The sequence below is a fragment of the Microtus oregoni genome, unplaced genomic scaffold (genome assembly GCF_018167655.1).
Source record: "Microtus oregoni isolate MIOR12 unplaced genomic scaffold, Mior012 000015F_ref0000493, whole genome shotgun sequence".
Taxonomy (NCBI): Eukaryota; Metazoa; Chordata; class Mammalia; order Rodentia; family Cricetidae; genus Microtus; species Microtus oregoni.
The window spans coordinates 18,688,387-18,814,835 of record NW_024543074.1 but is presented as its reverse complement, the minus strand read 5'-3'; the positions used below and the strand labels follow the sequence as shown (position 1 = coordinate 18,814,835).

Sequence of the window (126,449 nt, the reverse complement as noted above, 5' to 3'; positions counted from 1 at the left end):
GCCAATGACCTCCTCTGGTACTTCAGTGCACTGAGGCATGGAAGCACATAAACATCTCTTATAAGTCGTTGGGCTGGAGAGATGGCTCAATGAGAGCGCTGGCTGTTTTTCCAGAAGTTCTGGGTTCCATTCCTACCATCTGCTTGGTGGCTCACAGCCATCTGTCAAGTCTACAGATTTCAACATCCTCTCTGGCATCTTCACGCACCTGACATGTACATGTGATATACTGACATGTATACAAGCAAATCACCTATACACATAAAACTTAGACTAATTACATGCTCAGGTGGGATAATACATACAACTTTTAGGGAAAGCAATCTGTTAAAATCACAATGCAATTGTTTTCTTGTCACAAATGAACCCTGCAGAGAAGGCTTGGGTGCATTCAAAATTCATCTTCTCCAGTAATACCCCACCTACCCTCTCCCTGCCACCTTTGGCCATTTGATCTGTAAAGTGTATTAATACTACTTTACAAGATACATTGATTACCAGCCTCACCCAAAGATAGCCTAGCCCGTGGAGTTCAAGAAGCTGTCAGTCTTAGACAAAACTACTGCAGCAAGTATGTTTACCTGATGAGCCATGATGACTCTATGTATAGAATTTTAAATATATGCTATTTTAGTCTTTGTTATACAAAAGTAACAAGACCTACTATCTACAGATTATTCTATAAAAGAACACTATAAAAAAGCAGGATGGTTGCATAATAAAACATTTCTTTTAAATATAGTAAAAATATTTAAAACAAAAATTCCCTATGGAAATGTATTTGCTTTAGAACAAGTTACTCCTAATTAGCCCTCACAATAGAATCATCTAGTTTTTCAAAAGGGAAAAAGTTTGGAAAGGGTTGGTACATCCCCAGGAGAGCAATTAAAGGGAGTTCCTGCTAGCTTTAAGAGCTCTCCAGATGACTGTCAAGTGCAGCCAGGGTGAGAACAGTTTCCCTAAGAGCACCTCAGAACCCTGACATTCCGTGCTTCACACGGGTACCACAAACATCCAGAAAGGCAGCAGGTGAGTTGCCCAGCTGGCAGTATACCAGCTTAACGATGAGAACAAAAATTCACAATAAGGACTTAAAATAAGAGAGAAAAAAAAACAGGCAAGGAGGCAGAGGCAGGTAGATCTCTGGGTTTGAGGCCAGCCTGGTCTACAGAGCTAGTTCCAGGACATCCAGGGCTATCTCCAAACAAACAGACAAAACCAGAAAAGAAAGAAATTTACAGTCAAAATACCCTACCTTTCCCTAGTGGAGAAAGTTTTCCCTGGAAACAAGCCCGTGGGAGCCCAGTGCTTGCCTGGTGAGTATTCAGGTAAGTGGGTGATTTTCATTGTGGAAGAGCAATACATAAAACAAGCACAGGGAAAGAGTGTTGGAAACAAAATGCAGAGCAAAGAATATGTTCTGGCGCTGATCAACTCACATTGGTGTTTATTGGAAGACAGATCTGAAATGAGTGTGTAGCTGACAATCACAGTTCTTCACCTGCTGTCATGAACAGGAAACCTCTTTTTCTTGGACCTAGCCATTCACATTTAATAGAAATGCTTATCTATTCCATACTGTTAGGATTCAGGCATTATGCAGTCCTGGCCTGTCATATGGCAAGATGTACCCAGGAGGTACCCTGGCCAGCCCAGGGTCCTAGTTTGTACGCAAGTGCAAAGGTCCATTTAAGAGACAAGCTCCGCCCACTCCCTTCTGTCCTTTCTGACATTTTCACTGAGAAGGCAGCCTTCTGTCTCCCTCCCTCTCTCTCCCAGTCTCTCTTCTTCCCTACCCATTCCCTTTATCTATTCCTATGACATATTGTCTGTCCCTCACCAGGCACTGTTCCTTAGTTACCCACCAGGGGACGCCACAAAAACCTCTGTTGTGCCATTTCATAACCCCACATAGCAAAACCTCTTGGGATCTGTATTTTCATTTTGTCTCCACATTATTAAGTTTTACATTAAAATCAGTGGTGGGGGGCTGGAGAGATGGCTCAGAGGGTAAGGACGCTGACTGTTCTTCCAGAGGTCCTGAGTTCAATTCCCAGCAACCGCATGGTGGCTCACAACCATCTACAATGAGTTCTGGTGCCCTCTTCTGGCATGCAAGCATACATGGAGGCAGCACACTGTATTGTATACGTAATAAATAAAATCTTTTTTCTAAATATTTATTTATTATGTATACAATATTCTGTCTGTGTGTATGCCTGCAGGCCAGAAGAGGGCACCAGACCCCATTACATATGGTTGTGAGCCACTATGTGGTTGCTGGGAATTGAACTCAGGACCTTTGAAAGAGCAGGCAATGCTCTTAACCTCTGAGCCATTTCTCCAGCCCCCCTAAATAAAATCTTAAAAAAAAATAATCAGTGGTGGGATGGATGGCTCAGCAGTTACAAACACTGCTGCTCTTGCAGAGGGCTGGAGTTTGGTTCCTAGCCCACAGCCGGCTCAAAACAACCGTACTTTTGCTCCAGGAGATCTGATGCCTTCTGGACTCTGTGGGCACTACAACTCACATACTTACATTCATAAACAGATCACATTCAAAATGCCTTGTTTTTTTCCTTTTCAAGAAAGCTGATTGGGCCAGGTGGTACATGTCTTTAATCCCAGACTCAGGAAGCAGAGGCAGGCAGATCTCTGCGAGGCCACACTGCTCTACAAAGCAAGTAGAACAGCAAGGATTCTGTTACAGAGAAAAACCTTAAACCTTATTTTGGGAGGGAGAAAGGAGGAAGGAAGGAAGGGAAGGAAGGAAGGAAGAGAAGGAAGAGGAAGGAAGAAAAGTGTGAAGTGTAATCAGAGACTACACATTAGTTTTCCAGATGCCTTGACCTGAATATTCACACAGAAACTATATTAATTACAACACTGTTTGGCCAATGGCTCAAGCATATTTCCAGCTAGCTCTTACATCTTAAATTAACCTATTTCTATTTGTTTATATTTTACCATGAGAATGTGGCCCACTGGTAGGTCCCGGCTCAGATGTATTCCTAGCTAGCTCATATATTTTAAATTAACCCATTTCGAGTAATCTGTGTATTGCCACAAGGCTGTGGTTTACCAGTAAGGTTCTGGCATCTCTCCTTACTTTGGCAGCAACATAGTGTCTCCCTGACCCCGCCTTCTTTCTCCCTGCATTCAGTTTAGTTTTCCTGCCTAGCTCTATCTTGCCCTGCCATAGGCCTAAGCAGCTTCTTTATTAACCAATGATAATAAAACATATTCACAGCATACAGAGGGGAAGCCCACATCAAAGAAGACATCTACATGTTCAAAAACAAATAGTGATGAAACTTTGGGAAATGGTTTTGAAATACAAACAAAGAGTAAAAAGCTGTTTGAGATGTAGGCATTCTGGTTCACCTGGGCGGTTCCTCCAGGGGCCCACAGAAGTGGACCAACTCCACTTTTGACTTAAGGTCAAAGAGGTTAGGCCTAGTCTTGCTCCTTCAAGGTTATTGACCAGAGCTTTGACTTAAGGTATGGCTACTAACAAAGACAGCTTGACCTAGGGTGTGGTTATTTGGTGTTTTGGGTAATCACTTTATTTGTTCCTTGTATCATGATAAAAAAAAAAATAGTCGGGCTGGAGAGATGGCTCAGTGGTTAAGAGCATTGTCTGTTCTTCCAAAGGTCCTGAGTTCAATTCCCAGCAACCACATGGTGGCTCACAACCATCTGTAAAGAGGTCTGCTGCCCTCTTCTGGCCTGCAGACATGCACACAGACAGAATATTGTATGCATAATAAATAAATATTTAAAAAAATAGTCTTCCTTCTCCCTTTTTGTTTTGTTTTTATTTTTTTAAAATTTTTTTTTAGATTTATTTATTTATTATGTATACAACATTCTGCCCGCACGCCAGAGGAGGGTGCCAGATCTCAGTACAGATGGTTGTGAGCCACCATGTGGTTGCTGGGAATTGAACTCAGGACCTCTGGAAGAGCAGCCAGTGCTCTTATCCTCTGAGCCATCTCTCCAGCCCTCTTCTCCCTTTTTGAATTGGGGTATTTATTTAAAGATCATAAGAAACAAGCGCGGGCATACTCAGTATGCACTGGAGGGCCCTCCTGTCACTGCTTACTCTGCCTAAACATACTCTACTTCAACCTTGAACATACGAACCCATCCAGGCTGGACTGTGACAGATGATGTTCCAACTTGTGGTTTTGACAGGTTCCTAAATCCATGAGACAGAAGGGGCTGTTGAGATCACTATGTGGGTAAAAGCAGTTGCTGCTAAGCCTGGTGACTTGAGTTCTATTCCCAGGACCCACTTCCTCAAGCCTTCACAGAGATGTCATGGCATACAGATGTGCAGACAGGCACACACACGCACAAACACACACACACACACACACAGTATCTAAATAAATGTGAGCACCAACCATGTACAGACACAGGCAATTGATGGAGGAGGGTCATCTTTCTATCTGTTGTTTCATTGGCTAAGTAATAAAGAAACTGCTTGGCCTCTGATAGGACAGAAAATTAGGTAGGTGGAGTAGACAGAACAGAATGCTGAGAGAAAGAAACTGAGTCAGGAGTCGCCATGGTTCTTCCACTCCAGACAGACGCAGGTTAAGATCTTCCCTGGTAAGCCACCTCGCGGGCTACACAGATTATTTTTTTTTTTTTTGGTTTTGTTTTTCAAGACAGGGTTTCTCTGTGGTTTTGGAGCCTGTCCTGGAACTAGCTCTTGTAGACCAGGCTGGTCTCGAACTCACAGAGATCCGCCTGCCTCTGCCTCCCGAGTGCTGGGATTAAAGGCGTGCGCCACCACCGCCCGGCAACACAGATTATTAGAAATGGATTAGTCCAGGTGCGAGAGTTAGCTGAGAAGAGGCTGGAACTAATGGGCCAAGCAGTGTTTAAAAGAATACAGTTTCCGTGTAATTATTTCGGGGCATAAGCTAGCCATGTGGGCAGCTGGGTGGCAGGACACAGCCCCGCTGCTCCTATTTCAACAGGCAATGACTGGGGTCACATGGCTACAGCTAAGGAATTCCCGAAAGCTGGAAGAAGCAGGGAAGCCTCTCAGGAGCTTCTGATCTCACACATTAGCATCTAGGTAGGGCATAAGAGCCTCAATAAAACTGGGCTTCATCCCTTCAAACTGCAGGGAGTGTTTACTTCAAGAAACAGTTCAGCAGGTGGTGGTGGCACACGCCTTTATTCCCAGTATTTGGGAGGCATAGGCAGGCGATCTCTGTGAGTTTAAAGCCAGCTTGGTCTTCAGAGCTAGCTCCAGGACAGCCAGGGCTGTCACACAGAGAAACCCTGTCTTGAAAAAAAAATTATATTATGTTTGCGTTTAAAAACATATACATACATGTATGTGTGTAGCCCACATGTGTGCAGTGGCCACAGAGTTCAGAAGAGGGTATTGTGTCCCCTGGACTTAGAGTTACAGATGGTTGTGAGCCACTATGTAGGTGATGGGAACTGAGCCTAGATCCTCTGGAAAGGCAGCAAGTGCTCTTAACTGCTGGGCTATCTAAAACCAAACACAGAAGTGTGCTCAACAGATCTGTAAGAATGATATTAAAGAGGTTTTGTATATGACATTGAGACTTACATGCAGCCCTTTCATAGATAGAGGTTTCTACTGTCAAGTAACAGCTCAACTCAGAAGCAGGACTGGTAATCTACAAGCAGTGAGTGACTACCTAGAAATGTCAACGAAGACACATGGGGCTAGACTTGCACCCCAATCCAAAATCCAGCTCCCAGGTGGGTGCTTGAAATGGAATCCTCTAGATCAGTCAGTGAGCCTGATCTGACTGCTAAGCCAACTCTCCAGCCTCAAAGATATTTTCATACATAAATAAAGGTCAAGACAAAGAGAGGCGCTCAGACACAAACCGAAGCCTGATGTGGGTGGGCTTCTTTAAAACACGAGCACTCGATATTATTTTCTTTTGTATTTGATTGCTGTATCCATCAACTTTGCTGTGTGTACAGGATGAAAGCACGTGTGTTCAAACAATCTTGAGTGGATGTGGAGGTGGGAGGACACACTTAGGCGTCAGTGGGTCTCCTTTGCTGGGTATAGCAGGCAGGCTGGCCCTGGGTAACAGGTGCTTGCAGTACATTTGGTTTTTACACAAGCTCTGGAGATTTGAAATCGGGTCATTACTTACAAAGCACTCATGTTCACCAGGCCATGTCCCCGACACAACAGCGATTTTTCTGAGTTCTGTGTCCTAGCAAGTCACTCAACTTGAGGGCAGGCGACTCTGGTTTTTTTTTTTTTTTTTTTAAATCGATTTATTTATTATGTATACAATATTCTTCCTGTGTGTATGCCTGAAGGCCAGAAGAGGGCACCAGACCTCATTTCAGATGGTTATGAGCCACTATGTGGTTGCTGGGAATTGAACTCAGAACCTTTGGAAGAGCAGGCAATGCTCTTAACCGCTGAGCCATCTCTCCAGCCCGCGACTCTGGTTTTTAATCATGTGTGTCTATATTGGTACAGGCTTGTGAATGCAGGCACCCACAGAGGTCAGAAGAGGGCGCTGGAACTCCTGGAACTGGAGTTACAGTTGGTAGTCAGCTGAGACAGGGCTTCTCTGTGTAACCATCCTGGCTGTCCTGGAACTTAATCTGTAGACCAGGCTGGCCTCAAACTTACCTCTGTGAGTTCTGCCTGCCTCTGCCTCCCTAGAGCTGGGGTTAAAGGTGTGCGCCGCCAGTGCCAGGGTAATTTGTGTTCTAACCAGTCACTACTCTAGCACCTTTATTTGCGTGTATGTGCGTATGTGGAGGTCAGAAGACAGCTCGGGGGCCCAAACTTAGTGGCAAGTACCTTTACCTGCTGAAGGATCTCGCTCATTTCTTTCTCCACATATAATAAAGAGTTGTCTCCCAGGCTTGCTTTTTACTTGCAATACTCCCAAGAATGTTAGCTTAATAACCTAGAATTTCTGGTCATTCTGCCTTCATCTACTTACTGAGGGCTGGGATTACAGGGGGATGCTACCCGACCTGGCTAGCTACTCTTTCTAAGTGAGATTCTGAAAAACTACAAGTCATCTCTGCAGACTCCCTGGACTCCATTTAGAAAATTTTAATGCAGGGGGCTGGAGAGATGGCTCAGAGGTTAAGAGCACACTGATTGCTCTTCCAGAGGTCCTGAGTTCAATTCCCAGCAACCACATGGTGGCTCACAACCATCTATAATGAGATCTGGTGCCCTCTTCTGGCATACAAACATACATGGAAGGAATGTTGTATACATAATAAATAAATAAATCTTTAAAAAAAAAAAAGAAAATTTTAATGCATGAATAAAAAATATCAAGATCTGTAAAGACACACTTGTAAGCATAATACAGTTGCATGGGTAAAGAATGAAGGGAATGAAGCCAGGTGGTGGTGGTGCACACCTTTAATCCCAGCAATTGGAAGGCAGAGGAAGGCAGATCTCTGAGTTTGAGGCCAGCCTGGTCCATGGAGTGAGTTCCAAGACAGCTAGGACTGTTAAAAAAAAAAAAATGAAGAGACAAGGGGACCCTCACCTGAAACCTTCTGGTTCATACAGAACTACTGAGAAAACAGGAAATCCAGAGAACCTATCAGATTTTCCTAGGAACAGGATGGCTTCTAACTAGGAGATTCTCCTGTTGGTGCACCACCACACCCAGACTCTTTCAAACCAGCTGCATTTTGCCAATGCCCTCCTTAAAATGTGCATGTCCTATTTCTCTCCAGGGACAACAGTCTGGGTCTATGATCCTCCAGCTTGAAGCCATCAGGAATGTTTCATGGCCAGCTTGAGTCTCTTTCATCACAGTGTCCATCAACTCACACAGACCTAGAAGTGCCTGGGAAGAGTGAATCACACTTGAGGAATAGACTCAATGATACTGGCCTGTGGGCATGGCTATCAGTGTTTTCTTGATTAGTGACTGGTGTAGGAGGGCTGAGTCACTGTGAGCCTGCTATCCTTGGGGTTATTCTGGGCTGTATCTGAAAGATGGCTGGCCAGGCACTGGTGGTGCATACTTTTGATCCCAGCACTTGGGAGGCAGAGGCAGGCAAACCTCTGAGTTCTAGGACAAACAGCCAAAGCTACACAGAGAATCCCTGTCTGAAGAAACAAAAACAAAGATAACTGAGTCTGGGGAGCAAGCCTGCAAGCAGCATTCCTCTGTGGTTTCTTCCCTAAGCTCCTGCTTTGGGGTCTTGCCTTGCCGTTCCCAGATGACTGACTGAAGACTACAAGAAAGGGGTACAGTCTTGATGGCTCACAGATAAAGTGAGCATCTGGCACCAAGGCTGATGCTCTGAGTTAGATCCCTTGGACCCACAAGGTAGAGGGCACTGACTCCTGCCAGGAAGATCTCTATATTCAAGGCCAGCCTGGTCTACATATTGAGTTCCAGGCTAACCAGGGCTACATAGAGACATTGGGTCTTAGAAACAAAACCCAAACCCACACACAGTACCATCTATTTAAGGAGTGGAAAGAATTCTGGAGCTGAAGATGTCTGGAGAAATGACCCATCTCCATCCACTCAATCCACATTTATTGTGCACATGTCCCATGCAGGGCGCCACGCTAGGTGTGAGATGAGGCACAGAGCATAAGCACGGATAAGCAGCCATGTAAAAGATAGAGCACTGACTGCTCTTCCAGAAGTCCTGAGTTCAATTCCCGGCAACCACATGGTGGCTCACAACCATCTGTAATGGGATCTGGCGCCCTCTTCTGGCCTGCAGCATACATTCAGACAGAACATTGTATATGTAATAAAAATAAGTAAATCTTAAAAAAAAAAAAGGATACTCACACACACACAAAAATACAAAATATACACTGTTAATTTCTGATTTTTTATTTTGTTTCGAAAGGCTGGATAAAGGCACCTACACTTGAGAACTTATTAACATGAGAAAAGGCACTTACACAAAACAGGGAAGGAGAAAAGGCCATGGTTAACATGAGAAAAGGCACACACTTACACAAAACAAGGGAAGGAGGAAAGGCCATGATTGTCGAAAGGGAATATAAGCCCCAAATAAATTATCTTACAAAAATATCACACTTGCTTTTCCACTTTTTTACTACTGGTAAAAACAAAAGAAAAAATTCACATTAAAACTTATCTGTATGCTGGTATAACAAGTTAAGACCACAATTTTTTACATATTAAGTCAGTCAAATAAATATTTTACACAAATTTAAGTTTAAAAAAAAAATAGGTCAAGTATTTACCTGCTATTTCTTTGGTCCTTTAAAAGACCATTTCTCAACCTGATATTACACTGGACCATGACACTCTGCATGGTCCCACGTGCACGGCTGTGGCAGGGTGCACACGGGAGCATGCTGTGCACATGTGACCCGACTAACACTGCTGTGTATTTCCGTAAGTGGCTTCACTGTGAGGAATACAGACCCTCCGTCCTGTGTCTTGTCTCATACTGCCAGGAAAGACAGAGGACGCTAACACTGGCTACGGCAGACACTTGCTCAGGTGCTGTAAAAATGCAGAATCCACTAACTTCGCAGACCCAGAGATGCTGAACAGAGGAACAGTTAGTGCCCTAAGGGGGTGGGAGGGGCAACGACATAAGACTGGACAAGGATTATAGAGTCCCGGGCTCTAGCTGTCTTTCCTGCTGTTTTCTCAGCCTCTGATCTTGCTGAAGATTTAATGGTGTGACATTCTTCTGTTCTATCGACCGACTTTAGGAACAGAGGAAAAGAATGCAGACTTTAAAGCTAGTTTGATATTTATGCTAAAAACAAAACTGAACTATGATTTTGTCCACGCCATTCAGCTTACTTCTTACTGAAATACTACTTTTTTGGGGGGAGGGGGGCTCAAAGTATAGTTTCTCAGTGTAACAGTCCTGGCTGTCCTGGAACTTGTTCTGTAGATCAGGTGGGATTCACCTGCTTCTGCCTCCCAAGTGCTGGGATTAAGGTGTGTGTCGCCACACCAGGTCTCTTACTGAAATATTACAATGCAAATCCAGCAACACTTTCCATTTCTGGTGGTCCAAGAGATAATTCACCTTTTTAAAGTCAGATCCAACTCGGCTGAGGACAGAAACAGCAAACCAAAGCCAAGCCCTCAAAATGCTAAAACACCAGCACTTTCCATCCAGGATAGAAAAATGAACATCCGAAGTAAAGAGAGCCGCAGGACTGGTCAAGCAGCCAATCAAACACCACCTCCCTGTTACTGGAGCTGATGGTTACTCGGAGCTTGACACCGCCTCCTTCACTGCTGTTGGCAGTTCCTAGAGTCACAGCTTCGATGTCAAATGTGACAGTGGACCCAGAGGTAACCGCAGGCAACTGATTAGTCATTTCTTTTCCATTGACAAAAACTGCACCTAAGACGTTAGGAGACATTCACCCAAGAGCAATGACTGAGAGAATCAAAACAACTTCTAGATTACTGATCCCTACTTCAGAAAAAGAAACTCCAGAAAATCGGATATTATTAATGAACTTAAATAGAGAATAACCCGCATTCCCACAGCCAGAGCCAAAATCCAAGTTTTTATGACATTTCAGAATTCTGGTATGAGGTTGGAATTTTCCAGGATAGTCTATGAGTTTCCCATGAGAACTGCATAGAAAGAAACACCACAGAGCTCAGCTCTCAACAGCAATACAATTTCATATGCAATAAACAAGAATCTTGGTCTATCTAATGTTTGATCTTATGCCACAAAATATTAATGTTAGCTTAGGAGTCATTTATTCATTTTCTTCCCCCAGAAATGGAGGGGAAAAAACATCCCAGATTGGTATTAAATTCCTAAATGCTGGGATTATAGGTGTGTGCCACCATGCCTGGATCTGGGGAGTGATTTTGAAAGCATAAATACTATGCAGTGAGGGGCTAAAAATACTTGTTATGTATGTACGATGTTTATGTAAATGTGGGTTCCAGGATTAAACTCAGGTTGTTGGATTTGCATGGCAAGGGCTTTATCTGCTGAGACAACCGACCAGCCTTAGCTAGTTTGTGTGAGGTTTGTTTGGGGAGGTGACTTTCATTCAGGTCAGTCCCAGCGCAGTCAGAGTGTCTTACCATTTGTGCTTATGCACACAGCTTGATCCCGCTGCAGAGAGTCATAGCCGTTCTGCTTTTCTGCGCACACTCCTATACTGTCTCTTCTGTCTGGCTGCCCCACAGTTTCAACTCTATAATTGAAGTAGAAAGGTCATTTCATCACTCTGTTTTAAATGAACATGGGACTGGCAAGATAGTTCAGTGGTTAGGAGTACTTGCTGCTCTTGCAGGGATGAGAGTTCAGTACCCGGCACCTACATCAGGTAACTTTTTTTTAAAAAATATTTATTTATTTATATGTATACAACATTCTGTCTGCAGGCCAGAAGAGGGCACCAGACCTCATTACAGATAGTTGTGAGCCACCATGTGGTTGCTGGGATTTGAACTCAGGACCTTTGGAAGAACAGGCAATGCTCTTAACCACTGAGCCATCTCTCCAGCCCCCTACATCAGGTAACTTAAACCACCTGTAAGTCCAGTTTCAAGGGATCTAATTTGTTCTAGTCTCCAAGATACTTGCACACACGTAACTTACATCCACACACATAAACAAAAAAATAAATAAATCTTAAAAGCTAGTTTCAGGACAGCCAGGGCTACACAAAGAAACCCTGTTTCAAAACACCAAAACAAGGGCTGGAGAGAAGGCTCAGTGGTTAAGAGCCCTGACTGCTCCAGGTTCAGGATTCACATGGCAGCTCACAGCTGTCTTTAACTACAATTCCAGAGGCTCTGATGCCCTCACACAGACACAAATGCAGGCAAAACACCAATCAATGTTCATTAAAACAAAAAAATAAAAAGCATGAGTCCTAAAAGTTACTTTCTTAACTGGAGACATGGCTCAGCAGTTAGGCGTGCTGGCTATTCTTCCAAAGGACCCAACTTCAATTCTCAGCACTCACAAACTTTTCTAACTCCAGTTCTTCCAGTGGATCCAATGCCCTCTTCTGGCCTCTGTAGGCACTGCATGCACATGGTACACGGACAAAAACATTACTACACATAAAATGAAAATTTTAAATTAAAAAAAAAAACAAACCAAGCTGGGTTGTGGTGGTGTATGTCTTTAATCCTAGAACTTGGGAGGCAGAGGAGACAAGCAGATCCCTTTGAGATAAGAGGCCAGTCTGGTCTACAGAGCAAGTTTCAGGACAGCTAGAACTACACAGAGAAACTCTGCTTCAGAAACAAAATAAGGCTGGAGAGATGGCTCAGAGGTTAAGAACACTGACTACTCTTCCAGAGGTCCTGAGTTCAATTCCCAGTAACCACATAGTGGCTCACAACCACCTGTAATGAGATCTGGTGCCCTCTTCTGGTCTGCACCATACATGCAGACAGAATACTGTATACATAATTAATAAATACATTAAAAAGAAACAAAATAAAACAAAAAACCCAACATCTGTTCAGTGGTGCTTATTCTTGTCAACTTGGCTGGATGTAGAATAGTCAGGAAGCCAGGCACAGGACTGCATTTCTTTTACCCCTGAGTTTGTAGGAGAGGTGGGGGGAGATAGAGACAGGTAGATCTCCTTTAGTTTGAGAATAGCCTTGTCTATAAAATTAGTTCCAGGACAGATGGCACTGTATGGAGAGACCCTGAATCAAAAAAGCAAAATAACAACAAAAACAAACAAAAACAAAACCCATCACCTAATGAATACTTTTGAGAGATTTAAATAAGGAATGAGGTCTCTCAGGTGTTTGGCATCACCTCAGCTCCAGACTGACGAAAAAGCGGGGTAAATAGAGAAATTCTGAGAACGCCAACATTTCCTGCTCTCTGCTCTTAAGTCTGCCCAGATGTTAGGAATCCCACAGCCCTCTGCCACCCCCAGGAACTCTGCCACGCCTTCCTGTCATGCCAGACTATCTCCTGTCAAAAACAAATTCTTGCTGGGCAGTGGTGGCACAGGCCTTTAATCCCAGCACTTGGGAGGCAGAGGCAGGCGGATCTCTGTGAGTTCGAGGCCAGACTGGTCTACAAGCGCTAGTTCCAGGACAGGTTCCAAAGCTACAGAGAAACCCTGTCTCGAAACAAACAAACAACAAACAAAAAACCAAAACCAAATTCTTCCAGCTTTCCTGGCAGGTATCAGACCAGCAATGAACAAAGTAGCCACCGTGGCGCAGACTGCATAAAGGATGACAATGTGCTAAGACTGCACAAGGAGCCGAGACTGCTCCATACGCTTATTTTCTCTGTGTTTAGGTACTGAAAACTTACTTGGCTTCTCCGGAAAAGCAGGCAGTGCTTTTAACCAATGAGCCATCTCTCCAGCCCCTACTGACCAGTGTTTTAACTGTCAAAACATGCAATACAGTGACATGTGCATTTGTGCAGGAAAACACAGGCATGTGTGTACCACTGCGTCACAGTGCACGCAGACTTTAGATGGTAACTCTGGGCACTGGCCCTTGCCTTCTCATCTTAAGAATGGCTTCTTTGTGTGTGTGTGGTCTCTGTTGTTGTTGCTGTGTATAGCAGCCTAGCTGACCTACAAGCTTCCAGAGATTCTAATGTTTCCCTCTTCCATCTCCTCACAGGGACACTGAATATGCTGGCTGTTTTATGTCAACTTGACACAAGTTATCTGAAAGGAGAAAGCCTCAATTGAGAAAATGCCTCCATAATATCTGCCTGTAGGGCATTTCCTTAATGAGTGACTGATGGGGCCCATTGTGGATAGTGCTATCCCTTGGGCTGGTAGTCCTCAATTCTGTAAGAAAGCTGGGCAGCAAGCAGGCCAGTAACTAGCACACATTCACGGTCTCTGCACCAGTTCCTGCAATCAGTGCTTTTGATGATGAACTGTTAAATGACACTGTGAGTGAAACAAACCCTTTCCTCCCCAAGCTGCTTTTGGTCATGGTGTTTCATCACAGCAGTAGTAACCCTAAAACCCCGGGATTATAGAGACTAATACTACACATATGGTTTTCATGTGTATTCTGGGGATTTAAATTCAGGTTCTTAAGCTTCTTTGGCAAGCAGTTTTACCCACAGACCTATCTTCACAGTTGCTAGCTCAATCCCCACCACCCTCCTCCCCTCAACAGAGTTTCTCTGTGTAGTCCTGGCTGTCCTGGAACTCAGAGATCCATCTGCCTCTGACTCCCAAATGCTGGGATTAAAAATGTGCACCACCATCACCACCACCCAACTGTTAGTTCATTTTTTTTTTAAAGATTTATTTATTTATTATGCATACAGCATTCCTTACATGTGTGTTCACACGCCAGAAGGGGGCACCAGATCTCATTATAGATGGCTGTGAGCCACCATATGGTTGCAGGGAATTAAACTCAGAAACTCTGGAAGAGCGGTCAGTGCTCTTAACTGCTGAGCCATCTCTCCAGCCCGCTAGTTCAATTTTTAATTTATGTATGAGCCCACAGAGACCAAAAACATGGGGTTGCCCTGGAGCTGGGAACTGAACTCATGTCCTCTTTGAGAGTAGTAAATGATCCAATGAGCCAATTCTCCAGGCCACACCTTTAATCCCAGCACTCAGGAGGCAGAGGCAGGCGGATCTCTGTGAGTTCGAAGCCAGACTGGTCTACAAGAGCGATTTCAGGACAGGTTCCAAAGCTACAGAGAAACCCTGTATTGAAAAACCAGAAAAGGAAAGGAAAGGAAAGGAAAGGAAAGGAAAGGAAAAGAAAGGAAAGGAAAAGAAAGGAAAGGAAAAGAAACAGAGAAAGTGGGCAGTGGTGGTGCACGCCTTTAATACCCAGTAGTCAGGAGGCAAAGGCAGGCAGATCTCTGACCTTGAGGCCAGCCTGCTCTACAGAATAAGTTCTAGGAAATCCAGGGACCACACAGAGACACCTAGAAAAAAACAAAACTAAAACAAAAAAGAATCCAGGGAGTGAATGATCTACTGGCTCATTGTCCCCACAATATAATAGTGGGTGGGGAGAATTCCTCTGGGTGACATTCCCCAGTCTGTAATAAGAGTCAACTTCAGTGGATTGTTGTACCTCTAGGGGCATTGCTGTTACAAAACAAACCCAGCCCAGTTGCACTCTCCCAAACTATGTAATGCCTCTTCACAGAGTTATGGAGGAAAAAGAAAAGATTCAAAAACCCAAGTTAAAAGCAAATTAACTTCATTTCTGTTCTGTGTTGAGATAAGGTCTTGCCTAAGTAACCTAAGTTATCTTAAACTCATGATTCTGTTGCCCCTGCTTCTCTGGTGCTGGAAGGGATTATCATGTGTGTTGTGCCTGACTCAAACACCAATTTTTATTTTTTTGTTTTTTGAGACAGGGTTTCTCTGTTGCTTTGGAGCCTGTCCTGGAACTAGCTCTTGTAGACCAGGCTGGTCTCGAACTCACAGAGATCCGCCTGCCTCTGCCTCCTGAGTGCTGGGATTACAGGCGTGCGCCACCATCGCCCAGCTACCAATTTTTAAAAATAGTATTTTTTATTTACTTTGAGAATTTCGTTCAAGAATAAAATACATTTAATCATAACCATTTTCCTTCCTGCTCTAGCTCCTCACAACATGGCCCTCTTTTAACTTCCTATTTTTCTTTTTTAAAAAATATCCCAAGAGTCCAATTAGTACCACCTGCATACCCGGGTGTAGGACCATCCACTGGAGCAAGGTCAACCTACCACGAGACAAACTCTATATAAAAAATGCCTTTCTTAGCAGCAGCTTAACACTGGCTTTCCTAGGAAATATTGAATTATTCTGGAAATCTTGTGTATTTTGTCTGATTCTGGGGATCGATCTCAGAGTCTTCTATATGCTAACTGACCACTGTACCATTGAGTGAATCCCTAGCCCTAGAGTACTTTTTGAATATAAGACACTAAGAATATAAGACCTGATAATGGCAGAAATAAGCTCTGTACAGAAAAAAAAAGTCTCTTTGAGCTTAAATTCACTCAGATAATGCTATTAAATTAATGTTATTTAATGTTATTAAATTAATGTTATTAATGAAAAGAAAGCAGGGTGAGGGTGTGGCTCAATGGCAGAGGCCTTACTCTGCATATGTAAGGCCCTGAGTTTGATTTCCAGTAATGAAAAGAGAAAAAAATTCAGGCATGGTTGGTACATTATCCCCATCCCCCCAACACACACACACACACACACACACACACACACACACACACACACACAGGGTTTCTCTGTGTAGCCCTGACTGTCCTGGAACCTGATCTGTAGACCACACTGGTCTCAAAGTCAGAGATTCTCCAGTCTCTGCCTCCCGAATGCTGGGATTAAAGGTGAGTACCACCACTGCCCAGCTTAGATGGGGCATACTTGAAACCCAGCGCTTAGGAGGAAAGTTTGAGACCAGTCTGTGCTACATCAGAAACTGTGTCTTAGAAGGCTCAGTGGGTAAAAGTGCTTGCCTTACAAGTCTGAGAAGAGTTTGATCCACAGAACTCACATTGTGGGAGCTGAAACCCACTCCAGAAAGTTGTCAGCTAACTTTCCCGTGTATGCCATGGCATGAGTACACTACACTCACACATAAATCAAAAATATGTACACACATCCATACACACACAATAATAATAAATAAAACAAGCAAGGTATGGTGACACACGCCGGCTATCCTAAGACCAAGTAGGTAGGAACAGGATTGCCAAAAATTTGAAGCCAGCGTGGTCTGAGTTCCACCCAGACCAACCTAGACTATACAGTAAGGCCCTTACTAAGGAGTGTGACAGACGGGGGATCTACCACAAGCAAGCACTGAATCAAATTCCCACATCCCAAAGCTATTACCCTCTAGATGTGGTAGCACCTACCACCATACTAGCGTTCTGCAGACAGGGGGAGGGGACTGCTGACAAATTCAAGGCCAGCATGGGCACATATTAAATTCTAAGCCAGGGTGCCATAGTGAGAACCTGTCTCAAAACACAAGCAATGAATGGTTGGGGCTTCTAAAATCTGCAATTGATGTGGGAGGGCCCAAGCTCTATGAGATGTGCCATCCCTAGCATGTGGGCATGGGGGTAAGCAAGGGAGGTAGTCAAGCAAGTCAATCAGTAGCTTTCCACTGTCCTCTCTGCTTCAGTTCCTGTCTTGACCTCCTGCCCTGGCTCCTGATGGAGTGTGACCTGTAGGATGCAGTAAACCCTTTCCTCCCCAAGTTGTTTTGGTCAGTGTTTTATCAGAGCAACAGTAGGGAAGAGGGCAGAGAATACAGAGCTAAGAACAGAGTTTGAAGCTACCAAGATCTGAGTCATGACACAATCTCTGTGTACTTTTCTTTCCTTGATGAAGGAAGAGGAGCAGCCTACCTGCTAGGCTTCCAGGGTAAAGGAAGGCTGTTAGCAGCAAAAGAAAAGAAAGTCTCCTTAAAAACAGGTGATGGATCTGGGCACACAGCTCAGCTGAAGGCCATCTGCCCGAATTCTATCCCCAGCACAGCGTATGGAGTGTGGTGGCATACTCATGGTCTCTGTAGTAGGGAGTTAGGGAGGATAGGAAGTTCAAGGGGATGCTGAGGGAAAATGTTCTTGTACACTGAAAAGATTTCTCACTCATATTGGTTTAATAAAATGCTGATTGGCCAGTAGTCAGGCAGGAAATATAAGTGGGGCAACCAGACTAAGAGGAAAGGCAGAAAGTCAGTCACCAGGCAGATGCAGAAGAAGCAAGATGAGAATGCCCCACTGATGAAAGGTAACAAGTCACATGGCTAAACATAATAAGAATTATGGGTTAATTTAAGTTGTAAGAGCTAGTTAATAATAAGTCTGAGATAATAGGCTAAATAATTTATTATTAATATAAGCTTCTTGTATGTTTCTTTGGAAATGAACAACTGCAGGACCAGATGGGGACAGAAACTTCTGTCTACAAGATAAGGCTGGGCGATGGTGCACACCTTCAATCCCAGCACTTGGGAGGCAGAGGCAGGAGGAGTTTGACACCAGCCTGGTCTACAGAGCAAGTTCCAGGTCAGGCTCCAAAGTTACACAGAGAAACCCTGTCTCAAAAAAAAAAAAAAAAAAAGACACAACAAACAAACAACAAAAAAAAACCCAAAACAAGGAGGGGGGGCCGAAGAGATGACTCAGTGGTTAAGAGTGGTCCTGAATTCAGTTCCCAGCAACTACATGGTAGCTCACAACTATCTGTAATTAGATCTGATGCCCTCTTCTGCCAAGTAAGCATACATGCAGATAGATCATCATATACATAAAATAAATAAAACTTTAAAAAAAGTTCAAGGTCATTCTTGGCTATATAGTGAGTTTGAGGCCAGCCTCAGAGACATAAGATGCTGTCTCAAAAACAACAAAAACAAGCTAAAAAACCAGATGATAGAAAAGAAAGGCTAATGGGGCTGAAGAGACGGCTCAACAATTAAGAGCACTGACGCTAGTCCAGAAGACCTGGGTTCAATTCCCAGCACACACATGGTAGCTTACAACCGTCTGTAATTCCAATTCAAGGGACCCAACACCCTCACACAGGCATATGCGCAAGCAAAAAATGCCAATGCACATAAAATAAAAATAAAGTTATTTAAAAAAAGAAAGAAAAGAGAAAGTAAAGGTATATTTAAAAATTACTTGTGTGGGGGGGAACACGACTAGAAAAATGTCTCAGCAGTTAAGAGCACTGGACGCTCTTCCAGAGGTCCTGAGTTTAATTCCCAACAATCACATGGTGGCTCACAACCATCTATAGTGGAATCCGAGACCTTCTTCTGGCATAAAGTTGTACTTGCAGATAGAGCACCAATTTACATAAAATAAATTTAAAAAATTAAGGGGCTAGAGAGATGGCTCAGGGCTTAGGAGCTTGTGCTACTCTTGCAGAGGACTGAGTTCAATTCCCAGTGCCCATAAGAGGCAGCTCACAACACCTGTAACTCCAGCTCGAGGGGATCCAACATCACTGGCTTCCAAGGGCACCAACACTCACATGGCATATGAACACACAGACATACATAATTCAAAAGTAAATCAGTGACGATGCCAGGAAAAGGTAAAAGCAAGTAAAGCAAACAGGAAGGTCCCATCAGGAAACAAAACAGGCCTGGAGAAGCGCTGACAGCACCAAGGAAGTGGACTCTAGGAACAGCTATGCATTCAGCCAGAAACAAGCTCTCACTGTCTCCAGACGCTCTAGCAAGCGTGTCTAATCTGTGACCCACAGCCCACATGCAACTGAGGATAGCCATGAATTCATCCCAATGAAGAATTATACACTTACTTAAAATATTTTTACTTTAAAGGTATTTTTTTTTTTTGCTCTCCCTTCCTCCCCCTTGTCATACTGGCACTGCTCAGTTCTTAAGCACACTCTTTCTAGATAACAACGCCAAGTCACAATGCCAAAAGGTTGGCCATACCTGCAAGTCCTCCAGAAACCACAGCAAAGACGAACTGGCTAAACAACAGAGCAGTGACTGCCACAGCTAAGGCACCCTTCTAAAGAGTAGGTCCTTAAGAAGATCTTCATGCAAGTACACCCATTTGCCCCTCCCACTCACCTTCTGGTTTAACTGTTGTTGCCTTTGAACAAGGAGAAAAAAAAAAACCCTCTTAGTTCACATTCAAGGGGGAAAATGGCAAAAATGCAGTCTGGCTAGCTGAGCAGTTTCAGTTACTCACTCAGTTGAGAGGGGCCCAGTGAGGCTTCTCTGGAAGAGGACGGAGAAACAAAGTTTGATTGAGACCTACTGTCAAACCAGTAAGCAGTGGAGTCTGTATCATTGCAAATATGCAAGCTATCAATCAAATAATCCTCTGTATCCACAGAGAGAGAATTTGAGCCATAAGACAGCATTAGGCTTAAGCAATATGGGGAGGAAAGAGGTCCTACAATTGGAAAGGAGGGGAAGAGTAGCTCTGGGGGGGGAACAAATGCTTTATACACCCAAGGTCTGAAGTTCAGCTATAGCACAACCACCAACACAAAAGAGGAGGCAGCAGCAAGACTGTAGAGCTCCACATTAGTAGGAATCACACCAACTTCCTCACAAAAGAGACAAGGAGATGCAATGAGAAATGGCTGAGATCAGAATGTCTCTGGGTGTGGTAATGCAGGTTGAGGCAGGAATTCACAACGACAGACTCCGGAGACAGGGACTTCAATTCCAGCTTTGGTACTTACAAGCTGTGAGACACGGGATAATTAACTCCTAAAACAGCTAACTACACTTACCACATTAGGTGCCTTAAACTAAAATGAAGCTTGCTGTATAGCTCAGCTGGCAGACGCCTTCCTTGCATTCACAAAGCCCTGGGTTCAGTCCTCAGCATGAATAGACCAGCAGATTAGTGCATGACTCTTACCAGGGCTCTCGGAAGGTAGAAGCCAGAGGATCAGAGGCTCAAGGTTATTCTCAGCTACAGAGCCTAGGGTACATGAAACCATATGCACTAGTACTTGGCACCAAGTAAATACCATTTAGATAGCAACTGCAATTATTTATTTATCATTATTCTTATCTGAACTCTCTGGTCTGCATCTATCAAGCCTCAAAAGGTCTGTTGATTTTCACAATTACCTAGTGTTCAGAAATTTCACTAATGAAAGTATTCCTGTACACAAAGACATAATCATAGGAGTATGTTTCAGTATAGAAAATTTAGTATGCAAGGCATGAATAGGTTTTGAGAGTCAGGTGTGCCATAATTAGATATAGAATACCTCTCTGCTCCTGAAAGGCACATTGCCACAGGTTTGGTACTCAGCTAGCACTGTTAAGAATGGGTGAAAATCCTGCCACCATGCTTGCTGGCATGGGCCCCAAAGAAATAGAGCCAACCTGTCATGGGCTAAACTACCATAAGGTGAGCCAGACAGCCCTCTTCTCTTTGAGAGTGAATTATCTCAAGTATTTATTGTAGAAATGGAAAGCTAACACAGACTCATTTTTCTCTCCTTGGCATTTTTCTGGTGATGCAATCATTCTTTCTTTATGACTTAATGGGTGAGAGGTGGTGCTAGAAGCAAGACAAAGCACAAACAAGCATATCCTGACAGAGGGAGTCAGTTCAAATGATTCGGCTAGAGGGGAGCACAGCAACACTGGCTCAGACAAAACTTCCAGATGCTCCCCCACGCCTTACACAGGAAACAAAACAGACAAAGATCTGATCATCTGAGGATGCTGAGACGGCTCATGGACAAAAACACTGGCCACCAAGTGGAGGACCTGATCTCAGCTCCAGGACTTATGTGGTAGGAAGAGAGACCAAATCTGGCAACACACATATGCAATTAAAAGCATTTTTTAAAAAATAAATATAGGTGCTGGGGAGATGGCTCAGAGGTTAAGGGCACTGCCACTCTTCTAGAGAACTCAGGTTTAATTCCTAACACCCACATGGCAGCTTGCAACTCCAGTTCCAGAGGATATGGCACCCTCACATAGACATACCATCAGGTAAAACACCAATACAAAAGGAAGTAAATTTGTTTTGTTTTGAGACAGGCTTTCTTGTATAGCCCTGGCTGTCCTGGAACTCACTCTGTAGACCAGGTTGGCCTCAAACTCAGAGATCCACCTGCCTCTGCCTCCCCAGCACTAGGATTAAAGGAGTGTGCCACCACTGCCTGGCAATAAATGTTTTAAAAAATACAATAAAAAGATATTCGAGGCGCTGGAGAGATGGCTCAGTGGTTAAGAGCATTGCCTGCTCTTCCAAAGGTCCTGAGTTCAATTCCCAGCAACCACATGGTGGCTCACAACCATCTGTAATGAGGTCTGGTGCCCTCTTCTGGCCTGCAGACATACACACAGACAGAATATTGTATACATAAGAAATAAATAAATAAATATTTAAAAAAAAAAAAAAAAAGATTCGAGGGCTGGAGAGATGGCTCAGCGGTTAAGAGCATTGCATGCTCTTCCAAAGGTCCTGAGTTCAATTCCCAGCAACCACATGGTGGCTCACAACCATTTGTAATGAGGTCTGGTGCCCTCTTCTGGCCTTCAGGCATACATGCAGAAAGAATATTGTATACATAAAAATAAATAAATAAGAGCCGGGCGGTGGTGGCGTATGCCTTTAATCCCAGCACTCAGGAGGCAGAGGCAGGCGGATCTCTGTGAGTTTGAGACCAGTCTGGTCTACAAGAGCTAGTTCCAGGACAGGCTCCAAAACCACATAGAAACCTTGTCTCGAAAAATCAAAAATAAATAAATAAATATATAAATATATATATATATATATTTGATAATTTTGAAAAATTTCAATAATCTTGAGACTCAAGACTTAGAGGAGCCGGGAGGTGGTGGCGCACGCCTTTAATCCTAGCACTCAGGAGATAGAGGCAAGCGATCTCTGCGAGTTCGAGGCCAGCCTGGCCTACAAGAAGTTACAGGAAACGCTCCAAAGCTACAGAAAACCCTGTCTCAAAAAAAAAAAAAAAACCCAAAAGACTTAGAGGAGAGTTTGCTACAGTGAAGCAAGCATGGTAAAACTCAGGCCCACTCAATCACTCAAATAAAAACTGGGCTTTGGCAAAAATAAATGAATAAACAAAACATTTGAGCTTTGGTTTTCTACAAAGAACTATTTAGAAATATGACCACAGAACACACTGCTTGGCTAACAAGAAGGAAATGTTTCCTGTAGAGAAAAGCAGGTAAGGAAGACTGACTGGTGGTAGAAGAGGCTTGCTTTCAGAAGTATCTTACAGTTATATACATGGTGCATTCACACTAGTAAGCTGCTTCTCAGAGATTACTCTCACTGACAAATGGAGAAACAATTCTTGGCCTCTGGTTTGTTTTGTTGTACAGACAGGATCTTATGAAGCCCGGGCTGGGCTTGCTCTGCCCTTAAGGCCGTCCTTGAATTCCTCCATCTCCTGAGTTCTGGTGTTTCAGGTTTGCATCACCACGCCCCATGCCTCTGATAAAAAACACTTTTATGAGGTATTCTATTTAACAAGAGCAAAGAAACAAAACAAATGCCAAGCATTCTATATACACTATCCACTAGTCTTCACAATAACCACACAGATACAGACAAGGCAACTGAAAGAGAGGGAAAATTAAAAAAATTTAGGCCTTGCCAAAAGCCTGGTATGGTGGTGCACTTCTTTAATCCTAGCACTTGGGAGACAGAGGCAGACAGATTTCACTGAGTTTGAGCCCAGTCTGATCTTTGTAAGTTTTGGCCATGTTGGGGTTACATAGTAAGAATCTGTTTCAATAAAACAAAACAAAAACCTCACCAAGCTGACACTATCTCTAAGTGATATGTCAAACTCAGACTCACACATACTCTACACACGTCATTTCACTGCTAACAGCATGACAGGTATTCCTCAGTCCACTTGCCTGAACGTTAAGGTCTGCCCGCAGAAGTAGGTGGGAGCGCTGGAGTAGAGGACACCCGAGGACTCGGCATCATTTCGGAGTGCTATGTTCCTCCGACTGCTCAGACTGTACCCCTCAAAGCCAGTCGTCCACTCTTCAAAAGGAAAGACATTAAAAATTTTTATAATCTTTTCAAAAGTATACTGAATATAAACATTAAACAGAACTGAATGAAAGTAACTACTTAGAGGGATCCTGGCTAAGTTTAATAAAAGATTTAGTAATAGGGTATTGGGGTTAGAGCCACAAATAACAAAAAAGATTCTGGTAAATTCCTGTACTAATCAAAAAATCAAATGATGGTCATCTTCTATCTGCTCAAATTTAATAGTTTGTAAATAATAGAGCATGTATTTATTAGCATGTATAAGGATCTGAGTTCAACCGACAATAATAGCATATTAAAAATGAATAAACAAAGTCAGGTAGTGGTGGCGCACGCCTTTGATCCCAGCACTCAGGAGGCCGAGAAAGGCAGATCTCTGTGAGTTTGTCAGTGTGGTTTACAAAGCAAGTTCCAGGGCAGACAGTGCTACTGCACAGAAAAACTCTCTCTTGAACAGTAACAGCAACAAAAACAGCTAAAGAGATGACTCTGGTGAAGACCACTCACAGAGGATCAAAGTTCGGTTCCCAACATCCCTTTCAGTCAGATTACTGCCTGTAACTCCAACAGCTCCCGTGGGCACCAGCAAACATGTGTACATGTGTGAATATATACACATGTACAAATAAATAAATAATAAAACAAATATTTAAGTTAAAAAAGGAAGGAAGGAAGGAGGAAGGGAGGAAGACAGAGAGAGAGAGAGAGAGAGAGAGAGAGAGAGAGAGAGAGAAATCAGTATCCTAGGCACTGTTTCCAACGTGTGGCTTTGGTGATGCTCAATTTTAAATTCCAAGCACAAGAGCTAATGAAAACAATTTACACGGAGTGATCTGTGTAAAGGCAGGTTCCCCATTCTCTCAGTTCAAGATTATCTTTAGTAAAGTGGTTACCTGTGCACCACTCTAAGCACAGGAAGTAAGCTTTCCCACACCCCACTGAGCATCCGGTGTGACAAGGTAGGAGCATACCATGAGGCACCAGTGTGGAGTGACCGGTCTGGGGAACACTCCAAGGACTCCACTCCTGCCGGCCATCTCCTCGGGCGCAGACTCTGAACTGATAATCAACATTGGGGTCTATGTGCAACACTATGAATTCAGTTTCAGAACCTACATACACGTCTTCAAAATGATTTGCAGTACATTTACGGAACTGGAGCCTGTAATCTTGAGCTGTAAAGTCATCGTCCACCTATAGAGAAAGATTTTTTAAGTTAGGTAAGAACCATGAAAAAAAAATGGGGACATCCAGACAAAATCCTGAGTTTTTGCTGAATAGGGGCAATATGGAACACTAAGGGAAAGACACAGGCAATATGTTTATCACTATTTCCTTCTGGTTTTTCCTGAGATAGGTAGGGTATCACTAAATGTGGACCAGGCTGGCCTTGAATTCATGGTAATCTTCTTGCTTCAGCTTCCTGAGAGCTAGGATTATAAATTTGCATTACCATATCCAGTTGCTTTTCCTTTTATTTTTCTTCTGTTTCTTTTCGCTTGTTTCTTTGTTTTTGAGAGCAGGTCTTGCAATATTGCCCAGACTGGCCTTGAGCTCACCATCCTCCTGCCTTGCCACCCCAAATGCTATGATGTTACCATACCTGGCTCCTTCCTTCCACTTGTGTGTATTAAAGGCATGTACCACCACTGCCCAATTAAATCTTTCAATTTTATTTTATGTTGTTTGGGTATTTTGCCTTCATTTACTCGCATGTGCCTGGTGCCCAGAGTCCTCAAACTCAGAGATCAGCCTGCCTCTGCCTCCCAAGTTCTGGGATTAAAGGAGTGTGCCACCACTGCCTGGGGACACTGATGTTTTAAGAAGTCCTTTCAAGGGGCTGGGAGTAGGTTGGTGGTATGGTGAGTTTGATTGCCAGCTCCACAAAAGAAAGTAAAACTTGAGGTCGTTATTTGACACTGGAAGAACTACCTGAGTTCACATTCCCTGTGATTTAATTATAAAAAGTCCCCCCACCCCGCTCCAACCAGCAGAGGTGGTGCACGCCATTAATGCCAGCACTCAGGAGGCAGAGGCAGGTGGATCTGAGTTCAAAGCCAGCCTGGTCTACAGAATGAGTTCCAGGACAACCAAGGCTACACAGACAGACCTATCTTGAAAAACAAAACAAAGCCTGGCAGTGGAGGTACATGTCTTTAATCCCAGCACTTGGGAGGCAGCGGCAGGTGTATCTCTGAGTTCGAGGCCAGCCTGGTCTACACAGCAAGTTCCAAAACAGCCAAGGTTGTTACAGAGAAATCTTAAAAGCCCAAATCACAAACACATAATGTATGAGGCCATTTCTGTAACTTGATACATACCTTACACCATCGCACTATGATGCCTCCAGGTTTCTCTATTAATTCTTCAATCTGTACTGGTGGGCGGGAAGCTACTGTTCCATGCTTAAAAATGTGGTCTTTCACTATGTTAAGAATGGAATCATCCAACTGAGCAGATAAACAGGGTACATCAACTAGCAAAGGCACTTCTGGTAAGCTAAGGAAACAAAGTTCATATGTTTAAGACATGCTTAACATGGACATAAAAATGCAAGGACTATTTTAGTCATATGCTACAAGAGTCCTCAAGGCCTCAGCAAATAATTCTCAAAAAGCTGGAGGCTTCATGAGGGCTTTCATCTTTATATTATGTGAAGATTCTCTTCCCCAACTGTTATAAGAATGACAAAAAAACGTAAACTGTAGTGTAGTAGCACCTATAATCCCATTAGTCAGGAGACTGAGACAGGGGAATCACAAATCAGAGGTCAGCCGGACCTACATACACAGAGATACCCCACCTTAAACAAACCAAAAACCAAACAATAACAATGAAAAAGACAAAATTGATAAAACCACAACTGTTGAGTTTATATCAAAATATCTCATTTACTGAAATAAGACAACCCTCTCCATATTGCTCCAATTTCACTATGAGTGCTGCTTTGAAAGCAGGCACCAGAATTTTTAGAATTTAATAATTCTATTAACTACTGGAATTGAAAAAGATCTATAATAATAGTATGTCAAAGACTTCAACCACAGTCATTTGACACTAGTAGTAACGTCAATGAGTAGTAAAACCTTAAAAAACAGATTCTCTTACAGTTTTGGTTGTGAGCCTGGCCTTTAACGGCTGAACCATCTCTCCTGCCCAAAAACCAGATTCTCTATTTCCTGTGATCAGAATTTTTAATGGGGACCAAGCGGGTGGGAGGGTCAAGATTGGGAGGAAGGCAAATACTTAAATGCTTAAGAGTAAGTCCAAAAGTGACTATCTCTTTTACCTGTCCAACTGAATGTGTGAGGCCTTTTTGGTAAAATTCCACAATTTATCATTATGTTCTTCTATACCTCCGTGAATGGCGATCTCACCTAGAATAGAGGGTAAGAAAATTATGTAAGTAAAAAAACAGCCACATTTTAACCAATACAACTCATGTCACCTGTGGATTTCTCGCTTTGCTACAAGTTATTCCCAAGTGACAATCAAATTCTCAAAACGACTTGGCAGGTGAGAGAGAACAAAGACGCACAACTGCTCTCTAACTGCAGATGTAGCTCAACAACCAATTACACAGACCTAAGGCCAGTGGCATCTCCTCATTCCTCCTTATCAATTCGTGAGGTTCCCCCATCCTGTTTTGTTATTTACAGTAATTTACTGGGGAGATATGCACACATGTAGACATAGTTATTTTTTCCTATCACACGAGTTTTGGGGACTTACGTCAGTCTGTCAGATTGGTACCAAGCTCCTTTGTCCACTGAGCCACCTAGCCAGCCCCTTTTTTCTGACTTTTTCAAGGTAAGATCTTGGCTGACTTGAAACTTGCTATGTAGACCAGGCTGGCCTCAAAATAACAACCTATTTCTGCCTCTAACTCTCGAGTGCTGGGATTCCAGGGGTGAGCCTTCACACTCCTGACTCCTCTTGATCAGTTCTAACAAGAACAAAATATTAGCATAAGAGCAGCAAAAGGACATAGGATCTTAAACAGCTAAATGATGCCAGCTGAGGTGGTACATGACTACTATCTTAGCACGTGTGAGGCTGAGGTCTGAGACAAGCCTGTGCTATATAATGAGACCCTGTCTCAAAATGAAAGTAGAATGATGCAGTCAGATCTCCCTGAAAGCTCCCTATACATTAGAGCAGAAACCAGGCTGAGCAGAGGCAGCCTGGTCTCCAGTGTGAGTTCCAGGACAGTCAGGACTACATAGGGAAACCCTGTCTTGAAAAAAAAAAAACCCAAAACCCAAACAAAAACAACAACAACAGAATAAGGAAATGCTTTATACAGGGCAGGAAAATGACCAACCTCTGCACCCTCTGAAATGATGAAGGATAGTGTTACATCATCCAAATGCACACTGGAACTACTCACGGTTTTTTTTTTAAAACTAAATTATGACTACATTTATTTATTTATTCAGTGTGTGTGTGTGTGTGTGTGTGTGTGTGTGTGTGTGTATACGTGCATACCATCATACCATGGCACACTTGTGGAAGTCAAAGGACAACCTGCAGGAACTAGTCCTCTTCCTCTACCACATGGTCCCAAGATCAAACTTAGGTCATCCATCAGACTTGGTCACAGGTACCTTTACCCAGCAAGCCATCTTGCCAGTATGAACTCAACTTTTCTGGGAGAATATGACCTTCTTTACTAAAAGAAAACACGAACATATTGAATGCTGCCTCAAGTCTCTAGCACTAAGGAGATAGAGGCAGGGTGATAAGAAATTCAAAGTCAGACTGGGTTATGAGGCACCACTGAGGAGATGGCTCGGGGATTAAGAGCACTTGGTCTTACAGAGAACCTAGGTTTCTTTTCCCCAGCACCACATGACAGTTCACAACAATCTGTGACTCCACTTTCAGGGAATCTGACCTCCACAGGCACCAACATCCATGTAGTGTACATACACATACATGCAGACAAATACTTATAAAAATAAAATGCTTAAACTTAATGAATTAAAAAAATACAAAGAGAGAAGCTTTTTATCTTCTCTGTAGGGAGAAGGGGAAAAGAGTTTGAAATGAAAAATGTTTTAGAAAACTTCAAGCATTAAGTGCTATGACAAACAAGTACATGCCTCAAAGGATTTATCTTCAGAAATGAAATCACAGCCCTCACTGTTATGGGTGTGCACACGCCCGCCCTGTGCTGACCTGCTTCTGGGTCTGTGTCCAAATTCAAAGCCTCAAGGGGAAGACATTCTGTGGTTCTGCTAAAAAGAATTTTCTCAAAGGCACTATTATGCCAGTAAAAAATAAACATGTCTCACTGAGGATTACAATTAGCTACACAGCAACTGTGAGGCCTGGGCCAGACCAATTATGTAAGCCCAGCTTGACACAGATCCTTGACATTCACTCCACTCTTGATGTTACTTCTGCTTAGAATCCTTGGCTTGATGAATTTCTTCAGTCTCTGCGGAACTCCCACAGAAGGCCGTCCTATACTTCCCCAGACAGACTCCTTTGTTCTTCAGTAAAAGTTTAGATCTTACTCAGCATGACTCCTACTGAATCACAAACCCCAAAGAACAGAACCGTTATCTTTTTATTTAATATACCTAACAAAATGTCTGCACTGGAAAGAAGAAAGTCCTATCACAGAAGGAAGACAGAGATGAACAAGCTGAGACTTATGGGTGACTTAACAACAACGAAACCTGCCTAAAACCTGGAATGTGAGAACTAAAACTGGTGGTGGTGCCCTCTTTTAATCCCAGCACTTGGGAGGCAGAAGCAGATGGATCTCTGTGACTTGGAGGCCAACCTGGTCTACAAAGTAAGTTCAAAGACAGCCAAGGCTACACAGTGAAACCCTGTCTCACTTGCCCTCACCTCCCCCCTCCAAAAAAAAAAAAAAAACTAAAAATGAAGTTAGGTATGATGGCTGAACCCAGAAAGCCCAGTACCCATGCTACTTCGTCAGGGGCACTGCTGAGAATTAATTCATGGCATTCTAGACAATAATACAAGACTCTGTCTCAAAAATACAAAACAAAACAGTAAATAAACAAAAGTTTATAAAAGTTGTGAAAATAAATTTGAAATTACATGTTGAATAAGTGATTGAAAATGTAATGGATGAGCCAGTAAGATGGCTCAGTGGGTAAAAGTACTTGCCTGCTGATGTAAGCTCTATCCCTGGGGTACATATAGTAGAAGCTGAGAACCAACTTTGTTGGTTGTCCTCTGATCTCTATGCATATGTTGTGGCATGTGTGAGCCTCTACTCCCCCACACAGAGAGGAGGAATGTAATTTTTAAAATGTAATGCATAACCCCTTCGAAAAATTGGGATTTAAATACCATAATCATAGAACCTTCTGAAGTACTTTTTTTTTTTTATAAATGATCCCAATCAATGCTTTGATTATGCTTAGACTAGGGTCCCTCACAGCATAACTACGCACTATATTACAAAATGTCTCAAGGCAGAAACATTCCAGGTACCCTTCAGCTGGCAAGAAGCCTGCTAGTATTCCAAGAAATCAGTCTGCAAGGATTTAACAGGTTCCCTGACTCCCACCTTCTCGGACCAGGTCATCCGCGGTGTTAACTCCATGCTCTATGAGCTTCTGGCAGTCATCTAATGGTTTGATGGTCTCCTGTTCAATGGTGTCCACCTCTTGCAAAAGGGTCACCAATCGCTCATCCAACAGCTTTCCAAGGGTTCCCTTTAAATCACTAAAATGATGTTTGAGGACATCTCTTGTCTGTGAAGCACTCTCTTTTATCTAAAAAGAACACGAAAACGCAAATTTAGAATCTCTAGGAAAAGTTAAAGAATAGGTGTCATTCATAATTACCTAATTGTACCAAACAACTACCATCTTCTGCTCATTAAAGATGATATGCTATGTCAGGACTGAACCTAGGGGCTCACACATGCTAGACAAGCATTCTACTGCTGAATTAACACAGTGCTCCCTCCCCTTTCTTTAGTTAATTAAGACACGGCCTTACTATGTAATCCTAGGTTGGCCCCTATCTCCCAAGTGTTAGGATTACAGGACACATCATCAGCCCAGATGACACTTATTAAAAAGCGGGGAGAGGATCGGAAAAGATAGGGTCTTCAGGCATGGAGCCTGCTATGATCCTATGATCCTCTAGCCTCAGCTTAGTAGAAAATTTTAATGTAGTCAAGCATGATAGAACATGCCTGTAAAACCAGCACTCTGGAGGCTGAGGCTAAAGCCTCATAAATTTGAAGACTACTCAGATTATACAGCAAAACCCTGTCTTACAAAGAAATTTTTTGTTAATTGAATTATATACACTTAAGGTACGCAGTGTGTTTTGATAAAAATATACAGTCAGTTGATACTTCAGTTATGTATCAATGTATGCATCTTTTGACATAGTTATCTATTCTTTTTTTTCTTTTTTTTTGGCAGGGGAGGGGGGACAACAAAAAACTTTATGTTGTTCTGGCTGTCCTGGAACTCATTCTTCAGACCAGGCTGATCTCAAACTCAGATCTACCTGCTTTTGCCTCCCAAGTGCTAGGATTAAAGGTGTGAGCCACCACAACCAGCTTAATGTAGCTAAAGAAAAGTTTTAAAAATAAATTACACATATTTAACTGGGCATGGTGGCACACACTTACAATCCCAGCACTTGGGAAGCAGAGGCAGTCGGATCTTTATGAGTTTGAGGCCAGCCTGGTCTACAGACTGAGTTCCTGGACAGTCAGAGCTACAAAGAGAACCCTGTCTCAGAAAGCCAAAACAACAAAACCAAAACAAGTTTAACCTGGTTAAAAAAACAATGTTACTCCCATTACAGAGAATCAGACATGAGATATTGGGGGAAAAAACTGAGCAATGACATAAACTCAAAATCCTTGTCTATGTTGGCTATCTGCATTGCCTTTATTCTCCAGTATTACCAAACAAGAATGTAATCTACAGTGAAAAATGCAAGATGAATTCCCGTGTAGTGAGTGATTCATCCCTTTAATCCTAGCATCCAGATGATAGAGGCAGGCAGCTCTCTGTGAGCTTGAGGCCAGCCTGGTCTACAGAGTGAGTTCCTGAACATCCAGAGCTGTAAAGAGAAACCTGCCTCCAAAATAAATAAATAAGCAACCAAAAATCAAAAAGAAGCAAGCAAACAAATACATGTATTTAGTGTGTATGCTGGGGGGGGGGGTAGGTGCTCCTGTGCCATAGAACCTGGGCCTTCACTTGTATGTAGAGGTCAGAGGATGACTTTTGGGAGTCATTCTTTCCTTCCACTATGTGGAAGTTCAGCCTCAGGGACTGAACTCGGGTTGTCACAACTGGGGAGATCTTGTTCTGGGCCTGGGATTTAGCTTAGTTGGGAGAGTACTTGCCTAGAATACATGAAGCTGCACATTGGGGCATTGGTGTTGGAGAAGTGGGGGGGGGGGGGAGGATCAAGTTCAAGGTCATCTACCTTTTGGAAGAGCAGAGTTGATTTATAAATGCAATACAGATAGAATAAAGTCATCAAGTCAGAGCACTGTGCTACATTTCAGACCTCTTCTAAGAGGAAACTCTGCACTCGAGCCCTGGGCCAGCAAGGCCCTGCCTGGGTCTGTAACAGATACAGCATATGCAGGAAGTGCACTGGTAAGGTAAAGTCAATTTCCTCTTTAGAAAGAATTCAAAAGCTCCCTCAGAGACTGCAAGCCCATGTTATGTTTGTTTTTGTTTCAGAACCTTAGGGGAAAAAAGGAAGTATACAACCATTAGCCGTGAGGACAGTGGAAGGGAAAATCCATTTCTAAACCCACCTCCTGTGTACTCATCATAAATTTGTTCTTTTGTTCACAGAATATCAACCCCTGCCATTTCAAACCAGCTTTTACCATAGATCATTTTCTTCTTCAAAAAAATATTTTGCAATTTAAAGCTCAGTCTACACTACTCTAACCATGTAAGTGATCAAGTACATTTACTTTGCTCTGTGAAAAGTTTTAAAATAGAGGCTTTGCTGATTAAGAGAATCTCCTTTTTTTCAGGTGTTTCCAGTGGTCCAATATGTTCACACAGAGGGAAAGGCAGCTCTAAAACGCAATTTAGCAAGACTTTGCATTTCCCACACCTGACTCCTGGAGCCATGCCCTGTCTACTGAGGTGGTTTGTACTTACAGATAAGATTTTAAGAAGGTCCAAGCATGATGGCACACTCCTATAACCAGAAGTTTATGAAGTGAGTTCCACACTAGCCAGTGCTATACTGTGAAACAATGTTGATAAATAAACGGTTTCCAGGAAAATCAGTAAATTTAGTATTGCCTGAAGACACTTTCTATTATACCATCTTTTTTTTTTTTTTTTTTTTTTTTAGTTTTTTAGTTTTTTTGAGACAGGGTTTCTCTGTGGCTTTGGAGCCTGTCCTGGAACTAGCTCTATAGACCAGGCTGGTCTCGAACTCACAGAAATCCGCCTGCCTCTGCCTCCCGAGTACTGGGATTAAAGGCGTGCGCCACCATCGCCCGGCTCTCTTTTATTCTTATAAGGCTGAGAATGGCTTTGAACTGAACACCTGATCCTTCTACCTCCAGCTGTCAGTGCTGCCTCCCCAATGCTCAGATTAAAGGTGTGCTGTCATCACCAGCCCTGGGTTGTAAGATCATTAAAACTGACAAAGTATCACTAAAGTTGAGTTAAATTTATAGTTAACTTTTTTCCCTCTTACAGAAACTTTTGAAAGTTAACAAGATGATGAGCTCACAAAACACTACCCACTGATACTAAACAACACAAATTACATACTTTCTTCCAGAGTTGTTATAAAAAGGTCATAAAAGCTGGGCAGTGGTGGTGCATGCCTTTAATCCCAGCACTTGGGTGGCAGAGGCAGGTGGATCTCTGTGAATTCGAGGCCAGCCTGGTCTACAAGAGCTAGTTCCAGGAGAGGCACCAAAGCTACAGAGAAACCTTGTTTCGAAAAAGCCACAAAAAGGGGGGGAGGCTGGAGCCGGCACGTGCTTTTAATCCCAGCACTTGGGAGGCAGAGGCAGGTGGATCCCTATCAGTTTGAGGGCTGTTACACAGAGAAACCCTATCTTAAAAAACCAAAAAAAAAAAAAAAAGAAAAAGGATTTAAAAAAAAGAAAAAAATGGGGCTGGAGAGATGGCTCAGTGGTTAAGAGCATTGCCTGCTCTTCCAAAGGTCCTGAGTTCAATTCTCAGCAACCACATGGTGGCTCACAACCATCTGAAATGAGGTCTGGTGCCCTCTTCTGGCCTTCAGGCATACACGCAGAAAGAATATTGTATACATAATAAATAAATAAATAAATAAATAAATAAAAAGAACAGAGGAGAGGATTCAGAAATTCTCCTAAAAAAAAAAAAAAAAAAAAAAAAAAAAAAAAAAAAGATTTTAAGAAGGTCCAAGCATGATGGCACACTCCTATAACCAGAAGTTTATGAAGTGAGTTCCACACTAGCCAGTGCTATACTGTGAAACAATGTTGATAAATAAACGGTTTCCAGGAAAATCAGTAAATTTAGTATTGCCTGAAGACACTTTCTATTATACCATCTTTTTTTTTTTTTTTTTTTTTTAGTTTTTTAGTTTTTTTGAGACAGGGTTTCTCTGTGGCTTTGGAGCCTGTCCTGGAACTAGCTCTATAGACCAGGCTGGTCTCGAACTCACAGAAATCCGCCTGCCTCTGCCTCCCGAGTACTGGGATTAAAGGCGTGCGCCACCATCGCCCGGCTCTCTTTTATTCTTATAAGGCTGAGAATGGCTTTGAACTGAACACCTGATCCTTCTACCTCCAGCTGTCAGTGCTGCCTCCCCAATGCTCAGATTAAAGGTGTGCTGTCATCACCAGCCCTGGGTTGTAAGATCATTAAAACTGACAAAGTATCACTAAAGTTGAGTTAAATTTATAGTTAACTTTTTTCCCTCTTACAGAAACTTTTGAAAGTTAACAAGATGATGAGCTCACAAAACACTACCCACTGATACTAAACAACACAAATTACATACTTTCTTCCAGAGTTGTTATAAAAAGGTCATAAAAGCTGGGCAGTGGTGGTGCATGCCTTTAATCCCAGCACTTGGGTGGCAGAGGCAGGTGGATCTCTGTGAATTCGAGGCCAGCCTGGTCTACAAGAGCTAGTTCCAGGAGAGGCACCAAAGCTACAGAGAAACCTTGTTTCGAAAAAGCCACAAAAAGGGGGGGAGGCTGGAGCCGGCACGTGCTTTTAATCCCAGCACTTGGGAGGCAGAGGCAGGTGGATCCCTATCAGTTTGAGGGCTGTTACACAGAGAAACCCTATCTTAAAAAACCAAAAAAAAAAAAAAAAAAGAAAAAGGATTTAAAAAAAAGAAAAAAATGGGGCTGGAGAGATGGCTCAATGGTTAAGAGCACTGGCAGCTCTTTCAGAAGACTCTGGTACAATTTCCAGCACCCACATAGCAGCTCACAGCTGTCTATAACTCTAGTTCTAAGAGATCTGACACCTCACACAGACATACATATAAGTAAAACACCAATGGACATAAAATAAAAATAGTCACTTAGAGAGGTCATAAAATTGTATGTAAAAACCTTAATTAAGATATCTCTAGCAGGCCAGGTGGAGGTGGTGTATACCTTTAATCCCAGCACTTGGGAGGCAGAGGCAGAAGAAACCCTATTTTAAAACACAAAGCAAAACAAAGAGACGTCCCTAGCCAGACTTGACTATGCATATTTATAATCAAGCACTTAGGTTGTCATAGGAGGATAAAGAGTTCAAGGCCATCTTGGGCTACAAGAGACCTAGTCACAAAAGATCGAAGAAAATAAAATAAAAAGGTGCAACATATATTTGATATGTTAACAAAGTAAAATATGATGTTAGCCAAGTAACTGGAATCTAAACTATCATCTCTAAAAGACCCATTTTTATTAGTTATAGAAGGACTTTTATCCTCCAGCTTTAATCTAAGAATTTTCTTAATTGTTTTGTCAAATTAAAATCAAGACTACCTTTAAAAACCATTAGCTAACTGAGGACCATGTCTGACATAGAGTCTATGTTGAAGTCTGTGTCCCATGTTGCCACGGAGGGCTGTGTGAATGCTCGAGGTCAGGCCAGCCACCTGAGTCCATATTGGTGATCAAGGGATATGCTGCAGTGGGGGCCATGCACATCTGAGTGGCCTGCACTGCTACCCAATGCCATGATGATGTCCGGACCAGAGCTGCAGCTCAGGGCCATGTCTGGGTCCATGGCCCTACTCAGCCAAGGCCTGTGTTAATGTTTGAGGTTCCTGTTACCCTCAAAGGCTACATACATGGATGCCCAAGATCCATGTTAGTGTCTGAGGGTCATGCTGCTGCTGGGGCTGTGCCAATCTGAGTGGCCAGCACTGCCACCGGGGGCAATGGAGACATCCAGACCTGACTGCTGCCAAGGACCACATCTAGGTCTGTGGTCCCAGCCTAGCCTGGGTGATAAGGGGCCATATCACCACCAGAGCCACGCTGATCTGAATGGCCTGCACTCCCACCTGGAACCAGGATATCATACAGGCTCAAGTTGCTGCTGAGGGCCGCGTCTAGGTCCATGGTAACCATTCATGATGGAATCAAAGAGCCAAGCTGAGGCGACATTGCCCCTCCATGGACAATGAAGCTGGCCCCACCCTCATTTAGAGCTGTTGTCCCTCCACCCAGGCACTCGGGAAAGATGACCCTACCTCTCACCTGAGGGGGTGGGTGTCCTGGTGGCCTGTATTGACCACCTCAACTACCACCCACAGGTGGGTGTGAGGCTGGCCAAGCCTAACATCTACCCCATCTAGGACCTGTTAGAGCTCATGAAAGGACTGGTCCATGGAACGATAACTGCATGATTTGGCAAGACCGCAGAATATCCAAGAGGGAGTTTTGGTGAGGACCCAGTGATGATGGTGTACCAGAAACCAGAGGCCTTGTGCAAGTAAAGACGATTGGAGAAAAGGGTGTACTGTGTGACACATCACAGCTCCCAAGCCCACCAGGAGGAATGAAGAGGTGTTGGAGAGGTGGGAAAGACGCAGGAGGGAAGTCGCCTTTTATTGGTGTTTTGTTTTCCTGTGTTGTTGTTTTGATTCTTTCTTGTTTTATTTTTGTTTGCTTGCTTTTTTTGGTTTTGGTTTTGTTGTTGTTGGGAGGCCACTACGGGGGGAAGAGAGGATATGGAGGGACTGAGAGGTGAGCAGAACTGGGATGCATGATGTGAAATTCCCAAAGATTCAATAAAGAAATCATGTTAAATATAAATAAACAAACAAACAAAAATTAACAAGAATATACAGGGGCTACTGGCTGATAATTCCGTCAATAAAGCATGTTATGCCACAAGTGTGAAGACATGAATTTGGATCCCAGCACTGATGGAAAAAGTTAGGCACAGAGGTGTCCATCTGTAATCCCAGCACTGGGTAGGGATGGGAGAGTGGAGAGAGAATTACTGGGATTTACTGGCAGACAGTCTATCAGAATTAGTGAGTTCCAGGTTCAAATAATATGGCAGAAAGCAGTCAAGAAGACACTGACATTAAACTCCAGCCTCCACATGCATCTGTGTACATGTGCTCATGCACTCCCACACACACACAACAACAATGCCCACAAACAGCTAGGAATAGGAAACTGCTCTTCCACTGAGCTATACCTTCAGCTTTGTTTATTATTTAGATTGAGTCTTAGATGTACCCCTGGCAAAGCTAGTCTGGAACTATGTAGACCGTATATGTAGACCAACTGGTCTTAACTGTAGCGTTTCTGTAGGGATGGGTCACCATGTCTAGTTATTTGTTGCTCACTAATGTTAGGGGAAAGGGAACATGCAAACTTTTAAAAATACTTTCTTTAAAAAAATTTTTTTTTAACCCAGCACTAGTGGTACATACCTTTAATCCCAGTACTCAGGAGACAGAGGTAGGCAGATCTCCAGAGTGAGTTCCAGAGCAGACAGGGTTACAGAGATAATAGTAGTAGCAATAGTAGTAAATAAGCATTTTTTTCAAGACAGGGACTCTTTCTACGTAGTCCTAGTTATCCTGAAAGTCTCCATGTAGAGTTGGCCTCCAACTCACTGAGATCCACCTGCCTCTGTCTCCTGACTGCTGGGATAAAGACATGTGCCACCATGACTGTCTTTTTTGTAAAAGTTTTAAAAAGAAAAAGTATATGGGATGATTTGGTAGTATGCTAAATTAGTACACCAGGAAATAGAACTCTAGGTCCAGTGTTGTCCTCCCCACCTAGATGTCAAGCTGACAAGCAACACAATCACACACTCATAGCAATTCCATGAAATTGACGCTATGACCTCACTCTTAAGATCTGACACCTGGCCGGGCAGTGGTGGCGCACGCCTTCAATCCCAGCACTTGGGAGGCAGAGGCAGGCGGATCTCTGTGAGTTCGAGGCCAGCCTGGTCTACAAGAGCTAGTTCCAGGACAGGAACCAAAAGCTACGTAGAAACCCTGTCTCAAAAATAAAAAAAAAAAAAAAAGATCTGACACCTACGGGCGGTGGTGGCGTTGTGTGAGTTCGAGGCCAGCCTGGTCTACAAGAGCTAGTTCCAGGACAGGCTCCAAAGCTAGAGAAAACCCATCTCAGAAAAAAAAAAAATCCGACATACCCATTTTGGTACATTTAGAGGTCTTGATATACCATGAGAGTAAAGCGATTATCATGGTAGAGAAGACAAACGGCAAACGGATGAGAAAGAAAGACAGAAGAGGGGGGTGTGGTCCAAAAAGGGATGGGAGGGAGAAAAGGAAGATTGAGTTAATGCTAAGGCATTTAGGACTCTAATGAAATCCTACTAATTAATACTAAGGCTCTGAAAATTAAACACTTGGAAACTTGCTGTAATCTAACAACAGATCAAGATTTTTGCTGAGTAAACTAGAACTAAACTTGGTCCCACTTAGATCCCAGACCTGTTGCTTTGTTTTTTCCTTTTCTTTTCTTTTTTTTAAGGGGTGGTAGTGTTAAGAAAGTGTCTTACCAGAATTATTTGTAACAGCCAGAACCTGGAAACAACCTATATGCCCCTCAACCAAAGAACGGATACGGAAAATGTTGTACATCTACACAATAGAGTACTACTCAACAGTAAATAATAATGACATCTTGAATTTGCAGACAAATGGATGGAACTAGAAAAAACCATACTGAGTGAGGTGACCCAGAAAGACAAATATAAAATATACCCACTCATAAGTGGATATTAAATATAAAGCGAAGGATAACCAGCCTACAGTACACTACCCCAGAGAATCTAGACAACAAAGAGGACCCTAAGAGAGACACACAAGGATCCACCTAGAAAGGAGAAAAAGACAAGATCTCCTGAGTAAACTGGGAGCGTGGGGGACAGGGGGAGGTTGAAACAGGAGAGGGGAAAGGGAAAAAAAAATGTATAAAAAAATTAATAAAAGAAGAAAAAAAAAAGAAAGTGTCTTTTTTTTTTTCCTTACCCCTTTTTGGTTTTTCCAAGACAGGGTTTCTCTGTAGCTTTGGAGCCTGTCCTGGAGTAACTAGCGCTTGTAGACCAGGCTGGTCTTGAACTCAGAGAGATCCACCTGCCTCTGCCTCCCGAGTGCTGGGATTAAAGGTGTGTGCCATCATTGCCTGGCAAAAAAAAATTTTTTTTGGAAGTGTCTTCCTATGTAGCCCAGGCCAACCTCATACTCCTAGAAACCCTTCTCCTGTAGCCTTCGTGCTAGGGTTATGAATGTGCCACACCAAAGAACTAAAATCTTTGCTTCCAAACTGCTGAACTTTTAACGATTTATTATGCAGCAGGAGATAACCAAACCATATGATGAGACAGATGTTTAACTCTTGATTAACTGCATTAATGAAGAGAATTAATATAATCAAGATCACAATCTAAGAAGGAGCTCTGCAAAACTACACCCACATTTATAAAGGCTTTCATTCACATGTTTATTGAGGTCTATTATGTGCCAGGAACTGGGGTTGTAAAAATGAATAAGGCATGATCTTGACCTCAAAAAAAAAAAAAAAACTCATTCTACTGGGCATGGTGGCACACGCTTACAATTACAGCATCCCAGAGCCTGAGGCAGGAATACCACAAGTTTCAAGCCAGTCTACTTCACAAACCAAAAAAAAACCTTTCATTTTGGGAAAGAACATAGAAAGTTGTCAGTAGAAGCAACAATGTCATTTTGAACAATATTTAGTAGTTTTTATCATTGTGGCTAAGACTAATTATACTAATCAACTGAGAATATCCTATGTCCTGGGCATTGTGCTAAACATTTTAAATACCCCCTTAAAAATTTGTGTTTATTGTTATTCTGTGTACGTGTGATGGGATATGTCATGCACCGTCGTATACAGGAGAAGGTCAGAGGTTAACTGTGGATTTGGTTTTCTCCTTCCACCTTTGCGCATGTTCCAGAGATCAAATTCATGTCCTCAGCCATATGCACTTTACTTGCTGAGCCATTTTAATGGACACAGTACTTTTTACTTACTTTTTCCCCTTTCTTTATTGTTTTTTGAGACAGGGCCTCTCTACATAGCCCTGGCTGTCCTGAAACTCTCTGTGGACCAGACTGGCCTCACACTCAGAGGTCCACCTGCCTCTACCTCCCGAGTGCTGGGATTAAAAGCGTGCACCACTACCGCCCAGCATAAGCACTATATTTTTTAATCATCATTTACAGATAAGGAAATAGATGATCAGAAAAGCCAAATTTCACTAGATTCCCTGAATAAAAAGATTAAGTAAAATAACTGCAATAAGTGTATCATTGACAGCCTTTAATAATAAAAGATTATTCCTACACTTGGCAGACTTTCTAGAAAGCAAATTAGCTTATTTTACCAATTTAAAAATAAGGGCAATTTACTGGGTGGTGGTAGCACTGGCCTTTAATCCCAGCACCCGGGAGGCAGAGGTGGGTGGATCTCTGTGAGTTCAAGACCAGCCTGGTCTATAAGAGCTAGTTCCAGGAGAGGCTCCAAAGATAGAGAAACCATGTCTTTAAAAAAAAGTGAAATTATATGTATGATGGGGGCTGCAGAGAGGTTCAGTGGTTAAGAACATATGCTGCTCTTAGAGAAGATCTGGGCTTGGTGTCCAGCACTCGCATGGTGGATAAAAGCTATTGGTAACTCCAGTTCTAGAGGATTAGAGGCCTTTTACTGGCCTCCACAGGAACTACATGCACACAATGCAGATCCACAGGCAAACACTCATATACATAAAACAAACAAACAAACAAACATACAAACATATTCCAAGCACTCGTTGGTCTTCTGAAGGGCCTGGGTTCAGTTCCTAGCACCCATATTAGGCAGTTCACAATTGCTTGTAACTCCAGTTCCGATAACTTCAACATCCTTTTCTGGCCTTGGCAGATACTGTATGAATACAGTTCAGTCACCTGGGCACACACACACTTCTCAAAAAAAAAATTAAATAAATAAATTTAGAAGTGTGTATATATAGGCCGGGCAGTAGTGACACATACCTTTACTCCCAGTACTCGGGAGACAAGCAGATGGACCTCTGAGTTCAATGCCAGCCAGGTCTACAGAGTGAGTTATACGTGGCTCACCCACTCTCTATTCCAACTATTTAGTTTTGCCTATAGAATTCTGCTAGTATTTTGCCATATTTGTCAATAGATTTCATCCTACTACCAACAACAACTCCTGAAGTAATTATTTATTAGTTATCTATCTCTGCATGTAAAAGTATTTTGTACATGATGGCTAAGTACTCTGCTACAGAGCCACATCCCAAACCTGGAAAAAATGTTGTTTTTTGTTTTCTGAAGCAGTGTTTCTCTGTATAACAGCTCTGGCTGTCCCAGAACTCACAGAGATCCAACTGCCTCTCAAGTGCTGGGATTAAAGGAGTGCACCATAACCCTGGCAACTTTTTTTGTTTGTTCTTTGAGAAAATATTCTTAATAAATGCTTATACTGCTAACCAAAAGAAAAATAATAGATACAGTTACATACAGAGCAGTTTCTCTCCTCCGTAGAATATGCATTGACAGATATATCAAAATGCTAACTAGAGCTGTCTACAATTGTAATTATGGGTTATTTTCAAATGACTTTATCTGTTCTTAGTTTTCCCTAGATCTGTATTTAATGTTTTCTTAGGGTATTATAACAGTGTTACTGCTGCACCAAATTACATCTAAACAGATTCCTTACTGTTTTCAAAATGGTAACAGAAGGGGAAGTGAGAGATAAAAGCAGCAATAATAGCTTTCTTTTCTTCACGGAGCTAAGACTTCCTGTCTTGGTTTTCTGAAATAACCTGTTTTTCTTCATGAATCTTTAGTCTGTTGTATGTTTTCAACTCCTGTGGGAATAAAAATCTATAAAAAAAAAAAACAAAAAAAACAAAACCTGGTCTTACAAAGAAAAAACAAAACAAGGATACTAACTAAATCTTCAAGAAGTAGTCTAAAATCAATTACCTAAAAAAAAAACACAGTTACTGAGAGGATCTTCGAGCCCAGGAATGCAACTCAACCATGGTGCCTGTGGCACTGTCTGTCATGCCAGCACTCTTGAGATTGAAGCAGAAGAATAACAAGGTTTGAGGACAACCTGGACTACCCAGTGGATTCTAGGTCATCAGAGATACAATGGGACCATATTTCAAAGACCAACCAACCAACCAAAGAAAAGAAACATATACACAAATAAATTATAAATAAAAACACAGTATATATAAACTTATTCACTGGCTACATTATAGATAGTAAAAGATGCTAGCCAACGTGGTGGCATGATCAATAACACAAGCTATTCAGAAGGCAGATGTAGAACAGACAGCAAGATTTCAGCTACCCTGAGACCTATACTGTCACAAAAAGACATGCTGGGTAGTCAATGGCTTAAAATTATCAATTATATGCTGGGCACTGGTGGCACAGGCCTTGAATCCCAGCAGAGGCAGGTGGATCTCTAGGAGTTCAAGGTCAGCCTGGTCTACGAAGAGAATGCCAGGACAGTCTCCAAAGCTACACAGATAACCCTGTCTTGAAACAAACGAACAAAAAGGACCATCAATTATTCATCCAGGCATGTTGATGCTAGCCCTGAGTCCCAGAAGGGACTGCAGAGTCAGGAGGATCTCTATGAGTTCAAGGCCAGTCTAGCCTGGTCTACATCATTAATTAATTCCAGGACAGTCAGAACTATAGAGAGAGACACCCTGTCTCAAAAAAACAAAAAATAAAGTAAGATCATCAGGTATTCCCTTACATTTTTTGGACAATTATCTAACATATTTTGTACAATTTTATAACATATAAAATGTATAATTATTTCAACACTATTTTGAGACAGGGTCTTACTAGGTCTCTCAGGGTAGAACTTTCCATCCTCCTCTAGCCTAAGTGTTAGGACTTCCAAAATGTGCCACCATGCCCCAAACAACATTTTAATCTTGGAGAAAAAAACAAGGCAACTTAGGAAAATCCACTTAGTTTAAACCCTAGAAATCAATGAAGGTCTACTGAAATGGTAAAGTACTCTGAGCACATGCACCTCAGTCTTTAGTGTATTTTCTTTATTTCGTTTTAGCTATATGTAGGAGGTATGTGTACATGAGTGCTGGACTATGGAATGAGTGCAGACACTGTGGAGGTCAAGGGCACTGCATCCCTGACGCTAGAGTTACAAGTGGTTTTCAGCAACTTGACATGGATGCTGGAAACAGAACCTAGGTCCTCTGTAAACCTAGGTTTATACACTCTAAACCACTGAACCATCTCTCTAGCCCTTTAATGTTCTCTTATCACACTTAGGGATCTTGCTAAAGTAGATTCAATGAGTCTGGTCTGAAGCCTAAGATTCTGCATTCTTTTCAAGATGAAGTCACTGCTGCAAGTCTTGGACCACAGTTATAGTAGCAAGTATTCAGGCGTCACCACTGACCAGAGCTGGGTAGAGCCTCCACCAAACAGCACTTCAATTAGGAAGGCAGCATATACTCTGAGGGAGCAAAGACTTGTGTTGGTTAATGCCTGGAGGCTACAGAATTCACCCTACTAAAGACACAAGAAAGGCAAGATAGTCATTTTTGAGGGTGAGCTGTAACTGCACACAGACTAAAACACTGTAGGCTCTCTGGTATCTCACACTGCCCCTCCCCATCAGTGATGACAGATGGAGTTTCTGAATCTGTAAATTTCAAGTGTCAGGCCTAAGACTGTAGCAATGTCGTCAAGGTGCTACTGCTGTTTGGCCTGAGTGGGTAGCTGGCATCCTTTCCTTCAGTGTCTGCTTAGAGGCAGAAACGACATTGATCTAGAAATAGCACAAATGCTGAAAAATACAGTAGAGGTAAAATCTTAAAATGAATACAAAACAACTCGGGCTCGTCTTGTTTATTTTGTTTTTAGGGGTGATACCCTACTTATCAGGCACCAAATACAAGTAAATTCATGAAGGTTTATTTCCCTGACCTCAGTATAAAGGACTTAGAAGTTACCTCTGGTACACAATGAACATGTACTGAGTGAATGAACAAAGGTGTACTTTCAGAGAGTGGGATTTATTTAATTCTTGGGTATTCACTCCTTAGTACCAAGGATTCCAGGAGGTACAGAAAACTATTCTTAATGATTTCCACATCAGAGTAGGCTACTGTGAGAATTATCTGCCTTCCTGACAACCAAACATATCTCTAGCCTTTAACTTACTTAAGCAGTAAGATGGGCTGGGTGACAGGTCTGTATTGCTGGCACTTCAGAGGTTAAGATCATCTTCAGCTAAATATTATGTTCAAAGCTAGCCTAGGAACATGAAAATGTGTCTTAAAAAAGAAAACAAAAAATCAAAACAGTAAGTCAGAGACAACCCTTGCATTCCTACACTGAACTTCCTTTTCTCTAAAAACAGAGGGTAGGGCCTAAACTTAACCACAGAGGAGAAACTGCTACATGTTTTTGACAGAATAATTTAAAAGATTTTTATCCTTCTTCCCCCAGACTTTCATATACGCCACTTCTTAACAATCGACAAAAGTTATGAGAAAATTTTAAATGGTAAGAAACCAAAGGAAAGATAAAATGTATGCCAAGAATCTGTGAAACAGTTAAATCATAATTTAAAAAGTTACCACGTAATCTAGTAATTGGTAGGTATGTTCTTTAAAAAAAAATGAAAACAAGCCCACATAAAAAAATTGTACAGAGATATTTGTAATTCATAATTGTTAAAACACAGAATAAACCCCATTGTCTAACAACTGGTAAATGGATACATAACACAATGTATTCATATCACAAACATTATTCAGCCATGAAAGGACTTAAGTACTAAGAAACGCTACCACATAGATGAATCCTGAAAATACATTTTTAAATTTTTGTTTATTTATTTATTTGGCTTTTTTAATATATGAGTTTTTCTGTGTAGCACTGGCTGTTCTGGAACTAACTCTGAAGACCAGACTCAGAGATCCACCTGCCTCTGCCTCCCAAACGGTGGGATTAAAGGTGTATGCCACCAATGTCAGGCTGAAAGTACATTCTAAGCCAAGAAAGGCAGTCATGAAGGACTACATATTGCATGATTCTGCTTATACAACATGCCTAGCATAGGGTCTAAGGATGTAGCTAGCTAGCATGCACGAGGTTCTGGAGCACCACTTAAACTAGGAGTGATGGTATATGCCTCTAATCTAAGTTTTTGGGAGGTACAAACAGGAGGATGGAAGTTCCAGATCATATTTGGCTACACAGAGAGTTCGAGGCCAGTGGGGACTACTTGGGACCTTATTGGAAGGAAGAAAGCTGAGGAGGAAGGAGGAAAGATCCAGAATAGGTAAATCCATAAAAATAGACAATAGTTTAGATTGTTATTAGGTTACTCAAAGTGACAACTGATAAATACACAGTATTTCTGGAGCATAATGAAAACATTCTGGAATAAACACATCATGATTTAAACAATTTTTAATTAACTTTTTAACTATTTTTTAAATGTGTTTGGGTATTTTCCACAAATGCATGCATGTGTGAATGTGTGTGGTGATTTTGGAGGCCAGGAGAGTGCACAGAACTGTATTTATTTACAATGTGGGTGCTGGGAATTGAACGCAGGTCCTCTAGAGCAGCCATCTTAACCTCTGAGCCATCTCTCCAGTTCCTACAGTTAAATAACTTTGTCAGTACACTAAAAACCACTGAATGAATTACATGATGTGAATTTTATTACAAGGGAAAAAAAGAAAACACTGGTTTGGGGTGTAGCCTTGGATTCCACACCCCCCCCCATTTGACACAGAGTTTCTCTGTGTAGCTTTGGAGACTACCTTGAAACTTGCTCTGTAGAGTGTTGGGACAAAAGACATTTGCTACCACCCAGCTCCATCCCTTCTCAAAAAATAATAATAGCCGGGCGGTGGTGGCGCACGCCTTTAATCCCAGCACTCGGGAGGCAGAGGCAGGCGGATCTCTGTGAGTTCGAGACCAGCCTGGTCTACAAGAGCTAGTTCCAGGACAGGCTCCAAAACCACAGAGAAACCCTGTCTCGAAAAACCAAAAAAAAAAAAAAAAAAAAAAAAAATAATAATAATAATAATAATAAAACCAATGGTCACAAGGAGCTCTGAATTCCAAGCCAGCCTGGTCTACAGAGTGAGTTCCAGGACAGCCAGGGCTACACAGAGAAACCCTGTCTCAAAAGGCAAAACAAAAAGTCAAAACCAAGTAAAGATATCCCCAGTGCAGCATCCCTTCTTCTCAGTTCTTCTCAAAACATTTTTACTCAAAAAAAAAAACCATATACTTGATGTAATCGATCTGAAAATGACTGGAACTCTAAAAACATCCTAACCAACAAACAAAGGCACCTGTTCATTTTGATAATGTTTTTATAACATAGAACTTTCTTAAAATTTAAGCCAGGCGGCCGGGCGATGGTGGCGCACGCCTTTAATCCCAGCACTCGGGAGGCAGAGGCAGGCGGATCTCTGTGAGTTCGAGACCAGCCTGGTCTACAGAGCTAGTTCCAGGACAGGCTTTAATCCCAGCACTCGGGAGGCAAAGGCAGGTAGATCTCTGTGAGCTTGAGGCCAGCCTGGTCTACAAGAGCTAGTTCCAAAACAGGCTCCAAAGCTACAGAGCAACCTTGTCTCAACCCCTGCCCCCAGGAAAAAAAAAAAAAAAAAAAAAAGAAGAAAGAAAGAAAGAAAAAAGAGAAAGAAAAGAAAATTGACTTGACAGGAGCCTTATTCTACAGTAAATCTGAACAAGTACAGTTAGAAATAGCTGGGATAACTCACAACTAGAACAAAACACATCCCAGCTGACAAAGGAGACCGACACCTTGGTGTAGTCAGAATGTAATGTCATCAGAAATCCAAATTGTGATGGATGTATTCTTATTGTTTTCTGTGTCAAGCATGAGACAATGCCTTTCAAAAAAAAAAACCAAACGAAAACCATACTAAACCACACTAATTATAGGAGTATGTTCTGTATTTAAATTATTGGATTCAACACTCAATTGCTCAAGAGGCAGAGCAGTTTTTCAGCATGCCTAAAGTCCTGGGTCCCATGCCCCACACAACAAAAAATAAATAAATAATAAGTAAATAGAAAATGAAAGAACATAGGGTTAGATTTTTTTTTTCGGTGCCATGGATCTATTAGGCAAGTCTTCTATCACACCCACACACCTAGGTTTAGAAACTGAACATTTTAACTATCTAGGGTGGGGATCACACTAAAATTACATTCAATATACACACAAAAAATTAAAGTGCTACGCCCAGGTGCTTACTTCATTCTTCTAGTGCCAGCACTAATGCTTAATTGCTGGGGCAGATAAACTACAGTCATGCTCATGTATAAGATATTTCAACTGGCCAAAACATTAGTCATTTACTTTTTTTTTGAGTTTTGAGACAGGGTTTAGGTTTTGGAGCCCACCCTGGTACTCACTCTGTAGACCAGGCTGGTCTCAAACTCACAGAGATCCGTCTGCCTCTGCCTCCCGAGTGCTGGGATTAAAGGTGTGCGCCACCACCACCGGGCAGCATTAAGTCATTTATTAAGGGGTTCTTTAGCCAATTGTGGTGGAACATTCCTGTTATCCCATAATGAGTTCCAGGACAGTCTTGGCTACTTAGTAAGAGCTGTATTTAAAACAATAAAATAAAATAAAAAAAGCAGGTGGGTAGTGGTTTTTGCCTTTAATCCTAGCACACAGGAGGCAGTGGCAGGGGGATCTCTGAATTCGAGGCCAGTCTGATCTATAGAGCAAGTTCCAGGGCAGCCAGGGCTACACAGAGAAACCCTGTCTCAAAAAAAACCAAAAATGAATTAATTAAAGTTAAAGGGAACATAGTGGGAGGCGGATATGATAAAAGTACACGGTACACAGGATAAGATTCTCAGACTAAACAATAGTATATACAAAGAGGTATTTTACATTTATTTTTAAAGTCCTACTTTTGAACATTTACTTCAAAACAGAAGGAATAACGCAGAACTTTCAAAAGGAAATCCAGATGTGTGCACTGGAACACCTTGAAAGTATTCAGCAAATCACGTTAATCGCGAGACATAGCCAGATTCTGATCTCAGTTTTCTCCTAAAATAATGCCTGGCCTACACCAGTTCTACACAGATTCAAAATACATAAAACCCAAAGTTTATGGAGAATTCTTGGTGATGACGCCATTCAAAGGCACTGTTAACACAGCACTGTGTCACCAGGGTTCAACACGGCAGCAAGGAGGTTAGCAGTGTAATGATGCGCATTCGTAGCAAATCAGGCCTAGAGAGATGCTGATGAAATGCCATTTACTCAAAAAGCATTAACTAAGCATTTAACAATTACCTGAGGATCATCGGTCTTATCCAGCATTGGCAGGGGGTTCTATCCTTTCCCTGTACACCTTTGAGAGTGGAGAGGAGCCATGTGGCTTTCCTATATCTTTGCTGGCCCTTTCCTGGTGGAGAGATAACCGCACCACTTGAAAGTATATTTAGCTTCTCCTTTTAGGAGTCGTCCTTTCTTTAAATCTGCTTTTCCACTTCCCTTCACCTTTGTATACCCTCCCTTCAACATCTTGTGTTCCTCCTTCTGCTCTTCAACATCCTTCACCTAAACTTCTAGCCCGTCTAGGGATTACTCAATAATTTCTCAAGGCATTTGCGATCATGCGAGATATTCAAGTATTAACCCCATTCATTGGGCATTACTGTTACTGCTGCTCAACCTCTCCGTTTCTCCTTACTCCTTCCCTCTCCGTGTCTACTTCGTCTCCACTTTGACTGTCCCAGGTCACTGCCCCGAGGCTTTCTAAACTGAGTTTCTACCACAGACTTCCCCTCACTATGCCCCCTTCCTCCCGACTCTTTTCGGTCATTACTCTGGGATCCCTCGGATTTTGCTCCGGTGGCTCAACCTCCGACGCCACCCCTACTTCCACTAAGTGCCCCACACGGCAGCTTAGGGGCGCTCCACTCTCCCTTCCACGGTCTCCCAAACTTGTCTTCCCCTCAAGAACTCTGCAGCGCCCACCTCACCAGGACCCGTCTCCAACAGGTCGGCGACCGCCTTCCCCTTCAGAGCCTCGGGGCGCTCCCGCCGCGCGCGCCCACCCTATGGCCCGCGCCCTCCAAGGCCCGCAGCGGCCCTCCGACCTGCCTCTGCGCCTCCCGCAGCCCCTGCAGCCGCTGGCCCAGCTCCCGCCGGTAGCTCTGCGCCGCCTCCACGTTCTCGCGGGCTTCTTGCAGCAGCACCTCCGGCTCCGGCTCCATCGCCTCCCTCATCCGGCAGCGTAACCCGCCGGGCTCCCGACTGTGCCGGGTTCCCGCGAGCGGCCCCGAGCGGCCTCGCGCAGCGGAAGCGCCGCCCCGCCCTGCCCTGCCCATCGCGCCCCGCCCCCCGCCGCTTGATTGACAAGGGACGGGGGGCGGGTACACGCTCTAATGGCGCCCTGGTCAGAGCGAGTGGAACCTGTGGCGCCGCCTACCTAGCTGCTCCCCCGGCCTCTGTGCTGCGCCGGCTCGGACGCTTCCTCAGGAAACAAGTGGAGGCTTTAGTAGAAACTCGTGAATATGTCGCTAAGCGCTTCCCACTGCTAATCTCAGGCGCTGCATTATCTGTCCTGCCAGAGGAGGAAGTGGAGGGACACGGGGAAATCTCTCCCTCCCAGAACCGAAGCTACAGCTCTGGCCTGCAATCGTCGCTCTACTACCTCCCTAGTAAATGCCAACCGAGTCAGGCATTTTGGGAGGCTACTGTGACCCAGGCGCCACCACCTAGATACTTTAAGGAGGGAGGTAAGAGGGAGGCCCAAGTAATGAACCAGCTAGTTCTACAGGGATCTTGGCAGAACTCCAAGGCGGGTGTTGACACGCATTCTCCGCAACGTCCACTGATACACAACCCACTTGGCCAGTGCTAAATTGTGTGCTTCGACGTGTTAAGTAAGAGGGTGTGACCATGTGCAGTAAAACCTTGTCCCTGAGGAGCGTCACGTTCTTGTAGTCCCAGCTACTGGAGAGGCTGGGGAATGAGGATTGCTTGGAATGGGGAGCTAGAAGCCAAACTAGACAAGAAGGCAGTAAAAATAAACCTTTGAACACTGACATTTAGATATGCAGTAATTTTCACGTGTCACGACATGGTCTGTATTTTTTTTCTAACTATTTAAAAAGGCAAAAGTGATCTGTTGGAAAACCCATACAAAAACTGGTTGGAGTTGAGTCCATAACCCAAGGTGTCAGCTGTGTAAATTGTCTTTACCAGGACTAGTTACTGTCCGGGATTGTCTCAGAATTATGCAATGAGTCCGAATTAGAGGCCAGATCTCAGATGTTCTGGGCCAGACTTCTGCTCTTCCTACACGTGGTCTGGACTCAGGGACATGCACCTGTAATCCTGGCGCCTGGGGGATCAGGAGCTCAAAATAATTCTCTGGGGGCAGACATAGTAGGTCTGTGGGCAACCTGAGTGAGTTCTATGAGACCCTGTTGAAAGGAGGTAAGGTGAAGAAAAGAGGAAATAAAAGAACACTTGAAAGTAAGGAAAGTAGCTGGTTGATGGTGGCTCAGGCATTTAACCCCAGCACATGGAAGGTGGCAGAAACAGGCAAATCTCTGAGTTCGAGGCCAACCTGGTCTATAAACCAGCATGGTGGTGATGGCACAGGCCTTTAATCCCAGGGAAGCAGAGGCAGGCGAATCTCTGTGAGTTCAAGGCCATCCTGGTCTACAGAGTGAGTTTCAGGACAGTCAGAGATACACAGAAAAACCCTGTCTCAAAAAGAAAAAAACAGCAGAAGTTTCACAACAGTCAGAGCTACACAGAGAAATCCTGCTTCAAAAAATAAATAAATAAGAAAGTAAAGAAAATAGAAGAGAGACACTTTTGAAAGAAAAACAAGGGGAACAGCCAAGAGAACTGGTTTTATCCTAAAGATAAAGTCGCCTGGTCCTCAGTAGATAGTTCTTACCGGTTTAATGAATTGAAGCATTAACTAAGTAAGCAGAAAGCAGCAGGCCAAAGTAGGAAAGAACAGTGCTATCTCAGATAGGACAAAGTGGGAAAGAACCAACTAGGAGATAGAAACAAAGGAGACTCTTTAACAACAGATAGATGAGTGTTGCTCAGAAGACAGGACTGCAGGCTATCTGAGACAGGGATTTGACTCCCAGAACCCACATGGCAGCTCACAACCCTCACAACCATTTGTAACTCCAGATACAGAGGATCTCGTGTCCTCTTCTTGCCTCTGCAGGTATGTATGTATGTACATAGATATATATATACACACATATATACATATATGTATATATACCTACATATACACACATATAGGTATATATATGTAAATATATATTTGCAGATAAAAAATTCATATACATTGTTAAGTTGGGAGCGTAGCCCCCAGCCCCTGTCATCTGTCCGAGCCATCCAACCTGGCCTGGAAGTTGCATTGCTCTGGACTCCAAATCCCAGATTGCCAGGTCCTGACACCCTCCCACACCACTCCCACAGGATATTTAAGTGTGCACCCAGAAGAGAAACACATGGTTTTCCAGTCTGCTGGTCTGCATGGGCTCCCTGCTTTCCTGTCTCCCTGCCATGTGCTCAGCCACCCGAGCGTGTCATTCTTAATAAAACGATGGGCATTTTGATTTGGTTTGATTTGACCTAATTGGATTTCTTGTGCCGGCAGAGCTGCCCTTTTCTTATTATTTTTACTAAAAACACATAAAATAAAAATAAATGGTAAATCTTTTTTTAAAATATGTTAAAGAGCAAGAAAGACTAGAGAGTTGGCTCAGTGGTCCAAGAGCACTGGCTGATCTTCCAGAGGACCCAGGTTTAATTCCTAGCACCTACAAGGTAGCTCACAACTGTGTATAACTCCAGTCCTGGAGATCTGATGGCCTTTTCAGACATACATGGAAGCAAAACACTCATTCACATAAAATAAAATAAAAATACCTTTTTTTAAAAAGCAAGGGCCTTGCAGTGGTGGCACATGCCTTTAATCCCAACACTTGGAAGGCAGAGGCAGGCAGATCTCTTTGAGTTCAAGGTTAACCTAGTCTACAAGAGTTAGACAGTTCCAGGACAGTTAGGACTGTTACACAAAGAAACCCTGCCTTGAAAAACCAAAAAGAAAAAAAAAAAAGAGCAAGGGCCCACTGGGTGTTGTAATAGGAGCAGCGGGGCTGCGTCCCCGGCACCCGGCCACCCGCACGGCTAGCTTTACCCGAAATAATTACATGGAAACTGTATTCTTTTAAACACTGCCTAGCCCATTAGTTCCAGTTTCTTATTGGCTAGCTCTTACATATCGATCTAACCCATTTCTAATAATCTGTGTAGCTCCACGAGCTGGCTTACCAGGAAAGATCTTAACCTGCATCTGTCTGGAGTGGGAGAATCGTGGCGACTCCTCAATCTGCTTCTTTCTCCCAGCATTCGTTCTGTTTACTCCGCCTATCTAATTTTATGTCCTATTAAAGGGCCAAGGCAGTCTCTTTATTTAACCAATGAAATTAACACAAAACAGAAGACTCTCCCCCATCAACTGGGCAGTAGTGGTGCATGCTTTTATTCCTAAAACTTGTGAGGCAGAGGCAGGCAGATCTTTGAGTTATAGGCCAGCCTGGTCTATAGATCAAGGTCCATAGCAGCCAGGACCACACAAAAAAACCCTCTCTCAAAAAGTCTGAATGAGCCGGGCTGTTCATCCCAGCACTTGAGGCAGAGGCAGGCAGACCTCTGTGAGTTCGGGGCCAGCCTGGTCTACAGTGCTAGTGCCAGGACAGGCTCCAAAGCTACATAGTGAAACCCTGTCTTTAATACCTGGGAAAAAAACCAAAAATACTGCCCCAATGGTTCTACATGCAGAATAAAAGTCTCAGTGACCCATTAGATAGATAGATAGATAGATAGATAGATAGATAGATAGAATAAAGTCCAAATGGGAAGAAAAAAAAACCAAAGGCCTACAAATTCAGGATAAGGAATATTGCCTTAGCCAGGCATGCTGACATGCCTGTAATTCCAGCATTCAGAATGCCAAAGTAGAAGGAGCAGCTGAGGCCAGCCTGGCCTACATAGAGTTGAAGGCCAGGCCAGTCTGAACTACCCACTAAGAGCCTGTTTCAAACAGCCAAGAGTTATGCTAGTAATGTAGGCCAGTGATAGAAGGCTTGCCTAGTATCTTAATTGCTGTTCTATTGCTGTGAAAAGATCATGGCTCAGGCAATTCTTACTGCATTTAATTGAGGGCTTGCTTACTGTTTCGGAGGGTTATTTCATGATCGTCCTGTCAGAGAAATGTGGCAGCAGGCAGGCAGATATGGCGCTGGAGCAGTATTTCAGAGCTCACATCTGATCCATAAATTACAGGGCCTGGAGGACCTTTTGACATCTCAAAGCCTATCTCCAGTGACATACTTCCTCTAACAAGGCCACACCTCCTAATTCTTCCCAAACAGTTCCAGTAACTAGAGGCCAAACACTGAAATACATGAGCCTATGGGGACCGTTCTCATTCAGACCAGCACACCTAGCCTGTCCAAGGCTCTAGGGTCAATATCTAGCACCAGCAGAAACAAACACAGCAAAGGCAGTGAGTGAGGCTCATGCACTGCCATTTATAAACCAAAATTTTAGGAAAATAAATGGTAAGTGGGGCATGGATCCATCTTATCTGGCTTACGACAATGAAGAGCCTGGCATACACTAAATCCTCAAAAACATTTATTCAGTGAAATAAATATATACAATACAGGGTGAAGAGCAGAATAAATCAGAAAAAAACACGTGACATTAATACAGTTATGATAATTATGAGGGAGGCTTGAATTAGGATAGTGAGTGACCATTAGGTTTGACAGTAAAAAGAAGGGAAAAGGTAGTCAAAAAGATCAAGAGAATAGTAGGACTTTGGCAAAAAAAAAAAAATTAAAAAAAAAACAAAAACAAAAGAACTCAGTAAAGTCCAGGAATAATTAAATGTTTGTGTTTGGGATTTCTTTCTTTCTTTTCTTAATTTTATCTATTCATCTGTTTATCCATCTAATTTTTTTTTTTTTTTGGTTTTTCGAGACAGGGTTTCTCTGTGGTTTTGGAGCCTGTCCTGGAACTAGCTCTGTAGACCAGGCTGGTCTCGAACTCACAGAGATCTGCCTGCCTCTGCCTCCCGAGTGCTGGGATTAAAGGCGTGCGCCACCACCGCCCAGCTATCTATCTAATTTTATATTTATTCTATGTATACCATGTGTAGAAGTCACAGGAAAGCTTGCAGAAGTCAGTTTTCCACTTTCTACCATGTGGGTTCAGGGAATCAGAAACAGGTTATCAGCCTTGGTAGGAAGTACCTTTACCCACTCATTGACCTTGGTTTTGTTGTTTGCTTTTGAGACAAGTTCTCTCTGTCTGTCTCTGTGTCTGTCTCTCCATAACCTTGACTGCCCTGGAATTATGTAGACCAGGCTGGTCACAGACTCACAAAGATGAGCCTGTTTCTGCAGGGCTGTGCCACCACATCTGGCAGGCCCCACTGTTTGTTTATTTGGTTTGGTTTTGGTTTTTCGAGATAGGGCCTCTCTGTGTAGTTGTTGCTGTCCTGGAACTCTCTTTGTAGACCAGACTGACCACGAACTCAGAGATCTGCCTGCCTCTGCTTCGAGTGCTGGGATTAAAGACATGTGCCCCCACTGCCCAAAGCCCTATTCTTTTTAACCTTACAGTATAGACTCCTAAAGAGTGAATTGTCTTGTTCCTAGAAGTAAGAAAGAAAGAGAATCCAGAGGCAGTAAGTACAGACGTTGGCTGGCCATGGGGCAGGGATTATTATGAGGATCCAGAGGTATCGATGGAATTAGCTTTCCCAAGCAAAAGGGATAAGCAGGGTATATATTGGCACCAAAATGACAAGAGAAAAGGATTTTGAATCAAAAAGGGACTTGAGAGGAAAGGCGAGGGCTGGAAGTTTAAATACCGCTAAGCATTGGGCACAGTTCCGTGAGGACAGCACAAGCCTAGGATGTGCAAGGCCCAGCACTGCACAAAAACAACCAAAAAGAGGAACTTCAGAGGTGGCTCAGCAGTTAAAAGTGCCTACTGCTCGGGCAGAGGAACTGAGTTTGGTTCCCAGTGACCATAGATGGTGCCTCCTGATCCCCTTGTTTCTCCAGGGGAATCTGATGCCTCTGGCCCTCTCAGACTCTTCACTCAGATTAGCATTCCACACACAGACACACACGTAATTAAGACTAGTAACAATAAACTTTAAAAAAGTTGGTTATGGTGACACACATCTTTAATTACAGCACTCAAGAGACAAAGGCAGGTGGGTCTCTGTGAGTTCAAGGACAACCTGGTATATGCGTGGAGTTCCAGGGCAGCCAGGACTACGTGGACCCTGTCTCAAAAACAACAACAAACAACTCACCACCAAAAGGAAACATCTCTAAGCTGCAGTTTCTTTTTGCTTTGTTTGTTTTCTTTGGTTTTGTTTTCGAGACAGGGTCTCTCTGTGCAGCCCTGGCTGTCCTAGAACCGCTCTGTAGACCAGTCTTGGCTTGAACTCACAGAGCTCCATCTGCCTCTGCCTTCCAGCTAGTTTCTCTTTTAAACTGACCAGCAGGAAGGGAGAATGTGGAAGCGCATACTTGTAAAGACTGGATCCTATGGCTGGCTCTGCAGAAGCCCACACTCGTACCCAAAGTGTTTAAGAGCAACTGGGATGAAAAACAGCCATGAGCCCTCCACTTGCTCTCACAGTCCAGCCACGGCCACACGTACGTCAACAAAAAATGTGTGACATGAGGCATCAAGTGCAATGGAAGCCCAGAAACCTTACGTTTAAACCACAAAACTTTGGCTGAGGTGGAGGAAGTAGATGTGTGTGCAGAGGTTTTAGAGAAAGTAAGCCCCAAGCTGGTTCTTTCAGGGTTGGTTCCTTGTGTTTCTCGTCTTTCCTTTCCAAAAATCTGTCAAATAATAGTCATTAATAGTAAAGGAATAGGAGAACCACCGGAGGATGAGAGTACGCAAAAGATTATCAGAGAGGCCCGGAAATGGTGGGAAATTGAAAAGCAGATGGAAGAGGTGTAACTGCTCATGCCAGCAAAAGGAAGTTACATCCTAACCTGCAGAGAGGAACCACTCACAACTGGGCCAACTACTGCAGATATATACATATTTGAGATAGGGTCTCATGTGGCCCGTGTTAGCTTGAAACTAGCTATGCAGTCAGTGAAGGATAATCTTGAACTTCTAATTTCTGCCTGTACTTCCTAAGGGTTATGACTACAGGTGTGTGCCACCACACCTGACTAGCCCCAAATGATGCTTACCACTTTAAAAACATAGATATTTATTTTTATGTGTATGGATATTTTTTAATTAATTAATTTATTTATGTATACAGTATCCTGCCTGTAGGCCAGAAGAGGGCATTAGATCTCTATAGGTGGTTGTGAGCTACCATGTGGGTTGCTGGGAATTAAACTCAGGACCTCTGGAAGAGCAGTCAGTAAGTGCTCTTAACTGCTGAGCCATCTCTCCAGCCCTGTGTATAGATATTTTGCCTGCATATGTGTCTGTGCACCCCATCCTTACAGTGCCCATGGGGGCCAGAAGACAGCATTCTAGCCCACTGCGACTGGAGTTACAGTTGGTACAGTGAGCAGCCATATGGGTGCTGACAAGCTCTGGAAGAAGAGCTAGCATTCTTTTTTTTTTGGATTTTTCGAGGCAGGGTTTCTCCGTAGCTTTTGGTTTCTATCCTGGAACTAGCTCTTGTAGACCAGGCTGGCCTCGAACTCACAGAGATCCACCTGCCTCTGCCTCCCGAGTGCTGGGATTAAAGGCATGCGCCACCAACGCCCGGCAAGAGCTAGCATTCTTAACAGCTGAGCCACCGCTCCATTCCCCCCACCATCACACCCTTTTAATGTTGAGTTAGTTTGCCTGTGCGGAGGAGCCGTGCATGCGTGCCTTGTGTGCAGCAGTCAGAGGACAACCCGTGGGAGTCAGCTCTCTAGTTCTCTCCTTTCACTGTGTGAATTCCAGGGACTGAGCTCTGGTCATCAGGCTTGGCAGCAAATGCCTTTCCCTGCTGAGTGAAACCTGCCCTTCCCTTACCCCACTTCCATCACTACCTTCTCTTCTACGGTTGTCCTTACATAACACACCATATACTTTATTGTCACTTTAATTACGGTATCCTACAACTAGTATATAAACTCTAAGAAGATGGCGGTTTTCATCTGTTTGCTCACATATGCCTTGTTGACAGCTGGCCTGGAGCCAGCGTGGGATACTATTTCAGGGATGGATGGGTGGATGATGGAAGTGTACCATGGAAGATAATGGGAGATATTAGCTTGAAGGAGATGATGACCGGTACAAATTAAGAGCTGGTTCTCAAGCTGGGCATGGTGGTGCAAGCTTTTAATCCCAGCACTCGGGAGGCAGAGGCAGGCGGATCTCTATAAGTTCCAGGCCAGCCTGGTCTACAGAGTGAGTTCCAAGACAGCCAGGGCTGCACAGAGAAACTCTGTCTTGAAAAACCAAAGAGTACTTGTTGCTCTTACAGATAGTCCAGCTTTGATTCCCAGCACCCACATGGTCTCTCACCACCTTCTGTAAATCCAGTTCCAATTATGAAATCCAACACCCTTTTCTGATCTCCTCAGGAATCACGCACACGTGTGGTGCATATATAGGCATGCAGGCAAAACATGCACACAAACATAAAATCAAAATAAACTAATTCTTTAATTTTTAAATTTATTTCATCACTTTTTACAATGCTGGAGACTGGATCCAAGACCTTATGCATGACTGGCAAACATTCTGTCCCTGAACTATCTCCTCAGCCCTCAGTGTTCTGACACAGGGGCACCCTACTTGTCTCATTCAGCCTGAGCCTTAAACTTTTTTTTTTTTTTCGAGACAGGGTTTCTCTGTAAACTTTTTTTTTTTTTTAGTTTTTCGAGACAGGGTTTCTCTGTAGCTTTGGAGCTTGTCCTGGCACTAGCTCTTGTAGACCAGGCTGACCTCGAACTCACAGAGATCCGCCTGCCTCTGCCTCCGGAGTGCTGGGATTAAAGGCGTGCGCCACCACCACCCGGCAACTTTTTTTTTTTTTTAAGAAAGGGTTTTTACGCTTAACCCTGGTTCACCTGGAACTTTCTGTGTAGACCGGACTAGCCTTGAACACAGAGCTCCACCTGTCTCTGCTTCCTGAGTGTTGGGATTAAAAGTGTGTGCCCCGAGCCGGGCGGTGGTGGCGCACGCCTTTAATCCCAGCACTCGGGAGGCAGAGGCAGGCGGATCTCTGTGAGTTCGAGACCAGCCTGGTCTACAGAGCTAGTTCCAGGACAGGCTCCAAAGCTACAGAGAAACCCTGTCTCGAAAAAACCAAAAAAAAAAAAAAAAAAAAAAAAAAAAAAAAAAAGTGTGTGCCCCCCCTGCCCTGCTTGGGCCTTGAACTCCTTTTTTATGGAAACAGGGTTTCTTACTTTCTTTCTTTCTTTTTTTTAAAGATTTATTTATTTATTACGTACACAGTGTTCTGTCTGCATGTATACCTGCATGGCAGACGAGGGCGCCAGATCTCATTACAGATGGTTGTGAGCCACCATGTGGTTGCTGGGAATTGAACTCAGGTCCTCTGGAAAAACAGCCAGTGCTCCTAACGGCTGAGCCGTCTCTCCAGCCCCAACAGGGTTTCTTTGTGTTGCTCTGACTGTCCTTGAACTCACTCTGTAGACAGGCTAGTTTGAAACTCACAAACATCTAGCTGGCCTGGAACTCCTAGACCAGGCTGGCCTCGAACTCACAGAGATCAGCCTGCCACTGCCTGCTGAGTGCTGGATTTAAAGATGCGTGCCACCACTGTCCAATCCCCATTGTCAGGTTTTAAATAGTCACTTATTACTATTACTGTTGTTGTTCAGCTTTTAATTTCATTTGTAGTTCAGCCCAGGCTGGTATTGTACTCAATGTATACGTGAGGATGTCCTAGAACTTCTGCTTCTACCTTCAAAAGCTGGTACTACGGGGAGTGCCGTCATGACTAGTTCAGCTTTCTTTTAAAACATGCAAGTAGGAGCTGGAGAGATGGCTCAAGGCTTAAGAGCACTGGCTGCTCTTCCAGAGGACCTGGGTTGATTCCTAGCATCCACATGGTGGGTCACAACTTTCTGCAACTCCAGTCCCAGGGGACCTAACTCACACCTTCTTCTGACCTTCACAGGCACCAAACGTACACGTGGTTCACAGACACTGGTGCAGGCAACACACCCACACACATAAAATTAAATTAAATGGTTCGAGACAGGGTGAATACATCTCACTATGTTACTCAGGCTCACCTTGAATTTGTGAGCTCTAGCACTTCTGCTTTCATCTCTAAACTAGCTGAAACTAGAGCTACGCACCGCCATTCTCGGCTCCATAAGAAAGGTTCTGAGGTTCATCTATGTTGTTCATGTATTACTAGTCGTCTTTATTATTACTAGACAGAATTTTGCTATGCACCCCTGGCAGATCTGGCAGTCATGATTTAGCCCAGGCTAGCTCATCTTACCTCAGCTTCCCAAGTGATGAGATTGCAGGTGTGTGCTATTGTACTTACCTCTTGGGGGTTTAGTTTTGTTTCAATGTTATTATTTTTTAGGGGGCTGGAGAAATGGCTCAATGGCTAAGAGCACTGGCCACTCTTGCAGAGGACCCTGGTTCAAGTCCCAGCTCATAGGTTCATAGTTATCTCTAACTTCAATTCCAAGGGATCTGATGGCCTCTTATGACTTCCATGGGGACCAGTTACACACATGTTGAACAATCATACAATAAAAATAAATAGATTTAAAAATATTTATTTATTTATTTTGAGACAGGGTTTTCTCTGTGTAACGGCCCTAGGTGTTCCGGAACTCACTCTGTAGACCGGGGCTGACCTCGAATTCACAGAGATCTGCCTCCCTCTGCCTCCTGAGTGCTGAGATTAAAGGCATGCTCCACCACTGCCCGGCTAAGTTTATTTATTTTTAAATTATGTGAATAGCTGTGTGTCTGAGTATGGACTTGTGTATGTAAGTGAGTGCCTATGAAATTCAGAAGAGAGCTCGGAACCCCTGGAGCTGGAGTTACAGGTTGTTGTGAGCTTCCAGACTTAGGTGCTGGCAACCAAACTTATGTCCTCTGCAGGAGCAGTGTGCCCTCTTTTTTTTTCTTTTTTTGGGGGGGGAGGAGTTCGAGACAGGGTTTCTCTGTACCTTTGAAGCCTCTCCTGGAGCTAGATCTTGCAGTGTGCACTCCTAACCACTGAGCTATCTCTCCTGCCCTATGATTGTTTTCACTTTTGTGTATAAAATTTATTTATTTTTATTTTATATGAGCAAATGCTTTGCCTGAAAATATTTCTCTTCACTGTTTGTTTGTTTGGTGCCCCACAGACCAGAAAAGGATGATGGATCTTTTAGAACTGGAGTTATAGACAGTTATGAGCTGACATGTGGGTGCTAGTAATTGAATTTGGGTCTTCTGTAAAAGAAGCTGGTGCCCTTAGCTGCTCAGCCATCTCTTTAGCCCCCCCCGCCCCCCATGCTTGGGTTTTTATTGATCTAGTCTTACTTTTTGGCAGTGTTTAGGTTTGATCACACCACCTCGTGAATGGTAGGTACTTTTCCAATAAGCTACCCCCCAGCCCTCGTTTCCTTCTATGCTGAGGGTTCCACTGTATGGTTAAGCCATGGTTATGCCACAGTGTGTTTGCTAACCTCTCTGATGAAAGCGTGAAAGGAGAAGTGCTGTCACGGGTGATCTTATAGAGCTGTTAAACCTTTAACCACGGTCCCAGCGGTTTACGAGTACTTTTTACAATGGTTAAATCATGGGCTGGGTATGTAGCTCAGGGACTAGAGAGGTGACTAGGTTGTGGAGAGTTCTTGTTGCTCTTGCAGAGGACCTGGGTTTGGTTTCGAGCACCAACATGGTGGCTTAAAACTGCCTGTATCCCCAGTTTCAGGGGATTCCATGTCCTCTTCTGGACTCCATAGGAACCAGGTACACACATGTTTGTATACACATAAAATAAAATAATTTTTTTTTTGAGACAGGGTTTCTCTGTGTATCCCTGGTTGTCCTGGAACTCACTCTGTAGACCAGGCTGTCCTTGAATTCAGAGATCTGCCTGCCTCTTCCTTCCAAGTGCTGAGACTAAAGTCGTGCATTCGCTACCACCACCCGGCTTTTCTACCTCTTCCTAGTTTGTTTATTTATTTATTTATTTATTATTTATTTATTTATTTATCTACTTACCTACCTACCTACCTATCTACCCATCCATTCATTTCTTTCTTTATCTATCTATTTACTTACTTATTTATTTGACAGAAAATCTTGGCTGAACAGGAGCTCTCTATGTAGAACATGCTGTACTGTGGTGTGCACCACAACTTCCGGGCTTCAAAAATATAATTTTTGGAATGGCTAAAGTCTAAGTCTTAATTCTGCCACCAAATGACTTGGTAACTTTAGACAAATCACGTCCTCAATGGTCAATCTTGGCCACCTAATTGTGAATCTCCAAAATTCCACTAGGACTCCGGGAGATAAGAGGCTCTGTCAGCTGCTGAATCGCTAAACGAACTAGTTTGGTCTTCGTGGCTCACCGTAGACACCGCCTCCAGAAGCAGTCAGTGGCTCCGCCCCCTGCTCTCCGGACGGCGCGAAAACCCAATTGACAAGAACTCCCGCCGAAGCCCCGAGGCCTGAGCAGCGTTCGGTGTGTGGCGCCCACCGGGGCCCGGAGCTCCAACGCTGAGCCTGGAGCGCCTATCTCGGGGGCACTGTGTACTGTGCAGCCGCTCGCGCGGGGCCTGCACCCGCGCTTTCTCGCCGTCTCTGAGCCTGGCTCGACGGCCCTGGGCCCATCCTCTCACTCGGGTCCGGCTGGTGGGCTCTGGGGGACCCGTGGCGGCCCCCGCGGCCCCCTCATCTTGCTCCCACTGGACCGGCCGTCTCTATGGCCTCCAGTCAGGCAGCGCCGGACCGCTGGAGGTCCTAGGATCTGGGGCTCTGGGAGGCAGGGATCATGGTGGGGGTCCTGGCCATGTCGGCGGCTGCAGCTCCTCCTCCAGTAAAGGACTACGAGATTGAGGTGAGAGGGAAGATCTGTCAAGTTTCTTTCTGCCTGCGTTGGGGAATAGTGGCGTGGGGGTGGTGGGAGTCCTGCTTGCTTCTGGGATGGAGAAAGGAGTGAGTGATGTGATGATCCACAGCTCCAATTTGGTGTGGGATGGTTGTCTCGGGGTGTCGTGCTAAGCCCTCACACTGGAATTTTAAAGAAAACTTCAGACTCGGTGTAGGATCAGGGTTTAAAAACCACAGTTCCCGGGTCCTGAAACATTGGTGGAATGAGATGTCATCAAGGATCTCAGATTCAAGTTCTTTGTTCGTGATGTGGAATCATAGAACGGCGAAAAAGATAAGAGCTTTAAATTCAGTTAGTCCGTACAAATACCTGTCCTAGGAATTCCACTTAGAATGTCATTTAAGAATCAAGCGGGGTACTTGAGTTAAGAGTCTTTGTGACACATTCTGTATTTACCGTGTTTCAGAGAATACACTAAGCTGGGAGAGTGCTTAATATGGGAAGCCCTGGTTTCCAGAAAGAAAGAAAAATATACTAAGCAACCATAATGATATTCTATGCCATTAAGAGTTAAGAGAGCTGGGCGGTGGTGGTGCACTCCTTTAATCCCAGTTCTCGGAGGCAGAGGCAGCTGGATCTCTGTGAGTTCGAGGCCAGCTACAGAGCTAGTTCCAGGACAGCTAGGACTGTTACACAGAGAAACCCTGTCCCCCAAAAAGGTGGTTAGGAGCTTATAGTATATGGCTGGTATCTATATGTAGATACAGAAATACCCAAGCTGGATTCGGACCTACTTATCTCTTGTCACCACTTTGCGAGTGCTGGAATTACAGGCTTGTGCCTCTGTAGCTGCCATGGTTTTTATACACCATATCTCACACTAGCGTTCTAATGAATGTGTCTGCTGCCTTTGAAGCGACCTAAGATGTGTGTTCACTTAAATTCTCTTTTTTGCTGTTGTTTTTGTTTTTCAATCTGCCATGTGGTTGCTGAGACTTGAACTAGGGTCCTCTGGAAGAGCAGAAAGTACTCTTAACCCCTGAGCCATCCCTCCAGCCCCATCGCACGAATATTTCTACTTTCTACAGCTCTTCAGTCACTACTGTGCCCTGGTTATCCTCAGCCATGCTCCTTTCCAGGGGAAGTTGCTGGTTTTCGTGCTTCTCTGTTGTCACAGCTCTGTTGGGATCAATCCTACTCACAGAGACACGTCAAACCAAGGGGAACAAACAAGAACGGAAAATGAAAAAAATAGAGAGTAAAACAAAGTTCTGTAAAATTAATCCCCTGTCGTTTTTCTCTTTAATTAGTTCAAAAATTCTAACTCTTAATTTTTATAATCAAGTAACTGTTTTTGACTGCAGATTTTCTATTTTTTATTTTTTGCTAAGTCAAGGGAATTATTTAGCTTGTCTCAGGTGTAAAGGACTTTGGGTATTGAATTTGATTTTGTGATGGTCAGTTTTATCAGTCTTTGGCTTATGGTTTCTGCTTTTGGTACCCGTCTTAGAAAGTCTACTTTTTGGGGCCGGAGAGATGGCTCAGTGGTTAAGAGCATTGCCTGCACTTCCAAAGGTCCTGAGTTCAATTCCCGGCAACCACATGGGGGCTTACAACCATCTGTAATAAGATCTGGTGCCCATTTCTGGCCTGCAGACATACACACAGACAGAATACTGTATACATAATACATAAATAAATATTTAAAAAAAAGAAAGTCTACTTTTTAATAGTGGTATTTACTCTTTAATGTGGTAAGGGCTTTTTACATATCTTTGCATAATAACCCTGTGATAAGGTATTATTATTTCTGTGAAACATGATTGAGTTCCAGGACAGACCAACAGTGAGACTTTTAGACTCCAAATAATAATAATAATAGATAAATAAGATTTCAAAAATTTGTGGGCCACCATACCTGATCTATGGGAAAATCTTACATCTGAGCTTAGTGGCACACACCTTTAAGATCCAGGAACCAGTAGATCTTTGTGAGTCTGAGGCAAGCCTGGTCTGCATATCAAGTTCTAGGACAACCAGGGCTATGTAGAGAGACACTGTTTCAAAAACAAACAAAATAATTGAAAAGTAGGCCAAATTAGTTTTGTTTGTTTGATACAGGGTTTTGTGGGGTGGGGGGTAGTGGTTTTGAGACAGGGTTTCTCTGTAACAGCCCTGGCTGTCCTGGAACTCAGTTTGTAGACCAGGCTGGCCTCAAACTCACAGAGATCCACCTACTTCTGCCTCCCAAGTGCTGGGATTAAAGACATGTGCCACCACTGCCCAGCTTAAGTCACAGTTTTAAAAAGGTAATTTAAGATTTCTATACTAGTAGATGTCAGGACTGGTACTTGATCTTAGATCTGACTTGAGTGTCTGTTGTGTGATGCCTCTGAAACCACATCAAAACTTTATAGAGCCGGGCGGTGGTGGCGCACGCCTTTAATCCCAGCACTCGGGAGGCAGAGGCAGGCGGATCTCTGTGAGTTCGAGACCAGCCTGGTCTACAAGAGCTAGTTCCAGGACAGGCTCCAAAACCACAGAGAAACCCTGTCTCAAAAACCAAAAAAAAAAAAAAAAAGAAAAAAACCTTTATAGAAAATAATAATAGATCTCATTTGTTATTTCAACATGTATAGTATTGCTTGTATTTTATGTCATTTATCTAATTGGCCAGAATTTGTCCCACTGTCACCTCTTACTCTTTTGCCTGTTAATTTGAATGTTACTTTTACCACTTAACAAGTTCTTTTAAAAAATTATTTGCTATGTTTTTAAATTTATTGTATATGCAAGGGTCAGCATATATGTGAAGGTCAGAGGGCAACTTGTGGGAAGAGGACCTCCCTTTTTATCATGATCCTGGGAATTGAACAAGGTCATCGAGCTTGGTGGCACCTACCTTTGCCTGCTGAGCCGTGTCAAGGGTCCCCTTGTCTGGTTCTGCTTTTCAGACACACTTCATTGAGCTTCTTGCCTACTCATGCAGCATCGTACTATGCTTTTAACCATGGTAGCTTTGTTAATTCATTTGAATTTTCTCAAAATAAAATCCTTGTTACTTGTCCTTAAAAATAATGTTTTTGTTATTTTGGCGGATATTTTATCAAATAAACTGAGAAGTTAGATTGATAGTAGGATGGTAATATAGCTCAGGGGTAAATTTTTAATATTGTAAGACTTGGGGTTCAGTGAAGCAAAAGACAGAAAATGTTGAGGGCTGAAACAGTAGCTCAATTGGCAGAGTGCTTGTACCACAGGGAGTGAGTGGGATGTGTATGGAAACTAATGGAGTTGTTTGTTTTTGAGACAGCCTTATATAGACTAGGCTGGCCTCAATCTCAGAGACATCTGCCTTTCTCTGTCTCCTGAATGCTGGGATTAAAGGTATATGTGGCCATGCCCAGTCAATAATTATTTTGCAACCAATATAGTAGTATGCATTTTCAGTTATGCAAGTTAGTGATATATTTATAAACTCATTTTCATCATTTTGCTTTTATATACATATGTTATAGTCACTGTTTTCTTGTTGTGTAAAGAGACACTGGGACCAAGGCAACTTAAAAAAGAAAACATTTCATTGGGTATCGTTTACAGTTTCAGAGGTTTAGTCCATTGTCATGGCAGGGAGCATAGCAATTCTCCTGGTGCTTGGAGCAGTAACTGAGAGCTACATCCTGATCTGCAGGTCAAGAGAGAAAGAGACTGGGCCTGGCATGGGCTTTTGAAATCTCAAGGCCTGGGCTGGAGAGATGGCTCAGTGGTTAAGAGCATTGCCTGCTCTTCCAGAGGTTCTGAGTTCAATTCCTGGCAACCACATGGTGGCTCACAACCATCTGTAATGAGGTCTGGTGCCCTCTTCTGGCCTGCAGACATACACACAGACAGAATATTGTATGCATAATAAATAAATAAATATTAAAAAAAAAAAAGAAATCTCAAGGCCTACCCCCAGTGACACACTTTCTCCAAAGAATTCAAATATATGAGCCTGTAGGGTCATTGTTATTCAATCCACCACAACGTATCTTCTTAATTTAGTGGATTTCTAGGGCAGGTTTAAGGGTCTTTATAAGTACTTTAAGACTTTAAAGTACTTTATAAGTACTTTAAGACTTGTTTCTGTGAGTTCTCATCCTGTAGCCCAGGCTGGCCTGAACAGTGTGCAACCTTGGAGGTTTTTCTGTTTGCTGAAGTCCTCCTGCCTCAGCTTCCAAGGTACTGGAACTATAGGTATGAGTTACCATATCCAGCTCTTGTTTATAGTTAACGCCTACAATACACATAGAAACAAAATGAGAAATAATGTCCTTCTAATGATATGTTTAGTCATTCTGATCTAGTAAATTCAGAACAGTAAGGTATTTCCTTGCTCTAGTAGCAAGGTTGTTTCATACCATTCACACATAGTCAAGAAAACAAATATAGATCATAGACAATCAGACCAGTTAGTTTTCCCCGTGCTCCCTAATAGGTTTCACAATTCATATCCCCTGTACTCTAAGGTAAACCAATGAAACCTTTAGAAAATCCTTGTACAGCCAGTAATGGGACCATTATTGTTAGTGAGCCAGCAGCCAGATGAGTCCCAGTCATACCCAAGATGCATCAAAAGTCTGTTTGCTCTAAGGATATAGAGAGCAGTGTTAAATCTATGTCAGTCCATGTTCAAGTAGAGTCTGCTTTTAGAAGTTGATTATTTTTTCCAGTTATGACATTGATTTTTTTTTTCCAAACAGTGTCTCATGTAGCCTTGACTGTCTTCAAACTCACTAAATTCACCATGAGCTTCTGATGCTCCTGCCTCTATCTCCTCAGTGCTGTGATTGCGGGCACATGCCACCATGCTTGGTTTTACCTAATGGTGGGAACCAAATCTAGGGTTTTCTGCATGCCTACGCAGTTATTCTCCCCAGCCCTAGTTATGACAATGAAAATTATGTTTTCCTTGATAGTATCATCTCGTTCGTGGTTGCCTACCTTGAGCCTTTTGTCTCTTCCTAGCAGCCAGTGCTTTGTCTAGTCTTCATCAACCATACCTGGACTCATTGTAATCTCTGTTTAGCTTGCCTGGGTGCAAGTATCACTGCTGACTACAAGTGGCTAACACAAACTTGACTGTCCTTAGTGTCATAGCATCTTGATTGTGTGAGGGTGATGGCTACTGCAGGCAGTGACTTATAGTAGAAAATTAAAACAGTAGACTTATGGCAAGTGTTTTTTGGTGGTCCTGGGTTTCTTAAATAAATATTTCTTAGAGATACTTGGAATGATGTTTTGTTTTTTTATTTTTAGATTTATTTCTTATGTATACAGTGTTCTGCTTGCATGTAAGCCTGCAGGCTGGAAGAGGGTACCAGATCTTGATGGTTGTGACCCACCATGTGGCTGCTGGGAATTGAACTCAGGACTTTGGAAGAGCAGCCAGTGCTCTTAACCACTAAGCCATCTCTCCAGCCTGATGTGTTTATTTTTACCAGAGAGTAAAGCAGAATGGATTGTTTGTAGGGGTCCTACCCTGTGTAACAAGAGCCTTCGAGGGCCAGCCCCAAGACCCTCTCAAGGTTCAGAGAGGAAACAGCAAAGGATAGCTGAGGATGAATGTGCCATGCTTTTCCGACTCAGTTTCTTTATTGTTCTGCTTCTACTCCAGTTTTTCTGTCTTACTTTGAATTCCTCCTAGCTTCTTCTTTTAGTTTCTTTCCTCTAGCCTCAAAACTCTTATAGGAGCCTTGAAGAGATAAAAAAAAAAAAAATTACAGGAGTTACCTCTACTTGGCCAAAAGCACATCCCTAGGGTAAGTGATTAGGAGTTGAGTCATTGCCATGGCAACATAAGGGTTTCAGGAATAAAACTGTAACTAGACAGGGAGGCACAGTGCCCAGTGACAAACTTTGAGACATAGGTCTATTGTTAACATACCGGCAAGTGAAGAATTGGCATGCTTTTCTTAGGGTGCTTTGTGTAGTAACCGTGGTTGGGCATTGTGACTCTGACCTTGAGCATAGCTGTAAGGTTTTAAAGTTATGATCTATTTACAAAAAGCCTGTAGTCTAGTTTGAACTTGCTTTGAATTGAAAGTGAGCTAATTGTATGCAGTTAGTCTAAGCAAAAGAGCAAAGCAGGCTTTTAAATGTCTATAGTCCTCATGGGACAAATAGATGGAGTTATGAAGCATGTCCTAATATATGCTATATATCAAAATTATACAGCCAAATGAAAAGTCATCTTCCTGACCACCCACAGATATATGTGCCCATAAGATTGAGATGCAATCATGAGATTACATATACACATTACATGAAAATGCATGTTAATGGGAAGCTATCATAACTGTTATTGCACAGGTGAAATTACAGATGACCTAAGTTCAAATCTTCAGCAAGTCAGGTATGGCCATATAGGCCTATAACTTCAGTATTAGGGGGAAGCAAAGAAAGGAGGATTGCAAGGCTGAAAGTGACAGAGTAGGACACCTGACATCTTTCTCCAGCCTCTGCATGCATCCTTGTATACACATATGTGTGTACATCACACATACCTCACATGTATATACACAAATAAAGCAGCCTTTTGTAGTTTTTCTGCCCAGTTATTTAAACTGTTAAATCTGTTTACAGTTCATATTTCATATTATTTTACTTGAAATAAATGTGTTTTTCTTTTTTTTAAATTGCTAGCCTTGCAAAAAGCGGAGAAAAGATGATGACAGCTCTTCCTGTGAAACAATCACCAAATATTTATCACCAAAAGAGAAGACTGGAGACAAAGTTTTCTCTCCACCAAAACCCAGTAATATTCTTCATTATTTTAGAAAGACTTCACCCACAGATGAGAAGCTACAGTTGACAAAGGAGTGCACGATAAAGCCATCTCCCTCATTGCTTATTGGCAATAGCAAAGACCATAAGACACCTTTGGAAGTGCTCTCAAATACGGAATTTAAGAAGAAAAGAAAGAGAGTTAATTTATCTCATCAACTGAATGATATTAAAATTCAATCGCCGGTTGGAATTAGTAGTGATAGTAAGAAGGACTGTGGTTTGAGTGATTTTGTGGAAAGTAGTGCTGATGTTTTCCTTTATAAGAAAGATGTAGAGGTTCTTGTAGAAAGCCTTCAAGACAGGAGAAATCAACCAAATACAATTACCTCCAAAAAAAACTTCCAGAAAGTCAACCCTAACAAAGGTACCACAAAAAATGATGGCAAAATGTTGAGAAAAAGGAAGCACAGCAAGGTACTAGATCTGTCTGAAAGTTTACCCTTGGCGGACGACATAAATCTGCTTAAGAAAGGTGGCAAAGAGAGTAAACCTTCCCTGGCCAATGAAAATGAGAGGACAGCAAATCATGTAGACTCCAGGGCTTGTGCAACCAAAACGATGGATTTAAACAAGACTACAATAACAGTCTCCTATGAGGAATTTTTAAAAAGTCAAAAGGCAGCTAGAGTGGAAGAGATACCTGACCCTGCAGTGCCAGCTTGTGTTCCTTCTGGATCTGGTGAAGCAGTCAAAAGTAGTTCTGAAGGTGAATCAGAAAGTTGTGAATTTTCTCCACGGGTACACCTTAAGACAGTTACTGTTCTTGCACAAGTTCACCCCACTCCCCCCAAAAAGAAAGGGAAAATAGCCCAAATTTTTTTGAAACAGAAACAGCTTGATCTGGAGAGTAGCCGCTCTGATCCAGAAAATGAACAGATAGTTCAGAAAAGGAAATCAAATGTTGTTGTCCAGGAGGGCCAATTAGAACTGGCTGTGCTGGAAGCCGGGAGCTCTGAGGCTTCAGTACCAAAGTGTAGCATGGAAGAGAGACAGCAGTTCATGAGAGCATTCAGGCAGCCACCATCAGAAATGCTCAGAAATGGGTTCAAGAAACCTTTGGAGAAGCAGAAAGATCCAAATGAAAAACTTGCAAATGAAGAAGGTGATAATGGTTCTGAAAAAGTCATAGAAAATCTTAATATCCAAATAGTTTCAAATCCTGGCAGTTCACAGACACACACTGATAAAGCAAGTTTTCCTAAGGAGAAAAGTAAAAAACTGAAGAAAAGGGGTAAGAAAACGATTGGCACTAGGCCCACTCCAGGTGGAAACAGAGAAGAAAGTATGCAAAAGGAAGAAACATCCTTTTCCCCAAAAGATAAACAAAAGCAAAATAGCCTTCGAAGGAGTTTAAGACAGAAGTCAGAAGTTTTCAAAAGCAATTCATTACTTAATAGTGAAAGTCTTGTTTGTGAGGATACAGCACATAACTCTCTAAAAATGTCTCTGGGTGACAGAAATAAATCAAGAAAATCCAGCACATCAATCCAGGATATGGTTACACATTCCGAAGCTGAGCCTGAAAACAGGCTGCTGAACGTTTCCACACCCAAACGAACCAGGAGCTCTCTAAGAGGTAGCTGCACGCCTACCGTAGTCACCCTTAGAGGTACTGAGTCTGAGGATGGCCAGGACACTAGTCCAGTGAAGGCTTCCACTCCAAAAGCAGCCAGCATGTCAGAAAAGCACAGCTTGTACACAGCGGAATTAATAACAATACCCTCTGATTCGGAGAGCCCCATTAGGTAAAGTTTTGTTTTTCTTCTCAGTTTGGAACATTCTACATGTATTATTAATTGGGAAGGAAAATTCTTCAAGCATTGTAGAGTTCATTTATTTTTTAGAATAGATTATACATAGTTTTTTTTTTTATTGTTGTTGTTTTTAATGTGTATAGAACCCTGAGGATTGAACCTCATAGGTTAGGTGAGTAGTCTGCCACTGAGCTACATCTCTGTCCTAGTTTCATTTTGAGGTCTCCTAGGTTGCCCAGGCAGGTCTTGTTATTTAGCCAGGCCTTAGACGTGTTCTCTCTTTCTGTACTCTCCCAAGTAACTGGGATGACAGACCTATGCCACCAAACCTGGCTTTTGTTTTGTTTGTTTTGAGATAGGGTCTTATTCAAGAATCCCAGGCTGACCTGGAACTCAGTATGTAGCCTAGAATGCTTTCATACTTGTGGCAATTCTCCTGCCCCAGCTTCCTGAGTGCTGGAATTTCTAGTGTGAGCCACTGCACACAGGTTTATTAATTAATTTATTCAGACATGTTCTTTTTTTTTTTTTTTTTTTTTTTGGTTTTTTTCGAGACAGGGTTTCTCTGTGGTTTTGGAGCCTGTCCTGGCTGTCCTGGAACTAGCTCTTGTAGACCAGGCTGGTCTCGAACTCACAAAGATCTGCCTGCCTCTGCCTCCCAAGTGCTGGGATTAAAGGCGTGCGCCACCACCGCCCGGCCAGACATGTTCTTGCTATATACAGAGTTAGTCTAGGACTCACAATCCTCCTCCAAGTGCTGGGATCGCTGGTGTGTACTGCCACACCTGCCTAATACAGCTAATTGAAAGTCTGTTTCGGAGGAGTTACAGAAACATTCAGATGAGTTTTTTTGTTGTTGTTTTTGTTTTTCGAGACAGGATTTTGCTGTAACTTTGGCACTTGTCCTGGGACTGGCTCTTGTAGACCAAGCTGGCCTCAAACTCACAGAAATCTACCTGCCTCTACCTCCCGTGTGCTGGGATTAAAGTCATGCACCACCTCTGCCCAGCTCAGATGAGCTTTAAACTCTTTTTTAAACTTGTTTTTTTCCCTTTGGTTTTTCTCAAGACAGGGTTTCTCTTTGTAGCATTGGCTGTCCTAAAACTCACTCTGTAGACCAGGCTGACTTCAAACTGAGAGATCCACCTGCCTCTGCTTCTCAAGTTCTGGGATTGAAGGTGTGTGCCACCACTGCCTGGCAGTACTTATTGTTTTTATTTTTTTGCAAGCAAGCAAGATTTTATTGAAAAATAAGCTCTCCACAGCAGGGAGGAGTCCTGAAAATGTTTTGATTAGGCTTAATATTTTCTTCTCTTCTATTTTGAGACAAAGTTTCTCTGTGTAAAAGCCCTGGCTATCCTGGAACTTACAAGGCTGGTCGGGAACTCACAGAGATCCTCCTGCTTCTGCTTTCCGATTAAAGGCATGCACTACCAACTCCCGCTAGGCTTATCAAATGAAGTAATAATTGATAAACCTTGGGGCTGGCCATGTAGCAAGGTAGTAGAATGGTTGCTCAGTATGTACATAGTTCCATCCTCAGCACCAGAAATAAACAAAATACTGTGACCTACTGTTTAATCAAACTGATGGTGATTGTTTTTTCTTTTTTGTTTTTCTTTTGTTTTTCAATTAAGATTTCTCTGTATAGCCCTAGCTGTCCTGGAACTAGCTCTGTGGATAAGGCTGGCCTTGAATTCACAGAAAGTTCTGCCTCTTGATTCCCAAGTGCTGGGATTAAAGGCCTGTGCCACCACTGTCCGGCTGTTTTTTCTTTTTAAGTTGGAATTATGACTGGTATTTATATTTAACATTTTTGTACATTGTTATGAAAATATTTGTCTTTTGTTCCAGAATGAAATTCACTAGAATTAGTACTCCCAAAAAATCTAAGAAAAAGTCTAAGAAAATATCTAAGAAATCTGAAACAACTGAGGGAGATCTCACTTCTCAGAAGAGAAAGGTAATAAAAGTACTGGAATCCTGGAGGTGATACTGTTTTCTTAAAAGACCAGCAATATTTACTGCAAGTCCTCCCAAAGAAGGTTCCTCTTGTTATAAGTCATTAACTACAACCTATGCCATTTATTCCCTGTTCTTGCTAGTTCATAAAGATGTTAAAATCTCACTGTGGGCTGAAGCCTGCTGACCTGAGTCTAATGATACACACACGCGCGCACACACGCGCGCACACACACGCACACACACTAATAGTGTATACTATGGGATTGTATTATTGTATTAACTTTGTCTGTTTGGGGATCAAGGGAACAGTGCTGAGATATGTAAGACATCCTAGGTTAAGTATTTTACCCCTGAACTTTATCCTCTGTATCTTTTTACTTCTTTTTTTTTTTTTAAAGATTTATTTATTTATTGTGTATACAGTATTCTGCCTATATTCATGCTTGCAGGCCAGAAGAGGGCACCAGATCTCATTACAGATGGTTGTGAGCCACCATGTGGTTGCTGGAAATTGAACTCAGGACCTTTAGATGAGCAGGCAGTACTCTTAACCAGTGAGCCATCTCTCCAGCACCTGTCTTTTTACTTCTTTATTTTAAGACATAGTCTTCATAAGTTGTTTAGCTGGCCTTGAACTCTTATCATAGGAAACAGGCACGCATTGAATGTGTGATTGGCTTGCCTCAGTCTCCCTATGTGTGTGGGTTTTTTTTTAATTTCCTTTATTTTTATTTTCTGTGTATGTGTGTTTTGCCTGGTTGTGTGTCTGCACAACATGTGTGCAGTACTTGAAGAAACCTTAGATCCCCTGGAACCAGAGTTACGGATGGTTGTGAGCAACATGGGTGCTGGGAATTGAACCCTGGTCTCTAGGAGAGCAGCCAGTGCTCTTAACTGCTGAGAAACCTGTGCTTTTATCTACTGAACCATCTCTCTAGCCTCTCCATGTGTTCTTAACCCCTTTTATGAAACAGGGTCTCCTGGTATAGACCAGGTTGGTTTCAAATTCACAGAAATCTACATTGACCTGCATCTGCCTCCTAAGAGCTGAGATTATAGGTGTGCGGCACCACACCTAGCCCCCAGCTCTGTTCTTTTTTATTTTAGGTTTTATGAGACAGGGTTTCTTCGTGTAGCGTTGGCTGTCCGGGAACTCTCTCTGTAGACCAGGCTGGCCTCAAACTTACAGAGATCTGCCTGCTTCTGCCTTCTGAGTACTAGGATTAAAGGCGTGTGCCACCATTGTCTGGCTCTTGGTTGGTTATTGTGATGTAAATAAATTTTTTCTATTATATATTTCTGGTTTTTTGTTATCAAATATGAAATTCTTGCTGCAATCTCAATTAATATTCTAAATTTTTGCCTAGGCAAGCAGTACTTCAAAAAATGTATCCAAAGCAAAACAACTGATTGAGAAAGCTAAAGCTTTCCGAGTCAGTGGACCAAAGGCTGAAGAAACGGTGCCCTTGAGGCGGTCCTCCCGGCACCAGATACCTCCTGAAAGGGAGAAGTCACCAGAGACAGATGTGAGTATTCCAGTGTCTATTGATATAGGTGTTATTATTTTGTTTTAGAAGTGGGAGAAGGAGCCCTTTACAGAGGCGTAAGGTCACATTCGATAGCCTGGACGTGGTGGATGTTCTGCTTTAAAAGCCTTTGGCTTACAGGATATAGTCCAGTTTCAGGTCTCTCATGGTGTCCTGTACACTGAACCAATTCTTCCCATTGCTCAAGCAGTTCTTTACCACAGTCACACTGAATTTCATTTCTCCTCAGAGAGCTCAGCTCTTACTTCTTATTTTTTCTCACTTTGAAATTCACATTCCAAGTACTGTCTTCTATCTGAGAATTCTCTACTCAATTTTTACTATCCTGCTAAAAGCCACTACCTCCTATTTTTAAATAGTTTTATTGAGATATAATTTACATGAGGTACAGTTGGCCATTTAAGTGTACAATTCAAAATGGAAAGTGTTATGGTGCATACCTGGAATTGTAGCACTATGTACATAAAATAGAGGGACCAGAAGTTTGGGGGTGATCCTCATCCTCACACTATGTGATAAGTTGGAAGGCAGCCTGACCTATGTGAGACCCTGTCTCAAAAAAAAAAAAAAAAAAAGAACGTATGCAGTTTAGTGTCTTTGAATATATTTAGAGTTGTGCTTCTATTATAATCAATTTTAGAAAATTTTCTTGGTTTTTTTGTTGTTGTTTTGGTTTGGTTTTGACTTTTTTTTTTAAAGATTTGTTATGCATACAGTATTCTCAGTACTCTGCCTGCATGTCATAAGAGAGCATTAGATCTCATTACAGATGGTTGTGAGCCACCATGTGGTTGCTGGGAATTGAACTCAGGACCTTTGGAAGAGTAGGCAGTGCTCTTAACCTCTGAGCCATCTCTCCAGCCCTTGGTTTTGATTTTCTCGAGACAGGGTTTCTCTGTGTAACATCCCTGGCTGTCCTGGAACTCACTTTGTAGAGATCCACTTGCCTCTGCCCTTCCAAGTGCTGGGATTAAAGGCATGTGCCACCACCACCCAGCAACTTTTTCGTTCTTAGAAACAGGGTCTTTTTTTTTTTTTTTTTTATAGTTTTTCAAGATAGGTTTCTCTGTGTAGCTTTGGGTGTCCTGGCACTTGCTCTGTAGACTGGCCTCAAATTTACAGAGATCTGCCTGCCTCTGCACCACCACCACCCAGCAAAATAGGACCTTATATTTTTTTTAGTATTTATTTATTTATTATGTATACAATATTCTGTCTGTGTGTATGCCTGCAGGCCAGAAGAGGGCACCAGACCTTATTACAGATGGTTGTGAGCCACCATATGGTTGCTGGGAATTAAACTCAGGACCTTTGGAAGAGGAGGCAATGCTCTTAACCACTGAGCCATCTCTCCAGCCCTAGGATCTTATTATGTAGCCCAAGGTCCCTCAAATTCACCGCACTTTTGCTTCAGCTGGGATTGTATGTGCCACTATGCCAGTTTATAGATTATTTCTGTTATCTCCAAAGAAGACACCATTCCCCTTTACTGTTCCATGTGACAGCTACTTATCCTCTTTCTATTTCTGTAGACTTTCTGTTCTGGTCAGTTTATAAAACATTGTATGGTATAATATGGGAGACCACTACCAACTGAGCTACAACCCAGCCTTCTATGTCAATTACCCTTTTTCCAGTGTATCCATGCTTCATATGTTACCTACCCATTAGTTATTTAGTAGCTACTTCAGTTATCTGATCAACCAAGGCAGTATTAACAGTGCTTGTGTTCAAGCATTCTTATTTTGCTGGATAGTGGCTCCATAGTGTAAGAAGAGTAATGCTGGCAATCTGGATACATAACAAAGTACTGGAAAAGGTGAAATCCTTCAATTAGTAAGTAAAGAAGCTGGGCATGGTAGTGCATGCCTTTAACCAGAGCACTCACTCCAGACAGAGGCGAGTTTGAGCTTAGCCTGGTCTGCTGAGCAATTTCCAGGACAACCAGGGATATATTGTGAGATGACCCATTCAATGAAAGAAAGAAAGACAGAGAAAGAAACATATATGCTAAGGTAACATTGCAAAGATCTGTAGTAAGAAAGAATCTTTTATCTGTGAAATTATGAAGAAAAAGGGAATTCTTTCAGCTTCACTGTCACACTTCAATCTGTGAAAGTTGTGGTCGCAGAGTGTGTTATCAGATATGTGTGTGAAAACAACCAAGCTCAGAATCGTCTGAGCCTTAGGAATTCATGGCTTATTGGAATCTCCATGGAAAAGGGAAAATAATGTATTAAAGTTTTTTTTTTCTTCCTTGTTTTGTCTTAGGACTCTGTAATACTAATAGATTCAAGTCCAACTTCTATAAAACAACCAGAGAAAAATCAGAAGAAACTTAAGAATTTGAATGATGTACTAGGAAAAAAAGTTAACAAGCCTTCTAAAAATGTTCCTGGTAATTGGATTTAATACTGTTTGATGAATAGTAGGGTGTTTTGGGGCAATTAATTCTGAAATTTCTGGTGCGAAGTTACTGTCTTGTCCCATAAAATAGAAAATGTAGTGTTTTGTTTGTTCCCTTTCCTTTGAGACAGTTTCTCACTATGTATCCCTGCCTACAGAGATCTGCCTGTGAAGTGGTGGGATTTAAGGCATGGACCATCATGTCTGGCTTTGTTTTGCTTTGTGGGTCAGGATTTCTTATTCTCTAGACTAGTTATTTACTATGTAATTGAGGCCAACATTGAACTCATCTTCCTGTGTCCACCTTTAAGTGCTGGGATTATAGTGTGTGCCACCTTCCCTGCCTAAGTATTTCCATTTTGAGTAAGTTTTTCAAAGAAAACTTGAGCATCATATTTTTTTTTTTCCCCGAGACAGATTTCTCTGTAGCTTTGGAGCCTGTCCTGGAACTAGCTCTTGTAGACCAGGCTGGCCTTGAACTCACAAAGATCTGCCTACCTCTGCCTCCCGAGTGCTCGGATTACAGGCGAGCATCATATTTTTAAACACTGTTTGGGCACATATTTTAAATTATTGTACTTCTATATATATACTTAGCAGCTCACAAACTTGACTACGAATTTTTTTCTGAGTTAATTAAAACACTTCCTTATAGCTAGGTGTGGTGGCACATGCGTTTAATCCCACTACTCGGTAGGCAGATCTCTGAATTCCAGTACAGCCTGGTCTACACAGCGAGTTCCAGGATAACAGAGAGACCCTGTCTCAAAAAAACCAAAGCAAACTAAACCAAGAAACCATTTCCTTGTTACTATTATTAATATTGGTATTTATTTATTTATTTAGAGACAGGGTTGCTCTCTGTAGCCTTGGCTGTCCTAGAACTAACTCTGTAGACCAGGCTAGCCTGCAACTCAGAGATCCACCTGCCTCTGTCTCCCAAGTGCTGGGATTAAAGGCATGGACCACCACTGCCTGGCGCTTTTTTTTTTTTTTTTTAAATTTATTGATTTGTGTGTTCCCATGTGAGGGTGTAAGGTAATTTAAGGTGTGAGTCTTCACCTTCCACTTACAGCTTATACATGAGCTTCAGGGATAAAACCTGGTTTGTCAGGCTCTACTACTGAGCCCTCTGTACAGCCCCCAAATTTTTAAATAAGATTTATTTTTTAACTATTTATTTATTTATTTTGTTTTTTGTTTTTTTGAGACAGGGTTTTTCTTTCTTTTTTTAAAATTTATTTATTTATTTATTATGTATACAATATTCTGTCTGTGTGTATATCTGTAGGTCAGAAGAGGGCACCAGACCTCATTACAGATGGTTGTGAGCCACCATGTGGTTGCCGGGAATTGAACTCAAGACCTTTGGAAGAGCAGGCAATGCTCTTAACCACTGAGCCATTTCTCCAGCCCGAGACAGGGTTTTTCTATAGCCTTGTAGCCTGTCCTGGAACTAGCTCTTGTAGACCAGGCTGACCACCAACTCACAGAGATTCACCTGCCTCTGCCTCCTGAGTGCTGGGATTAAAGGCGTGCGCCACTACTGCCCGGCTTATTTATTTTTAAAGATTTATTTATGTGTTGTATGTATATGAGTGCTTGTACAACTGCATGCCAGAAATGGGCATCAGATCCTTTTATAGATGGCTGTGACTGGGAATTGAACTCAGGACCTCTGGAAGAGCAGCCAGTGTTTTGTTTTGTTTGTTTGTTTGTTTGTTTTTAGAGATTTATTAATATGTATATAACATTCTGCCTCCATGTATGCCTGCATGCCAGAAGAGGGCATCAGATCTCATTATAGATGGTTGTGAGCCACCATGTGGTTGCTGGGAATTGAACTCAGGATCTCTGGAAGAGCAGTTAGTGCTCTTAACCTCTGAGCCATCTCTACAGCCCGCAGCCAGTGTTCCTAACCACTGAACCATCTCTCTAGTCCCAACTATTTATTGAGACAGGGTCTCATTGCACAATCCTGTCTGGTCTGGAACTCACTATGTAGACCAGGCTAGTCTTGAACTTAGAAATCGACCTGCCTCTGCCTTCTAGGAACTGGGGTTAAAGGTGTGCCTGACCTTGTCCAAGTTTATTTTTATTTTTATCATGTGTGTTTGTGTCTGTGTATGTGTGCTGCTTGGGTGTGGTGACAAAGAAACCCAAAGAGAGCCTCTTTCCCTGCAGCTGGAATTGGAGAAATTTGTGAGCCTTCCACTGTAGGGTGTTGGTTACCCAACTCAGGTCCTCTGGAAGAACTCTGTGTGCTCTTAAGTCTAAGCTCTTTCCCCAGCCCCTGCTATGTTTTTTGTTTGTTTGTTTGTTTGTTTTCAAGACAGGGTTTCTTTGTAGCTTTTGAAGCCTGTCCTGACACTAGACCAGGCTGGCCTCAAACTCACAGAGATCCATTTGTCTCTGCCTCCCAAGTGGTGGGGTTAAATGCGTGCTCAGCCACTGCCAGGCTTGCTTGTTAATTTTTAACATCAAAACATTTAAAATGGGGGCTGGAGAGATGGCTCAGCAGTTAAGAGCACTGACTGCTCTCCCAGAGGCTGTGTGTTCAATTCCCAGCACCTGCATGACACCTTACAACCATCTGTAACTCCAGTTCCAGGGAATCTGACACCTTCATACCAAATGTACATAAAATAAAGATAAAAAAGTCATTTAAAATCTTTGGGCATTTCCCTAGACATATTGAGCAAAACTTTAAAATGTGAATTATGGAATTCTGCAGCTAAAAATGAAAGTTGCCCAGGGGATTCCAATATTACCAAGTGGATGAAACATTATTAAATAGCATTCTTATAAATAAAAAGTAAGCTTTCTAAAAATTTTTAAAGATAACTTAAGGTAAGTGGAGATGCTAAACATGTAATACTAACCCAAGTATTGATTTTTCTAAGGAAAAATGAAAATCGCTCCTTTATTTCTTGCCAAAAAGACTAAACGAACAGCCATTCCTGTCCTTGATTTGGATGATAGCAGGTCAGTCCAATATAGATATATAAACATTTAATATTTTATGGAATACAATGTGTATTTATTTGTTTAATTAGATGTCAATGACCATTTGAAATATTTTTATTTTGCATGTGCATATATATGTAGTATGTTTATATAGCATATTCGTGGATATCTGCTCATATGTGTGTTTATGTACTTGTGTATAATTAATTGTTCATGTTTGTGTAAATGGAGATCAGAGACAGGAAACAGGAATCTTCCTGTCACCCATCACCCACCTTCTATGTGGGTACTGAGAGCATCGAGCTTCAGTCTACACAATTTCATGGCTAGTGCTTGACCCACCTGAGTCCTCTTCCCAGCTTTCTGATTAAGTTTTAAAATATATTGATAATGCTTACACTACTGGCGAAGGTCTTAGGTTTTTGTAAAAGGTTTGGGAATAGGGGCTGGAGAGATGGCTCAGTGGTTAAGAGCATTGCCTGCTCTTCCAAAGGTCATGAGTTCAATTCCCGGCAACCACATGGTGGCTCACAACCGTCTGTAATGAGGTCTGCTGCCCTCTTCTGGTCTGCAGACATACACACAGACAGAATATTGTATACTGTATACATAATAAATAAATAAATATTTAAAAAAAAGAACATCATATTAAAAAAAAAGCTTTGGGAATATTTCATATAAAGTAGCAGCATAATTAAAAAGAAAAGAACAGCCCAGACTATCAAACTTTGTTCATGACCTTTATTTAATATAATGTCTACAATTTACTAGGCACTATTTTTGGCACTAGGAATGTTAAGGAAAACACAGTGCCTGTCCTCATGAGGATTATATAGTCTCCTAGGGGAAATACAGTCTATAATTAAACATTAACTGGCTTAACAAATGAAAAACTGACATTGTGCTAAGGAAGGTCACAATTTTTTTTTAATATTTATTTATTTAGTATATATACAATATTCTGTCTGTGTGTATGTCTGCAGACCAGAAAAGGGCACCAGACCTCATTACAGATGGTTGTGAGCCACCATGTGGTTGCTGGGAATTGAACTCAGGACCTTTGGAAGAGCAGGCAATGCTCTTAACCACTGAGCCATCTCTCCAGCCCCACAAAATTTTATTAGTTTATATTAAAGAGATGTTTGGTCATTTCCCTGACCTCTGAAGGAAAAGCAGCAGCTCACCAAGGGGAGGCTAGTGTTCTAGCCAAAGGGAACTATGTGTGCAGAGTCCCGGAGGCTGTAAGGAATGTGCTCAGCACCAGTGATGGAAAGGAAGGATGCTAGAGTGACTTGAGTTCCAGAGCAGGAGAGAATGGGAGATTAACTGGAGAGATAGGTGCCAGACTAAAGAACTCGCTAAGAGTGATACAAATACATGAAGGGTTTAGGCATGAATATATGGGTAAACAGATTTGGGTTGTGGAAGTTCAGTGTGCCTTCTAGGTGAGTCTTATGACTGCATAAAGAGCTGGATACAGGTTGGTAGAGTACCTTGTCTAACATGCACGGAGCTTTTCTTTCCTTCCGTATATCTCACTTTCACTGCTTCCCGTGTCGGACTTCTTGCCCCAGGTGTGTCCTTCTCTTTCTCTGCATTTTCTTCTTTCTTGTTTTCTTCCCTCTCCAGCCTAGATTTCTCCTCCTATTCATTCTCTCTGCCTGACAGCCCTGCGTATCCTTTCTCTTCCCTAGCTGTTGGCTGTTCAACTTCTATTAGACCAGTCAGGTGCCTTAGTTAGACAGTCCAGTGAAACAAATGCAACACATCTTTACATAATTAAACAAACGCAGCAAAAACAGAGTAACACACCTTTACACAGTGAAAGTATATTCCGTAGCATAGACAAATGTAACATGTCTTTGCCCAGTTAAAATAATATTCCACAGACGGCTAAGTTTTTCTAATTGCAAGATAAATTCTTATTTAACAACAACAACCACCCTCGTGCTGGGAATGTAGTTCACAGGTAGAGTGCCTGCATCATAGTACAGCCCTGAGTTTTCTTTCTATCCCTACACCAAACAGGGACAAGGAAGAAAACTCCCACCTGGTGAGAGTCCCAGTTAGCATTTTGGTGGGTGTCTTTTAAGACAGTTTTTTTTAATGTATACATATTTGTCTTATTTAATTTTCTAGCATGAGTAGATAAGCAAAAAGAATTTTACCAGCTAATTTATTGGGTGTGTTTAATTTTGAAGTTTTTTTAGATTTAATTTTGTATGTGTGTATTTTGTGTGTATGCATGCCTGACTGTGCTGGTACATTCATATGTTGGCATGGGTGTGAAGGTCAGAGAACTTGTGAGTTGATTCTTTCTTCTATGTGGGTTCCAAGGATGGAACTCAGTCAGGCTGGTGGGGCAAATACTTTTACAGTGAGCCATCTCACTAGCTTGAAAATAAAATTTTAAAATGTTTATTTTCTAGATAATTTTCTAGAGAATAATTGTTCTTTAATTTTTTGCATTTATTTATTTACTAATTTGTGTGTGTGGTATGTGTGTGTAGGGCAGAGATTTGGTTTTTCACTACAACCATGTTGGTCCTGGGGATTGAATTCAGTTCATCACTCTTGGTAGCAAATATCTTTACCTGCTGAGCCTTGCTCTGGCCCTAAATAGTTTATTCTTCTTCATTTTATTTTGCTTTATTTATTTATTTTGAGACAGGGTCTCATTGTGTAACTCTGACTATCCTGGAACCTACTATGTAGACTTGATCCACCTGCCTTGGCCTCCTGACAGCTGGGATTCAAGGCATGCATCACTACACCTGGCTATTTAAATTTTTTTATTACATCTGTTTATTTACTAACATTTGTATAAACACACGTACCATAGCATGCATGTGGAGATCCGAAAACAATTTGTGGGACTTGATTCTTTCCACGTTGTGGGTCCTTGAAAATTGAACTCAGGTTGTCAATATATTCCTTTAGATGCTTCTAACTTTTGCTTTTATTCTTTTAAATTTTCTTCAAAGTCAAGATTCATCAGAACAAACTCAGGATTGTGATATACAATTTAAAGCAAAGCGTGATTTTCTGATGAGTGGTTTGCCAGATTTACTGAAACGACAGATTGCAAAGAAAGCTGCTGCACTAGATGCATACAATGCCGCGAGTACCAGTTTCCAGAGGGTTGTTCATGTGCAACAGAAGGATGATGGTAAGTGTGTTTATTGTGTTTTTATGTTTTTGTCCCTTTGTTTAGACAGGGTCTCTCTCTGTAGCTTGACTGGCCTGGGACTGACTACAAAGACCAAACTGACCTCAAATTATTTTTGAGCCAGGGTCTTATTCTATAACCCAGTCTGTCCTTGAATTTATGTATCCTGGGCCTGAAATTTAGCAGTACTTCTGCTTTAGCCTCCTGAGTGTTGGGATTGTAGACATGAGCCCATACCTGCTAAGTATTTATTCTTACCCTGTGAGAAGAAATCTGATGCTATGTAAGGAATTGTTTAAAAAGGGGTGGGGGGTGCTGACTGGGTGGTGGTGGTGCACACATTTAATCCCAGCACTTGGGAGCCAGAGGCAGGATCTCTGTGAGTTAGAGGCCAGCCTGGTTTACAGAGTGAGTTCTAGGACAGCCAGAGCTATAAAGAAACCTGTCTCGAAAAACAAAACAAAACAAAAAAAGGGACCTGTGGATGTCCCTGGTTGATAGGATACCTGCTTGCATATGGGAGCCAGGGGTTTGATCCTCAGCACCACAAAAGGTAAAAGTGAGGCTAAATCTTAAGGAGAGTGGCACACACCTGTTATCCTAACACTTGGAGGCTGACAACAGGAGTATTAAGAGTTTGGGGCCATTCTGGGCTATAGTGAGACTGTTTTTTTAAAAAAAGAAAGAGTTGAAGGAATGACTCAGTGGTTAGCAACACCTATTGCTCTTGCAGAGGATCTGGGTCTGAGTCCCAGCACCCACATGGAGGCTCATATCCACCTGTAACTCCAGCTCCAGGGGATAGGGCTTATTGCATTCAGGAAGGGAAAATCCTTCTCTGTCCTCAGTGAGCACCTGTACACATGTACTACACATACATGTGAACAGACACACTCATGCAAATAAATAATCCCAGCATTTAGGAGGAAGAAACAGGAGAAACTCTGAGTTCAAGGCTAGCCTCATCTACATAGCATGTTCCAGGCCAACTAGAGCTACATTATGAGATCCTGTCTTAAAAAAAAATAAATTTTTTGTTTGTATTTTATTTCTTGAGACAGGGTTTTTTTATGTAGCCTTGACTTTCTCAGAGCTCACTTTTAGACCAGGCGGCCTCGACGTCATAGAGATCTGCCTCCCGAGTCCTGGGATTATTAAAGGCGCCACCACCACCCAGCAATAAATAAAAAATTTTAAAAAGAAGAAAATGGGGTAGGCTTTCTGGTTTTATGGTATTTTGATGGTGATTTTAGTGATTACAAGTATATTTTATCTTTTTTTCCCTAATCCCTGGAATCATTTACTGATTATGCTCCCATGCAGAGCAAAGAAGGAAAAGGGAGTTTTATTTCATCCCTTATGCCATCCTTGCATTCCTGCTGTAAGGGACCTTGAATGAATACTGTTTTAATGTTTAAACTTGGGCTTCCTGTGAGGCTGGGTCTGACAGTCTGTAGTTCATGGCCTGTCAGGTACATAGCAGGTTAGTATCAGCCTGGACTTCATAGTGAGACTCTGTCTAAAAATAAGCAGGATTAACAACAAACAAACAAAAATTAAAACCTTAGACTCTAAATCAGAATGCTAAATAGTACCTTGGTTTTTTAACCTACATATTAATGTTGATTTAAAAAGAAATGAGCTTGCTGGTATTTGCTCATTTTTGACAAATTAAAAAGAAGAAGAGGTAATTTTTATTAATTGTTTTTTGGTGGCGGTTTTGCTATGAAGCTTAGGTAAGTCTTGTGCTCTCAGCCCTGTGTCAGCCTCTCAAGTGTTAGAATTGTAGGAGTGTACCATGGCGCGGCTGAGCTGTGTACTTTGTTCACTCTGTATTCACTTGGGTATTTGATATTTTTGTTAGAACTATGTAGCTACTTTGGTTTGTTTGCTTGCTGGCGTTTTGCTTTTGTTGATTGGTATTTGCTGGGAATTGTATTCATAGTCTCATGAGATTTGTCAGGCCTTTTCATGTTTGCATGCTTGATAGTCCATAAATGGTGGATAAATTAGGATATTTCTGTGTTTTTTTAGGGTATTGGTTATGGCATTTGAAGCCACCTTCTTGTCCTCTATTAACTGAATTTAAAAAACTGAATACTAAAGTAACAGATCTCTCAAAATGTGTTGTTGCTCTTGGTGAATTTTCAACATTGAATTCAAATCCAAGAAATAATTCAGCTGTTGTGGTAAGTTCACAGTAACTATCCATGATTACATGGGTTATTTTGTCCTGGCTTTCAGAAGAAAATACTCAGCTGTTTAGCCTAGGGGGTTCTTCTTTCTTAGGCTCTAGTTTTAAAAATAAATCTAGTTGAAATACATATTCTCAGCCAGGCAGTGGTGGCTTACACCTTTAATCTCAGCACTCAAGGCAGAGGCAGAAGGATTTCTGAGTTCGAGGCCAGTTTAGTCTAACAGAGCTAGTTCCAGAACAGAGAAACCCTGTCTCAGAGCTTTTTAAAAAAAATAAATAAATAAAAATAAAATATATATATATATATATATATATATATTTAATGTTCCTGAGGGCATGTATGCATACCATGTATGTACAGCTGCTCACAGAGACCAGAAGAGGGCATGGCATGCCCTAGAACTGGAGTTAACAGGTAGTTGTGAGTCACCTAATGCTGTGCTGGGAACTGAAGCCAGGTCCTCTGAAAGAACAGCAGAGTGTCACTAACCACTGAGGCATCTCTCTGGCCCCTCAAAGAGCTTTAAAAAAAAAGCATCAGAATAATTGTTGGGCGATGGTAGCACATGCCTTTAATCCCAGCACTCAGGGAGGCAGAGGCAGGCCGATCTCTGAGTTCAAGGCCAACCTGCTCTACAGAGTGAGTTCAGGACAGCTAGGGCTACACAGAAAAATCCTGTCTCAAAGAAAAAGAAAAAACCCATCAGGATAATTAATAATAGAGCCAGGCATGTGGATACATGACTATAAATCAATCATTGGAAGGCTAAGGCATGAAGATGATGAATTTAAGGCCAGTCTGGGCTATACTGAAATCTTGTCTTTATTTTTATTTAATTTTGAGAAAGTGTTTCAACTTCATTGTTGCATTGTCTGGCATGGAGCTCACAATGTAGACCAAGCTGACCTCAGACTCACAGAAATTCACCTGCCTCTGGGATTAAAGATGTATACCGCCATGCCTGGCAAGATACTACCTTTAAGAAAAAATAGAATAAAAGGCAATTTTAACATAATATTAGGTTATACAGCACATTTAAATACTTTGTTATTACAAAGTATTTGCTAAATATATATTAGGTTCTTCCAAAGCTAAGCTACATTGATAGTGACTTTCTAGGCAAGAAGCTTTTGGTAGTGTTGTGGCTAAGGTCATAGATGGTATGGACTTGTTATTGCTCATCTTGTTCTTCATTGCAGTCGATGAAGACAAGGAACGATTTTACTAAAGAAGTAAGAAATCTTTTGCTGGAGGAAATAAAGTGGTCAAATCCTGAATTTTCTTTAGGAAAATATTTTCCCTTGCTCCTAAAAAAACGAATTGAGCACCAGGTACTTTCTGAGGGTCATGGTAAACAAGGTTAGTGATAATCATTGTCTTTTATGTCTACACTTGAGTTTTGTCTCTTTTTATGTTTATGTTTGTTTTGTTTTGTTAAGACACTTTTTTTATGTAGCTTTGGCTGTACTGGAGCTCACTTTGGATCAGCCTGCCTCTGCCTCCTGAATCCTGGGATTAAAGGCCTGCACCACCACCATCTGGCTTACATTTGAGTTTTGAAAAGATGAAGACCTAGCCTTTGCCGCTTAGAAGTGGTTAGCACAGACAACTGTTACAAGGGAGATTGATTAGGCATGCAGTGTAGTGTTTGCTTCTGCTAACTTCCAGAGATCCCAATCCTGGCAGATCTAGTTATGCTAGAATGCTAATCACTCATTAATGAAGCCTTAAATGAGGTCATTATAACTTACGCATCTCTTACAGAAGGCAGTCTAAATATTAATTAAGGTTTTCATCTTAATGTTGTAAGACTGTAGGATATTTGTAAGGAATAGGAAGATTATTGGGTATTGAAAATTGTTTTTGTTGATTAGTAAGCACATCTATTTCTTTTAATTCCCAAAATAGCAAGTCTACAACTACAGCTTCATGTCAGTCAAAAAGAAAGCAAAAGGAAATGTGTGGAAACAGGAAATCAAAAGTCAAAAAGAAAGAAACCAAATGAACATTCATTGAGCCCAGAAAAGATACAGGAGAAGTCAGAAGATCTTGACAAAAGGATCAGCTCTTCTGGGATAAATCTTGATTCTTCCAAAGGTATATTTCTGAATATCTCAGGGAAGAAGTGAATTGCTTTAAGAGCATGTAAAACCGGGGGCTGGAGAGATGGCTCAGCGGTTAAGAGCATTGCCTGCTTTTCCAAAGGTCCTGAGTTCAATTCCCAGCAACCACATGATGGCTCACAACCATCTGTAATGAGGTCTGGTGCCCTCTTCTGGCCTGCAGGCAGAAGCATACAAAATAATTAAATAAATAAATATTTTAAAAAATGTTTAAGAAAAAAAAAAGAACATGTAAAATCAAGACAGAAACAGTAGAAGATAATGATATTCTGATAGTAGATGATGACAGAGTCAGTAGTAGCAGAAACACTCTCCTGACAAATTGTATTTTTTCCCCCTCATCTTTGAACACCTGATTTTTAACCTCTCAATGTCGTCCCATTTTGAGACAGTCTAATGTAGCCCAGGCTAATTTCAAACAAAGATTACCTTAAGCTTCCTGCCTCAACCTACCAAGTGTAAGGATTTTAAGCATGCCATATTTAGGCATATTTCTGGGGATTGAACCCAGGCTTTAGTGCATGCTAGGCATATATTGTATCTACTAAGCCACACTGTGAACCCATAACCTGTCATTCTCCCCATTTTTAAACAATTTAAACACCTTCTGATGGCCTTGAACTTACTCTTCTGTCTCAGCCTCTCAAACAACTCTTAGCTGACACAGAAGCATATTCGCATCTTGGTGTTTAATTTATGGTTACAGTTCCTCTATAAATATATGTGCTTTTTTGTTTTTATACAGAAGGTCCTGTTGTGTATCCCTGACTGGCCTTGAACTCATGAGTATTCGGATTGTTGGCATCCACCACACTTTCCTTCTACTTAGGGTCTGTTTTTTTAAGCCAGAGATCAGCCAGGACTGGTAATGCAGGCCAATGATCCAAGGTACTTAGGAACCGAGTCAGAAGGATTACAGGTTTAAAGTCTTACCTGTGCAATAGCCTTGAGTTGAAGGCCAGACTGAGAAACATAGTGGGAACTGTTTCTGAGGCTATGGCACAGTGGTAGGTCAATCCCCAGACCTATAGAAGGAAATGAAGGAAGGGAGGGAGGGAGGGAAACTTGTTTCCTGTAATCATACTATTTATATTGTTTTTCAGTATATTTTGCCTTTCTACACATTCCTATTCAGCATATATGTATACACACACACGTCCACACATCTTGTGCAAAATACTCTATTGAGTTAATTTTGTTGTTATTTTTTGTTTCTTAATTTTTTTGTTTGTTTTTTATTTTTCAAGGCAGGGTTTCTCTGTGTAACCTTGGCTGTCCTGGAACTCACTCTATAGACTAGGCTTGGCCTCAAACTCACAGACATCCATCTCTGCCTCTCTATGAGTGCTTGTATTAAAAGGCGTGCGCCACACCTCCCAGTTTTTTTTTTTTTTTTGGTGATGTTTTTGTTTTGAGAAAGGGTTTCTCAGTAGCTAAGTAGCCAGTCCTGGAACTTGCTCTGTGGACCAGGCTGGCCTTGAACTCTTGGAGATCCACCTGCCTCTAACTCCCAAGGGCTGAGATTAAAAGTCACCACCCAGCTCATTTTTTGTTTATTGAGGCAGGGTTTTTGTCTGCACTGGCTGTCCTGGTACTCACTCTGAAGGCAAGGCTGGCCTCAAATTCATAGATCCTTTTGCCTCTGCCTTCTGAGTGTTGGGATTAAAGACATATATACTACCACACTAGATTCTATTGTGTTGATTTAATTCATCTATTTTTTTTTACATTTTTTTAATTAAAAATTTCCGCCTCCACCCCGCCTCCCTTTTCCCTCTCCCTCCCCCCCCACTCCGCACCCCCCAATCTCCTCCCCCTCCCTCTCCAGTCCTAAGAGCAGTCAGGGTTCCCTGTCCTGTGGGAAGTCCAAGGTCCTCCCCCCTCCATCCAGGTCTAGGAAGGTGAGCATCCAAACAGGCTAGGCTCCCACAAAGCCAGTACATGCAGTAGGATCAAAACCCAGTGCCATTGTCCTTGGCTTCTCATCAGCCCTCATTGTCCGCCATGTTCAGAGAGTCCAGTTTTATCCCATGCTTTTTCAGTCCCAGTCCAACTGGCCTTGGTGAGCTCCCGTTAGATCAGCCCCACCATTTCAGTGGGGCTGATCTCATCTATTTTATATACAATTTATGGAATGTTTTAATATTTGATATGGCATGTCACCTACCATTTTATTAAAAGAAATTATTATTATTACTTTTTTTTTTTTCGAGGCAGGGTTTCTCTGTAGCTTTTGGAGCCTGTCCTGGAACTAGCTCTTGTAGACCAGCCTGACCTCTAACTCCCAAAGATCCCCCTGCTTCTGCCTCCCGAGTGCTGGGATTAAAGGCGTGCGCCACCACCACCTGGCAAAATTCTTATTTTATTTTATGTGCATGGGTGTTTTTCCTGCATGTATATCTGTACACCACATGTGTAGATGGTGCTTGCAAAGGCCAGAAGAGGGCATTGGATCTCCTGGAACTGGAGTTAGATAATTGTGAACCATCATGTGGATGTGAGAAGAACCTTGGGTCCTCTGGAAGAGCAGCCAGTACTCTTAGCGTCCAGAGAGCCATCTCTCCAGCCCCATCACCTACCATGAGGGATATTTTTATGAATTGACTTTTTTAAGTATCCTATAAATTTTCTCACCTTTATAAATCCCATTGAGATTTTGAGTTTTCATTGGTTGGCATATTAGTTTGGTGAGAATTGCCATCTTGGGAATCTTCTGTTAGAAGTGTAGTCTTTGTCTCTTTATTCAGATTGGCTTCATAGATCAGAGACTGCTTTTGTTCTTTAGCTAGCTTACTGGTTTCTGTACTACACGCTATTCTTAATCGTTCATATTATCAAATATGGTTATTTAAAATGTAGTTATTAAAGGTTGTGATGCACATACATTACTCTGTTTTTAATTGTCTTCTAATTTATTTATTTGAGACAGGGTCTCATTTTGTAGCATGGGCTGGCCTGGAATTCATTATGTAGACAAGATTAGTCTCGTATTTGGAGATCTACATGCCTCTGCCTCACGATTGCTGAGATTAAAGGTGTGCAGCTGGTTATTTTGTGTGTGCATGTGTTGTTTTTTTAAAGGTGATTGAGTTTGGTATGACAAATTTTAAATGTAATGTTTAAAAAATTCATTTTTGCATCTTATAAATAGTTATTTCTATAGATGTTTTTATTACACTTGTAATAAAATAAATATCTAAGAATGTTTTCTTATGTCAAAGAATGAATAATGCCTATGTATACTTATTCTTGCTTTAGATTCTGGAGCTGAAGACATGCTTTGGACAGAAAAGTACCAGCCTCAGACTTCGGGTGAACTCATAGGCAATGAGTTAGCTATCAAAAAGTTATATAGGTTGGTAAAATTTGTAAAGGAATTAAGAAATAGTTTATTGATGTAATTTTGCTATTTAGACTAAAATTTGAAAACTACCAAGTAATTATATTATATGGAAAAGTCTTTTTTTGAAATAATTTCAAGTAAAAAGTTTCTCTTTTTGGCTTGATGGTGTACTAGGGCAGCACTAGAGAAGCAGAGGCAGGTAAATATCTGTGAGTTCAAGGCCAGTCTGTCTACAGATTGTGTTCCAGGACAGCTAAGGTTGTTTTGAAAAACCCTGTTTCCAAAAAAAAAAAAAGTTCTTTTTATTTCTGTTACCACTATTGAAACTATTGCATTAAACTTTTCAGACAAATTTATATTTGCTGGTCATGATTTTGACACCTGTAATTTCAGCAGTCTAGAGATGGATGCAAGAGGACCATTAAATGCCAGTTTGAACTACATAGCAAGTTTTAGGTTTCTTGGATTACATGATACTCTTATTTTTTTAAAAAAAATCATAGGTACATATTAAGTTATACATTTTTGTTTGTTTTTTGAGACAATTATACATTTTTTTTTTTTTTTTTTTTTTAGTTTTTCGAGACAGGGTTTCTCTGTAGCTTTGGAGCCTGTCCTGGCACTAGCTCTTGTAGACCAGGCTGGCCTCGAACTCACAGAGATCCGCCTGCCTCTGCCTCCCGAGTGCTGGGATTAAAGGCGTGCGCCACCACCGCCCGGCGACAATTATACATTTTGTTTGTTTTTGTTTTCTTTGTGTAGCCTTGGCTGTCCTAGAACTAGCTCTGTAGACCAGACTGGCCTCCAGCTCACAGAGATCCATCTGCTTCTGCCTCACTAGTACTGGGAATAAAGGCGTGTGCCACCACCACCCAGCAATTCTTGCTTTCTAACCAGCAGGGTTGTGTTACTATTAATTCAGGTCTGCAGTTCCAAAGCTAAAATTGACTGGCTTTGTAAGGTTCATTATACTGTGTCTTTAGTGGTCATTCTTAGGATTTCAAATTACTTTTCCAAAAGCTGGGCATAGTGGTATGCGTCTTTAATCCCAACAATTGGGAGGCAGGTGGATCTCCTGTAAATGCAAGGAAAGTCTGGTCTAAACAGTGAGTTCCAGGATAGCCAGAGCTATATAATGTCTCCAAACAAAATTGCCTTTCCAGAGCCTGACATCCTCGGGTGTACTCCTGTAATCCTAGTACATGTGAAGCTGAGGAAAGAGAATTATTTTGAGTTCAAGGTCAATAACATAGCCAGAGCCTGTCTCAAAAAAATAAACCTCTAGGGATCATCATGATGACTCAGTGGGTAAAGGTGCCTGACAGCCTGAGTTGTTGTTGTTGTTCTTCTTCTTCTTTTTTTTTTTTTAATTTTTGTTTGTTTTTCAAGACAGGGTTTCTCTGTGTCAGCTCTAGCTGTCCTAGAACTTGCTTTGTGGGATAGGCTAGCCTCAAACTCACAGAACTCCATCTGCCTCTGTCTCCTGAGTGCTGGGATTAAATAAATATTCCACCACTGCCCAGCAGTTTAAATTATTTGTATTAACTCATTTCTTTTATGACAGTTGGTTAAAGGACTGGAAAAGAAGAGCTGAACTGGAAGAAAGACAAAATTTGAAAGGAAAAAGAGATGAAAAACAGGAAGGTATTTTGAATTATAGTTTTTTTTGTTTTTTTATTCATTGGACATTTTTAGAGTTAGATTAGCTGAAATTTGCATAAATTAAGGATTCGTATATTTCATATTTGATATTTTTTTATTCTTGAGAATTCATTTTATAGTATTTATTGGCAGGAAATCTGTGGGATTTAAATCATTGCTGTGTTTCATGAGGAATAAGAGCTACCTAAGCAATTAATCATTTTATTTGTGTTTGAATAATTTTCCAGATTCATGGGATACAGACTTTAAAGGCAGTTCAGATGATGAAGAGTGTCATCTTTGCAACACTGTTCTGATAACAGGCCCAACAGGAGTGGGAAAAACTGCTGCTGTGTATGCTTGTGCCCAGGAGCTTGGATTTAAGGTCAGTTAACTACAATGAATATTCAAATAAGAACAGAAAAATAAACTTGCCAGTGTTCTTGTAGTTCCAGCATTAAACTGGTGAAGCAGAAATCCAAAGCCAGCCTGTGTTAATGAAGCCCTGTTTCTTTTCTTTTCTTTTCTTTTTTGGTTTTTCGAGACAGGGTTTCTCTGTGAAACAGTCCTGGCTGCTTGGAACTCGCTTTGTAGACTAGGCTGGCTTTGAACTCACAGAGATCCTCCTGCCTCTGGGATTAAAGGCATGTGCCACCACTACCTGGCTAATGCCCTGTTTCAAAAAGGAGAAAAAGGTGATGGGAAGATGACTCAGTTGAAAAGGTGCTTGAGGACTAAGTTCATATTCCCCAGCACCTGTGACAAGCTGCTAAGCAGTGCAAATCTGTTGTCCCAGGGCTGGGGAGGAACAGTCAGGCAGATTGATGGAGCATATCAGCTGGCCTCACTAGTCATGAATATCAGGTTCACCAAAAGCCCCTTTTTTCCTTCCTTCCTTCCTTCCTTCCTTCCTCCCCTTCTTTTTTTGTTTTGGTTGAGACAGGGTTTCTGTGTAGACAAGGCTGACTCAGAACTCAGAGATTCACCTGCTTCTGCCTTCTTCAGTGCTAGGATTACAAGTGTGCTCCATCACCAGGGATCAAAAGACCCTTGTTTCTTAAGAAACAAGGTGGGGAGAGATTGAGGACACCCAAGGTCATCCTCTGGCCTCCACGTGCACACACTCCCACTAGGACAGCCAGCTGCAGAGGAGAAAGCAGGTGTGATGGTTCACACTTTTAATCCTAACACTCAGGAAACCGAGGGCTGAGGCAGAAGTGCTTTGTATTTTGCATTTGAGCCCAACCTAGGCTACTGTGTGAGACCCTGTCTTGAAAAGATGAAAGGAAATAAAGATAAGATTTGCCTTTTAAAAATACATATTCTTTTTTTAGATATTTGAAGTAAATGCCTCTTCCCAGAGAAGTGGTAGACAAATCCTGTCTCAGCTGAAGGAAGCTACCCAGTCCCATCAAGTAGATAAACAAGGTGTAAACTCCCAAAAGCCCTGCTTCTTTAATAACTACAACATTGGCAAGTCACCAAGTAAGTAACATATTCCTGTCATTTATGTGCTGAAGAACTGCGTCCCTGTCACACTATGGATTTGACTTCTAAGTGTATTCTCATGGTATTAGTCACCCATAGTCTCCTTCCCTACATTTCTTATAAGCCGCTGGTTACGGACTATAATAGATTTGTTTCTCTGGTATGACTGAAATACAGGAATGGGGGAGCTCGTTCTCTCTATGACATCATGAAAGAAGACCTGTTCCATGACTTGTGATTGATGAGTGAATGAATTCAAGTATTTTCTTTTATTCTATCTCACTCATGATAAAGCTCTCTGTCATATCTTTAATGTTACTGTACAGCCATTGATTATCTTTGTCTAATGGAAGATGTCTTGCTGCTTACTGATGATTCATTTATTTCTCAGTTGTTACCTCTTTGCATCTCAATTTGAATAGTTATTGCATATATTCCAGTTTGTGGATATATTCTGCAGTATCTAAGATACTTTCGGTGCCATCAGCATAGTTTTCATTTCCAGAAGTTTCATGTGGGTCTTTTTTTCATCCTTCTGTGTTTCCAATTATGCCCTATTTTCCTGTAAATATTTGATCATGTGATTATAGCTGTCTCAATGTTCTTGTCCATATTTCTGTCATCTGTATATTTTCTGAGTTAGTTTTCAGTTTTTCCTGTCTTATGGGTTATATTCTTCTGCTTCTTTTGATGCCTGATTGTCTGATGCTTTCTTTAAGATATATTTGTATTTTAGTGTATATATGTGTGTCTGCATTAGTTTTTTCACACCATGCACATTCAGTGTCTGCAGAGGCCACAAGGGATTTGATCCCCAGAACTTTACAGTTATAGGCAGCTCTGAATTGCTGATAGGGATGTTGGGAACTGAACCTGGGTCTTCTATAAAAGCATTAAATGCTCCTTACCACTGAGTGATCTCTGATACACTTTTTTTTTTAATTTGTTTTTGAGATAGGGTTTCTCTGTGTAACAGCCCTAGCTGTCCTGGAACTAGCTCTTACAGACCAGGCTGGCCTCAAACTCACAGTGATCCACCTGCCTCTGCCTCCCAAGTGCTGGGATTAAAGGTGTATGCCACCTCAACCCAGCAGGCTGATACTTTTAATTGCCTGTCAGACTTTGTACAGTTTATATCTTGTTAAATAGTGGATAGTACTTTTCTTTCTTTCTTTCTTTTGTTTTTTTTTTTTTTTTTTTTTTTGTTTGTTTTTCGAGACAGGGTTTCTCTGTGGTTTTTTTGGAGCCTGTCCTGGAACTAGCTCTTGTAGACCAGGCTGGCCTCAAACTCACATAGATCCACCTGCCTCTGCCTCCCAAGTGCTGGGATTAAACATTTGCGCCACTACTACCTGGCTTGTCACTGGATACTCCTCTCTGCTGAAACTGTCCTTGACCTTTGTTCTAAGTTTGTTCATTTCAGGTCCGCTAAATTACTTTAGGCAAGATCATAGCAGCAATTAGACCTGAACTGATTCAGCTCCTCTACTTGGTACTGCTTCTGAGCAGCATCCTTGCTAATCTCTCACCAGTGATGATGTTTGTTGTTCTGTCCAGTGAAAAGAATGAATTCAGCCAAACATGATGGCACATGCTTTTAATTTCAACACTTGGGAGGCAGGTGGATAACTGTGAATTTGAGGCCAACTTGGTTTACATAGTGACTTCTAGGCCATCCAGGTCTAGATACTGAAACCTTATCTCTAAAACAAAAATAAAACAAAAGAAATAAGAAAAGGATGAATTTGCTGTTCCTAAATTTTTTTTTGAAATTTATTTATTATGTACACAGGGTCCTGCCTGCATGTATGCTTTCAGGCCAGAAGAAGGCACCAGACCTCATTACAGATGGTTGTGAGCCATCAAGTGGTTGCTAGGAATTGAACTCAGGACCTCTGGAAGAACAGGCAGTGTGCTCTTAACCGCTGAGCCATCTCTCTCCAGCCCTGTTCCTAAATTTCTGTGTGTCTCAGAATTTGTTTCCCATGGCCCTTCCTTCATGAGAACTTGATTTTACACTTGGCAGATCTCAGAGCACTCTCCTCAGCTCTCTAAATCTGTGTATTCTCTCCTCTGGGCTCTGTTTCCCTAGATTTCCTCATCCCCTGCCGTTGTCTCCTTGAGTTAGGAAAATTTGTTCTGGGTTTTTTCTTCCCCACTGTGGCTTGTGAATTCTCTCAAAGTAATAAGCTAGGCAGTTTTTATGTTTACTTCTTTGTGTCTTCTCCCCTCGGGAATCACTGTCCTTTGATGAATGGTAGTCAAAAACAAAAAAATCTTTCACAGAGTATGTCTATTTTTTGTTGTTATTGTTTTAGATGGAGAATTAATTCAGTCTCAAATCCTCTTATCTTGCTATGACCAGAATCACACTTTTTTTTTTTTAACAGGGTTTCTCTGCAGCTTTGGAGCCTGTCCTGGAACTAGCTCTTGTAGTCTAGGCTGGCCTCGAATTTACAGAGATCCGCCTGCCTCTGCCTCCTGATTGCTGGGATTAAAGGCATGTGCCACCACCGCCCAGCCACATCTCTTTTTTTCTTCTGGTGTTTTTATATATACTCCCCTCTTTGACTGGCAAGGAACTATTTCAGTTGCTCCGTGTCCTCTTATGTGGCCTCAGGGATCACTGTATTTCCTTGCTTTCTGTGTGCTAAGTTGCCCTATACTCAGAATTGGTTGGAGGTGATTCTTCTGTTGGAAAAGTTTTGGAAATTATTTTTTTAATTTCAATTTGAGTATTTTGAAATTCAAGACAGCATATCATGCCAGGCATGGTGGCTCACACCTGGAATATGAGCATCTAAGAGGCTGAGCTGGAGGACTGCTATGCATTCAAAGGTGCTGTTGGTTGCTGAGTAAGAAACTGTCTCATAAAAACAAAGAAGCAGGGTTGGAAAGATGGCTTAGCAGTTAAGAGTACTAGCTACAGTTGGGCGGTGGTGGCACACACCTTTAATCCCAGCACTCAGGAGGCAGAGACAGGTGGAGCTTTGTGAGTTCGAGGCCAGCCTAATCTACAAGAGCTAGTTCCAGCATAGGCTCCAAAGCTACAGAGAAACCCTGTTTCGAAAAACCAAAAAAAAAAAAAAAAAAAGAAAGAAAGAAAGATCTTACATCTCTTACCTATGTAATTAAAATGCCCTACTTATTTATTTAATTTTATATGTGTATTTTACCTGTGTGTGTGTGCCTAGTTCCCACAGAGACCAGAAGAAGGCATTGGATTCCTTGGAATTGGCGTTGTAGATAGTTGTAAGCCATTATATGGGTGCTGGGAATTTAACCCAGGTCCTTTGGAAAAGCAGCAAGTGCTCTTAATTGCTGAGCCTTCTTTCAGCCTCAGACTGTCCTGTTTTTAATAAAAATATAGTGTTAATAACTTTTTTAAACTCAAAATTCTTATTCTGTTTACTAAACACCCCCTATATACAAGGGGTAAGATCCATGGATACAGAGGGAACAAAAATAACCAGGGCTCAGTCACTCTGAGCCTGGGGGGTGGGTGCCATTTTTCCAGAGGTCTGAGGCTCTGGGATCCTTAACATGTCTATGACCATGTCTGCAATACACATTTATTCAGGACTTCACTTACTCAGGGCTTCCTCCACACCCTACAGAGGCTCAAAAGCTTGGGTCCTTTCTGAGTACCATAGAAAGACTTTCAAACAGTCAATCAGAGGAAAGTGTATATCTTTGGAAAAGAGCATCTTTTGTTGCTATGTTCTGTCATTCTGTTAGAATACATATAATACAATAATAATGTCTGTATAGAATATTTGCATGTTAGAATGAAAAAAGTCTGCTTTTGTTTTTTATCATGTAAGAGTATAAATAAACTGGATAATTTTATCTTGCCATAAGTATAATTTTAGAGTGTTCTTAAATGTAATTTGTTTTTCATAGAAAAATTAAACTCCCCTGGGAAAGTTGTTACATCACCAAGAAAGCTTCCTCCATCATCACCAAAAGGAAGTGGGCAAAAGCGAGCGTTTCCCCCTAAAACTTTGGCAAATTACTTTAAAGTATCCTCCAAATCCAAAAATAATGAAGAAGTAGGAGTACTCCTGGGAAATAATAAAGGTAAATTATTAAGTTAACAAAGTAAATTAACCTTGATACATGACACTGTGCATTTCATGTGATCCTCTGCTATTTATTAAGCCTCAGTCATGCTAATGGTCCTAAGTATAGAAGCGTTACTATTGAGTAAGATTTGGTATGGGAGTTCAGTTTGTGGGTATATCTAGTGCTTTTGAAAAGTTGAGGGTTGCCGGGTGGTGGTGGCGCACGCCTTTAATCCCAGCACTCGGGAGGCAGAGGCAGGCGGATCTCTGTGAGTTCGAGGCCAGCCTGGTCTACAGAGCTAGTTCCAGGACAGGCTCCAAAACTACAGAGAAACCCTGTCTCGAAAACCGAAAAAAAAAAAAAAAAAAGAAAGAAAGAAAGAAAGAAAAGTTGAGGGTTTTTTTTTTTTTTTGGTTTTTTGTGTTTTTTTTTTGTTGTTGTTGTTTTTCGAGACAGGGTTTCTCTGTGGTTTTGGAGCCTGTCCTGGAACTAGCTCTTGTAGACCAGGCTAGTCTCGAACTCACAGAGATCCGCCTGCCTCTGCCTCCCGAGTGCTGGGATTAAAGGCATGCGCCACCACCGCCCGGCTGAAAAGTTGAGTTTTGCCAGGTGTGGTGGTGCATACCTTTAATCCCAGCATTTTGGAAGCAGAGGCAGCTTGGTTTACACAATAAAACCCTGTCAAAAAATAGAAAGGAAGCCGGGCGATGGTGGCGCACGCCTTTAATCCCAGCACTCGTGAGGCAGAGGCAGGCGGATCTCTGTGAGTTCGAGACCAGTCTGGTCTACAGAGCTAGTTCCAGGACAGGCTCCAAAGCCACAGAGAAACCCTGTCTCGAAAAACCAAAAAAAAAAAAAAAAAATAGAAAGGAAGGAAGGAAGGAAGGAAGGAAGGAAAAGGACTGGAGAGATGGCTTAGTGGTTAAGAGCACTGCCTACTCCTCTAAAGGTCCAGAGTTCAATTCCCAGCAACCACATGGTGGCTCACAACCATCTGTAATGAGATCTGGTGCCTGCATGAATGTAGGCAGAATACTGTATACACGATAAATAAATAAATTTTTAAAAAAAGAAAGGAAAAAAAGTGAGTTTTACCTAAAATATTAACATTGTATTTTTGCAGGAATCAAAAATGCTTCTTTGGAACAGAGGCAAATCATTCAGACTAAATCAACAAATGCAAATAATTCAAATGTTAAAGAATTTGGAGCTGAGGAATCCAATAGGAAGAATGCAACATCTCTCATTCTCTTTGAGGAGGTAGGCTTGCAGGGGCATGCATGGGTGAGGTCTCATAGTGGGAACTTATTTTAAAGATTACTATGTGTTTTCTTATAAGGAGTTATAAAATAATGAATCCAACTTTAGAATAATATTTATTTCTAAAGAATGTTAATTGCTTTTTAATTTTAAAGATTTATTTATTATGTGTACAGTGTTTTGCCTGCATGCCAAAAGAGAACTTGAGATCTCATTATAGATGGTTGTGAGCCACAATGTGGTTGCTGGGAATTGAACTCAGGACTTCTAAAAGAGCAACCAGTACTCTTAACTTCTGAGCCATCCCTCCAGACCTTTATTTTGTTGTTTGTTTGTTTGTTTGGATTTTTGTAACATTTTCTTTGTATTATTTTATTTTATGTATCTGGATGTTATACCTTTCTGTATGTCTGTGCACCACCCTAGCAGGCCAGAGGGGAGGGTGTTGGGTCCCCTGGAACTGGAGTAACAGATAAATGTGAGCTGCTAATTGGGTGCTAGGAATCAAACCCAGATCCTCAGAAAGAGCAACTAATGCTCTTAACTACTAAGCCATCTCTCCAGCTCTGTCTAGAATAATTTCAAAATGATTAACATAATTCAAGAATACTTATTTGTTTGTTTTTTTCCCCTGAGACGGGGTTTCTCTTTGTAGCTTTGGAGCCTGTCCTGGAACTCATGCTGTAGACTAGACTGGCCTTGAACTAACAGTGATCTTCCTGCCTCTGTTTCCCGAGTGCTGGGAACCACTACCCTGCAAGGCTATTGATTTTTTTTTTTTTTTTAACAACTGTAGAAGTACTTGTGGCTCATCTACCCAGTTACTGGTGGTTGTTTTATTTAGTTTTTTTGTTTGCTTGGGGTTTTTGTTGTTGTTGTTGTTGTTTGTTTGTTTTCTTGCTGTTTTTTTGAGATGGGTGACAGGTTTTATGTGTAACAGCGCTGGCTGTCCTGGAACTCACTCTGTAGACCAGGTTGGCTTCAAACTCACAGAGATCTGCTTGTCTCTGCCTCCCGAGGACTGGGATTAAAGGCTGCACTACCACTGCCTGGCTTTTATTTAGTTTTAATGTTTATTATGTTACCATCTTAAAAGTTTGGGGACTGGAGAGATGGCTCAGTAGTTAAGACCATTGGCTGCTCTTCCAGAGGTCCTGAGTTCAATTTCCAGCACCCACATGGTGGCTCACAACCATCTATAGTAGGTTCTGATGCCCTCTTCTGGCATAGAGGTGTACATGCAGGTAGAACACTCACATACATAAATAAACCTTTAAAAAAAAAGTTTGTTTATGGTATAAGACATAAACTTTTCACCAGTCAGCGGTGGTGCACACCTTTAATCTCAGCACTCAGGAGGCAGTGGTCTACATAGTAAGATCCAGGACAGCCAGTAAAACCCTACACAAGAACCAAACAAACAAAAAAATATAAGAACATAAAATTTTCAACATGAGCTTAATTCATATTTTTGAAAAAAATTAGTGTTGACTCTGACATAGTATGTCTATTGTGTATCTCTATAACTGATCTGAACAAGTATATTGTTACTCTTACTATATTAATATTGTAATGAATGACTTGTAGGTTGATGTCATTTTTGATGAAGATGCTGGGTTTTTGAATGCAGTCAAAACATTCATGGCGACAACTAAACGGCCAGTAGTTCTTACCACAAGTGGTATGTAACAATAATTTCAGTACAGCTTATTTTTTGTTGAAGTAAAGTATGTGTGGGCTAAGGCGATGGCTCAGCAGGTGCAGGCCCTTTCCAAATAAGTCTATTGATCTGAGTTTGATGCCTGGAACCCACATAAAGGTAGAAGTAGAGAACCAGTTCCACAGGGTTGACCTGTTGTTTCTAAATGCTTATGTATACACCCCCACACAAAACATACACATACAATAATAGTAAATGATATTTTAAAACAAATTGGGATTACTGGTGATGTGGGAAGGTCATCTGTCTATCTGTTGCTTTCATTGGTTACTTAATAAAGAAACTGTTTGGCCTGATAGGTCAGAACATAGGTGGGTGGAGTAGACAGAACAGAATGCTGGGAAGAAGGGAAGTGAGGGCACATATAGCTGCCAGGTCAGACATGCTGAATCTTTCCCAGTAAGCCACCACCTTGTGGTGCTACACAGATTATTAGAAATGAGTTAATCAAAATGTGAGAATTAGCTGATAAGAGGCTAGAACTAACGGGCCAGGCAGTATTTAAAAGAATACAATTTGTGTGTTGTTATTTTGGGTGTAAAGCTAACCATGCGGGAGCCGGGGGGGGGGGGGGGGACGAAAAGCAGGCCTGCCCACAGCTCATCACTACATACTGGAAAGATAGCTCACTGGTTAAGAGCACTTATTATTCTTGCAGAGAACCTGGGTTTATTCCCAGCACCCACATGGCAGCTTCTACTGTCTGTAACTCAAGTTCCAGGAAATTTAATGTCCTCTTCGGGCCTCTTCAGGCACCAGACATTCACTTGGGACACTGACATGCATGCAGGCAAAACACTCAAACACATAAAGTAAACAAACCAAAAAGATTTGTTTTTCCTCTTCAAAACAAAGCATAATGTGGTCTATAATCCTAGTACTCAGGAGGCAGAGACAGGAGAATCCCCACAGATTTGAGGCTGACTTGATGTCTACAATGAATTACAGGTCAGTTAGTGCTACATAGCCAAATCCTGTGTTAAAACAAGTAAAAACAATCAGGCACTAAGGCTATACTGAGAAACCCTGTCTCAAAAAAAACCAAAACAAAACAATTTAATAATCATAAGTTAGGTGATATTTTAATTAAAGGTCATAATTACGTTACATCAAAATAGAAAGTTTCTTCAAGAGTTGTCATTTGCATGATACTGTAGTCTTCCTTCATCTAAGGGATACTTTGAAACCACCCCCATGGATGCTTGACATCTTAAATAGGGCAAACTGTATATATACCTTTTGCCCTATACATACATACTTAGAACGCTTGTAACCTAGTCATAGTAAGAAATTAACAATTACCGAGAGAACAATTAAAACACTTATTAACGATTGTAAATGTTAGGACCTGAGGAGTTGGCTCGTAGTTAAGAGCACTCATAGCTCTTACAGAGGAGCCATGTGCAGCCCCTAGCCCCTGAAGACCCGAAGTATCAGATCTCCTGGAGCTGGAGTTACAGGCAGTTGTGAGCTGTCTGATGTGGGTGCTGAGAACTAACCAGCCTGCTGCAAGAGCAGAATGCACTATAGCCACTGAGTCAACTCCTGTCCTTTAATTACCAATGAAATGCTAGATATTGTAATAAAAAAGTATAACCGGGAAAAGTTATGTAGTGATCTCATTTATTTTTAATAACATTATGTCATTTTTCTATAGATCCCACATTTAGTTTAGTGTTTGATGGCTGCTTTGAAGAAATCAATTTCAATATTCCTTCCCTGGTAAGTTTTGAATTTTCATGATCACAGATTATATGTACCGCAATTATGTAAAAAATTTATATTTTTAAAATGTGCTTTTTAAAGGAAAATGTTAAAGTGTTTAAGTTTGAGAAAAGAAAGAAAGAAAAAGAGAAAGAAAGAAAGAGAGAAATGCATGATTTAAGTTGTGTTTTCTGTTACTCCTGAATATTGCACTAGTTGCATGTGGCACAGGTTTCATACACACACACACACACACACACACACGACAGGAAATGCTTTATGATTTTAGCACTTGGGAGACTGACATTGAAGGATTGCCAGCATAAGACTAAATAAGGTTGCATAGTCAGCCTGGCTATATAGCAAGACTCTGTCTGAAGAAAGAAAAGTGCCATACTGGAATTCTGATAAAATGAAAGAAAGTTGGGGCTGGAGAGATGGCTCAGCGGTTAAGAGCATTGCCTGCTCTTCCAAAGGTCCTGAGTTCAATTCCCAGCAACCACATGGTGGCTCACAACCATCTGTAATGAGGTCTGGTGCCTTCTTCTGGCCTGCAGGAATACATGTAGACAAAATATTGCATACATAATAAATAAATAAATAAATAAATAAATAAATAAATAAATAAATGAAAGTTGCTAGCCATTAAGTTCTTATACATTAGATATTTAACATTGCCCCCTCTGTTTTATATTTGCAAACACATGCGTCTGTGAACTTGATAGTTACTGATTTTTATTTTAAATTTAGAAACGTATATTTTAGTATTATTATAATATTTATAATTTTTCTATTTTGGGGGGTTTTTGATTTGTTTTGTTTTTGTTTTTTGAGGCAGGGTTTCTATGTGTAGCCCTGACTGTCCTGGAACGCTCTTTGTAGACCAGGCTGGCCTCGAACACACAGAGATCTACCTGCCTCCGCCTCCTGCTTGGTTCTCTTTTTTTATTTTTGTTTGTTTGTTTGTTTGAGACAGGGTTTCTCTATAGCTTTGGAGCCTGTCCTGAAACTAGCTCTTGTAAACCAGGCTGGCCTTCAACTCAAAAGATCCACCTGCCTCTGCCCGCCTCTGCGTCCCAAGTGCTGGGATTAAAGGCATGTGCCTCCACCGCCCAACTTATTTTTATTTTTTAGATTTATTTATTTATTATATATACAGTGTTCTGCCTGCATGTATGCCTACAGGCCAGAAAGGGCACCAGATCTCATTACACATGGTTGTAAGCCACCATGTGGTTGCTGGGAATTGAACTCGGGGCCTCTGGAAGACCATCCTGTTCTCTTAACCACTGAGTTATCTCTCCATCCCAATATTTATAATTCTAATGGCTATAAAATATCATGTTAAGCGACTAGGTTTGTCTTGTTCCCAGAACTTGGGAGACAAAAGCAGGTGGATCTTTGTGAGTTGGAGCTAATCTTGGTTTACAGAGGCAGTACCAGGACATCCAGGGCTATGTAGAGAGGCTCTGGCTCAAAATTTAAGAAAGGTTGGGGAGAATAAATTTTTTAAAAATCCTATCAAGTGTATCATTACTTAATCCAGCTCTATAAAACTGTCTGTTGTGTTCAGTTTAGAGAATTTTGAAGTTTCCTTGCCAGGCTGAATGTGGTGGTTACATACCTGTAATCCCAGCATCCAACAGGCAGACTCAGGAGGATCCTAAGTTTGAGGTCAGCCTGGGCTATGTAGGAAGGTCCTGCTTAAAACAATAACAATGCAGGTAATCTTTACATTTGGGAAGTGGAGCCAGGAGAATCAGAGGTTCAAGACCAGCCTGGTTTGTATAAGATTCTTTCTTAAACACACAAACACAGTTTTTGTTGTTGCTGTCCTGAACTATATACAGTGAACACAAGAATATATATATATGTTTTTAATTTGATGGTATATTCTCCTGTATTTTCTAGAGAAATTTTATTCTCAAAAAGTTTTAAGATATTTTGGCTTTTAACTATTCTTCATCAATATTCATTATTACTCCATTTCTGCCAGTTATGTAACTAACCATGTCTTTATATCTCCCACATCTTGTTTTCTGATTTTTAGCTTAACGTTGCCAGCTATCTACAAGTGATCTGTTTAGTTGAGAATTTCAGAACCGACTTAAAAGACTTTGTAACCTTGTTGACTGCAAATGACTGTGACATCAGAAAAAGTATCCTTTACTTACAGTTTTGGATTAGAAGTGGAGGTGGAATTTTAAAAGAAAGACCATTATTATATTGTCGTAAGTAGTCTGTCAATAGTCTGTCACGAAAAAATGTTCTATTACAGGACCACATTTTTTTTTTTTTTTTGGTGTTTGGTTTGGTTTTTTTTTTTGTTTTGTTTTGTTTTTTTTGTTTTGTTTTTTTTTTTCAAGGCAGGGTTTCTCTGTAGCTTGGAGCCTGTCCTGGAACTAGCTCTTGTAGACCAGGCTGGCCTCGAACTCACAGAGATCTGTCTACCTCTGCCTCCTGAGTGCTGAGATTAAAGGCATGCTCCACCACCGCCTGGCAGGACCACATTCTTAAATATATACTCTAACAGTTTTTAAATTAAGTGGCTAGCTATGCTGGTTTTTAAAACATTAAGTGGGGCTGGGGAGATGGCTCAGTGGTTAAGAGCTTTGCCTGCTCTTCCAAAGGTCCTGAGTCCCAACAATTACATGGTGGCTCACAATCATCTGAAATAAGGTCTGATGCCCTCTTCTGGCCTGCAGGCATACAAGCAGACAGAATACTGTATACTTAATAAATAATTAAATATTTTTTAAAAAATAAAAACATTGAGTGTAAGTAAACAGTCAGGTGTGGTATTTCACACCTGTAATCTTAGCATTCTGGAGGCAGAGGCAAGAGGATCATAAATTCAAGGCCTTGCTTGTCTTTAGAATAAACTCAAGGACAGGCTGGGCTTTATAACATCTTCTCCCAAAAAACAAAGCAACAGAAAAGTGCAAATGGATAGAACTCACAAAAATACAAGAGGGGAAAAAAGGTTTTTCAAGGCCAGTATTGTGTTACTTGTCTGTGACCCTAGTTCTGCAGTCTCTCAGCAACAAAAGAGAAATACCCACTACAGTCCTTAGACTTTTTTTTTTAAATCACGCTTCTTAAGCTCTCAGTAGCTTCAGAAGTCAATATGAGATTAGTTCTGACAGTACTTGGGGGATGGAGACCAGAGGATGAAGAGTTGAGGGTCATCCTTGTCTCCATAGTAAGTTTAGAGTAGCCTGGACTGCATTAGACCCATCTCAAAAACACTCCAAACTATTGCATGTACATTTATGGACATAGAGTTTCTTACAGAACTATAGTTACCACTTAGCAACTTCCTTCTTTCCCTTATAAAAAACATACTTAATGCCAGCTGTGGTGTCATATTTCTGTATTCCTTACACTTGGGAGATGAGGCAGGAGGATCAAGAGGTAAAGGTCATCTTTGGCTACATTGAGTTCAGCCTAGACTATAGGAGACAGTACCTTGATCAAAGCAAACAAAATATATTAGTGACCTTTGTACTGGGATAGCTGTATCTCATTCTTTTTTTGTGATTGTATTTAAGTGTAAATTCCTGAGGCAGGGGTTATTCGTATCTTTTGTCTGTGAGAGTGGAATATGCATGTTTGCGTGCACCTGTGATTTCTTCAATCTCCCCTAGAGTTTTTTTAATGTGTGTGCTGGACTTAGAAACTTAGGTCCTCATGCTTGCAAGCACTTTACCTACTGAGCCATCTCTCTAGCCCTTTGTTTTGGTTTTTATTGTATTTTATTTTTATTTATTTGGTTTTTCAAGGCAGCGTTTCTCTGTATAACAGCCCTGGCTTTTCTGGAACCTGCTTTGTAGACCATGCTGGCTTGAACTCACAGAGATCCACCTGCCTCTGCCTCCTGAGTGCTGGGATTAAAGGTGCGCACTGCCGCCACCACCAGCTTGCTTTTTTATTTCATTTACTTACTTGTTTGTTTGTTTTGGTTTTGCAAGACAGGTTTTCTTTGTGTAGCCCTAGCTGTCCTGGAACTCACTCTGTAGACCCGGCTGGCCTACAACTCACAGAGATCTGCCTGCCTCTTCCTCCCTGGTGCTGAGATTAAAGATGTGTGCCACCGCCACCCAGCTCTGTTTTTATCTTTTAAATTACATGTACACATTTATTTATTTATTGGTGGTGTGGAGATCAGAGGACAACATGTAGCAGTCAGTTCTCTTCTACCCTGGCGGGGGATGGAGGGGGCGCTGAACTCAGGTTGTCAGTTTAGCAGCAAGTTCTTCTCACTGGCCCTGTTTTTAGACAGGATCACATATAGCCTAGGCATGTGCAGCCACACCCAGCTTGTATTTCTTTGTATTATATTTAATAGTTTATAATTCTAATTTTCCTAAGAACTTGGTTTTAGAAATTTTTTTTTCTCACATGAATATTTTTAGTTTCTACTACTCTTAAGTTATTGTTGTGACCTGATAATGGCACAAGCAATTATTTTTTTAAAATATCTATTTATTATATATACAATATTCTGTTTGTGTGTATGCCCGCAGGCCAGAAGAGGGCACCAGACCCCATTACAGATGGTTGTGAGCCACCATGTGGTTGCTGGGAATTGAACTCAGGATCTTTGGAAGAGCAGGCAATGCTCTTAACCACTGAGCCATCTCTCCAGCCCCGGCACAAGCAATTATTGTTACTTTCTCCATTCCAGATCCTGTATTTAGGACCCGTCAGCCATGCTTTTTCCCAGGGGAAGTTGCTAGTTTGTGTGTGCCCTTCTGCAGTCATAGTTCTGTTGGGATATTTGCTCTGCACATAGTCACATAAAACCAAAGGGAATAGACAATAAAAGAAAAATTTTAAAGTAATATGAAATTTTAAACATTAATTCCTTGTCATTTTTCTCTTTAATTAGTTAAAAATTTAAACATTGTTTTTCAAAATAGACCGAGCCATATTTTTTATTCAGTGTAAGCTGGCAACTTTAACAAGCTCTCAAAAGATCAATGTGATAATAAAACATGGGAAAAATGTCCTGGTAGATGTATGTGATGGCGCTGTCCCTCAGACAGTAGAGTCAGATGTTCAAGGTTGGATACCAAAGGAATGATACCTGAAATGTGTTTGGCCACCAAACACACACAAGAAAGTTCAAGGTTATTCTTGCCTACATTGCAAATGTGAGGCCTGCCTCAGTTAAACAATAAAGCTCTGGTGTAAACATCAAATAATAAATAAATAAAAGATAGGCTCGAATCATTTCACGTAAGTATTTTTCAAGTAATGGACTACATTGTAATGAGGGAGCACATGTGTGGAGAACAACATAGAGTGAAGGTCAGGTGGTGTCAGGCAGGAACATGTCTTCGAATTTGTGCGTTCTTTCATACAGTCCATTTAAGATAAATTCATCTAAGATTTGTCTTTATTAATTTTTTAGAAGGAAATAGCAGAAATATACCAGTTTGCTCTGAAGATGGCAGTGATCCAAAAATTAACTCTAAAAGCAGCAGAAGGAACCGTATAGCCCTCCCCAAATGTGACACCGGCTGTGCAGAGGCTTTGTTTGGACTCAAAAACATTGCCTCCCCATCTCAAGACTTAATTTCATTTTTAAAGGTATTTTCCATATCTGTGTGAAATATTGAATTCATGTTCCTGTCTATCTTACCAGGCTTCACCATACAATAATACCTGTGTTTTGAATATTGGTTCAACTTAAAATATACATAACATTTTCTAGATGTTAGATATGAGATTTTAACTCATTTGATTGTGTTGATAAATGGTGCATAGACATAGCTTTAAAAGTATAGTATGAAGGGCTGGAGAGATGGCTCAGCTGTTAAGAGCACTGGCTGCTCTTACAGAGATCCTGAGTTCAATTCCCAGCAGCCACATGGTAATGCCCTCTTCTGGTTTTGCAGACATACATGCAGATAGAGCACTTATATACATAAAATAAATAAATAAAATAAATCTTTTAAAAAATAGATAAAAGATAGAGATACATAGGGACAAGTCTGTATTCCTAAGGGTGGGAATGTGTCTAAACTAGGTTCTTAAAACATCTCTTTATTCAAAATTGCTTTCTAGCACAAGATCACAACCAAGGAAGAATGGCATAAATTCATCCAGCTCCTCACTGAATTCCACATGCAAAACATAGATCTATTATTTAGTAATCTTGAATTCATCTTGCCATTGCCAGTCACTGTCATTCCAGAAGTCATTCCGGTGACTACAGAGGCCAGTGCACCAGGAAGCATGGACAATCTTCCCAGGATGAAGTCAGAAGATCAGTCATTAAAAAAATCACAGAAAAGGAAGCAGAAAAAGATGGTGACCCTAGATGACAGTGACTTATTTGACACCGGACTGGACTTTTCTGATGAATTGACTAGCTTATCTCCTGTTCCTTCCTCAGCTTTAGAAGACCTCACAAGCAGAGACAGAGAAGGCAACCAAGAGACACAGACACATAACAAAGGTTTTACATCTGACTCTGTGCCTCGACCTCCTAAGACACCAGCAGAGAAGAAGTGTTCTGTGCTCGTTTCTCACTGTTTAAATTCTCTCGCTGAATTCATGGAGAACATGTCCTTCTTAGATGCCGTTCTAAGAGATGCAGGGGAACAGAATGAACTGGGTAGAAAGCCTTTTTGCTGGACAAGCGGAAAGGTTAAAAGTGGACTTTGTGATGAGTTTAGTATTGAGAGTAGAGATGGGTGGGGTCCTCAGAGATCTGAAGAATTAAAAGCAACGGCAGAAGCTCTCAGCTTTACTAAATGTTCTTCTACCATTTCAAAAGCACTGGAGTCCTTGAATTCATGCAAGCACTTAGGAAGAGATGCAGTCAATGAGCTCACGTTCTGTGTTTCACAAAGGTGCAGTGATGTGTGCTTCCGCCAGTCGGCAGCTAATCTGGAGTAAGTTTTATTTGTTACCTTCTGTTTTGTCAGTAATCAGTGGCAGGGGTTCTTCTTACTAATGTAAAATTCTGGGCTATTGATCATGGGGAACACTTAGTGTTAATATAGCTTCTCATATACATTGAGATTACTAAGATAACTAGCTTGAATGAGTGAGTGCGGTGGTGCATGACTTTAATCCCAATACTCCAGAGGCAGAGGCAGGTGGATATCAGAGTTCAAGGACAGCCAAGGCTACAAAGAGAAACCTTGTATCAGAAGAAAAAAAAATGGGGGGAAACTGGTAGGTATCAGAAGAGTTCAGAGTTGTGACAGGTAAAAGGTCGCCATAAGATATGTGACACTACACACACACATGTATATAAATAAGTATATATATAAAAGATGTGACACTAGGCATGGTGGCACATGTTGGTAATCAGAGCATTTGGGAGGTGGATGCAAAAGGATCAAGAGTTTGAAGCCAGCCCCAGCTACATGAGATCCTATCTGTAAACAAAAGGTCAATATGGAGATGAATGTGGTGATGCAAGATTAATCCCAGCACTCAGAGACTCAGGTAGGAGACTGATTTTGAAGTCTGGCTGAGCTATGTAGAGTTCTAGGCCAGTCTGGGCATATAGAGTGACTGATGCTGTTGACAGCAAATTAGAAGTGTCATTTGGTCTAGACCAGAAGCAGAAACACTAGCTAAATTTGGGGTTGTTACATTTTTATGTACAAACACACACAAAAAAAAATCCTTTCTCTTAATTCGTAGCAATGCTGACAAGAGGATGGCAGTCATTAAAAGAGTGCTTTCCAGTCGGTCTCTTCCGAGTGTGGGTAGTAAAGCTAGTGTAACTGACTACCTACCAACTCTTCGGAACATTTGTCGGACAGAGAAGCTAAAGGAACAAGGGAGAAATAAAAGAAGGTAAATGTCTAAAAAAAAAGTACTGTTTTAGGTAGATATGTCAAGACTAATAAATATGTTCATGGTAATGAAAATACTGCTATTAAATTGTTTTTATGGGGGCTGGAGAGATGGCTCAGTGGTTAAGAGCATTGCCTGCTCTTCCAAAGGTCCTGAGTTCAATTCCCAGTAACCACATGGTGGCTCACAACCATCTGTAAAGAGGTCTGGCGCCCTCTTCTGGCCTTCAGGGATACAGGCAGAATATTGTATACATAATAAATAAATTTTAAAAAAAAAAAAAAAAAAAAAAGAAAAAAAAAAAATAAATTGTTTTTATGATTTTGACAGGTTTCTGCACTACTTTGAAGGAATTCATCTTGATATCCCAGAAGAGGCTGTGACTGCTTTGGCCGCAGACTTCCCTTGATGCTCCTCGTCTTCAATGTCCTGTACAGATGATGTGGTCCTTAAAACACACTAGAATATGGTAACTTTAAAGAAGAGATTATTTCTCTTAATGTAAATTTTAAAACTTTGTATTTTTGTGGTTCAACTATTTAAAATGAAAAAAATTGGGTTACAAACTGTATATATGATTGTCATATTTTTTTCTGAATGTTTTGTATTACCTGTTTTCGCTTGGTTGGTATGCTTTCTCTGTGTGTAAACCATCTGTAGATTTCTAAAGCTGTGTTGGTGCTGAGCTCATTGGAGTCTTCCCTTTCCTCGTTCCTTTCCTCTGCTCTTCAGCATCAGAGCCACCATAAATAGGAAGCACCTAGCCTACGGTCCCTAAACATTACACAGTATAAAACAGAGTTACATACAGAATAATTTTTAAATGTGCTAGGAATGAAGTTATGAATATTTTGGAAAGGGTTGTATTTCCTCTTGCTTTTATATCTTGTGCCCTCCTCCAACATGTTTTACCACTGAATCAATGAATCATCTGTGTTGTCAAAGAAAAGCATTCTGAATTCTAGTTTTCATAAACCTTTCCTATCACCCCATGTAGGTAGTCTTGTGCATTTTACCAACCCAAATCATTGTACATTTTATATCATGTTTTCTTTATAAATGTAATGACATTAATTTATCTATTCTGGACAAGTTGTTGATGAAGAAATAATGAAGGCATCTACCATGGGGTTTATGCCTAGCAGCTGTTTCTATTTAAGTTGGTTTTGAGTTTTGTGGTGCTAAGGATAAACTCGGGGTCTTCTGTGTTGTGAGCAAGTGTCCTATGTCTTAGTACATACAGAGTCTCATTTTTGTAATTATTTGCCGTGCTACAGAACAAACCATGGCTTGTACATTCTACAGAGATGCTTCACCACTGAGCTAGACCCTCCCACCCTGTTTTGGAGATGACAAGGTCTGGTTATAATGCTTATGCTGCCTCTAAACTACTTCCAGAATTACATGTTCCTTCTTTCTCAGCTTCCTGGGACTGCGCAGGAATGGCATCAGTTTTTGTGTTTTCGGGGGTTTGTTTGGTTTTTGGGCTTTTTTGTGTATTTTTACTTTAGTGGCAAGATTTTAAAATGTCACATTTTACTTAATGTTATTTTTACAGTCAGATAATCAGGTATGTTTAAAATTGCTTCATATTACATATACTTGTATAATAACGTAATATTCAGGTACATTTTTTGATGAATTATTTTTTAACTCAGAAGTTAAGGATCCTAGTTTTGTACTTTTTTAAAGTATAGGTGCATACCTGTTTACAAATGTATGTGAAGATATGTTTTTACCTCTTGTTCAACCTACCTTTTTTGAATAATTAGCAAATTAATCTAATTAAAAGTTAAATCTAAAAGCTGTAAGTGGTATTTAAAGTTATTATCATCTTAATGTACATTATATTGAATGCATTCAGATAAATGCTATAACTTAGGTTGTCAAACAAGAAAATATACTCAAAGCTTTTTTTAAAGATTAGTTTTTCACATGTATAATGTTTTGCCAGTATGTACATATGTGTACCACATGCTTGCAGTGCTCAAGGAGACCAGAAGAGGCCATTGGATACCCTGGAACGAGTTAAGTAAGGATGGTTGTGAGCTGCCTACCTTGTGGGAGTTGGGAACTGTACCCTGGACCCCTCCAAGGACAGCAAGTGCTCTTAACTGCTGAGCCATCTCTCCAGGTCCTGAAGCTTTCAAATGTCTGTATCTGTGTTGCCGTGCAGTGTCTACTGGAGCTGCTTAGCTGTTGGCCAGGTGTTTTATTATTAGGGACTCTGACCATCAACAACTGATGAACCAATATAAAATAATTACATAAAATTGTTCAAGTTATCCAGACTCCCTCCTTAACTAGCCCATGGTTGGGTGGAGTTTGTTGCTTGATAGAAGGTTTTTTTTCCCATACCTAGGCAAGCAGTTTACTACCAGCCTACAGCCCCAACCTGACCGCCTGGATTTTTTTTCCCCTTTTTTTGGGGGGTGGGTGAGGGCAGAGAATTTGGGACAGAATTTCACTATAGTCCCAAACTGACCTCACACAACCTTACTGCTTGTCTTGAGTGCAGAGGTTACAGGTGGAACCATCCGCTCAGCTTCTTCTTCCTCTTACTAATTTTTTTTTTTTTTGAGACAGGGTTTCTCTATGTAGCCTTGGCTGTCCTAGAATTCACTCTGTAGACCAATCGTCCCAAATTCCAGAAGTTACTGTCTCTGCCTCCCAAGTGGGTTTAAAGGCATGTGCCACCATAGCCCATCCTAAATTTATTTTTTTAAACAGTTGCTTTATTTTTTTTCTATGTGTAAGTGTATATGCAGGAGCCCAAGGAGACCAAACACACACACAGGTCTCTGGACCTGAACTTGTGAGCACCTGCAGTGGGGGTAAGAGCCAAACTAGGACCCTCTGGAAAAGCCTAAGTGCTATTAATGGCCTGGTACTTGCCTTTAAATGGGCTAACATTTGGCTATGTGGGTGGCATAACTTCAACACAGAAGGCACAAAATTTCATAAAATATTTATTGATTTGGTCTTGGCTCATGATTACTACTTCACAACCAAAAACCTCATTTTATAAACATAGAAAATATACTCAAAATGTTTTCTTCTCAACTAACATGGAGGATGAGAACAGTTGGTTTAATAAATTAATATAACACTAGAGCAAGTGCATTAACATCTGCGCTCTGGGCCTCTGCCAAAAGCTAACTCGTGAAAGGCAACAGCTTGTAACAGTGAATCGTATAACTCTTCGATGTGGTGCGTGTCCTTCAGGATCTTCTGTCTGTACTGCACTACTCGCTCCTGTGGGAAGAACACCCGAGGCTCCTCCTTCAGCACAGACTCGGAGAGGAGCTGCTTCACTAGCTGGCGCCCACTAGTTCTTGTGTCCCCGATCATCAGGTCAAAGTACTTGCCCACAGCATTCCGATTCATGCTCAGCACCCGGTGCTGGCCATCCTTGGCGAAGGTGTTGTTGAGTAAGGCATACAGCATGGCTTCTGTGATAAGATAGTGCAGCAGTATAGGAAACAGAGATGTATTCTGAATGGAAGGGCCTGATTTTTCCAAAATGTAGAGATCTGCTTTAGGCATCTTTGAAATGACTGAAGAAATCTTAAAAAAAAAAAAAAAAGATCAGAAATAACTATGTTTCCTGTTTGTCCCATTTCTGACAACCCTGAAATAACAAAAGTTTCTAAGGAAGAAGCCAAGATGAGCTCTTGTCCTGACAGTCTGTCATTCCTACCATCTGTACTGGCTTCAGGATTCAGCCATCCGAAATGTTCTGAGATGGAGTGAAGGATTGGCACTAGCCAAGGCCTATTGGAGTGATATTTTGTGTTTTAAAAATAAGCTTGCCTGAAGATCAGAGTGCCACTAGAGGACTGGGTGGTAGCGGGAATGGTGGCGCACACTTTTAATCCCAGGACTTGGGAGACAGAGGCAGGAGGATCTCTGTTAATTCAAGGCCACCTTGGGTTACACAGAATTGTCTAAAAGACAAGCAGAGCTCACACAAAGGCACATGGGATCACACGCCTTTCATCCCAGCACTAGGGAGGTGGAGACAGGAGTGATGTGGCTGGGTAGAGAGAGGAATATAAGGGGGAGGAGAAGCTCATTGCAGTCTAGAGATGCAGTCTGAGGATTTATAGAGATAGGATCGCCTCCTTTGATCTAAGCATTGGTAGAGGTCAACTGTGGCTAGCTGCTCTGCTTCTCTGAGCTTCAGCATTTTTTTTTTTTTTTTTTTTTTTGGTTTTTCGAGACAGGGTTTCTCTGTGGTCTTGGAGCCTGTCCTGGAACTAGCTCTGTAGACCAGGCTGGTCTCGAACTCACAGAGGTCCACCTGCCTCTGCCTCCCGAGTGCTGGGATTAAAGGCGTGCGCCACCACCGCCCGGCTTTTTTTTTTGGTTTTTCAAGACAGGGTATCTCTAACTTTGGAGCCTGTGCTGGAACTAACTAGCTCTTGTAGACCAGGCTGGCCTCGAACTCACAGAGCCTCTGCCTCCCGAGTGCTGGGATTAAAGGCATGTGCCACCACCGCCTGGCTGATCTTCAGCATTAACCCCTATGTCTGACTCTGGGTTTTTATTATTAATACCAACTAGAATTCAATACAGTCTCTTATTATCATACTCACCAAAATAGCAATTCCTGTCTATTTCACATTTTTAACACTTGAAGGAGACAAAAGACTGAATTTAAAGACAAGGTTTCTAAAATTTTTTAAATCCAATATAATAAAGCTACAATAGGAGTAAAAAATTGCCCCAAAGACCAGCTTCACTGTTTTTCGTTTTCTTTTACATTCCTTTAGAAACTGCCAGTCTAGCCGGGCGGTGGTGGCGCACGCCTTTAATCCCAGCACTTGGGAGGCAGAGGCAGGTGGATCTCTGTGAGTTCGAGACCAGCCTGGTCTACAAGAGCTAGTGCCAGGACAGGCTCCAAAACCACAGAGAAACCCTGTCCCTAAAAAACCAAAAAAAAAAAAAAAAAAAAAAAAAGAAAGAAACTGCCAGTCTAAACTGTACAAGAAACTATGTAGGAATGCACAACACATAAAACAAGGAGCAAGGACTAGTCATTGCTTACCTCTTCCAGATAGACACATGAGGGATATATTCTGTTCGTTAGTTTCCAACACTCAGTCTGCTGCCAGTCCAGCACTGTAGGTTTCTGGTCAAGGTGAGCCCATGCAATTCTCCGAGTACCAAAAACAATAGACACGATGCTATTAACTTCCTAAAGGAAAAGGGTAATTTGATTACAGTGTAAATATCTTACTTCTATAAACAATAGACACGATACTATTAACTTCCTAAAGGAATACAAACTAAAAAAAAAACAACTCAATTTAGGTGGATCTCTCTGAGTTCAAGGCCAATCTGGTCTACACAGTGAGGTGTAGGACAGCCATGGCTACATAGAGAAACCCTGTCTCAGAAAAAAAAATTGTTTTTGTGTGTGTGTATATGCTCGCATGCTCTCCGGAATGCCTTAGCTTCCCCCATGGGCTGTGTTCTCTAAAATGAATGGAATCCTTTCCAAGTTGCTTTTGGTCATGGTGTTTTAGCACAGCAACAGAAACCAAAGTAAGACACTCTGCTTCAAAAACAAAACAAGGCTGGACCAGCAAGATTGCTTGGTGGGTAAAGACGACCGCCACCAAGTCTGACATCCTTAGTTCGAGCCTTATGATCCACAGGGTAGATCCAGGCAGCTGACTCTCCCAAGTTGTCCTGACTTCACTGTGGAAAGGATACACAAATAAAAACAGATTACAAGATAGCAGCACAGGAGGAACACTGCCTGAAGTTCTCCTTGACACACATGTACTCTACCATATATACACACGCATACATAAACATTACACAGGGTGGGGCCTGGAGAGATGGCCCAGAACACTGGCTGCTGTTCCAGAGGTCCTGAGTTCAATTCCCGGCAACGACATGGTGGCTCACAACCATCTGTAATGAGTCCTGGTGCCCTCTTCTGGGCACACATGCAGGCAGAACACTACCTAATAAATATTACAAAAAAAAAACCCCAACAAATTTAAACAGGGTGGTAAGACAATTTAGTGGAAAAAGTCAATAACCTGAGTTCAATCTCAGGAACCCATATGGTGGAAGGAAAAAAACTAATTCATTCAAATTATTGTCTGACCTTCCACACACATGCTCTGAAGCATCCATACACACCAGAAATAAACACAGCAGAAAAATATATATATAGTGAAATAAAGACCTGGCTTACTGTGCATGGACGTTACTATACCACCTGCACAGAGTCCTTCTCTAGACAACAGATTGTTAGTTTTTAGTTGATTTGTTTTGGTATATGGGTGTTTAGTGCTCTGGGTGTGGTGTATGTACATGGGTATTGTGTGGGGTATGTGTGTGTGTGTGAAGGTGAGTGCCACTGCACTCAGCTCAATACGTAATTTTAAATTATGCCACAAAGACTGCCACAATGCTCCAGAGGCACTCCTTGGCCAACCCATCTTCGCAGCTTAATTTCCCAATGTACCTTCCTAACACAGTTGCACACCTGCCTAACCGTCCTCCTATAAACCTTGTATAACATGCAAATCTGTTAATCCCTGCACGAGAGAGGCGGTGCACAAGTTTGTGCTTGGAGGATCATCAAAAGTTTGAGGCCAACCCAGTTAACAGAGTTCAAAACCAGTCTAAACAACAGAATAAGACCCTGTCTCGCAATAAAAATAAATAAACAAATAAAATAAAAAATAGCAGGGCAGTGGTGGCTCATACCTTTAATCCCAGCACCCAGAAGGCAGAGGCAGGCAGACCATGATCTTGAGAGGCTACACAGAGGAGTACTGTCTCAAAGAATATTAATAATAAAAATAGGGGCCAGTGCCAGGCCATGGTGGCAAACCTGTCTTTAATGCCAGCACTCGGGAGGCAGAGGCAGGCAGATCTCTGTGAGTTCGAGACCAGCCTGGTCTACAGAGTGACTTCAAGGACAGCCAGGGCTACACAGAGAAACCCTGTCTCAAAAATCAAAACAAAACAAAAAACCCGGTGGGAGGGAGGGGGGCAGGAAGGCTGACAACCTGAGTTCTGTCCTACGGCATGAGCACCCATACACGTACATTATACACACCCACACATAAACAATTACAAAGGTAATTAAAATTAACCCAACCACATATACACATACTTCTTGTTATTCATGTTTTCTATCTGAACGCCCTCTTCTTCCCACCTGCCTAATTTTCTCTCTTCCAAATTGAGTTCTCAGTAAACTTCCCCCAAGTTCTACCTCACAGCATTCCCTCCGACTTGCTTCCTGTCTGCACCTTTTGTTTTGTGCGACAGACCTTCTATTAGTATATCTATTCCTAACTAAACCGAAAGGATCTTTCTCTGCACCAGTAAGACAGTTCAGAGGCTTAAAGCACTCACACCGAAGCCTGACAAGGACCCAAACGGCACAAGGAAAGCATAGACCCTTGAAAAGTGTCCTCTGACCTCATTAGAAACAAAACCCAAACAAACGTGTCTCTAACCCACTACTGAGAAGAGCACTTTCAGAGTGAGTTCTCAGAGTAGGGTGGCAGGGGAGGATGCACCTTAAGTCTTTCTCTCTCTATAGCTGGCTTGATGAATTTTCTCAGCAGCCACTTTTCCTGTGACTTTTCTTCTTTCCTTCCATTCTCTGAACAAAGAATAGAGTTACAAACTTGAACCGCAGTTTTATACTGGATGAAGGGCACATCTATCAAACTCTCCAAGCTCTGAAATGGCCCAAACTTCTTCCTGTGTTCTACAATATTGACGGACTTTCTTCCACGAAGCAATCTGAAAGCTTCCAGTTCTTTATCAGAAGCTGTATTCAACACACGCAAGACAGAAGCCTGCTGTTCCGGGGAGAAGAGCTTGTCCAGGGCATCCCCAGATTCCTTTCCATTTGTATCAGAAACAACACTGGCAACAATCTTCTCCGGTGCAGTAAATTTTCTCCGACAGCAGGTATTCTTTAGGACTGGAGGCAGGAATGAGTACTCTGGGATTGGAAGGCAGCTCCATCTCCCTAAAAGGAAAATTTAAATTGAGATGGTATCCTTTGAGTGTTAATTTCCAAGCTTGAGCAGTCATACAGAGTTGCACATAAACCATATCATCACAGAGAACTGTCTTAAAGAAGTGTAAAGCCGGTGGTAGTGATGGCTGTGCACATCTTTAATCCCAGCACTAGGGAGGCAGAAACAGGAGGATCTCTCAGTTCAAGAACAGTCTGGGGGGGGCTGGAGAAATGGCTCAGCGGTTAAGAGCACTGACTGCTCTTCTAGAGGACCCGGGTTCAATTCCCAGCACCCACATGGCAGCTCACAACTGTCTGAAAATCCAGTTCCAGGGGATCTGACACCTTCACACCAATGCACATAAAATAAAGATAAATAAATCATAAAAAAAAAAGAACAGTCTGGTCTACAGAGTGTTGGTACAGGACAGCCAGGGCTACACAGAGAAACTCTGTCTCAAAAACAAAACATAAAGAGTAGTTTTAGAATGATAGTTTGTTTGTTTGAGAGAGGGTTTCTCTGCGGCTTTGGAGCCTGTCCTGGAACTAGCTCTTTATAGACCAGGCTGGCCTCGAACTCACAGAGATCTGCCTTCCTCTGCCTCCAAAGTGCTGGGATTACGGGGCTGGAGAGATGGCTCAGTGGTTAAGAGCATTGCCTGCTCTTCCAAAGGTCCTGAGTTCAATTCCCAACAACTACATGGTGGCTCACAACCATCTGTAATGAGATCTGGTGCCCTCTTCTGGTCTGCAGGCATACACACAGATAGAACATTGTATACATAATAAAATAAATATAAAAAAAATTTTAAAAAAACCAAAGTGCTTGGATTAGAGGTGTGCACCACCACCACCCAGCTATTTGAGGGTTGTTTTTTTTTTTTGTCTGATTTTGGTTATTGGTGATTTTTGGGGTGTTTTTGTTTGTTCTTATGAGACAGGGTCTCACTAGAAGGTCCAGACAGGCCTCAAATTCAGTGTGTAAATCAGGATGGCCTTGAGTTCACAATAATCTACCTGTACCGTGGAAGCCACTGCTACAGAGGCCCTGACTCAAGGAAGAAATTGTACAAGTCTAGCATTGTAACCACATGTCTCTAATCTTAGCAACTGAGAGGCAGAGACAGGAGAATCAGATTCCAGGCAAGACTCCGTAAGTTTGCCACCAGTCCAGTCTACATAAGACCTTGTCTCTAAAAAATAAATTAGTTAAAATAAAAAAACTGTAGTTTGCAGGTATAGTGGACCTTGAATCCCAGCATTTGAGAGGCACAGATAGGCAGACCTCTGTGAAAGGGGACTTAGCTAGCAAGGCCATTATTTCTATCCCTAGTATCACTTCATTTTAATCAAAATTACTCCAAATGTCTTTGATATTTCTGGTATTAATAATTTCCCCCCTTTGGTTTTTTTGAGACAAGGTTTCTATCTGTAGCCCCGGCTGTTCTGGGACTTGCTCTGTAGACCAAGTTGGCCTCAAACTCAGAGATTCACCTACCTCTGCCTCTCATGTGAATTAAAGGCATGTGCCATCATCGCCCAGCAAGAGATTTTTTTTTTTTTGTAACATCGCTTAAGATTTATCTCCATGTCCATTTTCACTAGTTTCTCATCTGATGGCACGAAAGAAAATTCAGTTTTCAACGTTTATCATAAATGTTTTAGCTGGTCAGGAGTGGTGATCCTCGCTTGTAATCCTAGCACTGGGGAGGTGGAGGCAGATCAGGATTAGGGTCCTCAACTACATACTGAGTTGTAGGCCAGTCTGGGGCGGGCGGGGGTTGGTAGTATTAACTAAATGATAGAGGGGGGTTATTTTGTTCTACACACTTCTCAGTATTTCCTACATGACTGCAACAAAGCATACACCATGCAATGGGTAACTTTGTAAAACAGTGGGAAGTCATTTTGACACAGCGACCACAGGAAAGGAATGCAGCCAGAGGCACGCTAAAGTTAGTGTCTGAATCCCAGCCAGGGAAGCGGTGCAGGAAGGGGACCCTGAGCCACAGAAGCACCCGGGCTCTGGAGCGGGAACGCCCCTCAGCTCCCCAAAAACTCCACGTGGGAGAACCAGACACGGGACAGGAAAGAAACACTCCAGATCACGGGCTAACGGCAGGTAGGCAATCAACCTCGTGCCCGGGAACCCTACCTCTGGCCTTGATGAGGCAAGCGAGGTTACTCCTCCAAGACATCTCCACGTTCTCTCCTATTTATCTTCCTCCACCAGCTTCCGGTTGTATGTGTTCTAACTAAAAGTGCTCCACTGGGGCTGGGCAGAAGGGTTCCGACGGAAGAGACGGTCCGAGGCCCAGCCTCCAGTAGCCGCCACCGAGGGCTCAGTGATTGATGCCTGAGGGTCTGAGAACGCGGGGTCAGGATCTCCGCGAAGGAACGGACTAGATCAGGTTTAGTCATGGTTTGGGGCGAGACGTTTCTGGATTCCCGGACACACGGAGACAGTCTGGGGCGGACAGTGGGGAGCCTGTACGCACAGATACCCTGTGCCGAGTTAAGAGAAGTATCTAGGAGACGTGCACGGGAAAGGGAAAGAGAGAGGGCCGAGATACGAGATCACTTTGACGCTAGGCATTGTTGGCCCGGTGAGAAAGACGGAGGCGGTGAATCTGGAGGGAGCCACATTCGGTTCTTGAAATGCGGAATGAAACAGTTGGAAAAAGACTGACAGGACGCCTGTTTTTTAGTTGCAAAGCCAGATTGTAGGAGTTTCTAGGGGGAAAATAGGGGCGTGGGGCATGATCTTGCCTTTGCAGAATGAACAGTGGGAAATGAAACCTGGGAGGTGGAAGAAGAGTGGAAAGAAAAGGATTTTTGCTAGAAGAGGGGGCAAGGTACTTTATTCGCCTTTTTTTTTTTTAATAGGCTTTCAGGAGGAAGGGAAGGTAATAGGTTTGTTTTTATATTAGACGTGGTAGCTAACCTGCAATCCTGCACTTAGGAGGAGGAGAATGGCTGTGAGTTTGAATCCAGCCTGGCCTATATGGTAAGTTTGAAGCCATCCTAGACTACAGAGTGAGACCCTGTCTCAAAAGACAACAACACAAATATTTTCACAACTCAGCCTTTCTGGAGGACCTAGCTTTGGCTCCCAGCACCCACATTGCCAGCTCACAACTATCAATAATTCCTGTTCCCAGGTAGCCGATACTCTCTTCTGAACTTCACAGGCACCAGGCACGTATGTGGTACACAGACATACATGTAGGCTACACATTCATACACGTAACATGAAGTAAGTAAGTCTAAAACAGAAGTGATTCATAAGAGAGCCAGGTGTGGTGACACACTCCTGCAATCAAACATGAGTTCCAGGTCAGCCTGCTACATAACAAGACCTTGCCTTTTTAAATTTTTTTAATTGGTTGGTTTTTATTTTTTGTCTGTTGGTGTTTTGACTACATGTATGCTTCTGTGAGGACGTCAGATTCTCTGGAACTGGAATTGCATACGGTTGTGAGCTGCTGTGTGGGTGCTGGGAATTGAAACCGGGTTATCTGTAAAAATAACCAGTGCTTCTTTTGGTTTTTCTCTGTAACTTGAGCCTGTCCTGTAACTAGTTTTTGTAGACCAGACTGGCCTCGAACTCACAGAGATCCACCTGCCTCTGCCTTCCAAGTGCTGGGATTAAAGGCATGCACCACCACTGCCTGATCCTAACTTTAACTCTTAACTGCTGAGCTATCTCTTCTCCAGACTCAACAAGATCTTGTCATAAAAACCAAAAAACAAACAAACAAACAAAAAGAGGCAGGACAGAAAACTCAGTAAACAGGGAAGAGTTTGAATCCCAGCGCCCTGGAGACGCTCACACGGTCCTCTCCTAAGGACAGCAGGCACGCTGGAATGGCATTCGATCTTTTTAATTAAGAGACTGGTGAGATGTTCACTGAGCGATGGGTCTTGCCACCAAGTCTGGTGACCTGAGTTTGATTCCTGGCACTCCCACGGTAGCAGGTGAGAACCAAGGCCGATAAATTGTCCTCAGACCTTGCACGCATAATGTTCATGTGCACAATCCGGTCACAAATAAAATAATGAAGTTTAAAATGTAAAACCTCTTGCAGAGGACCGGAGTTCTCTTTCCAGCATTAGCATTAGGCAGGTCACAGCCAACTGGAACTCTAATTTCAAGGGTTCCTCTAGCCTCCTTGGACACCTGCCCTCATGGGCACCCACACCCACACACACACACAATTTAAAAATTATATTTTTGCAGGCGGATCTCTGTGAGTTCGAGACCAGCCTGGTCTACAGAGCTAGTTCCAGGACAGGCTCCAAAGCCACAGAGAAACCCTGTCTCGAAAAACCAAAAAAAAAAAAAAAATTATATTTTTAAAGGATTAAAAATAAATAAATTTTTGTTTTTAAAAAGCTTCCAATCCAGCTGGGCAGTGGCAGTGCATGCCTTTAATCCCAGCACTCAGGAGGCAGAGGCAGGTGGATCTCTGTGAGTTTGAGGCCAGCCTGGTCTACAAGAATTAGTTCCAGGACAGGCTCCAAAGCTACAGAGAAACCCTGTCTCGAAAAAGCAAAAGAAAGAGAAAACAAAAAACTTCCAATCTAGGAAGAAATGCCTACCTTTTCACTCCAGAACGTAATGGTGTGTTATATTTGAATTGCATCCTTCAAAAAAGATATATTTACATCTTAATTCCTAGTACCTCAGAATTTGACCTTATTTGGAAACAAGGTCACTGTCAAAGACATTTGTTAAAATAAGGTGGACGCTGCGGTGTGAATAGCTCTTGTCTCGCATGAGGCTCCAGATTCAAGTCCCAGCACTGCACATTCAGAACAATGAAAGTGACCGTGGGACACGGCTCCAGGTACTTGGATGGCTGAGGTGAGAGGATCTCCTGAGCCCAGAAGTTCAAGGGCACCGGGGGCAGCATAGTTAGATCCTGTCTCTGAACACCTCCTCCCCCGCAGTGAGCGGCCCTTCCAGCATGCCTGCTGTCCTTAGGAGATGTCTGTGTGAATGCCTGGTGACAATGGACTGACACATGTCCGTGCTGAGGAAGACGGTCATCACCTGGAGGTCAGAGAGAGGCATGTAACAGTTTTCCTGCAGAATCCTCATAAGGAACCAACCCCACTGGCATTCTGAGCGCAGGCTTCTAGCTCCTGGACTGGGAGAGAATGAATCCTTGGGTTCGTTTCAGCAGCTCTCTGACTTTCACAGGAGACTAGCACCACTAGAGTCCTGGTGGAGCTCTGAGAGATGTCGCAGCTGAGCAAAACCCAACTTAGCATTGCCAGCAGAGAGTTTCCTCTCTGGGCTTCAGCTTCCTCATGTGTAACTTGGAGACTGAAGTCCCTGCCTCCCAGAACTGCTAACATTGGCAGGAGCCTGGATGCAGAGAACCTGAGTACCAAAAGGACTCAGGGAGTGCCAGTTGGCCCACCACAGTGTGACTGGATCTTCAGAACTCATGACTAACGGCTTGAGAGGAAATGTCCTCGTCAGGGTTGTACTTTGACCAGAGACTGGAGGTGGCAGGCAAGAGACCAAGTACTCATAATTCACTGCAAACCAGAACTGGGGGCGTTCAAAACGAAAGCGGTCACCTTCCTCCTGAAATCAGCTCCTTCTCATTTCCCTCTTTTTATTTCCAGATAATTGTCCTTGGAACAAATTAATGTTTGTAGACGTTTTAAAAATTAGTTCCCCATAGCCAGAGGCAGTGGTGCGCAGGTAGGAGGATTATAAGGTCAAGGCCATCTTGGCCATTGGTAAAACCCTGGCTGAGGTGTGTGTAGCTCTGTCAATCGTGAATGAGGCTCTGGATTCCAAAACTGCACAATCAAAAGACTGAAAGTGTCAAATGACCTGACCCCAGGTCTTAAAAAACCAAGGCCGGTAAGATGGCACAGCCGGTAAAGGCACCGCCGCTAGTTCTGACAGCCTAGGTTCAGTTCTTAGAAGCCATGTGGCACATTATTCTCTGACTTCCACACATGCATCAGCACACAAGTGTGTGTGTAAATATATGCATACATACATGCAGAAATGTATTTTTTTTAAAAAAAGACTAAACAAAAATTTCATGACTTTGAAATATGCAAACTCCCCCCCCCCACACACACACACACATTTTTTTAAGATAGGATTTCTCTGTATAGCCTTGGCTATTCTGGAGCTTTTTCTATAGACCAAGCTGGCCTCGAACCCAAAGATCTGCCTACCTCTGCCTCCTAAATGCTGGGGCTAAAAGGGTGTATCACCATCACTTGGAACGAACATTTCTTAAGACATAAAAAGCATAAAACCTGAAGACAGAATATACTGGATTTCATTCAAGCTAAATGTCTGCTCGGTGAAACGCGTCCTTGTGAGATGCCATGCAGGCGCTGGGAAGAGCGCCAGGCGCTTGTAACTACTAAACCATCTCTCAGCCCACAGCAGAAGATGAGTCTTGTTGTTTGAGACAGGGTTTCTCTGTATAACAGTCCTGGATGTCCTGGAACTCACACTGTGGACCAAGCTGGTCCAGAACTTTTCAAAGATCCTCTTTCCTCTGCCTCCCAAATCCTGGGATTAAAGGTGTGTGTTCCCCACTGGCCTGGCATTCAATTAACCTTAAAAATATGACACATGCCAGGCAGTGGTGGCAAATGCCTTTAATCCCAGCACTTGGGAGACCAAAGTAGGTGGATATCTGAGTTTGAGGCCACCCTGGTCTACAAAGTGAGTTCCAGGACAGCCAGGACTGTTGTTACATAGAGAAACCCTGTCTTGAAAAACAAACAAACAAACAACAACAACAACAAAAATGACACATACACCCCCCCCACCCCCAGACATGGTTTCTCTGTAGCTTTGGAGCCTCTCCTGGAACTCACTCTGTAGACCATGCTGGTCTGGGACTCACAGAGATCTGCCTATCTCTGCCTCCCGGGTGCTGGATTAAAGGTTGGAGACACCACCCAGTGACATGTAAAAGTTTAATGAGTTGTTGTTGGGAAATGTTATTTTCATGTGTGTGATTTTTTTTATGCTGCATTTGTTTAACTTGGTGAAGCTGTGTTACTTTACCTGTCTAAAATACCTGATGGTCCTAATAAAGAGATGAATGGGAGCTGGAGAGATGGCTCAGTGGTTAAGAGCACTGGCTGCTCTTCCAGAGGTCCTGAGTTCAATTCCCAGCAACCACATGGTGGCTCACAACCATCTGTAATGAGACCTGGGGCACTCTTCTGGCATGCGGGCATACATGAAGGCAGAATATTGTATACATAATAAAAAAAGAAAGAAAGAAAGAAATCTATATTGAGAGAGAGAGAGAGAGAGAGAGAGAGAGAGATATGAACGGCCAGTAGCAAGGATAGGCAGGGCTAGCAGGCAGAGATTATACATAGAAGAAGAACTCTGGGAGGAGGAAGAGCAAGAGAACAGGAGAGGAGGACATCAGGGGTCAGCCACCCAGCTACACAGCAAGTCGCAGAGAAAGAAGTAAAGAAAGGTATATAGAAATACAGAAAGAGGGCTGGAGAGATGACTCAGTGGTTAAGAGCATTGCCTGCTCTTCCAGGGGTCCTGAGTTCGATTCCCAGCAACCACATGGTGGCTCACAACCATCTGTAATGAGGTCTGGTGCCCTCTTCTGGCCTGCAGACATACACACAGACAGAATATTGTATACATAATAAATAAATATTTAAAAAAAAAAAGAAATACAGAAAGATAAAAGCTCAGAGGCAAAAGGTATTCAGGTTAATTTAAGATAAGAAAAACTTCCTGGAATCAAGCTAAGCTAAGGCTGGACATTCATAACTAACAATAAGCCTCTGTGTGTGATTTATTTGGGAGCTGGATGGCAGCCCCCCCCCAAAAAAAATCCAAAAAAGTAAAACTTCACACAACAGGATGTAAAATGGTATGAAAACTGTGGTTTGGCTCATATCAAGTTATATGTGAAAGACCAAAAGGAAATACACACACATGATTGTAGCAGGGCTTTGCAGTAAGGTGTGAGGCTCACCCGCCTGCTGCTGACTTCTTTCTGGAGGTAAGGTTCACAGCTCAAGTGGAAATCTGCCCAGGCAAACTGCATTCAAACCTTAGCAGTGCTCCACCCGCTCAGGAGGGATCGTTTTAGTCATGTGACCTGTAACTAAATGTAACTAGTCAATGTAACTAAATTGCTCTGTGTGCTACAGTTGCCTTGTTCATCATATGGGCCTAAAACTAGTCTCTATCTGGAGGTTGTGGCAAAGATAAAACGAAGTTGTGCGTGT

General features: G+C 42.0%; 3 protein-coding genes across 4 annotated transcripts; 1 reads left to right on the top strand and 2 right to left on the bottom strand.

The window, feature by feature from the left end:
- Positions 1 to 9,074: 9,074 nt before the first annotated feature.
- On the bottom strand, positions 9,075 to 49,345 carry Crlf3 (cytokine receptor like factor 3). Its single transcript, XM_041664676.1, has 8 exons — positions 49,177 to 49,345; positions 30,059 to 30,266; positions 26,795 to 26,882; positions 25,827 to 26,004; positions 24,477 to 24,699; positions 23,361 to 23,493; positions 11,082 to 11,194; positions 9,075 to 10,374 (listed from the first exon to the last, which is right to left on the bottom strand). The coding sequence occupies exons 1-8, from the start codon at positions 49,303 to 49,305 to the stop codon at positions 10,118 to 10,120; spliced, it is 1,329 nt and encodes a 442-aa protein (XP_041520610.1). The 5' UTR covers positions 49,306 to 49,345; the 3' UTR covers positions 9,075 to 10,117.
- A 12,428-nt stretch (positions 49,346 to 61,773) lies between these two features.
- Atad5 (ATPase family AAA domain containing 5) lies at positions 61,774 to 111,979 on the top strand. Of its 2 annotated transcripts, none has more exons than XM_041663821.1 (23): positions 61,774 to 62,183; positions 68,862 to 70,750; positions 72,614 to 72,722; positions 74,092 to 74,250; positions 76,543 to 76,669; positions 79,581 to 79,662; positions 82,629 to 82,813; positions 84,848 to 85,002; positions 86,211 to 86,370; positions 86,920 to 87,108; positions 90,393 to 90,489; positions 92,042 to 92,121; positions 92,367 to 92,503; positions 93,453 to 93,603; positions 97,510 to 97,686; positions 98,795 to 98,931; positions 100,519 to 100,612; positions 102,309 to 102,373; positions 104,406 to 104,586; positions 107,775 to 107,950; positions 108,428 to 109,260; positions 110,024 to 110,179; positions 110,510 to 111,979. In XM_041663821.1, exons 1-23 carry the CDS (start codon positions 62,118 to 62,120, stop codon positions 110,586 to 110,588), a joined length of 5,484 nt encoding a protein of 1,827 aa, XP_041519755.1. In that variant the 5' UTR covers positions 61,774 to 62,117; the 3' UTR covers positions 110,589 to 111,979. The 2 variants fall into 2 exon arrangements, with proteins under 2 accessions (XP_041519755.1, XP_041519754.1); XM_041663820.1 differs by having other exon boundaries at positions 107,772 to 107,950.
- Positions 111,980 to 113,137: 1,158 nt separating this feature from the next.
- Positions 113,138 to 120,453, bottom strand: Tefm (transcription elongation factor, mitochondrial). The gene is made up of 4 exons (XM_041665173.1): positions 120,343 to 120,453; positions 117,736 to 118,196; positions 115,230 to 115,379; positions 113,138 to 113,746 (listed from the first exon to the last, which is right to left on the bottom strand). The coding sequence occupies exons 1-4, from the start codon at positions 120,383 to 120,385 to the stop codon at positions 113,303 to 113,305; spliced, it is 1,098 nt and encodes a 365-aa protein (XP_041521107.1). The 5' UTR covers positions 120,386 to 120,453; the 3' UTR covers positions 113,138 to 113,302.
- Positions 120,454 to 126,449: the final 5,996 nt, after the last annotated feature.

Bases quoted from the DNA above. Each gene is read 5' to 3' on its own strand.
- Crlf3 (XM_041664676.1), bottom strand. From the start codon at position 49,305: ATGAGGGAGGCGATGGAGCCGGAGCCGGAGGTGCTGCTGCAAGAAGCC. The intron at 26,883-30,058 runs GTGGGAGTCAGG...CCTCTATTCTAG, and splicing joins GGATGACCTGGTCCGAGAAG to GTGAGATCGCCATTCACGGA. The intron at 24,700-25,826 runs GTATGTATCAAG...CTTTCTCTATAG, and splicing joins TCATAGTGCGATGGTGTAAG to GTGGACGATGACTTTACAGC.
- Atad5 (XM_041663820.1), top strand. From the start codon at position 62,118: ATGGTGGGGGTCCTGGCCATGTCGGCGGCTGCAGCTCCTCCTCCAGTA. The intron at 62,184-68,861 runs GTGAGAGGGAAG...TTAAATTGCTAG, and splicing joins TAAAGGACTACGAGATTGAG to CCTTGCAAAAAGCGGAGAAA. The intron at 92,122-92,366 runs GTATTTTGAATT...ATAATTTTCCAG, and splicing joins AAGAGATGAAAAACAGGAAG to ATTCATGGGATACAGACTTT.
- Tefm (XM_041665173.1), bottom strand. From the start codon at position 120,385: ATGTCTTGGAGGAGTAACCTCGCTTGCCTCATCAAGGCCAGAG. The intron at 118,197-120,342 runs GTAGGGTTCCCG...TTTTCCTTTTAG, and splicing joins TTGCCTCATCAAGGCCAGAG to GGAGATGGAGCTGCCTTCCA. The intron at 115,380-117,735 runs GTGCATCCTCCC...CTTTTCCTTTAG, and splicing joins TAGAGAGAGAAAGACTTAAG to GAAGTTAATAGCATCGTGTC.